Raw genomic sequence first — 144,179 nt, forward strand, 5'->3', positions numbered from 1 at the left:
AGTCTCAAAACTGCCACTTTGCGACAACGACGGCCAGATCACCAGGTGGCGGATCACACGCGGCGCCACTGCGGATCCCGAATACCACCCCCGACACCACCGACGACGCCGCCCCCAGCCACTGAAGAAGCAACTGGTGCGGCCGCAAGTCTCAAAACTGCCACTTTGCGACAACGTCGGCCAGATCACCAGGTGGCGGATCACACGCAGCGCCACTGCGGACCCCGAAAACCACCTCCGGCACCACCTCCGACGCCGCCCCCAGCCACTGAAGGAGCAACTGGCGCGGCCGCAAGCCTCAAAACGGCCACTTTGCGACACAGTCGGCCGGAAAACCAGGTGGCGGATCACACGCAGCGCCACTGCAGATCCCGAGCACCACCTCCGGCACCACCTCCGACGCCGCCCCCAGCCACTGAAGGAGCAACTGGCGCGGCCGCAAGCCTCAAAACGACCACTTTGCGACACAGTCGGCCGGATCACCAGGTGGCGGATCACACGCAGCGCCACTGCGGATCCCGAGCACCACCTCCGGCACCACCTCCGACGCCGCCCCCAGCCACCGAGAGCGCAGCTGGCGCGGCCGCGCGTCGCGAAACCAAGACATCGCGACCTAGTCCGGCAGACCACCAGGTGGCGGATCACACGCAGCACCACTGCGGATCCCGAACACCACCTCCGGCACCACCGACGACGCCGCCCCCAGCCACTGAAGGAGCGACTGGCGCGGCCGCAAGTCTCAAAACTGCCACTTCACGACAACGTCGGCCGGATCACCAGGTGGCGGATCACACGCAGCACCACTGCGGATCCCGAACACCACCTCCGGCACCACCGACGACGCCGCCCCCAGCCACTGAAGGAGCGACTAGCACGGCCGCAAGTCTCAAAACGGCCACTTCGCGACAACGTCGGCCGGATCACCAGGTGACGGATCACACGCAGCACCACTGCGGATCCCGAACACCACCTCCGGCACCACCGACGACGCCGCCCCCAGCCACTAAGAGAGCAGCTGGCGTGGCCGCAAGCCTCAAAACGGCCACTTTGTGACACCGCCGGCCGGATCACCAGGTGGCGGATCACACGCAGCACCACTGCGGATCCCGAACACCACCTCCGGCACCACCGACGACGCCGCCCCCAGCCACTGAGAGCGCAGCTGGCGCGGCCGCGCGTCGCGAAACCACGACATCGCGACCTAGTCCTGCAGACCGCCAGGTGGCGGATCACACGCAGCGCCACTGCGGATCCAGAATACCACCTCCGGCACCACCGACGACGCCGCCCCCAGCCACTGAAGGAGCAACTGGCATGGCCGCAAGCCTCAAAACGGCCACTTTGCGACACCGCCGGCCGGATCACCAGGTGGCGGATCACACGCAGCACCACTGCGGATCCCGAATACCACCTCCGGCACCACCGACGACGCCGCCCCCAGCCACTGAAGGAGCAACTGGCGCGGCCGCAAGCCTCAAAACAGCCACTTTGCGACACCGCCGGCTGGATCACCAGGTGGCGGATCACACGCAGCGCCACTGCGGATCCCGAACACCACCTCCGGCACCACCGACGACGCCGCCCCCAGCTACCGAGAGCGCAGCTGACGTGGCCTCGTGTCCCAAAACCACCACATCGCGATCTAGTCTGGCAGACCACCGGGTTGTCGACGCCGGGCCACAAGGCACCGAGGCGGACTTGACAGCTACGACGCCGACGCCGCCCCCGACGCCGACCCCCAACTGCCGTGAAGGCTCACGGGAGGTGGGAGCGATGCAAACCGGCCGTGATGCCACTCGCGCCGCAGAAGGCGCCATACAACCGCCTGCCTCTGAGGGCGCCACCACGCGCGCCACCTGGGGCGCGCCACCGCCTGCCGCTGAGGGCGCCACCACGCGCACCACCTTGGGCATGCCGCTGCCTGCCGCTGAGGGCGCCACCACGCGCGCCACCTTGGGCGCGCCGCAGCTTGCCGCTGAGGGCGCCACCACGCGCGCCACCTGGGGCAGGCCGCCGCCAGACATCCTATTGCGCGCGAGTCGTAAAGACTTCTATTTCTTACAGTTGACGCCGTCGTCGGTGCTCCCTCTGAGAGCACAGGCCGTTATGTGTCCTCAACACCTGATCAGTGCCGCGCCTCGAACGCGCCCGCGCGCGCAACATAGTGCAGTTCCCCGAACGGCGTGACGTCAGTCACGGCCCCCTACGTGTGCAAAGCGCCCGGCCGGGTGTGGCACTGCGCAAGGGTATTATTTATTCATGCATTTGATAAGATAAACAGAAACTAATAAGTCTAAAACCATTAAGAATTAATGTTAATTTAATAATCATTTTATAAAGGGTTATCATTCACAAAACTGGCCGAAGTCATCTTCCCGCGCTCCACATTTTTCCCGCGGAATTTCCCCCCTCCCTGGCCCCGGCGGCCAGGGAGGTTAGTCAGTCGCCATCCAGCACTCGCCCGGGCCGGCAGCCCACGCACGGGGAGTTCTCAACTTTCGCGCCAACATCACCAGTCACTACAATAGGTAATTATAGCCAAATCGTTTTAATTCAGCTCCCCGGTCGGCCCGAATCGACCGTTCGAGACTCCGCGCGGTCCTTTAATAAAATGTGCAGTCCGACACAGGACTTTTAGTATGCTACGTAAATGATTAGGTGGCCCATCGTGGCACCTGCGCCTCACGCTGTAAAGTCCCACATCGGGAAGTAGTTCATCGCCCACGCAGGGCGGCACTGCGCCAAATGCGAATCTAAAACTTTCAGACGAGTCATTAACTGGGACATGCCATGGTCACGTGTGTGATATCCTGCAGGATTCCACCGCGCCCGTACCCAGCATAACGTGGCCCTCGCCACCCCGCGGAGTAGCCGCAGTTAGTTAACCAGTTGAGTGGAACAATTTACCTAGACCCGAACACGGGACTAATCGCAGTGACTATTGTGTAGTGTTTGATTTTAAGTAATTTCGTGTGAACCACCTCCCCACGCATTTCACGTTGCGTGCCGCAGACTTTCATACAGGTATGAACAGACTTATCGCCTGCCAGAGCATTCCACTCGCAATTCGCCGGGATTAGCCCCTATCGACGTACTTGACACCGGGCTACCGTGTGGCCGTAAAAAGTCCGCCAATAGTGGGTGGCGTGCGTGGAGCTTAGGTCGACGATGAAGCGGCCAGTTACGTGAGCGTGTAACGTGTAAAGTGTGCGACGGAATAAACCAGCTAAAAGTACGTGTGTGTTTTTATTAATAAGGCGTCCTGGGAGGCCAAAACAGCCCGGGGAGTCCTTTGTCGACGCGTCCCTGCCTGCAGCCACGAGGCCAGGAACCCCGCCCTTGAGACCCAAAATTAATTAAACAGTTTAGATTCACGTAAAATTCAGATCAGGCAACGGGGACGGCGTCACAGTGTGGGAATACTTGTCACGGGCGGGACATCCCGTATTTTCATTACCATATTAGTGCGCGGAACCGGGTTTCGATCCACATAGAAATAGTCACAGGCGGAAACGTGGCAGCCCCATGTAAAGTGTTCAGCGTCTTGAGTATAAAGGACCATCAAACTTTATTCGAATTGTTCTCATTTTATCTCTGGAGACTAAGTCCCTCGGCCACGCGGCCCGAACCCCCCTCTACCGAACCCTGAGTAGCCGGCAGAACAGCAGCATTGTCAGGGACTAGTCGACCAGCCGGCGACAGTTTCTGTTTTGGAAAAACTATTGTGTTTGTTTTGTCTTTTCGTTTTGTTGTGTTTTTGTCTCGTTTCAACTGCTGTGCTGAATTTTTTTTTTTTGGTTTCAATACTTTTGTGCTGTTATCATTCGTGGTTTTTTTTTTATCGTTCTATTCTGTTTTGGGAAAACTATAGTGTTTGTTTCGTCCTTTCGTCTTGTCGTGTTTTTTTTCTCGTTTCAACATTTGCGCTGAATTTTTTTTGGGTTCTATATTTTTGTGTCGTTATCATTTGTGTTTTTTTTTTTCGTTCTCCTGGTACATTTTTATTAATTTTTTTTGTTTGTTGACCATATTCCTGTTACGGAATAATTTGTTGTGTTTATATCCTGTTGACAACAGCAATTTTTTGCTTAATTTGTGTTTTTTGTCTTTTGGGTATTTTTATTTTTTTATTTTTTTTTTTATTATTAATTTTTAGTTTTTTTTCTACAGAAAAAGTGCTTAGCAATGGTGTATGTCCAAAAACTTACATCAAGCCATGTACTCCCATTGCACAAATCTTTCAAAGATAATATGTCAGGCTGTTTGGTGAACTCTGTGGGTAGACAGATATCGGTGCGCTGGGAAGATGAGCCTTCAGCTCTCATGCGATAGAGGCTAGCTATCATGACAGCTGTATGTAAAGAGCTATTTTAACTTGTGATAAACCTAACAACATGCCAGACCGTCTATTACATAGTTAAGTAAGGTGTTGCGAGTGGCCTATATCTTGGTGGCTCCTGCTGAGAAGTATCCGCTGTCTCATGCCACGTGGCCAAAACCCACCCTGGGAATCCTTGAGCACTATCGCACTGTAAAATATGCTAGTTGGCACTCCGGGCACAAATCAGTATTAGATCAAACAGGGAGACAGTCAGACCTGCATCAACATCTCCCAGCATCTCGATTATCTGTTCCCTAGTGATGAGTAACTGGCAGGGGCTGAACCCGAATAACCTTTCAAATCGGAGCTGTGTTGAGGCACTGAGGGCTCAGTTCTTCATGATGTTGGTGCGATGCAGCTAGTTAGCAGCAGTAAATACTTGTGGCTTATGTTCCAGTACTGCATTTAAAAGGATGGCATGCTCAGATGGAACATAAATGTGGATGTCAACCAGGTGAGTGTTGTGCTCCCACGAGGGAGGGGTGGTGCAGAATGGTCCAGACAATACACTGTCCACCAACCCCCAATACTCATATGAATCCTACCCTCGCAGACCTCGGTGGTGGCATCCTCACAGCAAGCCAGGGAAGCCTCAAGATAAGTCTATCGCAGAGGTCCCGCACAATAAGGATGCTCATACTGATAACAATATATTTGGTGTTAATGGTAACCTGAGCACACCCGGTCGTGAGAATACTAGATTTTGTTGTTGCCAGGATGGTGCTGGATCTTGCTGCCTCTAACTTCAGGCTCACCCCAGGGAATGAGATGAGTGTCCACAAGTGTGTCCATGGGCCATCTGTTTAGCCTTATCAGAATCCAAATAATCATGCCAATCTCCAACCCTAGTGAGTCCAATCATGGTGGTGCCCCTACAGTCACTGCTACTGCAAGTTTGGTCGCCTATGTTGCCCGGTGAACAGCATCGCTCGCTGGTGACCCAGGGCGAATCACGAATGTGTGTGATGGGATAGTCCCACCGGCCCATGGTGGATGGTGTGGTACCTGTTTGGGCTCCACAACTGCAGGAGGTAACACCAACAATACCTGGTGGGCAGCATCATTCACCAACGAACTGGGGCTGGTCGCAAACTGGTGGGGTGGGCGAGCCTCATCATTCTATGGTAGGTATACATACAGTTGTATGTTAGGGTCACCATTGACCCAGGGTGGGTCACAAACTTGTAGACCGGCCAAATTCTCCAGCTATTTTAATTGGGCTAGTGTATGGCGGCCCTACTACTGCAGGTGGGGTCAACAACAATGCCTGGGGCAGTGCCACTCGCTGTCAACCCTGGGTGGATCATGAAGGCTGGTCCCACTGGTCCAAGGAGGGTAGGACAGCAAATATCTAGGTAGAACTATCCATGAAGTGGGAGAGTGGTGACCAGCTGTGTCACTGCTCTCTAATCGGCATTTTTCAGAGACATGGACTTCCCCTCCTTGTGAATGCCAGAGTGACTGCATGTCCTATGACCTGCATCAGGGGTGTCTTTTAAGCGGCTTCCATGCCACCTGGCCAGGCAGGCTCGATTGTGGCATTGCCATCTCCTCTGGGTCGAGGTCTCCTCTGTCCCTTGGTAGTGTGGGGGCCCACATATTGAACAATGACCACACTACTACCTCATATGTCGGTAGGAGTGGTAGGGGCATTGCAGTGGCTTTGGTGGATCGCAGCACCTTCAGATCTTGCTCCACATCTCTTGCCAGGGCGAGAAATGTGTCCAGTCCTCGCTCAGTCGTGCTGTCCTAAAATGTCTATAGCTCAGGCAACAGTGATTATACTATGTTAAAAAGTATGTCGCTAGCATGTAGTTTCCTATTCAAACTTTTCTCTAACCAGTCACTGTTAGCTTTCTTGTTCTTAACAGAAAATAGGGCCTGCAAATAAATTTCGTCCCTGCATTCCGGCGCACAACAGGATCTTTTATTTAGGATTTGCAATGGTTGCCTTAATTCACTCCAGCTACGGACAATCATTTCAAACACGATACCCCCCGACCAGGATTCACTTTACAAGAAAGTAGCTTCATAAAAAAGACTGTACGTTTTTGTACACGAACAAGTTAGCACCCAAAAGTTAGCACCCAAATTTGGTAAAGCATAGCTGTAAAAAAATGGAAGTAGCCAAATTTTACTATGGTTCTCAAAGAAATAATGTATTTTAGCCAAATATAGCAAGGCCTTACAATATTACGTTTGCTTTTAACAGAAATTAATTATGTACATACGTAGTGTTTTTTGTCAATTTAAATTAAGGCTCTTGATTAGCATCACAGCTAAGGAATGGATTATCTGAAATAACATTTATATTTTCTTTGTTGGTACAATGTGTTTATAAATAAAATTATTCAACCGATGGTTTAGGTTGCCGAAACTGCGGCAACAAGCAAGCTATATAAGCAATAATAGGTGTTACTAATGCGTTTATAAGACTGTATGTTTACAATAAATCGTATTGATTGTTGGGTGCAGTGTGTTCGTGGGTAGGATTTTAACACGTACTTGGGTGAAAAACTTTTTGACAATCAAGACAGTTTCGTGGGAATGTTTGACAGTTATGGGTTTCTCTGATACTTGATAACGTCTGAAAATTGTTACCGGAAGCAAAATCATCATGGTACACAAACCAGCAACGTTTGCCTACGACTTCTGGTTGAGAGGTAACACCGAACCTCAAGTTGAACTGAGTTGCCTGATGCCTAACGGAGTTCACATTCCCATTGAAGCCAATCGGGATGCGACGCTACAGGAAATCAAAGAGGTGAAATTTATGTGTTATATATTTTTGTAATTATCGGACGTCGCGGCTTTTTAGAACGGAAAGAAAAAATATAAAAAAACATAGTATTCACACTATACACTTAAGAAGCATTGCACAGATGTTAAATTGTGAGCTTGTTACCTAGTCGTTGGAAATTAGAATGGCAACAAGAGCTTAAGGAAACACAGAGCAATGTATAACACATATTTAGTACGGCATGTACAGAGATTTATTCACACATTATACAAACACATATAATCCTCATACATTAATATAAATTTTCTTATTATGTTGGCTGTTACACATTACTGCTACAATTCATGTTCCAGCGATTACCAACAAAACACCTGAAATAAATTTATACAAAATTACGTACCATTCACTACTTTTTAAACATTTTCTCATAACCACACGAATTATTCCTCAATAAATAATTCTAACTGGACCCTTTTCTTTTAGTTATAATTACAAATTCTTTTTAATACAAAATACTTAAACCTTCACTTACAGATCAAAATTAGACATTGTTTTAACAGTACCAGAGACTTAGGAACGAGATATTTCTAACACAATTTAAATTTCAACACTTCTCCCCAAATAAAATTGGCTAAAATCTTCAGTGTCGTTTAAGTGATAGCGGCGAGTGTTTTTTTATTTCCGTTGATCCTTGACCTGATCACCCCAGTCGGACCGAAAACATCGACGGAGCGAATTTCTTTATTCTACCTCTGCCGCCGTGCTGATTCCCTGATACTTGCACATTTTCGCTGGCTCTTAATTCACACTATTTGGTAATAAAACGAACACTATACTAGTGCAGAGAATTGGAGACAAATCACATAACATGCTGTTGCTTGAAATTATTTTAAAACAGTTTTTCATTAAAAATTTACCTCCTTGTTTATGTTCATAGGTAGTCTTAAACGCCACGACTGATAGTCCCGCTAATGCCACTGCACTACGCCCTTAACGTTTTAATCAAGTAGTAGCACCTTTTATTTTCACCGTATTAATAGAACGAGAAAATATATTATTTTTTTTTATTTAAAGTATTGCTGAGCAGAACTCTGTTATGCTCCTAGTCGCAAACCACTTCATGACCCTCGGCGGAATTTTCTATGTTCCCCTTGGTCATTTTACTGCAAAGTCCGACACATACTTTTTACTTCCGAAGTCCCGTGCCAACTTGCAAATTGTTACTGGGCTACCACTGAATTATTACCAAGTCCGTAACTGACTTTTATAATTTGCGGCCTCTCTTACCGCCTTTTTCGGCATCCGTGCGCAGCTTGAAGACCTCAGCGGGCAGCCTTTCGGCGTCGATGATCGAAGGTGCGGGTCGTGGTCACCGCATTATTCACGCAGCCGGTTGAGAGAAGACTCTGTGGAACTCGTGCTAGCAGCCTGCTTATATACTCGCTGCGCTCCATACTAAAACAGCGAGGAATATTCTGGACATCCTGAATCGGAAACGCGGCTCGGAAACTTCCGACCACGTCCACGTGCTCCGATCAAAGGCGATTCGGCACGAGTGGACCCGAGGATCTGCTATCCAACGCGCATCAATTGAAATTCGCGCGCCGAGTCCGTGCAGTGTATGGCGGGTGGTATCCCACTAGCCCGCAGGGGCGAGTTTCCTCGTTACGCAGTACCAACCTGCGTAACAAGCTATAAACTGAGATTTCTCAAAAACTAGTAGGGATTTGAAATGCTGTTTTCAGGGTAACAACAGGAACTTCTTTAGTGTTGTAAAAATCTTTTTTCATAATTTTATTGTTACTTTGGGTGAAAGCCGCGACGTAAGATATTTACCACAAAAGACGCCATGGTGAAAAGTTTCAGGAGATCGTTCTCCGTTTACGTGATCCGTCTCCATTTACGCGATTCATCTCCATTTACGTGATCTGTCTCAGTTTCTGCGATCCGTCACCATTTACATATCCGCCTCCATATACGTATCTCCATTTCCTTGCCATTGTAGAATGGGTTTAATATGTTTCATTATAATACTTGTGTATTGAAGCGGCTGCCACCATTTTTTGCTTTCCCGTGGGTCAGTTTTTGTATGTTATTTGGAGTAATCGAGTTAATTGTAAAAAAATATCTTAAGTTGGTAGCATAAAAAATACTTCAAAACAATGTGGATGGTTGGTTTGGTTAGCATAGGTACAGTAAAAATATTTTAAAATCATGGAGATGGTTAGGTCAGAATAGCTTAATCATAAATTGGTAAATTCTAACCAGTTATTAAAAATAATTTTACAGTATTTTAATGTAGCTATACTAATCCAACCGTCTACAGTGTTTTGAAGTATTTTTAAAGTTGCTCACTTAATGTAATCGATCATTCTCAAGTACCATGTACAAAGCAAAAAATGGCAGCGAACTCATGAAACACAATTTTAAAACATCACAGCTACTTTAGTGTACATAATGTTATCCTGAGAGAAAATTACCCGCATCTCAAATTCTATTTAAATTTTTCGCTCGCATTAGAATCGTTTGTTACTTACTACGTGACTCAAATTATTACTACTTTAAATGCAAATGTCAGAAAACAAAGATTCCATGATGCATTTAGTTATATACATAAACTACAAACAGAAAATACAACATTAATATTTCCCTTGCAATTGCAAACAGTTGTCTTATTAACTAATTTGATTATCGAACCAATACCTCTGTTTACTAAATTTCTCCAAAACAGACACACAGACCCACACGGAAAAGAATAAAATGGCATTGGCTGCGTCAATGCACACATTTTTTTAATGTATGTACCTAAGGTGTGATTTAAAAGAAACCAGTAGGAATATAGAAACGCTGTTTCAGGGATAATGAGGCGCATCTCTAGTGTTAGAAAAACTCATGTTCAAAATTTTATTTTTACTTTATATTAAAGCTCCTTTGTAATAATATTACAGTGCCAGACACAATCAACATAAGCATTTTACAATCATGTCCGATTTGTGGAAGTACGTCACATTGAAGGTACTGCAGATGATGGTGGTGCTAATCTAGCATGAGTTTTAATGGTAGTTTTGATAATATGAAAGAGAAAATTCTGAACAGTGTAATATGGTTGCCCAGAACACAGGAAAAGATCAAACATGAATTAAATAAAGCATTACACTTCATTTCAAAACTATAACATGATAGAATTGAATGTATTTGCGCAAAAAGACACATTTTAACAATTGTTAATCACTGAGAAAGGTGGTTAGGGTTTAGTGAAAGGTAAAATTAAATCTTATATAGCAAAACTAGTCTCAACGATAATTTGTCGCGTTTATTAGTTCAGTGTTCATCCACCATCTGTCCGTCAACTAGCCAAGCGATTCACAATCTTCGCAATGTTCGTTTTATGTTTTTCCACTTAAAATATTTTTTTGGTAATGTTTTAACATTTTGACGATGATGCATGATAAGCACTTGGGTATAAATGATTTTAAAAAAAGCTCTAAAATAGTTGTTTAAATATATTTTAGAGTTACAGGTGACGGGTTTGAGAGGTCAGCTAAACTGATCTTGAGAGAGTGTGTTTTTCTTTTGTGTTGACCTAGGTTTAAACAGTAGAGCAACATTTTCTTTAAATAAAGGTTTTATTTCTAATTGGCTGTCTAAACTAATAACTCCACGTATATCGAAATGAGTCGGAAACCTAATACATCAAACAAAATCGTTCGATTCAATAGAAATAAAGTAATTTGTACCCAAATGTAATTAAATAAATAAAATGAAGTGAAAAACTATCAAAAAGCTTCAAAAGAAAGCATTCATAACAAAATAAGTGTACTTTAACAGAAACGAATTTCTTTGATTTATTGCATGAATTGTAACGAAATAAATCAAAGGAATGGACAGTAATGAGTGGACTATGTCCTTGTTACGAATGTAGGATACAGGCATAAGTTCACTGTTAATTAAATTATTAGTATTGATGTTTACGATGTTTCATTTAGCCACCAAATGTAGCCTATCTTATTTTGCCATATGAATTTGTATGTTTACTTGTATTTTTGGAAGTACTTACATTAACTTTGGAATAATGTTAAACTTGCCCCTAAGAAGCCTATTAATTGGAAAAGGGAAAACAAAAATTTGTAGTTAGTTAAATTATAACTTTCAGTTATGATATGTTGATAGCAATTCCAAAAATTGGTGTACAAATCTTCATGCTTCAGAGTAGATTTTCCTTTGTTGTGTGGGTAGATATATTGATGATTTTCTATGAAAAAAAATTGAAATAAAGTTGCTAAAATTGTATTTTTAATTACTTTTCATGATATTTGATGTTTCTGTAAACAGGCATTGACATATTTCAAGTAGTTTACCATTTTAATGAATGTTGTATTATGTTAGGTTAGCTACTGTATTGTTAAACCATTTATTCTATAAACTTCTGAAACATTTTAAGAACTAAATGTAATGACATCCGATATGGCCAAACACACACTCACTCACTCACTCTTTTTCTCCCCCCCCCCTCCCCCCTTTCCTGCATCACCACCGCAGTCACATTCAAGTCCTACCAATCATCAAGAAAAAAGTTCTTATAAATACACTTAACAATAAAAATCTTAACTATAAACAATATTTATGAAAATACTTTAAAAGTTCATAATACTGAAATATAAATTACACTACTTTCAAATAAAGAACCTACTGGATCATTCCAGAAACTGTCTTGCCAGTAGTATGAACTTAAACAAAACAAAAACACCAAGGCGAACTGCAAATACTTAACATGTAAATTTTTTTTAATAAAAAACTATATACAAAAATACAAATATTAAGTTACGTGAAACCCAGGGAAATTATAATACAACAAAAGCCCAAAATGGCATAAGAAAAAAGTATAAAACAGTGTCCCAGTGGACACTAGGTCACACGTTCGAACAGATGTGATGTTTGTCAAATTATGGGAGTTGTAGCATTTCTATCCCTTTAGTCGGATTTTGTCCATTAATGAAATCGACCAAGATTTTCCATTACTATATTATATGTTTTAGTTTGGAAGTTCTTTGTGCAAAAGTACGGCAGTTTTGTATGTCCATAAAAATGTAATACGTATATGTATGTGATTATGTATGTGTATACACACACTATATATATATGTGTGTGTGTGTATATATATAGAGGGGGAGTGAGAGAGAGACTATCTAAACTTTTGAGACAAAGATGGTTTTGGGGTCTATGAACCATGAAACAAAAAATTATATATCTATTTTCTGGAAGTCTCACCATGATAACTGCTCAATAGGTAGTCTTTCTTTGAAATCTAACTAATACCTCGAGAATGACATCTCAAATTGTTAGACAGACAGAGCCACCATGTATTTTTTTTTTTTTTCGCTATTTTTCATAAGCACTACTAAGTATTTTACATAAAAGTTAAATATCATTTAATTAAATAATAGCTAGCTGCAATTTATACATTACAATAAGCATTTACACAAACGAGGTGTTAGTATTAAAGCCTGTTGCACAGTGATGCGGTAAGGTGAAAATGGAAACGGATTACAAAACTCCAATGTATTTACGTTTCCTTATCCGCCTGCTACTTACACAGTGGGTGGAAATATAACTTATAGCAACCAGTGAAATTGAATTTCACAGCTGAAGAATATTATTTTCTTGAAAATATTAACACTGTTGCAGTTAAGGTAAATAATAAAAAATAACCCCCAAAATAATAACAGAACACTCTATGTTCTTGTACTTGAAACATTTTTTCAAAAGTTTTTAAAATGTTAACTAACTTGGCTAACACTGCAGACAAAAGCTCTGCTTCTATAAGGTTTGTTTTACTCGCAGTCCCTTTGAGATCCTTAAATAGTTGAAAGAGTTAGGAGCATATGAACCAATGTCAAAAAGAGTTTGCTGTGGCTTTGTAATGTTACAGCTTTTCGGTGAAAAATAGTAAAATTCTGATCATTGGTTTTTGAAACACTGCAGATGTTCCTCTATTCACCCTGAAAATATCATTTCAAAATTTGTACTGGTTTCTGAGAAAATAAGTACCTTTTATAGGTGACATTAGGTAGCTGGTCAATGGTGTGGCCATTGCCATGTTGTGCTTTATTTTTTACTAGTATATTCAAGACTGTTTTCCACGAGAGTTGGGCCTGAGTGTTGTTGGAGGACTATTGTTTACTTGATAGTACCTAGCTAGAACTTAATCCTGTGGTTCTCCTGATATCCTTAGGAATATAGCGTAGCTGATACCAGGATGTTTAATGTCAATACGTTACGGCCAGGACCAAGACAGTTTATCACCCTAATTAGTAGTGAAAAACAATTAAAGTGGAAAACCAATTTGGGATGGAAAACCAATTATGGTGGAAAACAGTCTTGGACCTGGTTGTAACATACTGAAATTAAACATCCCCCGCCTTTTAGAAAACTGAATTGGCTACACTTTATTCCTAAGGATCTTGGAGAACCACAGGATCAGGTTGCAGTTAGTATTAATTAAACAGTTGGGCAGTGATAACAGTCAGGCCAGTCTCTCATGGTAAACAGTCTCTGCTGCATTATTTAAGGACAAAATAAATTGATGTCACTATAGAAATCACAGGCAATCTGCAAACCCCTAGTGGAAAACAGTCTTGGCTACGCTAATAAAAGGTAAAGCACAACATTGCAATAGTACCTATTGTACACTATAAACTGTAATTTCTCAGAAACCAGTACAAATTTTGAAACAAGTTTTTTTTTTTTTCAGGGAAAATAGAGGAACGTCTTTAGTATTGGGAAAAAATAACATTTAGGATTTTATTATTTTATTTACAGAAAAACCACAACATTAAAAATTTCATGTTGGCAACTATCACCTAGGCAAAGAGAACAACTTGAAGATTTTTTTTTTTTTAAACCTGGCACCAAAGCAGGATGGCTTGAAAAATTTCAGTTGTTAGTTAAAATTCATTCAATACCTATTATCATTCTTGGTACAAGAGCTTAATAAAATTGTATTGTAAATGTACTGAAAATAAGGAGATGTAATAGCTATAGAAATACATGTTGAAAATAATAATTTTTTCAAAATATTAGATATGAATATATAGGTACAAACAACTCTGTTGTATGTAACATGATAAATAAGTTATTCATCAAGATCACCATACACAGAACGTTAAAAGAAAAGTAAGGAAAACATGATCGCGCCAAAACAACCAGCAGACGACTTGCCCTCACAACTCTTCCTTGAGGGAAGGAGCGTCGAGGGCATGACCTGGTTGACCAGAGAGCGTTTTGCCCCCACGAGTGGAAGGACCACCTGCCATACTGTTTCCGCCAAGGGTGCCCGTATAGTGAGAGACTGCATGTTTAACAAACGTATAGGCTTTGATCAGTTCAATCTCCTGTCTCCCTGACGCGTGCTGTGTGAGCTTGCCCCTGACGCGTGTTGCGTGAGTCTGCCCCTGACGCGTGCTGAGTGAGTCTGCCCCTGACGCATGCTTTGTGAGTCTACCCCTGACGCGTGTTGTGTGTGAGTCTGCCCCTGACGTGTGCTGTGTGAGAGTCTGCCCCTGACGTGTGCTGTGTGAGCTTGCCCCTGACGTGTGTTGTGTGAGTCTGCCCCTGACGCGTGCTGTGTGAGCTTGCCCCTGACGCGTGTTGCGTGAGTCTGCCCCTGACGCGTGCTGAGTGAGTCTGCCCCTGACGCATGCTTTGTGAGTCTACCCCTGACGCGTGTTGTGTGTGAGTCTGCCCCTGACGTGTGCTGTGTGAGAGTCTGCCCCTGACGTGTGCTGTGTGAGCTTGCCCCTGACGTGTGTTGTGTGAGTCTGCCCCTGACGCGTGCTGTGTGAGCTTGCCCCTGACGCGTGTTGCGTGAGTCTGCCCCTGACGCGTGCTGTGTGAGTCTGCCCCTGACGCATGCTTTGTGAGTCTACCCCTGACGCGTGTTGTGTGTGAGTCTGCCCCTGACGTGTGTTGTGTGAGAGTCTGCCCCTGACGTGTGTTGTGTGAGAGTCTGCCCCTGACGTGTGTTGTGTGAGAGTCTACCCCTGACGCGCGTGCTGTGTGAGCCTGATGACCGCGCGCGTGCCCCCAGGAGCTGTGGGAGGAGGCCAGCAAGTTCCCGCTGCACTGGATGCTGCACGACTCGTCGGCGTACGTGTTCTCGTGCATCACGTCCATGGCGGAGGTGGAGGAGCTCTTGGACGAGACGCGTCGCCTCTGCGACATCCGCCCCTTCTGCTGCATCTTCCGCATCATCGAGCGGCGCGGCGACAGCGCCACGGACGAGAAGACCCTGGACGTGCACATCAGCCAGCTCATCGGCAAGCGTGAGTGCTCGCTGATTGGTTTGTTGATACGTACAGTAGGTCGATGGAGTGGTAGAATCATAGTCACGGTAAAAAAAGGAAGTATTATACACGGTAATTAAAGGAAGTATTACACACGTAAAAAAAAGGAAGTATTATACACGGTAAAAAAAGGAAGTATTATACACGGTAAAAAAAGGAAGTATTACACACAGTAAAAAAAAGGAAGTATTATACACGGTAAATAAAAGGAAGTATTATACACGGTAAATAAAAGGAAGTATTATACATGTTAAAAAAAGGAAGTATTATACACAGTAAAAAATTAAAGTTTTATACACGGTAAAAAGAGGAATTATTGATACACGGTAAAAAAAGGAAGTATTATACACTGTAAAAAGGAAGTATTATACACTGTAAAAAGGAAGTACAGTAGAACCCTGTTATAATGTTTTTCAAGGGAGCACAAGAAAAAAACATTATAAGCAGGAAAACGTTATAAGCAGGAAATCTCCATTTAGCACTTAACAATGTTCGAGCTTTGTACCAATGGACTCACCAAGCTATGTAAACAACTTTAATGTTAAAACCAAAGATAGTATACTTGATACATGAATTTTCTGAAACAAGCCAACAATTTTTCAACTTCCTCTTGTTCCCTGGTTAAATTTTGTGTGTCTTTAAAGATACACTGCCACATTTTTTGTAAAATTGTCTCACGATTCATGATGACAACATTAAGAGTGAGAACGTCTACTCCTTCGCCACCTGAAAATGTTTAATTTTGGGATTCCTACGTATGAATGAAAAAAAAATTATTTGTAAGCAATACAAAACACGTTTAGTTATGCCCTCGCTCAATGGTTGGCAACTTAAATATCGTAGGACTTTGTACGTGCATCTGAATACCCGCTGGAATGGCAAGAAAGAGAAGAGTTGACTAAGGGTATCAAATGACACGTAACTATGAACATTGTGTACTTTCAGTATATTGCATAAAATTGTATTTTAACAAACTTCATGTATTGTATGGCAGTGATTGTAAACATAAACATACATAAAGGAAACTTTTTATCGTAAGTGTTGGAATAATTTGGTTTTAAAACATTTTTTTCCCCTTTTATTGAATGTTAGAAAGCAAACATTATAAGCAGGAAATTACACTATTTATGAACGTTATGTGCAGGAAATAAATACATTGTCCTTATGGGGGAAATATTGGGACTTTAAATATATGACGTTATAAGCAGGAAAACATTATATGCAGGAACATTATAACAGGGTTCTACTGTATTATACACTGTAGAAAGGAAGTATTATATACTGTAAAAAGGAAGTATTATACACAGTAATAAAAAGAAGTATTATACATGGTAAAAAAAGGAAGCATTTATACACGGTAAAAAAAGGAAGTAATATACACTGTAAAAAAGGATGATTTATGCATGGTAGAAAAAGTAAGTATTATACACAATGTCCAAAAAGAATGTCTCAGTTTGAATGGTTTATTATAATATTTTAATTGAGACTATTTACAACAAATCACACATCAAATTAAAGGTAAACTAACTTTATTTTTTAATGCTCGGTTTGTTAGTTATGCGGCACATATCCAACCTATAATTAAATTCTTCCCACACTTTGGTTAACATGTTCGGAGTAATGTAAGCAGTAGCCTCTCCAGTTCTGGGTCTCAACTCTGGTAAATTATTAGGAAGTGGTGGAACATAGACACAGTCTTTTACAAAGTCCAAAAGGAAAAAGAAAATTGCATGGTGTTATACAACACGACCAATCCAGCAGTAAGGAACTTCGACGGTTAACCACTCTCGTTAAAAGATATGCCATTGGGGAGGGGTTCCATCCTGTTGCCAAATAAAGTTTACAGGCTATGCTTACAGTAAATACTATTAAAATTTATAACTGGTACATTCTTTGAATTACAGACTGTATACTAAAAAGATTGTTTTATTTTCTTCTTATTGTAAATTTGTAGTGGCCAATAAACAGTTAGGGAGACCTGAATTGGCTTGACCTACAAACGGTGAGTGGTGCTGACGCAGAACAAATGAAGGATCAGTTAGACTGATGTTGTTTTAAAGATTACTAGTAGGCCTGAACACTCAGAACAATCAAAATATGCAAGCATTTATTTGTTTGTCTGTTTGAAAAATGTATGAGCATGTAAAAACCAAAATTGAAAAATCAATTAGTCAAATAAAATCTTTTTGTTTTCCGTTGATTGATAAATTTTGCTAGAAACATTTCACATTAATGATATTCTTTGAATTTATTTAATATTTAAAATTTTATGATGTGTGTAAAGTATGTTGAATTTAAATTGAGCATAATTTTATTTAAACTACAAATGTTTTTGTGTTTATACCAAATATAGTAGAATTACTACCTGATCTTACTAAATGTCAATTTTGGCGTTTGAACAAGTGCAACGAAAGTATTACGATGTTGTTTACAAAAAACATCCAGGAATTTGGCTGCCATTATGGAACATAAATCGCAGCTTATCAAAGAAAAGTTTTGAAAAATTTCCAAATACGTACAGGCTCACTTACTAAACCAAAATAACAATGATCCTTTTTTTGTTTGTAACAATAGAGTGTGTGACCTTTAATACTGATTATCTTGCAGTACTTAATGTCTTGAATAATGTGGTTTCTACATTTACGAGTCACAATGAAGTTTTTTTTTTTTTTTTTTTTTTTTCCTGAAATGGTTATAAACAGGTAACCATAGCCAAGCACCATAGGATAAACAGCTGTCAGTCCATTTATAATACAGAACGTGCATAAAAAATTAAGGCTTATCAAGGATATGATATGAAAACAATAAAACTCAGGACTCATAAAATACAAAAACAACACTGCAGCTAAAGCAATAGGATTGTATACTATTTACTTCGTAATCTGCGGGTCGTAAATTGAAACAATAGACGTACTAGTCCATGATGGTAAATCGATCGGTTGTTTGTTTGACACACTCGGTTCTTTGATTGATGTAATTTTGAAATAATTCTTGGTGATTACTAAAAATATCAACAATATATTTAATTTTGTTAATATTTTTTTTTAAATTTGGTTTGCTAGTTTTTGTAGTGAATAACCAAAGAAACGCAAGAAAAATTTAACAAAGTTTAGAACTTTGTGCATTCTGTGGAAAATGAACAAGTTTTACAGAGGGAACTAAATCAAATTAACTTAATAGTGTAAATGGATGCTGTTAAATTTACTTTACAGTGATTTATATTTTATGCATCTGCCTGTAACCACCTCATTAATACCCAAATAAATAATTGATTCATTTTTTAAATTACATTAATTTTTTTCATGACAAATTTGCACAGGATTCTTATTTTAGTACAGTTTTTAACACTATCTTCTAGGCCTGTGTGATTTCCTTTTTTTTTTATGCCAAGAGAATATCAAATCTAATGTTTAAAATATTTGCGAAGTCAAATCGAATTGTGAATGTTGTTCTCGGTTAAACTGTACTACTCTTATTGTTTTTAAATGCAGGATTTAATTTAAAAAAAATAAATAAATGGGATATCGTTTTTAATGTTCGAAATGATAAGTGATAAACCGATTGGGCCCTAAATACAACACCATTTTATAAAAATTATAAAATACCACTGCATAATATTAATATTCAGCATTCATAAAAGTGAACAGATTTTTTTTAGGTAGTTAAGTAACCAACTTTATTCATGCAAAAAATATACGACACAACAAAAAAAACTTAATTATTTTTATGAGCAAATGTTAGGCTTCAATGTTTTAAAGCATTGCAGCATTAGATGTGAAGCTTTGCATAACAACTTAAGCTTAAAATCAAACAAATAGCAAATTTCCTGGCAAAGTCCAAGCAAAACTTTAAAAAGAACTTTAGTTGATTCACTTAGTCGGAACTTCGCACAGGCGTGCTATATACGTGTTTTTTTTTTTCCTCTTCGCAGCCCTAACGGAGTTTGACCAGCTCAAGAACACGGAGGTGAACGACTTCCGGTTCAAGATGAAGATGCTGGGGGAGGAGACGGCGGCGGAGCGGCGCGCCAAGTCGTGGGCGGAGAAGGTCCGGTACCAGTTCCCGGCGCGGCTCGCCGACATGCCCGACCTGCCGCCGGCCGTCGCGGTGCGCCTGCGCGACGGCAACTTCGCGCTGGCCACGCGGTTCGAGGACAAGGACGTTAGTACCCGCCGCAGGCTGGGGCCGTGCGAGTCCTCCATTTTCAGTTCGATTCAATCCCGAGTCGAATCCCTGCCAGCTATTTGGAAATTCGATTCCAGTTTCGAATATTTTCTTTCATTTTTAAGTTTTACTATCATAATAATTTGCATTAAGTTTAAATACTCATATTGCTGAAGGATAAATAGTAGGGGTGAGCCGATCACCACATTTGCCGATCATGCCGATGCCAGAAATGTGGTACCGATCATGTCGATTTTTTTGACCGATTAGTGCTTTTTTAAGTTGGTTGTAAAATATGCTCCGAATTACTTAAGTTAAATAATTTTACTTGAAACTACTCATTACTGAATACCTATAAACAAATAAGTTACATATTTTTATAGAGAAACTTTTGATTTAGACACTGATTTTTAGTTGTTCCCATAAACTAATCTGGAAATCTATTAACCCCTTTAACAAAGTCTATAACACACTGTTGACCAAATAAAAAATCATCGTCACACAATTCGAAAATGAATGTGCTCCAAATTACTTAAGTTAAATAATTTTACTTGAAACTACTCATTACTGAATACCCTAAACAAATAGGTTACATATATTTATATGACAAACTTTTGATTTAGACACTGATTATTAGTTGTTCCCATAAACTAATCTGAAAATCTATTAATCCCTTTAACAAAATCTATAACACACTGTTAACCAACTAATCATCATCGTCACACCATTCAAAAATGAATGTTTGTTTACATTTTTCCGCTTTTTGGCGCGATTTAAAATGCTTTCTGCTTGATAATAAGACGCTGTTCCAACTATATGCCAGCGCCCCCGGCTGACGTGGTATGGCCACTCACGTAAGGCTGTTCCAAACACCGCCACCGTTCGCCCAATCATCTGCGTGCTTTTGTATTTATCGGGTGTCGCTGTTCCAAGGTGACGTCAGTGCCCCGAGCGGTGTACGTAGGCCTCAAAACTTTGCCTGTTTGTCTTATCTATCCAAACATTATGCCGGAAAGGAAAATAAACGCCGTAGTTTTACGTATTTTTACAGTATATTTTTGAGTTTAACATTATAACGTGAGCGTGTGTAAGCTTTTGTTTGCTTTAGTGCATTTATGACTAATGTTCAGTGGCGGCCATGTTGCGGTGTTTGTTTATCAGTGACGAGACAGTATTTTACCCAGTTTTTAAATTTCGCTTAAAAACACTGCGATTTTGCGTTTATCGTCGTTTAATCGCGATCGCGAAAAGAACAGGCCCCTATGCATGACTTATTAAACAATTTGGTGTGCTTTTGTTTACTATTTTTTAACAAACGTACTTTTCATGAATATGTTTATTTTATAAGAATAACTTTACTTAATTTTTTTTTCTGCAGAAAAGATTAAAACACGTAAGTAACGTAAGTAACGTAAGTGTTACTTTAAAACGTCAAGCAACAGTTCTGAAGCAAAAAATATGTCGGCGCTTTTGTGTTACGTAGAGATTTTTTTGTCTTCAGAAAGCGGTAATAGGCAAAAATGATCGGCATGCATGAAGCCGATCATGCAAATGACCAAAATGACCAAAATCGGCCGATCTTAATAATCGGCAATCGGCATCGGCTCACCCCTAATAAATAGTTTCACAAACAAAAGAGTTGACAATATTATTTTATTACATACAATTTCCAGTTGGCAGTTTTAGAAATAATAATTACATAACTTGAATGTAAGAACTTCTTTAAATGCTATTTGTTACTTTCATATGCAACGTTCACAGATTTATATAGGCTACACTGCTACAGTTTACATGCGAAATAAAACACTTTGACATAAGAATTATGGTAGGCTGTATATACATAAATTGAAACAAATGATTTTACAAAAATAAGAATAAGTTAGACCTACATGTTAAAGCTACTTATTCCTTTCACGAAAAGCTAAAAATATAGGTATCTTTTTTTTTATATATATATTTTTTTTTGGACTCGATGCATTCCGAATCCATTAAAATTAATCAGGGCGAGGTCGGATATTCATGGAACCGAACCGAAATCGAAAATTTCGGGTACCCGCACACTCCTACCGCAGACTCCTGTTCTGGTGAGGGTCGCGCTTCCCGGCGACGAGGGCGACGCGGTGGTTCTCGCCGACCACCTGGCGACCAATCACTGGTGTTCCTCGAGTAGGAAACGTAGTGAACGTCGCAGTGTGTCGGTGCGGTTCAACAGGGTCAGGGGCGAATGCAGCTGGGGGAGGGGGGGGGGGATTGAGGATTATATCATCCTCTTCCTCCCTTCTCTCTCGAAATCCTGAAAAAATACATAAAAATCAGACACATTGAAGTATCTTGGCTTCTGGGTTGTAGCCGTGTCCTTGGCGAATAATTCACCTATTGACGACATTGCAGTCGCCATCATCAGGGTGCATTTGCCTACGGTAGGGAACTGCTCCCTGATGATGGCGGACTGCGATATGGACCGAAACGTCAATAGGTGAATTATTCGCCAACGACACGCAGAAGCCAAGCTACTTCAGAAAATGGCAGTGAAAGCCGGCGAACATTATCAGACACATTTCTAAACATTTGCATATGACTTTTCCACATTTATCCACAATTTCCTAATACTATTACACACTTTAGTATAAATTTCCACAAATTACTGTTATTTTCCGAAAATTGCCTTACATACTTTTTTTTTTGTATATTTGGCATACTTTTGCTTACTTTTGCATACTTTCACAACTCTCATTTCTGTAGTTTAATTGTGTCTAGTTCCTACAAAGATCAAGTTTATTGACACTATTAATCATGCTTGTTTATTTGAGGTGTATTCTTAGATTTCTATAAATTTTCTCTAATTTCTAACAGTCGCATACAGTCAAATTTAAGTACTGTGGTGTGAAATGGTAGGCAAATGCTGAAATGTGCAAATATAGATTGCCGAGTCCTTATTACTTAGGTTTGTGCCCAAGTTTTGTCTAACCTAATCCATACAAGAATCCATGTCTTCACAACATTTTGTACAAAACTAAACACTTGACGGGCAATGCATTGTGTTGTGAGACTTCTATAAAGCCTTACTGACTGTCAAACTTGGTTAGCCAATAACTAGTTAGTTTATGGCCCAGTTAAAGCTGGCTTTTGATTTGTACTGCTCTAAAAATATATCTTCAGAATATTCAATGTTTTTCAGTTTTCTCCAAAGTCAAATAAAATAAGTTTTTGTGTCTTGAAATCGGGCAATATTGCTAACTGGTATAGACCGGAAAAATTCGCGGATTCAATGACCTCTAGAATAGCCTCCACTATCCTCTGCATTTTTTCAAGCACACACGCGTGTTCATCGGATGCTAACTTGTGAGGCGTCTCCACTGGGTAGCTTGTGATTCGATGCTTTTTTTGGTCGATGGTCTCTCATCGGCCCAGAGAACTCCAGTTAAACTGCGAGCCAACAGCAGGACCAGCAGAATTGTACACGTGTTTGTATGGGGGGACTGAATTGTATCCCCTCGGAAAGGGTACCTTTCAGACTTATGGTGGCGGTAGTGTAGCTGGGTAGGAACTCGAAAGTTACCCTTTCCGATTTCTTAAAATGTTTCGGTTTTAATGCAAATATGTACTGGAAAGGTATCTCCTCGGAAAGGGTACCTTTCAGGATTTTCTGTACAATGACACAGCAGAAAATAAACTTGAAAGGTACCCTTTCCGATTTCTTAAAATGCATAGTATTATTTTCTGCTTTAAAATCCTGAAAGTTATCCCCTTGGAAAGGTAACCTTTCCAGTTTGCATGCTCGGAATGGTTAGATTAGATTAGTTTAGGTTAGGTTAGTTTAGTTTAGGTTAAGTTAGGTTAGATTAGGTTAGGTTAGGTTAGAGGGGATAACTTTCACGATTTTAAAGCAGAAAATAATATGCATTTTAAGAAATCGGAAAGGGTACCTTTCCAGTTTCTACCCAGCTACACTACAGCCACCATAGTCTGAAAAGTACCCTTTCCAAGGGGATACAATTCTGTCGTCCCGTTTGAATTTCATCTTGTCACGAGATGAATTCGCGAATTGCTAACCGGGCGTGCCGTGCGTGTGGGGTGGCGCAGATGTCGTTCACGTTCAACGTGCCGTGCTCGATGACGCCGCGGCAGCTGCTGCAGAGCGTGCTGAACAAGCGCTCGATCACGCTGAACTCGCGCGACGAGAGCGTGGACGAGCTGGTGCTGAAGGTGGCGGGCCGGGAGGAGTACCTGGTGGGCGACTGCCCGCTGGTGCGGTTCCAGTACGTGCGCGACATGCTGGCGCGCGACGCCTGCCCCCTGCTGGTCATGATGTCGGCCGGCCACGTGCCAGGTTAGCCCGCGCTCTCTCTCGGCCGTCCTCTCGTCTCCGGAGTGTCGGCGTGCGTTTAGTTCCTGCCCCTTGCTGTCATGATGCCGGCCAGCCACGTGCCAGGTGAGCCCGCTCTCTCCTCTCTCAACCGTCCCGGCACGACGAGCGGCGTTTAGTTGGCTCCAGTGCCAGATCAGGTTAGAAAGTGCGTGTTTGTGCATCGTGGGCGTGCGATGAAATTTGTACATATTATCCGAATTAACTTAAAATATAAAAAAACCTAATTAAAGCAAATTATTGTATAAAAATACAGTAACTAAATTTAAATAAATCACTCAAAAGCTAAAAGAAAAAGCCTTTTAAATAAAAATTTCAAATCCAATGTCCACTGTTGACTGTAGTCACAAGATAAAATGCTGGACTTAACGAAATTTTTGGTTTTACAACCCCCCCCCCCCCCCCCCCCCCCCCCTTTATTTCAATTTTAGGAATAAGTTAAAATTTATTTACATAGATTTGACCTGCAAGGGGAGCGGTAGATAGACTGATAAAATATGTTTATGTGCTTTTAAAAAAGGAAAATACAATTGCCATGCGAATATCGCTTGTAAACCGCGCCATTTGCAGAGTCTCTGTGGGAGAAGCGCGGGCCTCTGTGAATAGTGGGCGTGGGCATGTTGCAGAGGCCCACTCGACGCTGCAGCAGCTGTCATGAGATGTTCATACGACAAAGTCCAGTTTAATGTGTTTCATGACAAGTACATTATTATGTTAGATTGAACATGTTTCAGTACCGTATATATTTTACATTGTTTTACAAACCCGTGTGAATATACGAATCAATTTTTCTCGTAATTTTGAATATATGGACTTAAAAGGGTTTTCCTTGTACGCCCACGGTATGTTTCGACTTGTTGTGTATATAGTTTGAGCATGTTTTAGTGTAGTGTGTAGGCTTTGAACATTTCAAACTTCCCGCCCTGCAGGGGCATTGTGGTTGGTCACTCTGGAGTGGCCAGGAAGTAGGTTGGTGCACCTGCGCACAGGAAGAGGACAGTCTGATAATCAACATGGCGGTGAGTGGACGTTGGTTATACTATCGCGACTCGTTTCCAATCGAACCATAGTTGCTTACAAATGTTGCATCCGCTAAATATTTCAGTCCACATCTCTTTGTGCAACAGTGTACATATATAAAACTTGTTTTTCATCATTATATGTCGCTTACACCATTAGGACTCATTCACAAAAAAAAAAATTTAAAATATGTAACATGTATGAGGGCTTAAGATTTATTATTGATAAGTTTAGATTTGTTTCCTTTAACATTATTTACACATTGTTTGTATATTAAAAATATCAGTGATGTTTTGAAATTATAAATAATACTCTATTTTAAGTACATAATCAGTTATATAAACTGTACTATTTTCATACTTAAAAAAATTTGAACTGTTTTAAGAAAAATTGCGTTACCAGATATATATTTTTTTAATTTTTCTTCATTTTACACACTTTTTTGTTATTGTTCTGTGTATATTCCTCTCTTTTTTTTTATTTTGATTTTTTTTTGGATCAATTTTTTCTTGGAATACTGTGTGAAGTTTGAAAAAAAAAAAATTCCGAGTGTGTTAAAGTTTGATTAGAAAAATGTTTGATGTTCGTGAGCATTGTGATGTTTGATTGGAATGAAAAGAAAGCCTATGTGCCGGGGGGATGTGAGGGGCTGAGCCGGCGGGTGCGGCTGTGCGCAGTGGACGCGGGCTCCATCCCCAGCCGCCCCGAGAGCTCGGACGGCTCCCGCGCCCGCTCCCACTCCACCATGACGTACCGGCGCCGCGGCCGCCACATGTCCTCCTGGGACATCGAGAAGGCCTTCACCTTCCAGGTGTGCGCCATGTCGCGCCTCAACTGCGACACCAGCCGCGTCGTCGAGGTAACCTCCCCACCACCGTCCTGTCTTGTCTTGTCTCTGCAGCGCGTGGATGGCTCGTCATCGAGCAGTTTAAATATAATTATTTGCTCTGTACTACCACTTTTCCTTTTGATTTTTTTTTTTTTTTTTGACGTGTCAACGTCTAATAAATCGATGAACGCCGGCTGCACGCAACGAAAAAGTGTCCCGTTACGCTCGTTGTCCAGTTACACTCGTCCCGTTACGTTCGTTTTCCCGTTACGCTCATTGTACGCTTGCGCCGCATCCATCTCTCTTCCATTCGGTTGGAACAACCATAGATTTGACTTTTTCAAGGCACGTTTAAACTTGAAACACTCCCATTCGTTTCCTACTTTTCCTATCGTCGTCCTATCCTTGACAGAATAACACTGATTGGAAGAAGTTAAATAGCAAATATGTATAAAGAGTTATAGTTTAAATAATCTCTTCGTTAAAGTGATAAACATATTTGAATTAATGAGTGGAAATAAAAGTAAATTTATTAATTATATTGTAGATTTTATTTCACTCCTTCTTTGTGTTCATACAAAATAGTAATAATTCAATAAAAATGATTCAATTTTATTCATAAAGTATGCATGCAATCATTTCATCAATGTTTTGTTATGGCGTTGTCACGTTAAACTATCGTCCGTAAACCGACTTTACAGACAACCAATTTTTTACTATCAAACATTTATAAAAAAAAGTAATTACTTAAATATCTTTAATTTTAAAATTAGATTCATTTGAATTTTTAAAGAAACAATAAAAACTTTTTTATATATATTTTTTTATTCCAAGACTAAGACGTCGTCTTATTGTGCATCGTCCTTCTAATAATTTGACTAAGTTTAATTTTTCGGGCAAATATCCTGTAGTGTCTTTTTTGTGCAGATCTCACACAGACAAGGAACATCTAGGGAACATAGAAAAATAAGGGAATTGAAAAGATGATTTTGAAACCTGTAAAACACAGGGAAATTAAGAAAAATTAAATTGCCAAATCAATAAGTATTTTTTAATACTGGTGTGCTCTTTTCATGACCTAAAGCCAGACTTTTAATCACAAATTATGTGCATTAGAAACGCCATCTGTTTTCGTAAAGAACTAAACAAGAAAAATCAGATGTGAATTTATTTAATGATTTGAAAATATTCAAATTTTGATTGTTTACATGGTCTCAATCTCTCAATAGTGTATTGTTTCAAAGTTTGATAATTTATAGTGGTTACATAGCATTGATGGAGAATTGGAGATGGTGACATTGCAAACTATTTATTATGCAGAAAAAGATGTAATAATAATTTTTACATTTTATGTGTGGTAATAATAATTTTTACATTTTATGTGTGGTTGAAATATGTAGTAATAAGTGTTTGTATTTAATATATTTATGTTATTTTGAAAAGTTAGTGTTTTATCGCATAATCGTTGCATATTTTATACTAAAATAAAGATTGAAAAGTAGGGGTGCGGTTTTTATGCAAAAAAAAAAAAGCATTTTTTGTTAGGTGAAGTTATTCATAAAAACAAAACCTTCGTGGAAAGTATGTTTATTTAAAAAGTAGAGTATACAAAAGAATGCCAAACAATTTAATTTAATAAGTCATGGAGCAAAAACACTTTGTTCAACTTTAAATAGAAAAATGAAAACTGTGACCCACCGTGAGCCGGAACTAATGCATACTATCATTATCGTACACACTTACCATGAAAGAGAGAGGGCTATCAAATGTAGATAACTCGGCATTAAACATGCAATCGGTGAGTGATCAATATCGATATTTGACTACATGCGTGTGCTGTATATGGGAATCAAATAACCATACAGAATGATGCTAACTAGTGTTGGCCTCATTTTTAGAAGCGGTACACAGTGGCGACAAAGATGAACAGATAAAGGTTATAGTATTTGAAAATGTCTTTAAAAGTAAATTTACACATCAGACAACTTTGTATTTCTGTTGATTACCTATATAATAAATAAGTAATCTGTAATATTCAAATAAATATTAGATTTCAAATTTAAAATACATTTTCTATTCAGAAAAACTTCCTACACAGAACGCTTGGAATCTAACAGCGGGATCAAAAACATCATGCAACGTTTATACGAATATATTTCTCTCCAAATCATGATGCCCTAAAATAACAGTGCAACGATTATGCTATAAAACACAGTAATTGATTAGTGAGGGGGATAAAAATTTTTGGTTTGTAACCCGCACTATTCAATAAATGCTATTATGTCCTTCGGCTGTTCTTGTCCTTGCTCCGGCTAGACTCTGGCTAAAATAAAAAGTCTGTGGTTGGAAGATCAGAGAAATGAAACAACAATTTAATTAAAAAATTGTCTCTCGTAAACCTTGGCTGGTGGAGGTTCAATTTATGACGAATTTAACTTAATATTTACCAATTGCTGTTTCCATCGTAAATCACGGACTGGCTTATGATTAAGTATAGCAAACTATCTCGTGCCCTCCGCAGGCCGATTTATAATTCCCTCGGGCGGGCATTAATGCTTCAGGCCCCAAAACTGATTCCAGTACCAAATAGTGCTGACCATTCGAAGGTTGGGCACATAAGTACGCCTTCGAGGCAGTATCAAGTGTCTTGTTTACTCTCTGCACAGTGCCTCTCAAGGAGCTCTCCCGATCCACCAACCATGGGCGTCGCAATCGGGGTGACGGGGGGACACCCCCCCCCCCCCCCCCCACAATAATAAAATTCTTCAATTTCGTCCCCTCCAATAATATATTTAGTTTCGTAGTTATATTATCAATATGATTTCTGTGATATAACCCATATGTTGCGCATGATGCATTTAGTCCAATCGTGGTAATGTGAGCACTTTTTAATTCGATCTTCGTGTAAAATCAAAATCAGGTCCCATACCGAATACAGATATGTTAACTGTGTTTTTGCAAATTTGTTCTCTGAAAATATTTTTTATAAAAAATAAATTAGATATTGCAACCAACTATAATTAGAATATTTAGGAAAGAAAAAATGCCTAAAAACCACCTTTTTTGCACCTTCAAACCCCAAGTTTTACCGGGGGAGGACCCCCAGACCCCCCGCATTTTTTTCCAGGGGATGGATATGCCTCAACAACTAAATCAATTGAAGTCCCCCCCCCCCCCCCCCCCCTCAAAAATATGTCCGTGCGACGCCCATGCACTGACCAGCACCCGTGTTCGCTCTGCAGGTGGGGGTGCAGGCGGGCCTGTTCCACGGCGGCAAGGCCCTGTCGGAGCCGCAGAAGACGAGCGAGAAGCCCGTGTCGAAGGAGGGCTGCTGCGAGTGGGACGAGGACCTGGAGTTCGACCTGCAGGTGCGCGACATCCCCCGCATGGCCCGCCTCTGCCTCGTCGTCTACGAGACCTCCAAGACCGCCAAGGGCATCAAGTCCAAGAAGCTCAAGGACTCCAAGCAGGCAGGCAGACCTTCCCGCTCGCACCGGTCGCGTTACCTTTGAATATATGTACTGTATAGAAGTCGCGAGTGGATAGGTTTTACTCTACGTTTTTCAGGAGCGAATGAGGAGCAGCTTGGAAACTTCACCGCTGCAGTGCGCTGCCGTAACGCCCTGTATCGTCTTAGTTGTTATTTACACGTTAGAGCGCAGCACTGTCGCCCGCTGTCATTCCCCCGCACCCCCCACCCAACATTCACTGCAGCTCAAGGTCGTTCAACGGGAGTTTGTGCGTCACGAAACTGTAGGGATGAGAGGTGGGGCAGAGGGTGGGTGGAAGACAACGCATGTTTGAGGGAGGGTGGGGAAGGGGTGTTTGAAGAGTTCGACACTTGTCCACTAGGGACCACCACAAGTCGATGCCCTAGAGATGGTGGCGATTGCGGCGGTGAATTAACCAACCACCTCAAACCGTATTAGAAATTTTAACCTGGGCTGGTGACTTCTATACAGTATATATATTCAACGGTGTTACTGTTACGTTGCAAAAAAAATAAAAATAGCCAGTCATGGGGACTGTCAACATAAGTGAAAACTTAAAACTTTGTTTTTAAATGTGTAATATGACATCATTTCTACGTTAAATGTACTTAAGAAAATGATTTTGGTATTATATCAGTACAATGTCAGTATGACATTATTTACATCCTTACATCATTATTTAGTCACAACAGATGTCAGTGATATGTAAAAATGCATTACCTAGCTATGACTTACCAGTGATGTCAGACCTAGGTCATGTATTCACGCGGTCAAATTAACTTCACTTGCTGCTACTACAGACATGTCGGTGATGCGAACTCACAATATTTTACCCATCCGAAAAAAAAGAGTCCCAACACGCACATGATACAGTCGAGTATATACAATGTATTAGTGTATATATGCGTATACATGTACACAGGCAGCTGCGATTTTCCAGTCTGGCGCAACGCGTCACTAGCATGTCGGTGACACGAGCACGTAGGTTTTTTTACCCCTACCGAAAATCGCTCAACACGGCTAATGAAGTTTTCACTTCAAAAATGGACTACAGACTATGGAACGAGAGAGTAATTGCCAATCACTCTCTCGTTCCAGAGCACAGTAATGCCTTGTTGGCCTTAATTGTTTCGGCGTGCTCTGTTGCCAGATAAACCCAAAAAAGCACAAAACTTTATACATAACTTTGTAATGCAATAAAAAAATATATACAGTACAACCCTGTTATAACATTCTTCAAGGCACCAACATAAAAAAATTTTATAAGCAGGAAAATGTTATAAGCAGGAAATCATCTTCACTTTGTAAAAATTACGCGTGGATTGATTAAATTAAAAAGTATAGGTAAAACAACACAAAATACAGGAGTAATACACTAAGTACAGCAATAAAGTGGAAAATTGGTTAATTTTATTTATAGATAATACCTAATAATATGCTAAAGAAAAAAAAATGTTTTGTACGATACAGTTCAGAGTCGAAACAGAAATATTCAACTCTTTTGCAATCACAACACACGTTTTGTTGGGGTTCCTGTCCACTTGGTTAATAAACTGAATTTTTTCAGCTACAGAATATATTTTCGCTTATATTTATCGGCCATCATAGCCGTACAAAAACCTGAATAAAATTTCAATACGGCGTATTTTAATTAAATACGACCGTGACTACAATAAATAAAAATTAATTACGGTAAAGGTTAACCACAAACAAAAGCCGTGAATATATCCAAAGAACAGTTAACCATCTCAAGGTGTTAAACCTTTGAAACAAAAACCAGCACCATAGACTACAGTAGCACTGTTTCCGACCATGTATCAGTGCACAAAATGCGCATCATAAGTATAAAGGAACAAGTCATAGGCTAACAAGCGCGAACAGGACGCCATATTGATAGTCGATCCGGTGCAAGTTGTGGAGTGCGTGTGTACCACGTCTATGGTGAACTACTCAAATGTAAACATCTGATGTTTGTATATGCGTGCTGTATTTTCTAGCTATGGTTTCGCTCTAAATTATGACTTTGAAGGAAGGGATACTGCAAATTGTGGCAGTTATCAAAGCAAATTTGAACGTTAAAGGCGGGAATGTAGAAATTTTAATATTGTTACAGGCGGGAAATTAAAGCATTGTGATAAATGGAGAAATGACGAGACCATGAAATTATGGTGTTATAGGCGGGAAAATGTTAAAAACGGGAATGTTATAACCGGGTTGTACTGTATATACTTGGTGAGTAATTCTACTTTTAGATGTCTTTAAACCTTCATGTGCCAAACAGTACACATATAGAGTTATTTAAGACTTAACTTATTGCAATTTAAATACTGTCCCATTTCTTGGACCCTGTCATTTCTGTACAGCGAAATTTGGCCGAGTGTTTTTGAGACCGCCGTCTTGGTATCTCGGCTGGAATTAGTCGCAATGACGGAAAAGGTTTGGCTCGCCGGCTCGGCCGCGCTGAAGCGAACGCTGGTGTGTGTGTGCCCCCCGCAGGACCTGAACGTGAACCCGCTGGCGTGGGTGAACACGACGGTGTACGACTTCAAGAACATGCTGAAGACGGGCGCCATGACGCTGTACATGTGGACGTACGCCGAGGACATCCAGAGCGACGACCTGCTCCACCCGCTGGGCACCATCGTGTCCAACCCCAACGTTGAGCAGGCCACCACGCTCACCCTCACCTTCCACAGGTCAGGCCCCGCCCGCCAGTCCCCTTCCCGCCCGTCCCGCGTCCCAGACGCCGCTGCCGAGGCATGTGCGAAGCCTCGACCCAGCAGATCAGTCTGAGATTCTTTTGACTTTCACCTCATTTCTCAGTAGCTTGAAGCCCAGATTAGATCTCTTTGGGAATAAAAACTCACATTGCCTTGATTGGTAAAAGGCGAGTGATATGATCACTCAACAACCCCAAGGAGGACACCCTCTCATTGTGTATCACTTCAGCATACGTATGGTGTTTATTGGGTAGAGCTGTGTGGAATAAGGAATTTTGTTCATGGAAAATTTTGGGCGGGAGAACAAATTCCAGGGGAAACAGGATAGGATTGGGGTTAAACATTTTAAAAATTTCCATACTTAATTACACGGGGATACAGTAAAACATTTTTCAATGGTGCAAAAGGAAAAGAAAATTTTTTTACAATTCATCTTGCTTCCAGCTTTTCTTCTTTTTTTTTTTGTATCACAATTCGTGGCAGTGATGTTTAGTTTATTTTGATGTCATACTATACTATATATAAATAAAAATGTAAATGTTCATTCATTCATTCATTCATTCATGCATTCATTCATTCATTCAAAAACTTGTGATATCGCTGTGGCCATGTCGGAGTGCTCTGTTTCTTCCTGTCGGGCATCGTGCCTGTATCTGCGGCAGGCACCACTCGGAGCTGTATCATGCCCGTGTCTGCGGCAGGCACCACTCGGAGCAGTATCATGCCCATGTCTGCGGCAGGCACCACTCGTAGCTGTTCATGCCCGTGTCTGCGGCAGGCACCACTCGTAGCTGTTCATGCCCGTGTCTGCGGCAGGCACCACTCCGAGCAGTATCATGCCCGTGTCTGCGGCAGGCACCACTCGGAGCAGTATCACGCCCGTGTCTGCGGCAGGCACCACTCGGAGCAGTATCATGCCCATGTCTGCGGCAGGCACCACTCGTAGCTGTTCATGCCCGTGTCTGCGGCAGGCACCACTCGTAGCTGTTCATGCCCGTGTCTGCGGCAGGCACCACTCGGAGCAGTATCATGCCCGTGTCTGCGGCAGGCACCACTCGGAGCAGTATCATGCCCGTGTCTGCGGCAGGCACCACTCGGAGCAGTATCATGCCCGTGTCTGCGGCAGGCACCACTCGGAGCAGTATCATGCCCGTGTCTGCGGCAGGCACCACTCGGAGCAGTATCATGCCCGTGTCTGCGGCAGGCACCACTCGTAGCTGTTCATGCCCGTGTCTGCGGCAGGCACCACTCGGAGCAGTATCATGCCCGTGTCTGCGGCAGGCACCACTCGGAGCAGTATCATGCCCGTGTCTGCGGCAGGCACCACTCGTAGCTGTTCATGCCCGTGTCTGCGGCAAGCACCACTCGGAGCAGTATCATGCCCGTGTCTGCGGCAGGCACCACTCGGAGCAGTATCATGCCCATGTCTGCGGCAGGCACCACTTGTAGCTGTTCATGCCTGTGTCTGCGGCAGGCACCACTCGGAGCAGTATCATGCCCGTGTCTGCGGCAGGCACCACTCGGAGCAGTATCATGCCCGTGTCTGCGGCAGGCACCACTCGTATCTGTTCATGCCCGTGTCTGCGGCAGGCACCACTCGTAGCTGTTCATGCCCGTGTCTGTGGCAGGCACCACTCGGAGCAGTATCATGCCCGTGTCTGCGGCAGGCACCACTCGGAGCAGTATCATGCCCGTGTCTGCGGCAGGCACCACTCGGAGCAGTATCATGTCCGTGTCTGCGGCAGGCACCACTCGGAGCTGTATCATGCCCGTGTCTGCGGCAGGCACCACTCGGAGCAGTATCATGCCCGTGTCTGCGGCAGGCACCACTCGGAGCTGTATCATGCCCGTGTCTGCGGCAGGCACCACTCGGAGCAGTATCATGCCCGTGTCTGCGGCAGGCACCACTCGTAGCTGTTCATGCCCGTGTCTGCGGCAGGCACCACTCGGAGCAGTATCATGCCCGTGTCTGCGGCAAGCACCACTCGGAGCAGTATCATGCCCGTGTCTGCGGCAGGCACCACTCGGAGCAGTATCATGCCCGTGTCTGCGGCAGGCACCACTCGGAGCAGTATCATGCCCGTGTCTGCGGCAGGCACCACTCGGAGCAGTATCATGCCCGTGTCTGCGGCAGGCACCACTCGGAGCAGTATCATGCCCGTGTCTGCGGCAGGCACCACAAGGAGCAGTATCATGCCCGTGTCTGCGGCAGTCACCACTCGGAGCAGTATCATGCCCGTGTCTGCGGCAGGCACAACTCGTAGCTGTTCATGCCCGTGTCTGCGGCAAGCACCACTCGGAGCAGTATCATGCCCGTGTCTGCGGCAGGCACCACTCGGAGCAGTATCATGCCCGTGTCTGCGGCAGGCACCACTCGTAGCTGTTCATGCCCGTGTCTGCGGCAGGCACCACTCGGAGCAGTATCATGCCCGTGTCTGCGGCAGGCACCACTCGGAGCAGTATCATGCCCGTGTCTGCGGCAGGCACCACTCGGAGCAGTATCATGCCCGTGTCTGCGGCAGGCACCACTCGGAGCATTATCATGCCCGTGTCTGCGGCAGGCACCACTCGGAGCAGTATCATGCCCGTGTCTGCGGCAGGCACCACTCGTAGCTGTTCATGCCCGTGTCTGCGGCAGGCACCACTCGGAGCAGTATCATGCCCGTGTCTGCGGCAGGCACCACTCGTAGCTGTTCATGCTCGTGTCTGCGGCAGGCACCACTCGTAGCTGTTCATGCCCGTGTCTGCGGCAGGCACCACTCGGAGCAGTATCATGCCCGTGTCTGCGGCAGGCACCACTCGTAGCTGTTCATGCCCGTGTCTGCGGCAGGCACCACTCGGAGCAGTATCATGCCCGTGTCTGCGGCAGGCACCACTCGTAGCTGTTCATGCCCGTGTCTGCGGCAGGCACCACTCGGAGCAGTATCATGCCCGTGTCTGCGGCAGGCACCACTCGTAGCTGTTCATGCCCGTGTCTGCGGCAGGCACCACTCGGAGCAGTATCATGCCCGTGTCTGCGGCAGGCACCACTCGTAGCTGTTCATGCGCGTGTCTGCGGCAGGCACCACTCGTAGCTGTTCATGCCCGTGTCTGCGGCATGCACTACTCGGAGCAGTATCATGCCCGTGTCTGCGGCAGGCACTACTCGGAGCTGTATCATGCCCGTGTCTGCGGCAGGCACCACTCGTAGCTGTTCATGCCCGTGTCTGCGGCAGGCACCACTCGGAGCAGTATCATGCCCGTGTCTGCGGCAGGCACCACTCGTAGCTGTTCATGCCCGTGTCTGCGGCAGGCACCACTCGGAGCAGTATCATGCCCGTGTCTGCGGCAGGCACCACTCGTAGCTGTTCATGCCCGTGTCTGCGGCAGGCACCACTCGGAGCAGTATCATGCCCGTGTCTGCGGCAGGCACCACTCGTAGCTGTTCATGCCCGTGTCTGCGGCAGGCACCACTCGGAGCAGTATCATGCCCGTGTCTGCGGCAGGCACCACTCGTAGCTGTTCATGCCCGTGTCTGCGGCAGGCACCACTCGGAGCAGTATCATGCCCGTGTCTGCGGCAGGCACCACTCGTAGCTGTTCATGCCCGTGTCTGCGGCAGGCACCACTCGGAGCAGTATCATGCCCGTGTCTGCGGCAGGCACCACTCGTAGCTGTTCATGCGCGTGTCTGCGGCAGGCACCACTCGTAGCTGTTCATGCCCGTGTCTGCGGCATGCACCACTCGGAGCAGTATCATGCCCGTGTCTGCGGCAGGCACTACTCGGAGCTGTATCATGCCCGTGTCTGTGGCAGGCACCACTCGGAGCTGTATCATGCCCGTGTCTGTGGCAGGCATCACACGGAGCTGTATCGTGCCTTTGTCTCTGCGGCAGGCACCACTCGGAGCTGACGGTGATGTACCCGTCGCTGGAGGCGGTGCTGAGCCGCGCTGAGCAGCTGCGGGAGCCCGAGGCCCAGCAGGAGCCCCGGGAGGACGGCGAGGCGGGCGAGGAGAAGGAGGTGGCGGAGGAGGAGGGGGAGGGCGAAGGCGGCGACGAGGAGGGGAGCGGGTTGTTCCCGGACAGCCTGCGCGGCATCGCTGACAACCCCTTGCACGAGCTCCACGAGCAGGAGCGACGCCTGATCTGGGACCTGCGGTACAGCTGCCTGCGCCACCACCCCACGCTGCTGCCCAAGCTTCTGGACTGCGTCGAGTGGAACGACCACACCCAGGTGACTGCCCCGCTCTCGCGACAATTAGCCCTCTGTGTACGCTAATGTCCTCAGTTTGAAATGTAGTGGGTCACTCTCCAGTAATAAATTTAATAACGCCCAACTACAAAAGAAATGCTTTATTTTCACTACGTTTTTACAGCTCCTTTCAAATACACAATTACAAGCCTCTCTCTCCCTCCAAAAGACAAAGTTCTATATCCTTCCGCGGTCAATATTTGCACTTACTTCCGCCAAATATACACTTCGAAGTAACGTAAGTTTAACAAAAAAAAAATGCAATATTTTAAACCACAAATTCATTTACTCTACCATTATTTAACAGCTCACAATAACTTCTGGCAACCTATAAAGAAATAGTTCCGGCACAATATGGCGGCAGCCTACAGAGATTGTCTCTAAAATAAAGTGAAACGTCACTTGGCCAATCACAGCTAACTAGGTCACACCACAACACTTTCAAACACCTCTTGGCGCCAGCTGGACGACCCTTCCTTACTCCTTCTTCCCAAAACCCGGCTTAAACTTCAATTTATAAATCATCTCTGCCAGAAATCACCAACAGAAACAAAAGAGTTATAGAAAAACATTTAAGGAATGCAGAGACAAATATTTCAACACGAAACATAACTCAAGAATAAATATTTTTTTATCTTCTCATAACCCCACACTAAAGAATCAATGTTAGGGTAGGTCAGTGCCTAACCTCCTTACAGAAAGGGCCTTGTAATTGCCGGCCATCTGAAAGATAAGCCATTGTCTCGTTCGGGACGTGTTTTCTTCTCCACTGAGTGGCTATTACTAGAGACCTGTAAAATTTGCGGATTCGTTTCGCGATAGGATGGAGTCCAAATGCTTTTGACATTATTTTTTGCTTCAGTGATTGGGCCACAGTTTATCTGAAGGACACTTGGGCCAATGAAAAATATTTTAACAGAAGAATAATTGTGAATCACTGATCATTCCAGTCGACAGGTGTTACGAGTCGGTAGCCAATCAGCAGATGTAATTTTGCACGAGTGCATGGAGGATCATAGAGTCTTTCCTTTAGGGATTTGAAATCGCGAATTTTACAGGTCTCTCATGGATTGACAGTACACTTGTACGAGAAAGGCCAACTAATTACGAATTATGGACGCTAAAGTGAAACACTCTTAAGAAAATACCACCTCCTCCTCAGTAAGTTAAGAATATTCACCATTTGACTTATGAATAGCGACAAGATCATACGGAGGATTGCGATAAAACCTAAACAACGCCAAAAAGCGTGTCAGTACACCATACGACACAGAAATCAAAGTTACATAATGCAGTTAAGTAGCATTTTATTATTCGGCTGTCTAACATTACGTAGTGAAAGTCTGATCAATGTGTTTGACATTTAAGAAATGCGACCCAGTATGTAATGAATAACAGAAAATCTTATTAATGTGTGATGTAAAAACTTCACTGCCGTTTTGTGATTTGCCGAGCGTCGTAGCACACAACCAAAAACTCGAAACCTTGTTCAGATTGGGTAAATCAAGGGCCTGTGTTAGTCACCATCTGGCAAGTCGGTGAACAATCTGCACAGATTCCCTTGTCATAACAGGACACACTCGCTGGTGTAAGGGGTGAGTAGGTTGTCGTTTTCTTTGCGACATGCATCATAAGTATTAGCGCCGCGTCTTACCCTCTTTTTTTTTTTTACAGATGCGGGAGAAAAGATACGCAGACACTATTTTAAAACAGTTTTCATTTTCGATAACCGTTACGCATGCAAGAATTACTCACGTGTTTATGTAGTATAGTGTTTAAATACAAGTCTATGTACAGGCTCTTCAAGAAGTACTAACCACACCTGTTTATAGATTGTGACAAAGTGATGTCAGCAGTAACCAGTTTGGCACCCGTTCCGTTAACCAAATTAAAGGCAACATAACATAGTGCCCGCTTAGCAAATGTCCATTAGGCAAGTGTCCGTTAATTGACGACTTAATGTAATTATGTAGTTTTTCATACATATTATACAAAATTGTTTTTATGCTGTAGAAAAATGTTAAATATTGTAAGTGCTGTTTAATGTCACTGAAATTTTTTTGTAGGAGAGAGTTTCCATGCTGCGCACTTCCAGTTAATCCTGTTTTACTTCTCATAGGATTATTTATTCATTTATTTTTTAGTTTAGTTTAGTTTAGTTTTTGAAAATGAAAATGTAGTCAGTAAGATCATCTGTGTACTGTGTATTCTTAGGTTGACCGCCAAATGAGGTTCAGGTCAATGAGCTGACTCTGGGTAACTCGAGGTGAGTTCCTGTGGACCTTAAAAACTGGTTGTGCCCACGTACGTTAGAGCACAGGGAGACGTGACACAGTTTCTGCTCATGGTGACCCTGTAAGTTGCAGCCTCTTTTCCGCATTTTCCTGCGGAAGTTTACGGTGTTTTTGATTGTTCCTGTGTGATTCCTAACACGAAATGGAAGAAGAACCTATTGAAGTCGTGCGTGATCACAAAACTCTTGTGTGACGTAAGCCACGAGATTATTTGATTTTTTGCTGAAGCAAATTCTCTGTGAAATAGTCTTTTTTTCCGTGTAAGGATTTCTTTCTCTGCTTTTTGTTTCATCACTGTGGTGCGACAAACCTTCAGAAAACACACTCTTTAGAATTTTTGATTTTTGAACTCAAATTGGTTAACATAGCAGAAACAATTGTTACCTTCACCGGAGGTCAGTTTCCTGAGTGAACTGCGCGGTGGAGCTTTGATTGTCGCGGGGACTCGCTCTTGCTGTGGAGGATCGGCGTGCGGCAGTTGTGGACCCTGGGCTGAGCGTGTGTGTGTGTGTGCGCGCCAGGTGTGCGAGGTGACGTACCTGCTGCAGAAGTGGCCCAAGCTGCCCGTGGAGAAGGCCCTGGAGCTGCTGGACTACGCCTACGCTGACCAGGAGGTGCGGAGCTTCGCCGTGCGCTGCCTGCACGACGCCAGGTGGGTTCCCCTTCCCCGTCGTCCGCTGCTCAGGCCTGTGCAGATGTCAGGTGGTGGTGGTGGTAGTTGTGGTGGTGGTGGAAGTTATGGTGGTTGTGGTGGTGGTGGTAGTTGTGGTGGTGGTGGAAGTTATGGTGGTTGTGGTGGTGGTGGTAGTTGTGGTGGTGGTGGTGGTGGTAGTTGTGGTGGTGGTGGAAGTTATGGTGGTTGTGGTGGTGGTGGTAGTTGTGGTGGTGGTGGAAGTTATGGTGGTGGAAGTTATGGTGGTTGTGGTGGCGGTGGTAGTTGTGGTGGTGGTGGTGGTGGTGGTAGTTGTGGTGGTGGTGGAAGTTATGGTGGTTGTGGTGGTGGTGGTAGTTGTGGTGGTGGTGGTGGTAGTTGTGGTGGTGGTGGTGGTGGTAGTTGTGGTGGTGGTGGAAGTTATGGTGGTTGTGGTGGTGGTGGTAGTTGTGGTGGTGGTGGAAGTTATGGTGGTGGTGGTGGTAGTTGTGGTGGTGGTGGTGGTGGTGGTAGTTGTGGTGGTGGTGGAAGTTATGGTGGTTGTGGTGGTGGTGGTAGTTGTGGTGGTGGTGGAAGTTATGGTGGTTGTGGTGGTGGTGGTAGTTGTGGTGGTGGTGGTAGTTGTGGTGGTGGTGGTGGTGGAAGTTATGGTGGTTGTGGTGGTGGTGGTAGTTGTGGTGGTGGTGGAAGTTATGGTGGTTGTGGTGGTGGTGGTAGTTGTGGTGGTGGTGGTGGTGGTAGTTGTGGTGGTGGTGGAAGTTATGGTGGTTGTGGTGGTGGTGGTAGTTGTGGTGGTGGTGGTGGTGGTAGTTGTGGTGGTGGTGGAAGTTATGGTGGTTGTGGTGGTGGTGGTAGTTGTGGTGGTGGTGGAAGTTATGGTGGTTGTGGTGGTGGTGGTAGTTGTGGTGGTGGTGGTAGTTGTGGTGGTGGTGGAAGTTATGGTGGTTGTGGTGGTGGTGGTAGTTGTGGTGGTGGTGGAAGTTATGGTGGTTGTGGTGGTGGTGGTAGTTGTGGTGGTGGTGGTGGTGGTGGTAGTTGTGGTGGTGGTGGTGGTGGTAGTTGTGGTGGTGGTGGAAGTTGTGGTGGTGGTGGTAGTTGTGGTGGTGGTGGAAGTTATGGTGGTTGTGGTGGTGGTGGTAGTTGTGGTGGTGGTGGAAGTTATGGTGGTTGTGGTGGTGGTGGTAGTTGTGGTGGTGGTGGTGGTGGTGGTAGTTGTGGTGGTGGTGGAAGTTATGGTGGTTGTGGTGGTGGTGGTAGTTGTGGTGGTGGTGGTAGTGGTAGTTGTGGTGGTGGTGGTGGTGGTAGTTGTGGTGGTGGTGGTGGTGGTGGTAGTTGTGGTGGTGGTGGAAGTTATGGTGGTTGTGGTGGTGGTGGTAGTTGTGGTGGTGGTGGAAGTTATGGTGGTTGTGGTGGTGGTGGTAGTTGTGGTGGTGGTGGAAGTTATGGTGGTTGTGGTGGTGGTGGTAGTTGTGGTGGTGGTGGTGGTGGTGGTAGTTGTGGTGGTGGAAGTTATGGTGGTTGTGGTAGTGGTGGTAGTTGTGGTGGTGGTGGTAGTTGTGGTGGTGGTGGAAGTTATGGTGGTTGTGGTGGTGGTGGTAGTTGTGGTGGTGGTGGTGGTGGTGGTAGTTGTGGTGGTGGTGGAAGTTATGGTGGTTGTGGTGGTGGTGGTAGTTGTGGTGGTGGTGGAAGTTATGGTGGTTGTGGTGGTGGTGGTAGTTGTGGTGGTGGTGGTGGTGGTGGTAGTTGTGGTGGTGGTGGAAGTTATGGTGGTTGTGGTGGTGGTGGTAGTTGTGGTGGTGGTGGTGGTGGTGGTAGTTGTGGTGGTGGTGGAAGTTATGGTGGTTGTGGTGGTGGTGGTAGTTGTGGTGGTGGTGGAAGTTATGGTGGTTGTGGTGGTAGTGGTGGTGGTGGTGGTGGTAGTTGTGGTGGTGGTGGTAGTTGTGGTGGTGGTGGAAGTTATGGTGGTTGTGGTGGTGGTGGTAGTTGTGGTGGTGGTGGAAGTTATGGTGGTTGTGGTGGTGGTGGTAGTTGTGGTGGTGGTGGAAGTTATGGTGGTTGTGGTGGTGGTGGTAGTTGTGGTGGTGGTGGTAGTTGTGGTGGTGGTGGTGGTGGTGGTAGTTGTGGTGGTGGTGGAAGTTATGGTGGTTGTGGTGGTGGTGGTAGTGGTAGTTGTGGTGGTGGTGGTGGTGGTAGTTGTGGTGGTGGTGGAAGTTATGGTGGTTGTGGTGGTGGTGGTAGTTGTGGTGGTGGTGGAAGTTATGGTGGTTGTGGTGGTGGTGGTAGTTGTGGTGGTGGTGGAAGTTATGGTGGTTGTGGTGGTGGTGGTAGTGGTAGTTGTGGTGGTGGTGGTGGTGGTAGTTGTGGTGGTGGTGGAAGTTATGGTGGTTGTGGTGGTGGTGGTAGTTGTGGTGGTGGTGGAAGTTATGGTGGTTGTGGTGGTGGTGGTAGTTGTGGTGGTGGTGGAAGTTATGGTGGTTGTGGTGGTGGTGGTGGTAGTTGTGGTGGTGGTGGTGGTGGTAGTTGTGGTGGTGGAAGTTATGGTGGTTGTGGTGGTGGTGGTAGTTGTGGTGGTGGTGGAAGTTATGGTGGTGGTGGTGGTAGTTGTGGTGGTGGTAGTTGTGGTGGTGGTGGAAGTTATGGTGGTTGTGGTGGTGGTGGTAGTTGTGGTGGTGGTGGTAGTTGTGGTGGTGGTGGAAGTTATGGTGGTTGTGGTGGTAGTTGTGGTGGTGGTGGAAGTTATGGTGGTTGTGGTGGTGGTGGATGTTGTGGTGGTGGTGGAAGTTATGGTGGTTGTGGTGGTAGTTGTGGTGGTGGTTGTGGTTGTTGTTTTATGTATATTATTTTTTATTTTAAAGTTCTACTCACACTCAAGTATCAAAATTAGGGATGGTCCAATAAAATTCCTGAAATACCATCAGATCCTTACAATCCCAAGGATTCGATATTCAAGGCATAAGATTCAAAGGAAAATATTAAAGGAAATAAAGAAAATTAAAAAATTCAACACCGATATTCTCTGAAGTTTAACTACGTCAAATTATTTTTTCTTCATCCTGTACTGATACCATTACTCAAGATATTGCATTTCTAACATGTAATTATATAAATAAGATTACAATATATATTGATTCTGGAAACTTTATTTTTTGGAACAACCATTTAAAAGGTAGAATTTTTAGACACCGTTGTTTGTATTTCTCATCTATTGTATATTATTTTATTTTTGACCATTGATACCTAGTTTTGGATTCCAGGGGTGTATTCGAGGTTGTACTTTGAGATTCGAATTCGAGATCGGCTTCGAGAAAATCGGTATCCAACCCCATTACTAATTATAATTTTATTTTTTATTTATTTATTTAAATTTGTTACATGCCCACCGGCAGTCTTGAGACTTAGAGGTGGGCACGACACAAACCAAGTACGACACAAAACAAGTAAAAACAAACACTATCGCAATAAAGAATAAATAGAGACAGCACGGGATAAACACGAAACATGAAAACAGGAATGATATAAACACCAAAAGGACAAGATAATGTGACACATTACTTAGCGAAAAGTTGATTACATAATTATCAAACCTCAGTGAACACATTTACCATACACAAAATAAACAGAAAAATGAATAGTACAAAAATATAACATGTGACTAGAGGACACGTTAAGATGATAAATTTTTTAGTTCAGACAATTGATTATTATTGTGATTCCTAACTGATCTAACTAGCTAATGTTATTGAATGTGAATGTGAAATTGAAATTTTTTGGAGTGGAAGAATTTTTTCTGTCAGTAGGTGTAGCGACGGTTCTGAAACCACGTGCGTCGCCACCAGGACCCGGAGGAGCAGACGGTGACGGTCGATGGTTGATGGTGTTTGTTCCAGCGACGACGAGGTGCTGCTGTTCCTGCTGCAGCTGGTGCAGGCGGTCAAGCACGAGTCCTACCTGTCGTGCGACCTGGTCGAGTTCCTGCTCAAGCGCGCCCTAAACAACCAGAAGATCGGCCACTACCTCTTCTGGCACCTCAGGTGGGCACCTTGCCGCCCGATCTCCGCGATCCCCCGGACCCCCCCGGGGGATCCCTGCTGGTGTTTGGGCGTGGCGCCGGAATGTGCGGTGGTCTGGGTGTTTGAATTTGGCGCCACCGATCGCGAGTGCGCGCGCCACTGTGGCGGCCGTCGTGTTCGGCAGTGCCGTCTTGTGAATAGTTCCCGTCTGTCTTTTGCCGTTTCCTCCGCCGTTGCTGGGTGTCGTGCAGCTAAACTATCAGTTTCAATTCAGTTTTTTGTGAACAGCTGGTATTACAGCATTTAGAATTCGGTTTGAATAATTTTACATTCGACTCTGCCTTTCTCACCGAACAATTTTCTTAGTTATTCGTTATGGATGGATAACGTGAAGGACTACGGAAGTTCAGATTTCTTAGCTGTAACAGCTGCCTGTAAAATTCCCGTGTAATATTTACAGAAAAACATTTTCAACGTTACCTTTTTCATAGTCGTATCATTGCAATCCATGATATTTGACTTTAAGATCACTAATGTCTGTCAGCCATCTTCCACAAGAAATAACAGTCTGAGACATCTCACAAAAATAAAAATTTTTTACTGTATTTTTCTATTAATTTTTCGTGGACTCCTGTGGAATATAAAGAAAAAAATTTTTCACTATATGTTCAGAAAAATATTTGCAAGCTAGTAGGGCCAGTGCGGATTACATGTTTACATGCTGCGCTAGAGGTTATTTTATTCGTTTCATTAATAGTATTTAATATAATATGGTATTTTATTTATAAAGACCAAATATTCACACGTAGTAAGAAATATATTTGGTTCAAAAAGTTAAACAACAATAAATATTTTTCTTCTGGGAACTATGAGCATACATAAAATCAGGCTTATAGTGTACTCTACAAATTTCCTAACTCTTTACCTGTGAAGTGACACTTGTAACGCCCGTAGCGATCATGCACCCATTAATTTATTTTCAGCTGGGACCTTGCCACAACCCCTTAGGCCTTAGCCAGTTCATTCTTGGGAAGTCTCTGTACAGGGTTTCTACAGGTCAGGAAAGTCCCGAAAGTCAGGGAAAAGTAATGAAACTGAAGAACTGGTCGCGAAAGTCACAATAAAATCCCTAAATAAGCAGCAGCAGTTCTGGTAAATTATGAAACTTTAATTACCAGCATTCTTCTGCAACCTCACATTTTTGTTTTTTGCCGCTTCACTTCAGTTTATAGTCACATGTGGACTTAATCTCTTAAAATATTTTAGCAAAATTTTTGTATTACATTTGCTCATGTTTAGATTTTGTTGTATATTTAAATTTGAAGATCACTTTTTAATAAAAAAAAACTTTTAGAAAATATTTGTTAAAAGGTTATAAAAAATTATGTGCATGGAGTCCACCACATGCGACAGAAGCGAAATTATTAAGTATGGATAGAGATAAACTTTTTTTTTTTTTTAAATGAACGAGAGATAATAATTGAGGATAGTAACAATGCGGTAATGTTGTCAAATGATAAAATGCCTTTTCCTGAGCACTGTATGCTCGCATCCATTCAGGGCTCTTTTTGGCGACTCTTTTGGCGATTTATTCCTTAATAGCCTTTGATAATACCTCTTATCTGCTTCAGTCGTTTTATTATTTTTAGGCATGATAAATAAAATTAAACAACAAAAAAAAAACACTCCAATTGAACATAAATTACACTTTCAAAGTCTTATCTCGCAAGTCTTTAAGTTCTTTTTACATTTCAGCTCACAGTGTTCACGTACCAAAAATAAATTACACTTTTAAAGCTAAACTCTTGAAGTCTGTACGTCTTTTTTACATTTTCAATCACATCACTTCACATAAAAGTGAATGATACTTATAAAGTTAATTGCACAAATCGATAACTTTTATAAACGAATAAATAAATTGTAGATACTTAAAATTAAAATAAATATAGAGCATAATTAGTTAGTCGTTAGGAAAACTGAAAAGTAGACCAACACAAGAGTGTTACAAGAATTCCGTAGCGACACTCGTGTGTAATTTCTACCTCTCCTCTGCCGTCTCCCCTTCCGGTCGTTACAACTAGCATATAGCATGCTACGCTACTTGCTGTCTTCCCATTCGACCGCCAGTGCATGCGTTGGAGTGGCGTCGTCGCTGGCGCTCTCTCCTCCTCTACCGGTTCCCCCACCATGTACCTAACTATTCCCCTCATGCGATAGGAATTTTCGTAGATCTCGTAAATTGTAGCAGCAGGAGTTAATGTAAAGGTCATTAAAACCCTGTGCTTAAAATCGTCCTGGGGATTTTCTCATATTTTTACTTTCATCCTTCCACACGCCAATTATTCCAAAGAGAGTGTGTTTTCTGAAGGTTTGTCACACCACAGTGATGAAACAAAAAGGCAGAGAAAAAAATCCTTACATGTAAAAAAATACCATTTCACAGGGAATTCGCTTTGTAGCAAATAAATCTAATGATCACGTGGCTTGCGTCAACACAGGAGTTTTGCGATCACGCGCGACTTCGATAGGTTCTTCTTCCGTTTCGTGTTGGGGAACACGCAGGAACGATCAAAGACACCGTAAACTCCCGCACGAAACAGGTTAGCATGGGTGAGCACTTCTAGGTTGGCTGGATCGAGAACTCCCAGGCAGGGTCACCACGGGCAGAAGCTGTGCCGCAGGTCGGAGATGCAGGTGGCGTCGGTGTCGGTGCGGTTCGGCCTGATGCTGGAGGCGTACTGCCGCGGCTGCCAGGAGCACATGCGGGCGCTGCAGCGCCAGGCCACCTGCCTGGAGAAGCTGAAGGAGGCCAGCAAGGCGGTGCGGCTGGTCAGGGACAAGGACAAGGCCCGCGCCGCCCTGCAGAAGCTGCTCACCGAGGAGCACTACAAGGAGTCCTTCTCCAAGTTCGTCAACCCGCTGGACCCGTCCTTCCGCTGCACGCAAGTCTGGTCAGTGCCTCCGTGGTCCTTTCCAACTGCCGGCACCCCGAGTTGGGCTGCTGGACGTGTGCCGGCCATGATTTGCAACTAGCGCATCCTAGTACCGTACTGGTCCGAAAATAGGCCTACATTTTTTGCCAGTTTTGTCAACCTTGAAATCTAGAGTCGGCCTATAATGGGGCACTAGCCAAAATAGTAGAGATGGGATTTTCGAATCTTGGATTTGTCGAATATACTGAATCCTAGGGATTCGAGGATTAGTAGGATCCGAGGTGGGATTCAAGGTGGGTTTTTAAGAGTTTTAGGTAGTAATTGAAAATTGTAGTGCTCGGCAAAGTTTGAAAATTTCGAACCGAACCGATCCGAACCCTTACGTTAAGTTCGGTTCGGTTCGAAACCTCTTAAAATATATTTGAAGAACCGAACGTTCATTTTAAAAAAAAAATTACGTTTTTCTAATTTTCTAACCCCCATTTGAGACCATTCACAAAACAGCACAACAAAATTCTATTACTTGTAATATTCCGACTTTTATCGCATGATCTTCGCCTCAACAGTATCAAGCGCAGAGACAAAATAATAAAAATAAAAATTATTAATCGTCGCATAACTCGCATAGCATTTTTTCATATAGGCGCGCTTTGTTTTTTGTTTACTTTAGAGAATTTTGTGTGCATTTCTCGTACGACGTAGTATTAATTATTGTACAAATGCCAAAGGTATTGTATATTATACCTTTAACTATAGTGTGTGTACGAGAAGTGTTGTAAAATCACCAAAGATTGCGTACCCCATACGTTAAACTAAAGCGCATGTACTTCGGCAAGAAGGGGTAGAAGGGGTCGGCCTATTTTCGAGGTTGGCCTATTTTTGGACCAATAGCCCTGAAAGCTTCAGGCTTTCCTCTCCAGATATCAGAGATGCTGCCGACGCGCGGGATGGCGGGATGTAAACGTTGGCTGAGACTCGGGCGTCATCGGAAATAAATACACAATGGAGGAAGCGAATAGCTATTGAGGAAAGAGCCAAATATTGTTTCGATTATCAATCACGTTATTAATTTGTTGCATTGCTAATTCGTTGCGTTTTATTCAATGCTACAGTAGTGCCTTTGCCGTTGTGCACGCATAGTAATAAAAAAGTCATAAAATAAGAGTTTATGGAAATATGGCACGGTTAATCTACAAAATGTTTAACCTGCACCCGAACAATCGAGAGTCTACTGTATGACACTTAAATGTTTCATAACACTTAATTCACCTAAACAGTTTATTGTGGCTGATACATAAAGCTCTTTGATGATATAATAAATTGCAATAAGCATTTCTAACCATTCAAAACAATAATAATAAATCTACCAGTAATTGTGTGTTTGAAAAATGTACCTGTGCTGAGATGTAAAACTGAGTTCCTAATAACGGTAAAAGATCAAAAAAGTAAAAAAAAAAAAAAAATCAGTCTATTTAGTACAGTCAAACCTCTATCTATCGTTTTTCAGGGGACCAACAAAAAAATTCAGTAGATGCGGACATTCAATAGATGTGGACTTCACTCTAAGAGTTTTTAAAAAATAATATTTCAACCTCAAAATTAGTTTCAGAAATATGTCAGTTACTTGTCATTAAAGTTAAATCAGTTGAAAAATAAATAAAAATGGAAGTATTTTACTTAATTCAATTAACACTTGCAAAAAAAAAAAAAAAAAAAAAAGCACAATAAATCTACATGGAAATTAAAGTCGTTTTCAATATCCTGAAGTCTGAAATATGTTTACTCATGTCATCAAATGTAGAGCTGTACTGAAGAAGCCGATTTTGCCAATATTTAATTGAATCGGCATTTCTGCCGACTTCCGATACGCTTGTTAATTTTCGGCCGATATTACTGAAAAACGAGAGAGACTGCCATAACCTATAAATCCACGAGTACCCTTTTCAGTTTTCGTAGTAGTACTGCATTCTTTCAGATCGCATTATTTCTTCGCTACATGTGCCAAACGTGCATATAAAAATTTAACATCCTTTTTTTCAATAATGTTCTTTAATTTTAATATGTCACAAATAAATACATCACCGTCACGGTAAATAGACGTCTCGGTTGTTACGGTAACTGTAGTGCAAATGTGGTAGCTATCGTGCTTCTGTAGTAATTATGGTATCGACAAAGAATCTTTAGTTCTTTTTATGGTAATTATCTTAGGATAACAATTGGGTTTGTACTGTAGTTATGGTACATCATCCATATTTCTTCGTAAGTTGTTCATTTGTCTTTTCTTCATATTTACGTGCTCCATTACTTGGCTGCAGATTTAAGGTGATATTTACTACTGTATACTATCGTTACTGTTTTTATAACGGTTTCTTTCTAAGAAATGGTTATTTCTGCAAAATCTTTATGGTTAAACGATCATTATTATAATTTATAGTGACGAGACCACATATTTTGAACGATAAATGCGGACAAAACGATAATTCGAACATCGGTACAAGCGGACTTTTTTAACCTTAGTTGTATGGCAATTTTGCCGGGACTGTAGAAAGTATACGATAAACACGGACAATCAATACATGTGAGTTCGATAGATAGAGGTTTGACTGTATATCAGTTTGTTACAACTTTCATGCTAAATATGTTACTATCCTCGAGGTTAGTATATTAAAGGAAATCAATTGTATTTTGTGTTAAATTTTTAATTAAAAATGGTGAATATGTTGTGCTTTCAGTAGCGTTTTGGTGCTTTATGGTGTATAAACTTGCATTTCGGTGTTAAATGGTATATTGACATTCTTTTCGGTTATTTCGGTTTTATCGCAATTCACCATATAATCTTGTCCCTAGTTACCGTGTTTCATCGCATAATCGTCTCATATTTTATACTAAAATCAAGTTAGAAAAGTAGGGGTGCTACGTTTATGCGGGGAAAAAATTTTTTGTTAGGTAAAGTTATTCATAACAAAACCCATTCATGGAAAGTACGTTTATTTTAAAAAAAGTGGAGTATACAAGAGCACGCCAAGCAATTTATATTAATAAGTAATGCAACAAAAACCTTTCTTCAACTTTAAATAGAAAAACAAAATCTGTACCCGAACTTGAGCCACTTGAATCTGTGACGTGAACTAACGCATAACTATTGTCGTAGTACACACCACAAAAGAGTGCTATTAAATGTAATTGACTTGGCACTCGACAGATAGTGCGTGTTGCATGCAATCGGCGAGATATTGATATTAGACTACGTGTGCGCGCTCTATACGGGAAGCAACATAACCAAACATGAATGATGCCAACTAGCGCTGGCTACATTTTTATAAGCGGTACACTGCGGTGACACAGACGAACAAATAAAGGTTATAACGTTTAAAAACGTCTTTTAAATTAAATTTACACATCAGATAACTTGGTATTTCCGTTAATTAAATAAAATTAAATAAGTAAGTGGTAATGTCCGAATAAATAATATATTTCTACTTTAAAATACATTGTTTTATACGGAAGAGATACCAACACAAAGTGCTCTGAATCTAATAGCGGGACCAAAAACATCATGCTACGTTTACACTAGAGTTTATTATCATCCAAATTTTGACGCCCTAAAATATGGGTTGGACAATCATGCGTGTGCGACGATTATGCCCATGCGACGATTATGCGATAAACCAGGGTATTATACTGCAATACTTACTCTCAAAATACGTTCTGGAAATTATTTTCTTCCCGCAATTAATGTCGCATGTACAATGAAAAAACTGGTTTTTATATATATAAAACTTCTTCAAGATGTTCTTGTACAGTACAATTTCCCGTCAGATACATTTAAATGTTTTGGTTCCACCATTTTCTACATAAGATGTATCATTTATGTTATTATTTCTTGTGTTACAGTTCCCCAAAAACTTTTTTTTTTTTTTGTAAAAGTTTTTTTTTAATATTGAAATCCTTTATATGTTACGAAATATTGTTTACTTATTTAAAAGAATCTAAGTGTTTCAATACAATTAGTTTTTTTTTTGTTTTTTTGTTTTTCTTTTATGCCGTTATGCCGTGGGTATCTATTCAGTGCAGTACAGATAGTAAAGAAAATATCTGTTTATAAAGAGTTAGTATCATTAAAATTATTTTTCAGATATATTTATGCTTCATCAAGACATGATTTTCTGATAGTAAATAGTAATAAAAAAAAAGAATGATAAAGTAGGGAGGTAGTTTTACAACTCTGAAAATTATAAATAATGTGCAAATTACTGTTAATAAAAGACTCTTTATGAAACTGTGGGACTCAGTTTACAATTTTGAGTTTTTCAATTATGTTATTAGTTATTAATGTCATGTATGAATTTTTTTCCATCTCAGGCAGCTGTTTAAGTAATTTTAATTGTGCCCTTATACTTTCTGTATTATTTATACTAATGTAGTCTTTTCCTAAAAGTTTGCTGTCGATTGCTTCTCACATAGTTTAAACAACATACAAGAACTACTAAAATATGTTAAGGAAAAAACATGACAGAAGTAATATAGTGTTACAGAAATAATTTTACTGTCATATACGTATAGTTTTATTTTGTGTAATATTTAATGCTTGATGTTTAATATCAAATGGTTTGTTTTGGTTTATTAGTGCTAATGTAACTAAAATGGTTAGCTATGTAATTTTCATTAACATAGTAAAATTTCATAAAAATTCTTAGAAAAACCTTTAATAAAAAATGGAAAAGGAACGTGGAATTTTGTTTTGGCAAACAGTGGCTATCCGGATACAGGAAATGAGGTTTTGTGTGGGAATTAGAACATTTTCTCAATTAACACGTTTTTTTTTTTCCCTTTGTTCTCCCGTGAAAGTATTTGTTCCAATAATACTGTTCGAGCACATACCTACATCAACATTCGAACAAATCGCCACGATGGTGCGTAACTGTCCGTTCGGTCCGAAGATCGCAGCACTGTCCCGAGGTCCCAACAGGTGGTGCAAGAAGGCACCCAAGTCGCACAGTTTTAAAAAAAAAAGCACGCAGCAACCCTCAACAAATACTAGTACTTTGGACCGGTCGTGAAACGTCTCTCCCGGGGGGATGAAACCCGACGTGACGGGAGAGCTGGCATGTCGAGGACGCTGCGTGGCTGGTAGAGTGGCGTGTCTTCCGGCCCGCAGGCACGAGCGGTGCCGCGTCATGGACAGCAAGATGCGGCCGCTGTGGATCATCCTGGAGAACGCGGACCGCCACGGGGAGGACATCTACCTCATCTTCAAGAACGGCGACGACCTGCGGCAGGACATGCTCACCCTGCAGATGATCCGCATCATGGACAAGCTGTGGAAGAACGAGGGGCTGGACCTCAGGTAGGCCCGCCGCAGCGGTTGGAGCAAGTGTTCAAATCCATGGTCAAAATATTATTTATTTATTTATTTATTTAAATTTGTCACATGCCCACCGACAAGTCTTGAGACTTTAGAGGTGGGCACAACACAAAACAAGAACGACAACAAAACAAGTACGACACAAACACTGTCCACAATAAATATCGACAGCACGGGATTTAAACACGAAAACATGAAAACAGAAATGACATGAATACCAAAAGGACAAGATAACCGTGACACGTTGCATAGCGAAATGTTAATTACATAAATATTAAACCTCGGTGAATACATTTACTATACACAAAATATATAGAAAAATGGATAATACATAGGGACAGGTACTTTTCGCAATCGCGAATCACCGTCGTTATTTCGCGAATTTGGCCCTTTTTTTACGAAAACGCGAATTTTGCGATTTTCCACTGTTTCGTCGCGAATTTGGTCAAAATTTCGTTATATGAAGCTTAAATTGCCACAAACACATATAATTTAGATATAATCATATAATTCATCTTCCGTTCGTAACACCACTGCACCAATAAAAAAGAAAACAATAAAAAACTACATAAAAATACATTTCACCGTGCCGACATTACTAGGCAAAACTAGGTAAACAATTTATTTTCTCCAGCCATAACCACAAAAACCTCATTCTGTGGCAATAATATCACGACGAGATTAACGACCACAGGTGACGGTAATCCAGGACCGTTTATCTTTTGCATTTTAACATTACAAGCTTCAACATTTGTTTCTCGTGCCATGAAGTTATCAAAACAAAATGCGTTCTCACTAAACGTGTTACCAACGTAGCAGTACGAAAATGCGAGAAAGAACACAAACGTTTATGAACATTCGATTGTTCAATCATGCGATCAATCGTTTTCAGTAAATAAAAACGATACCGCTTTCGAAACGCGTAAATTTTGATATCAACGAAAACTACAAGTGTGTTTTTTCTTCATAATTTACTTAACCATAAAATACTTCAGGCAATTTTAAACTGCAACAAACAAATTGATGGATGTATGTAATTTTTTTTTCTTTTCGGATGTGTTAGGTTACTGCACATGCGTGCATTTATTATTGTTCGGTGGCTATTCGTTGCGGTAACTGAACGAATATTGTGTTGACACTTTTCTCGCTGCTTCGCGATGCCGAAGTATGACATAAACGCATTAGATAGGGCCAAAGAATTTTCTTCTGATGGTCTCTATTTGACAGATATGGCAGTTTTATTTTGTAAATACTGTAATTGCAGGGTCAGTTGGAACATTAGAGACTCAATTGTTAAGCACATAAGCAGTGAAAAGCACAAAAAGTCACGCATTTCTTCCACTGCTACTGTAGCACTGCAGCATACTATTTGTTTTTTTTTTGTGAGCAGCAAGTAAAAAAAGGAAAACTGAAGTGCTGGTTTTGCTATGGAGACCACTGAGGTGTTCCTCAAAGCAAATATCCCACTTCATTAATTTCAGGACCCCACTATTTTAAGCTGAATGAAGAAATAAGTTGAAGGTTTGTATTTATGCCTACATCAATATCTGTAATCATGGAGTGGCTTAAATTTAGAAGCTCTCAAAACAAAACCCAACTTAAGCTAGTTGGAAATGGGCATTTTAAAACTAATCTAAGCTAAACTTACCAAATATAAAATAAGACTTACCTAAACCAACCAAACCCAAAACTAAACAAACCTAACTTTTTTGGCCTAGCATACCACCTGAGTTAGGAATATATTTTATTGACAAACCTTCCCTCTAAACCCAAAAGTTTTGACATTCTGGAAGAGTAGCTAATCCTCTTGTCTTTAAAGCTTTTGAGTTTGAAGGGTTTTTCACTTCTAAATGTTAGTTTTAAACATTTTGATCAATCTTAATTGAGTTCATTTAACTTTTTCTTAAAAAAGGTATGCTTAGATACATTTTGCCGCTTTTTTTCCTCGCAGCTTTTGGCATTTTTCCTCACCGCTTTTGGCATTTTTGCTCACTGCTTTGCACTAATTTTATTCACCAAAAAGTTCCTGTCCCTAATAATACAAAATATAACATGTGACTAGAGGACATGTTAAGATGATAAATTTTTAAGTTTAGACAATTGATTATTATTGTGATTCCTAATTAATCGGTATATTATGTCATTAAATTTATGTAGAGTACAATATGTTTGGTATAAACGAGAATTAAATTGTGGTATTTTTAACCCAGTGGTTTCCAGGAGATAAGTACAGTTAATTTTAGCGTTAAAACAATTTTCAATCTTTGAAAGATTTGTGCAATGGGAGTGCATGACTTGATGTGAGCTTTTGGACATGCGCCATTGCTAAGCAATGCCTAGCAATGGCGTATGTCCAAAAGCTTACATCAAGTCGATAGTTAAAATTGTTATAGTTGTGTTTTGCACCTTTTAAAACTATCTAAACAAACTTAAAACGTACCGAAATAAAAGTCTTTGAAAGATTTGTGGGATGGCAGTGCATGACTTAATGTAAGCTTTTGGACATAACACCATTGCTAAAGCACATGTATGTCTGTAGAAGAAAACTAAAAAAAAATACCCAAAAGTAAAAACTCAAATTAAGCAAAAAAATTGCTGTTGTCCCTACAACAGCAATTTTTTGCTTAATTTGTGTTTTTGTCTTTTGGGTATTTTTTTTAGTTTTCTTCTACAGACATACATGTGCTTAGCAATGGTGTATGTCCAAAAGCTTACATCAAGTCAAAATAAAAGTGCAGAATGAGGTGAAAATACGCCGTAAATATGTTTGCAATATTGCAGAGTGGTTATGGGGTCCTCGTAAATAACTTTGAGTGAATAACCCGAGTTTAAAGCGGAAATATGAGTTGATTTTGTCACTATGTATCAACTGTTTTTGCTTTCATGGTTACCCTAAAATTAAATGTTAGCTTAATTTTGCGGTATATTGCGGTCCTTGTATAATAACTAGATTGGGGCACCGTTGGAGCCTTGTGCTGTTGGTGTGGCATGTAACAAATAAATAAATAAATAAAATAAAAATAAATAAAAATAAAGAATGAAAAAAATGTAAATGTATGAAAATTTTTAAAATTTTTAACCTCAAATAATTTTCTATTCCATCCTGTTTCTCTGTTTTTTTTTTGTTTTTTTCCTGCCCTGAAGTTTTCTCGGACCAAAATTCCCTATTCCACCCAACTCTATTTTAAATAAATTTGATATCACATAATATAAACAAAACCTGTAATTGTACAGTACTCGCATAAACACTCCTGAAATATTAAGTTTATGTAGAATATTTGAGTTCCATGAAGTTACTTGCCGAAAACACAAACAGTAGCAAGAGTGCTGCGAGCCGTTAGTGAGCAATCTAGAACTGAAACCGTTCTGTGAAGTTTTCGCTCCCAAAACGCGTTGCTGGCACACCCATGGGTAGGGACCAGAAAAATTTGCGGGTTCAATGACCGCTAGGATGGACTCCACAGTTCTACGTAAAACTCGGGCAAATGTCACCCACTCATTGGCTTGCTGTCTTTTGTAACGTCCCATCGTAGAAGCCCTGTGATTCTTTACAGGTTTGGTTGAGTGTCTCTCATTGGCCCAGAGCCCTCCAGATGAGTCATGAGCCAATAGCAGAAGAAGCATTGGGATACAACTGTTAGAATTTTATAGGGATGTGCGAATCCTTGATTTTCAGTTCGGTTCAAATCCGATTTGAATCCCTGGCAATATTTGAGATATGAATCCGATTCTGAATATTAAGCACAGAATAATTAAAAATAATGTGTGTTCTCTTTTTTCTAACTGTAACTACTGGAAATTATTTATTACACTGAGATTGAAATGTTTATATTTATGTAAACTTAATTAATAATAAACACTTAAAATATGAAAACCAAAACATATTCGATTCTCCAACTCAATCGTAATAAACTGCACGCCACAGGGAAATCTCAGTTTTATAAATGTTTCAGCAAATGAAACCATTTTTTTCTCCAATAAATAGCTAAGATGTTTTTTTCTTGTAGGTATGTAATTGTTTTTGGTTTATAGTTTGCTATACGACGAAATTCATAATTATAGTTTAAGCTCTCAAAATCTCGAAATTATTTTAATGTCACTGTGTTAATTATTTAATTTACATACCTTTCTGTGATACATCATATTATAAATACTTACGTAATAGTAGCCTAATTTTATTTTTCACTGCTAGTATTTTTGAGCCCGTATTAAATTAATTTATAACTTTTGTGAATATTCGTAATACTGCTCGAATCCATGTACGTACAACGATTCCGGGTTCGGGTAATTGTGGATTCGAACCGTACCTGAAAATATCGGGTACTCGCACATCCCTAGAATTTTAGCCCATCGCGAAATGAATCCGCGATTTTGTTCCGGTCTCTACCCCACGGGTGGTGGGTCGCAACGGCCTTGTGGTTCGAGTGTGTCGGGGGCGTCTCGGCAGGATGAACCCGTACGGCTGCGTGTCCACGGAGCACCGCGTGGGGCTGATCGAGGTGGTGCTGAACGCGGAGACCATCGCCAACATCCAGAAGGAGAAGGGCATGCTGGCGGCCACGTCTGCCTTCAGGAAGGGCTCCCTTCTGGGTGAGAGCAGACCGCTGACCTTCGGACGAAGGGGCTGCAGTGTTTGATCCCAGTTCCGTCGCCGGCGGGTCCGAGACCAGAAAAATTCCTTCCTTCTGGAAACTCGGTGGACGTTGCGGTGGCCTTTTGTGTTTTTTTCTCTACGCTCTCCCATTTCCCCCCGCCCATGAATACCGTCACATGCTCTTGTCAGCATCTCTTCACTAGAGACAAGATTCAATGATTTTATTTTTTAGTCCAATTTCGTTTTTTTAAAACGGAAGACTTCGGTGTTTTGTATGAAATCTGTTTTTTTTATACTTACTCCACCAAATAGTGGTAAAATTTATTTACTGCATTTGTGGTTTTCATAGTAATTCAATAAGAGATGAACTATAAAACAAATTAAATTGTTTTCTCCGGAAATTACATTCCTTGAATTTCAATTAATAAAAGGTTTATTTTTTTTATGATTTGAATTAACTTTTGTTATAAATGCTACTTAAAACCATGTTTTAATGTGAATTTTGGTGCTGTATGGTGTATTAACTTTCATTTCCGCTTTAAGCGGTTTTCTGAATTGCTTTTCAGTGTTGTTATGGTTTAATCTTGTTCCTACTGATCACCTTTCATAGTCTCTAGGGACCTCAATGTCAATGTGACTTAATCTCAATCCGTTTATATTACCTTCAAACAATTTAGAGAGAATCATAAGGAAAATATTTCTTAGTTAAATATTATTTATAATTACATATGTATTTGCAATACACGCAAATTCATGTTGTTTTTATTTGGGTTCATTTGATTTTTGAAGCAATTAATTGATTCCTTAAAATTTTTGAAATATGTTTAATGGTTAAAAATTCTTACATTTTTAAGGTATGTTGATTATTGCGAGGTCCTGTAAGTATAAAATCACCTAGCCAATTTTGTTCACTTTGTAATAATAATGTAGGTACTGCAAAATTTTCAAAATAAATTTCTTCTAACTGTATTGATTTTTTTAAAAAAAAAAATATGAAAATAGTTAAAATAAAATTTATTAATTTTGTTCTGAACATTTTTCAGCAGGAGATTTTCATTGTATTATGACATGAGGTATTAGTTATCTAAAATTTACTGCTGGGCTTATTCTAGTTTATGATAATGCCCAAGACACCAATATTGTGGTGCAACGATTCTCACTTTTTTTTTTATTCTACATTGGGAAATGAAAAGAAAATTTACTATATGTTTATTATTTTTGTAAATGCATGTACAGTAGAGTCCTGCTAATCCGAACCCCGCTAATCCGAAAATCAGCCTAATCCGAACAGGGCTAGGACGAAAAAAGAAATATTTTTATAACAATTATGAACCTTGAAAAGCAAAGAAAAACAAGTTCTTTTTCAAGTAATGTCTTACGTTTATTAATATGTACATAAGAAAATTATGATTTATCTATTTCTCCTTCAACTAAAACGAAAAAAAATATAATTACGTGCATAGTACTTAAATATTTACGTATTTATATTATGCTAAATACGCCAAATAATAAAGGTGTGTTTTGTGTCTGATCTTTAATATTTGACACATCAGATGTTAAATAGCCCACGCCTCATAAAGACCATAAATGGCATTGAATAAGAAAATTCCGCCTAATCCTAATTTTCGCTAATCCGAACAGGGTTCGGTCCCAATTAGTTCGGATTAGCGGGACTCTACTGTATTATTATGAAACATAATTGTTTTTTTTTGTGTCCCAGCGTGGCTGAAGGACCACAACCCCACGGACTCGGCACTCAACAAGGCCATTGAGGACTTCACGCTGTCGTGCGCGGGCTACAGTGTTGCCACCTACGTGCTGGGCGTGGCCGACCGGCACTCGGACAACATCATGGTGAAGAGGACGGGTCAGGTGCGTGTGTTGGGAAGTGTGCAGGTTATTTTGGTGGGAACCAGGAGATTAGTGTATAAGGTGTTGTGCTTTTATTTCTGCCGTGGTACACACTTTAAATCACGAGGCCCAAAATTACTTAACAATTTTCATGGGTATTAACTCGTAAGAATAGCTTCAGAAAGTCGAGAGTGGAAATGAAGACCAATGTTCTTGACTTCATCTTAAAGAAAGAAAGAAAGAAAGAAAGAAAGGAGAAAAAAAACTTTGAAGATTCCAAAGTAATTAACTATGGATGGGACGATTCCAAAATTTTCGATTCCGATACCCGATTATCGATTCCTTAAAAAATTCTTCGATTCTCGATACCCGATACTCACCTAGTTAACATAATATTAAATAATTCAAATTCTATTTGCAACATTTTTTTTCAGCTTTCAATACATATATGATGTAGCATACATTATAAATTCATATTTATCAAATTTGAGTACACAACTAAGTTATTAACATTAACTCATATAAATGTTTACATCATTAGAAGTTAATGGCTCATATGTCAAAGGGATAAAACTAGTCAAAAATTTGTTTTGTAATACAGAATTATAAAAAAATATTTTAGGCTTACCTTGAGCAGATAAATTATTTTCGTTCATACAACTTGCCTAACTTAGAGAAGGGTACAAATTAACAAATTAAGCAACAACTAGAGAACTAGCAAATGAAAGTGTTGTACTTTACAAATTCTTGTTTAAAAATACAAGCATCTGCACTTTCTGTGGATCTAAACGACTGCGTTTTTTGTCAACAATTTGGCCTGCTGAACTAAATAGACGTTCGGAATGTACTGTGGCAGGCGGTATGCATAGAAACTGTTTTGAGAGTCTTCTTAAGTGTGGATATTTTGTGTTGTCCCTCCAGTAATGCAGCACATTTGAGTCAGGCTGCAAAACTGGATCTTGCAGGTAAGTTTCAATTTCTTCTTTGATGCTTGTGTCCTGAATTTCAGATGCAGCAGGTTTCATAATTTTGGCATAGTATGCCCACACGCCATGATTTTCTTCTGCTGTTGCTGCTGCTACAGTTATTGCCTGTGGCAGAATAAAAAAAATTAAAATTACATTTCTGAAATGAATCACAAAATTATAAAAGAAAAAACAAATAAGTTAATTTCATATTATAAAACAATTTTTAAAGTCAAATAAATTCAGTTTTTAAACCAGGAAAATGTAATTAGGCTTTTGTTTATTTTTAAACTTTGGCTGTTATCTATAATTAATCATAGGTCTTGTTTCAATGATGAATCAGATAGCCTGGAGCTGGTAAACGTTAAATTATTATTCTAGTTACATCTAAGTATCTTATAAAAATAAGAAAAATTATCTAACTTACTTTTATATTCATTGTATCTGAATGTTCAGTCGCTTCTTGAATCAAAAAGTTTTTTGCCGCCATCAGGGAGTCCGGGCTGCTGAAAACTTGTCCTTTCAGCCTTGGATCCAGAAGAGTTGCAGCTGAGAACAGCTGATTGTGTTCTACATCTTTGCACCACAATTTTACAGAGGCTAAAAGGTCGTTTTTCATGCCTTGAACTCCTGATCCTTCAGGTGCAGGTTCCTGCAACTCTTGAATGGTACTATTGACAATAGGTATGACCTCGGAGGCTGTCACAGTCTGAGTGCTAACAGCCAATGTGGCCTGATTGAAAATGTTCAACATGCTAATAACATTTTTAATCAGATTCCAATCTGCTGCTGTGAGTTCAACAGGTAAACGAAGGTTGGCTGCTGCTAATATGACTGACTGCTTCTGCTCGAAAAGACGTTCCAACATGTGCAATGCAGAATTCCACCTAGTTGGCTCGTCTTGTATTAGTTTATGGTACTTCATGTGGAGCAGTTCTTGAGCTTTCTTCAGTTCCTTACAAGCTCGGGTGGAATGCTTGAAGTGTCCGACTATACGCCGACAGTTGGCAATCAAATTGGTGATGCTTTTATTGCTCAACAAACCATCTTTAACCACAAGTTGTAAGGTATGAGGCAGACATGCTACATGCTTATAATCTGACATTTCCAAGGCACTTTTAATGTTCCTTCCGTTGTCTCTAACAATTGCAACCACTTTTGCGTTTATGTCCCATTCATGCAATGTTTGCGTGATGAAATCGCAAATATTCTCTCCTGAGTGTGATACTTCTGGAAAAGGAGTTACTTCAATGCAGAAATGCTGTAAAACAAACTCACAGTTCACAAAATGTACAGTAAGACTTAAATAATCATCATTGTTTGTGGAGGTCCACATGTCTGTAGTAAGGCTTATATAGTCCGCCTCCTCCAGCTTCCGTTTTACATGATCCTTACAATCTTTGTACATGTCTGGCACCACTTTATCACTGAAATGTTTACGACATGGCATCACATACTTAGGTTCCAAGAATTTTACGAGGTCATTGAAACCTCTATCCTCAACCAAACTAAATGGTTGATTATCTAAACAAATCATTCTTCCAGTGCTGGGCTCAGACGAATCCGGAGGCAAAGTTTCTTTGCAGGAACTGACACATGATGTTTTAGCCAGAACTAAAGACGAAGTTTCGTTGCACGAATTAACACAGGATTCTGTGTTAGTCATGATAACTTTGTGTGGATCATTTTCGGCCAACTCAGCTTTCCTTTTTTTCAAATTTTGTAAATTCATCTTGTGTTTCTCCAAGTGTTTTTTCAAATTGGAAGTAGTTTTAGATTTCCCCCCACGAGAAATTTTAACGTCACATACTTGACAAATCGCATAATCGGAATTTGCAGAATCAATCACAAAATGCTTCCACACTTCGCTCGACATATTCGTAAGGAAACTTGCTACTCACATAAAAATAAATGCTTACTTACATAAAAATTAACATTAACTAATTTATTATCAATCTCAAGTGGACGTATCACTTTCTGAAATAAAAACCGTTTGTTTTGAACTGCTAAGCATGTGCAATTCAACAACGCATCTACATAACCTAAGATTCACGTCTTCGTATCCAAAGCAATTGTTCGAACAATTGCTACCAACCACACTATCAATAATTATTGGTATTTTAGCAGTAAATGTATTTATTATATTTCGAAGAGTTATGAAAACTGGTAAACTATTTTATGCCATTACTACATGACAAAAAATGTTTCTACGAATCGATAATCTAAAACAGTCTGACTAAAATCAATGATTATCAGAGAAGTTGCAAACACGGTTTCCGGCATTTTGTTTACGTTAGCCTACAACTCACATAGTTTCGGTTCCCTACCACGTTCGTGCAACTTCGGATTTCTCTCAAAAATTGAAATTAAAAAAATCGAAGGGTTTGGTTAGTTCAGTCACATCTCTGGTCACAACATGCTTGTTTTCATTTGAAACTTCTGATTTAGCGGCTGAAGTGGCGTTAATACCAAAACACAAAACTTCGGAAATCTTCGGAGGGAACCGAAACTACGTGAGTTGTAGGCTACCCTTTTGTTTATCACTGTGCACTGTAAAGACGAAATCGGTTAACGAGTGGCCGCCAGAAATTTTACCGTTAATGGGTAATATGTTCATGAGTGGTGCAAAAATAAAAGCTTCAAATTGCGCCTAAAAACAAATGTCTTTCGTGGCAGGGCATCTGCTTATCCAGAAGTTTCCGATTTTTTGTAGGTAACAAAAGTCATTGTTTTTGTGTTTCGACAATGGAAATGGAGACGTGAATTACCTTTTCGTTTATGAAACGAAAGGGAAAAACTAGCGACCACCTTTATTTTGCGTAAGTCCCGGCATAAGCCTTACATGTTTGAAAATAAAATTAATATTCTTCAATTGCATTTGTTTCGGATTTTTTTTCAGCTGAAACGTAGGCTATAATACGCAGTGATAATTTTTTTATAAATAATTTTTGTACTTTGACTTGTGTATAACATCGGTCCAATATTTAGATGTTTATTTGGGGAAATATGACTGTGTTATATATGCGTCTAGTCAGTCATAACCCCACTCAACGAGTCGTTAAATAATTGTATCTGACAGATTTGCAATGTTGTGAAATGATTTTTTTTTTTGCTACATGCGGGAATCGACTTTTATCATCGATTCTCGATTCTCGATTATTTAAGTAGAATCGGCAGGTATCGATGAAATTGGGAATCGGTTTTCCCATCCCTATAATTAACTTAAAAACAGTATGCATAAGTTGGTTTTTTGACAAATAAGGCAATTATCTTTTCCTGCCTATCTAACAAAAAAGTAAGGTCCATTGCATAGCAAGAAGTTAATAAAAAAAAGGGGGGGTGAGGGGGTTGCACCTTTCACACAAATTCGCAGGTATTGAAGGAAAATACTGTGTTAGTGTTTTACTACACTCTGAAAGGTGAAAAAAATTTGGCAGGTGCTTCATTGACATTGGTACCTGGATAATCTTATAAAATTACAGAAGAATCTTATTTTTAAGTGTGTACCTGGGATTTACAAATTCCTGTGGTTGACATATATTTTTTTTACTTACATTGTCATTTTCCTTTGTAGTATTAATGCATTATTTTCCCATTTTATGCAAAAGCATTTTCGCAGTTTATGTTGTAACAGCGCTGCGTTTAGTAGTAAACCATCAGAATAAAGTTTAGATGGAACACTAGAAGTGGAAAATGTATTAATTTATTATGTTATTGCCAGGAAAATTTTATGGTTTTATTTTTAGACTAATTTTGATTTTAAACCATGATATTTGGGTGTTATTGTTTTAATTTTTATGTTAACTCTTGTTTATTCATAAATTTAGCATATTATTAAACATACATGAAACTTAAATATTTCATACTTCATACACCAGAATAGTTTATTATGACTGGTATATGATGCTTTTTTATGATACAATAATTTGTAATAAGCTTTCCTTACTACTTGGAAAAACAAAAATTAATCTGCCATCAATTATGTGTGTGAAAAATGTACCAAGGCCGTAATGTAAAAATTAGTTACTAGTAACAGTTAGAAGATCAAAAAAAGTTTAATATATTCAGTCTTTTGTTCATCAATTTGCTACAACCTTATTGCTAAATATGATACTACGTTCCTCCGGTTTAATAAATTTAAATATATAAGTTTTTTGTTATGTGAGTTTAATTTTTGATTTAAAATGCTGATTATTTTGTGATTTCAGTTGCATTTTGGTGTTTTATAGTGCATTAACTTGCATTTCAGTGTTACATTGTATATTGAAATGATTTTCAGTGTTTTTTCTGTTTTATTGCAATTCACACATATAATCTTGTCGCCAGCAATTGCGTGTGGTTACGGCAGTTTCAATTTGCCTTCACTTTATTTTGTCATGTCCCATGATAAACCATATGGCCATGAACCAAAACTTTCGCGACGTGAGCACAAAAATTGTGTTTAAACCAAGGTGGTGTCTTTTGGCTTTATCTCGCTCTCCTTTAAAATTTAATGTATTATTATTCAACACAGTTTTAAATGCAGTTGTTACACAATAAATAGTTGGTTACAATGCCATTATTAAAATAATTTATAAAGCAACATAACCAATTCCTGTAAATGTGGCATCTTTGTGCATGTTCGGCAATTCTTGTCTTACTACAACAGAAATGGCAGTTGGCAGCACTGAAATCCTTAACATTGCAATGAAAAACATTTATAAATTTTTCTGTTCCTAAACGTGAACAATCTTTTGAAAGTGGTTATATTCATTTGAAATAATTGTTTCTAACAAAACTCCTAAATTAAATAAATGTAAACACGTGACTATACACAGTTGAAAAAAGAATTGTGTGAAAATATCTGACCATAAACTTTGGACATATTGAGATGCTTCAATATGCACGTCCCTTGTCCAAGAACTAAAGATTTCATGTAAATTTGTAACTCTGCGACAGGTTTAAAGCCAGTTTTGAGAGAAAAAAATACTAACTTAAGGATTAATGTTTGTATTGTTAAGGAATGGTAAAACGAGCTCATATCAAGCCTGAATACAAACTCTTTAAATTCACACCGGTAATGGTCTAGTTGTGTGCGCGGTGGACATTAAGGAGGTGGAAGAGAACATCCATCACAAGAGTTTTGAGCACACGTTTTCCACAACATTAAGGCTAAGATCCTTAGTTTTGCAGCCTCCAAGAAAATTATTTCTCCCATGAATATCGTAGTAGATAAAAAATACATACTAGACAGAATTGTAAATAAAACTTTGAATTTTGTAAATATGACGATAAAATTTTTTTCAAAAAATGCTTTCTTATTAAATTTTAATTTTGAAACTTTCAAAACTAAATATTAGGTATATATTTTAACGGTACACGGCTGTTACTTTGCACACAACTTAAAGGAGGTACAATGAACAATTCTGTCTAGTAATTTTTTTAATACAACGTACAGAATTTAAATAATCTGAGTATTAAATACTGTGATTTAACTGTCACTTGCCGCTGATGAAAGGAACGAGTTCAACAGTTTGCCGCTAGAGCTCCGATTAGTTCCGAGTTTACTCACTAGATGGCTCTAATATTGCAGGAGTTCAGGCGGGAATATTTCGCTTCGAAACGGTCAAAACACAACACTAGTATCAGCAATAGTAATCAATGAATTGAAAACCGTCTCACGTTGTCGACAATTTCTATAGATATATTTGTCAGCTTTTCAGTGATGTAAATTATTATTAATATGCTTCAGTTGTCGTGACAAATTTATTCATAGAATATTTTTTATTTAAAATCATCTAACTACAATTACTGAATTGTTTTAGTAGATAGAGATATTATAATAGTTGGGCGTCTTAAAAAAAACTTATTTTGGAAATACTAAAGTGTTAAATATGATTATAATATCTAACCTGTTTCGTTTACGGGCATCTACGTGAACGTCGCACATTACATTTTATTACAACATTATTTCACATATTATCTTAGTGACTTCATTATGTATTTTGATATGACTCTTTACCTTAACACATGAATGAATCCTGCAATCACGGTGTATTACAATAATAGCAAAATGGTTTCATATAATAATATAACTTCCAAAATCAATTTAAATTATTAAATTATTATTTATACTTCTATTCAAGAATCATACATTCAAGACAAATAAATAATGTTTAAGATTTTATTAGAATATTTCAATTATTGTAAAAATATTATTTGCAAAATGACAATGATTTTCTATAAATTTATTTAATTATATTTCTTTAGTTATACTTATTTAATTGTGTTTCTTTAATTATATTTGTACCTCGACTTAAGCTCTGGTAGATTGGGCTATACCTCTGGGTGTAATGTTACATAAATGAGTTATGATCAAAATATTAATAGTTACTATTGCAACTCTATAGAGATGTTTTAAAAAAAATAGTAACTGAAGGACCAGCCGCCTATGGCAACTTCCTCCCGTAATGATTTAGTTATGTATATAACGATACAAAAATAAGGGCCAATCTCTCGATGCTGTCGTTGAACAATGGTTAACTAAAAGTCGTTTAAAATTACCTTTGGTTTTTAACAATAGATTTTTCACTACCCAAGCATTTATTGTATCACTAACCTTGAGCAGTTAAACATTTTCGTTAGTTACACAAGTTCGTTAGAAACACAATTACAAAGCAGTGGCGATTCTTTTTTTTTTTTTTTTCTTCTGGGGTCATGTAAAATTATGTTTGTAAACAAATATTGGCCAGAAAGAATTATATATTTTTTAATTTAACTTCCGCTACATTATTTGCAACTATAAATGATCAAAGAAACATAAGTTCCAAGTGCGCGCATACACGCACGCATATGTATACATGTAAATACTTTTGAACAAGTGAAATGAGGAGTTTTAGCAAATAAACATTCAGGTAATTTTCCAAAATACAATTTTAAAGACCTTTATATAGTGTTCTTACATTTTCAGTTAGATTTATTTAAATGATTTGGCAAATATTACAATCTAAAAACTTTTGTAAGTATGTCCAGTAATTTTTTTAGGTAATTTTATTTGTGTTACAAGAAACCGAAGACCTTGCTGAAGTAAAATTATTATGTATATAAAATGTGTTTAAATGGGTGTGTTATACTTAGATGAAATTGATCTAGAATTATATGAAATAAAATTCTATTGTTTTACCAGCCTTTGAGCTTTCTAGCTTACGTGAAATTGTTATAATTAAACTTTATTGCCTAAGTTTTGAATTGCTCGAATATGCAAAAAGTAATTCACTCGCTCACACACTGGCCTATAAAAATTCCAACCCACTACAGAGTACCACCAAATATATTGCGTAAGTGTTTCTGAAATGGAGTTAAACTTTAAAATTGCCTTTATTATTTCAAAAAAATATTTGAAAACTCCAAGCAAATGTAAGAACACGTCTTCTAGATATAATGGAATATTATAATGCTGTGTCCGAATTCGCCTGAAGAATATACTTGTAGATACTTTGGAAGTGACTTCGCAAGGCTGTCAGAAATGGACGTGAAGTATGCTATGCAATACGCAAGTAAATGAATCTGTGTAATTCTCGCGTACTTCCAGTTGAAAATACGTCTTCATTTGAAAAAAATTTGGTCATATTTTATATATCATTTAAATAATTTAAGAGGTCGTAAAATAAATATCATTTATTTTGTATTTTACTGGTATCAATAAATAAATTGACAAAATTAATTTATGGACGTTTAAAACGAAGTTTCAACAAACACATGTATATATTTAGCCTACCGATCGTTACTACAAAACAAAAGTACAATAATAATGTAAGATGCCTTAAATTCACGTGACAGCGATGAAGTGTTAAAAGAAAGGACTAATTTCACATGTGTTTAAAAATAAAATCCAAACATCCTTTTCGGCTGGCTAAACATTGAACATATCCGGATTCGTCAAAGGCAAGTGAAGTACGCAAGGTTGTAAACATGTAACTGCATTACTTTCTGATTAATTTTAATAAAATTATGCATACCTCCAAAAAATGTTCAGTTAAAATTAGTATTGTATTGGTGTTTGTATTAAAATATAATGTATACCGGGTATATTTTTATTGTGTTTTAAGGTTTGTTGACTTTTGTACCTCATGTACTTTTGGTGAAAAGTGAAAATGTAATTATGTAGGTATTATTTATTATCAGGGCCCAAAGCATAACTTTATGTTCGTTGGCCGAAAATGAATTGAAGTTATACTTGTAAATCAAAGAAAAATATTTGTATTTTGTATTAATGTAAGTATTTCATTATGTAAATTTTTATTACTTACAAATATTTTGTACTCATAATATCTAGTTTCTATTTGTCTTAAGACATAATCAAATTATACACTCAGCAAAAAATATTTATTGGTTCGCAATTTTTCATTGCTACAATATTTTAAAATGTAAATTTGCTATTCAGCAATATCAAATTCTAAAACGTGAGTAAAAATTATCATTAAATTATATCAATGGCATATTTATTGGATTAGTATGCCTTGCTCCTAATCACTTACTCTGGTTGATTACCTTCTGTATAACCTCAGTCAGTGATCGTAATTTATGTACACCTTTTCCGCACTAAGACGATTCAGGTGCAGATTCTGGAGCAGTGTTTTTTTATGTACGGATGTGTCAATAAATCCGTCAGTTTGTGGGTGGTGTTGGGGGGGGGGGGGGGAAATTACTACTCTTAAAATATCACTTTATCTGTATGCTTGATAAAATATCCTTTGGTTAGCTCCCTCCGAAATATTCTTATACAACCTATGACGTGTAGCCTACTCCTTAGATATTTTACTTCCAACACGTTTGATTGCGTAGAGAAGGCGATTCTTCGAGTATGTGGCCCTTTCAGAATTAAATTATTATTATTAGTTACAACTGATGTTTATTTCGAGCCTCTTTGACTTCCAGTTCATACATAAAAGACGAACTACCAGTGATGCTTGACGTCACCAGTAGGGATAGCGTGAAGGAGCTCCTCATTTCGCCAGACGCGACTGGCATACACACGTATTTATATTGCAATAATAAATTACTAAATGATAGCTTATTTTTCGAAAATATGATTATGTTTTTTTACAAGAAGTACGAATGCCAGGACATTTACAAATAACATCGTTTTTAAACATCACATTTAAAAAGGAAGTGTAATCAAAAGCCATAAGCTGCAGGTCAGCTAATAACGGAAACCAAACATTTTTCTAGCTCTAGCCTCATGTATACATGCTTAAAAACATAATACATTTAAAACACTAAAATTAATGCAATAACCTGCAATATTTTGAAGACAGATATTCAGCTACAAAATATTCTCCGATAGTATAAAAAGTTCACCTGTATATATAGTTGCAAAGAAAAATACAGTCCTAATGAGATATCAAATATAGCAAATAATACCGCTTTGCAACATAACGTCATGCTATTAGATGGTCAACGTTCAACTGTTTGTATAATACACATACGCACACACCTGTGACAAAATGTGTAAAGAAATAAAATTTGTAGGAGCGCAAAACCTTTGTAGTACACAGTTAAAAATTATTATTATATTTTTTACGGGGGCAGGAAAACTACATTACTGGCCAACTTATTTGAATGTAGCGGTTAGCTGTGAACGAGCGTTCTTGGAAAAGAGACCAAATCTTGATAGTTTTAGCCACATAATCACCGCAGTAAAACATACAATTTGTATATTGTATATGTGTAGTGCACCAAATTAATATTTATTATAATTACCTTGGGTTGCACTCGGTTACGTACGGGTCTCTAACTGAAATGTACCAAAAATAGTAATATTTATTCTCTTGCGCTTTGTTGAGGATCGAGTAGTCTTGGATGGGTGTATGGGAAAGGGACAGAGAGGCAAAGGGATTGGAAATCTAATGCTAGCCGAGGAAGAGTACACCCTTCCCCCCCCCCCCCCTCTCCCAGACCGGTCGTAAACATGACACCCCGCTGGGCGATAAGAATTCTGAGAACAGCGTCTTCTTGCCCACCCCCCTCCTTTTTCCGCACGTCGCTACATCGTTCAACAGTACTGCTAATGCGCTCTGTTGAGGACAAAGATAACTACGCGTGTCTTTGCCCGCTCGCGAGAAACTCAGGATCTTAGCCTTAAGAAGATCCCATTGAACCACACTCCTTCCTACCCCACCCCATCCCCTTCATCTTTGGCATTCTACATCAAGAGTATCCAGTCGGACCATATCTCTCCCCCCCACTACCAATGCCACCTCACCCCCTCCCTAACCGTTTCTCCTCCTCCTGCCTCTCTGCCTCCATCCACACCCCCCTTAGTTTTAAATTCCCGCGCTCACCAAATTATTATATATGACGACTACTAATTATTACTGCGCAAATATAAATAACCCTACTATTGATAACAGTTCAAAATAAAATCAAACATGCTATACTTTTAGTGGGATAAAATTATACGGAAGACTTATGCACATTGCAATGGAGTCCTACTAATCCAAACTAATTGATGCAGAGCCCTGTTCAGATTACCATATTTTCATATTAGCGAATGATTAATTGCCGTAATGCAACAGCTTGTAGTGGAATAAACACAACTTCATAAGCGTTTAGTTAAAACGCAGTACAGCCCATAGCATTTTCAAGCATGAAATCACCAAACATGTTGATAGTTGAGTCAAGACATAAAAATTTATTTATAAACTTAAAAAAAATGACTTAAAAATATATATTTTGGCTCTAAACATGTTCAGATAAGTGAGGTTTGGATTATGCGGGACTCCGCTGTATTTTTATAATCATCCTGTGATATAAACAAAATTGTAAAAAAATTTATATTAAGTTTAAAAAAAAAAGTCTTCAATTATTGGTTCACCAGGTATTTTTGTAGCCACCCTGGGATCTAAACAAGATCACGTGTGTGTGTGTGTGTGTTGCACGTTCAGGAACTGTTGGAACGTTGATGTACTCTCGTCCCTGTGCGCAGCTCTTCCACATAGACTTTGGCCACATCCTGGGCCACTTCAAGGAGAAGTTCGGGTTCCGGCGCGAGCGCGTGCCCTTCGTGCTGACCCACGACTTCGTGCACGTCATCAACAAGGGCCAGACGACCAAGAAGGAGGCGCGCGAGTTCGAGGTGTTCCAGAAGTGCTGCGAGGACGCCTTCCTCGTGCTGCGCAAGCACGGCCGCCTCATCCTGTCGCTGTTCGCGATGATGATCTCCACGGGGCTGCCCGAGCTCAGCTCCGAGAAGGACCTCAACTACCTGAGGGACACACTGGTGAGGCAGCCAGGACTTGTGTGTGTGTGGGGGGGGGGGGGGGTGTTAAGAAGCATGCCCCCGCCCCCCCCCCCCACCCCCGTATTAAAGCGGGGTGGTCCGGGGGGTCCTCTCCCGGGAATAATTTGGATTTTAAGGTATAAAATAGTGCTATTTTAGCAGTTTTCGGTACTTAAATTTAAATATTGTAATTTGTGATGGGTCAATTTCGATTCCGGAATCGGTCGGTCCCACCGATTCCAGTATAATCGTGGGATTCAGAATACAATGGTTTTGGAATCGACCGTGACCGATTCCTGCATTGTTTTTGTAAGTTTGCAAAATACATCTCCTACGCAATGTAAGAAAATACTAAAATGAATGCAAATATAATTTTTAAACTACATAATACAATCTTTTTTACGGAACTGATATACGAATTACGGTAATTAACGTATTTATTTACTTGCACCGCCATTTTCCCTATAGTACAAATGCAGTATCTACTTTCCCGCTTTAAGCGAAAGCATTTTTCGGAAATTACGTTGCAGTAGCACTGCATTTAATAGTAAACCTTCAAAAATAATTAGACAAAAACATAAATGTTTAAAGAAAATTATGTAAATGTAAACGGCAAGTAAAATAACGTAAAAGTTAACTATTTGATCATGGCAGCTACATTTGCCATTGTAAACAACCTAATTTTTTGTTTGTGCTACCGGCCATGGTAAACCATACGGCCATGAACCAAATCTTTGGTGACGTGAACATGAAAATTAAGATGTTTCACATCTCTGCACTTTAAAGGAATAAAGAAAATAATTTTTGAATGAGATTTTACCCAAATTCACAGTGGATTACTGCGACGATATTAAAATAAGTTTAAAAGCAACATAACCAAACTTCTGTAAATCGGCGTTCTTGTGCGTGTTCAGCGATGCTCTTTTTACATTAGATATATTTTGGAAAGGCAGTTGGCTAATCTGAATTTCCAAACATTGCTGCTGAAACGTTCGTAAATTTTTATTACCAAACATAAACAATCTTTTGAAAGTAGTTGTGTTTAACAGAATTGTTTCCAATAAATTTCTGAAATGAATTAAATGTTAATACGCGATTATTTGAAGAGTTTAAATATTTTGTGTAAGAAAATCTCACCATAAAATGTGGAAATTTTGAGATGCTAAAACATGCACAGAATGTTCTTAGTCAAGAACCGAAAATTTATTTTCTCTTTACGGTTGTGAAGAACTGCAAGACTGGATGGATTTATTCTTTTCACCAAGTGAGATAATTAAGTTCTAGGTAATATATTAAAACGTAAGCATCTCTGACATTTTATTTTAGTGTGGTGCATATTTGTATCTTGTCATTTCCATCATAATGAGATAATAAAGTTTTATTTTTACATTTCCCCCTTTTTATTTTTTTTCGCCCAGGTCCCTTGAAATATGTATCAACGAGGTTATATTGTCATTTTATTTGGATCATTATTTAGTTGTGCTTGAAAATAAAATTCTTAACCTAAACGTAAAAACCTCTTTTTTTTACAATTAATTAATTGAGTTGATAATGTAAGGCATCTAAAGTTGGTTAAGTTATAACATTATTTAAAAAATACGTCATAAGACATCTTTGATTATTGGCAGTGTTTGAACACATGTTTCGTCTAACTATATGCAAGGTTAAAAGGCCAAATTGTGCTAGAAATTCAAGGTAGCATAACTTGATGGTAATGAACATAATTTTTAACATTATATAAGCTGTATATAATGTTAATTTCTGCACAGAAAATGAAACAATGCAATTATATTTTTAAAATCATAAACAACCTTTTTTTTTCTGAGTATATTACTCTGTTGAACATTGTCAGCTAAAAATTAAGGAATCGGAATCGGATTCGAAGAATCGACCCTTTAATTTAAGAATCGAAAATGGAATCGGAATCAGTATATTTTAGGAATCGGCCCAGCACTAATTGTAATGGTAAAAATATTTTATTAATTTTTAATATGAAATTTGTTTGAGTGATGAATAAGAAATTAATTAAAGATTTGGTGCTAAGGGGGGGGGGGGGGGGGGGTTGATTCCCTAAACACCCCCCCCCCCCCCCCCCCTGGCTACGCCCCTGGTGAGGCGGTCCCCCGCAGGCGTTCCTCCTTGAGGTCGCATCTTTTATTCTCCGGCAGTTTGAACTATCGATAAAAATTAAATTTAGAGTGTGAACCATCGTACAGGGTTTTAAGTCCCCCCTGCCCACCCGGGCACACACATATGGCACGCAGAGCTTCAGGAAAAACAACGCGATTTCAAAACTACCCGAGATACCCGAGTGGGGTCTGCTTACGGAAAGCACTTAAGAGTTGTCTGAGGGCCGAAAAGTACTCTTGATTTTGGATTAAGTTTTTTAAACTGTATTTTTACAAGAGTTAAAGTGGCTAAAACGCACGTTTTCAGAGTAATTTTTAGGCGTAAGACAACCAGCACAGATTCTTGAAAGCACTTGAGGGACTTGCATTACACCTTCATCTTCATTTCTCGGCCGTTTAATATGTTACGGTCACAGCTCAGATTTCACAGTAATCCTGTGACAACGAGAAGGCTGCGCGTCAGTTCAGAGCCTTGCGCTTAGAAGTTATACTGCGTTAGAAATACCAGTGAGCGTCACGCTTATCATCCCGCCTCACTAACACTCGTACACTTCTGATGAGGCGGGCACCTTAAGTCCTCGAATGTGTGATTTTTCTAAAACTCTGTCCAAAAATGTATTTTTTTTAACCAGCTTTAAGAACTTTCTTCAGTATAGCATGTACTACGTAGCATCCATAAAACATGTTTGAACTATCGATAGAAATTAAATTTAGAGTGTGAACCATCGTACAGGTTTAAATAGGGGCTCTTTAAGTCCTCAACTGTGCGATTTTCCTAAACTCTGTCCAAAAAAGTATTTTTTTTTTAAAACCAAATTTAAGAACTTTCTCCAGTATAGCATGCCGTGGCATCCTTAAAACATGTTTGAACTATCTTAAAAAAAATTAATTTAGAGCGCGAACCATCATACATGTTAAACCAGTATCTCTAATAGCCTCGAATGTGTGATTTTCATGGACTCAAACACACCCCCTTCCCCTTCTTCCTTGGCATCCAGCATCAAGAGTAGCTTGTCAGACCATATCTCTTCTCCCACTACCTATTCCACCTCACCCCCTCCCTTGCCCCTTTCCCTCCTGCCTCTCCCCTTCCTTTTTGCCTCGCCCCATGGATTCGAGAAGTTATCACTTGAACGTCATTTATTTTGTAGAACCTTTGCCTTCATATTGCGAAAAGTAACGGCAGACTGCCACACGATCATTCGGCAGTCTCTGTGTTGCTGCAGCGATGGCTAGAAATTCAAACTACCGTCCTGGCTGATAATGTCTTTTAGGCAGATTTCAATGAATTAGTACCTATTGTAGCCGTTACCATGGTGAGACTGTCAGAAGATTTTTATATAGTTTTTTGTTTCATGGTCTATAAACCCCAAAACCATCGTCAACTCAAAGGATGTATGTATAACAATTTTGTGGACACTATAACTATCGCACTTTTTCACAAATCACTTCCCAACTCAAAACATAACATATAGTAGTGGAAAATCTCGGTTGAGTTTGTTAATGGGCAATATCCAAACAAAGGGGTAGAAATGGGGAAAGTTTTTTTGAAAAACAGAAAAATCGCTGTAACACCCATAATATCGAAAATATCACATCCGTTTGAACATATTATAACTCGTAGGTTTGAATGTAAAATATGATCATTACTAGGGCCCCACTTTCATGGTGAATAAAATTAACAGATTTCGTCATAAAAATAGTCTCATTTCGTCATAAAAAAACTGCTCTGTAAAATCATGGAGAAAAATGTAAAAATACAAAACCAACACATAAAAATATAAACCATACTACAATCATAATCCTAAATTATACTAGTGATTGTGAGTTCCATAAAAGCAATTTTAACACTATCAGAGTTTAAAAATCATTAAAAGAATAGGCCTATGTACATGAATAAAAAAAACATGTGTTTCCAGAACTGACAATTCAGTCTCCTAAAGTATTTGGAATTTCTTATCTCCGCCGGGTTTAATGAAACGAGGAAGTTAAAGAGCATATAATAAAAGTATTTTTGGAATTTTTAAATTTTTTTTTTAACAAATATCGCCCAACTATGAAAATTAAAAATTTGATATCTCCTTAAGTATTTAGAATTTCTTATCTCCGCCGGGTTTAATGAAAAGAGGAAGTGAAAGAGCATATAATAAAAGTATTTTTGGATTTTTAACATTTTTTTTCGCAAATACCGCTAAACAACATATTTACCGCCTTCACTTTCAAATTCGAGTGCACGATCGAAAACTGTCACTACTTCAGGCATTTTGAGCATACAAGGCTTACATTTACACAAAATCTCTTTCATACGAAAGCGTCATGATCTATGTAAACAATAACATAGACACATTTGCATTTGTTCTTATTCTCCTCGTGAATGGCCGGTAGCCTACAACTCACGTAGTTTCGGTTCCCTACCACGTTCATGCAAATTCGAATTTCTCTCAAAAATTGAAATTAAAATATCGAAGGGTTAGGTTAGGTTAGGTCAGTCACAACATGCTTGTTTTCATTGGAAACTTCTGATTTAGTGGCTGAAGTGGGGTTAATAGGTTAATACCAAAACGCAAGACTTCGGAAATCTTCGGAAATTCTTGCAGGGAACCGAAACTACGTGAGTTGTAGGCTTCCCTGACATGGCCGTAGTAGTAATCTGTGCAGCCAGAGATTAACTCACACGTTTTACAAAACGTTTTTCGCAGGCGGTAATTTCATTTTAAGATCGATTCTCATTATTAAATAAACCGTAAATGGGACCGAATCGTATGGAAATGTTAAACTGATGAAATACAGGAAGAAAACTATGATTTTAAGCGTAAACGTGATAGCGAAGTATACAACTCAATTCTTGAATCGATACTTTCGAACTCAAAACGTCTCGCAAAAGTCGTATTTCTACAGTTGCTACCGAAGCCATTATGTTTGTTTTGATACATGTACGAAGACAAAAAGTGGTTAATAAAGTAGTCTTTAAGTGGGAAATTTGTGTTTAGGAATCTGTACTGATTTAAAAATGTTGTCTATGTTGTTATTAATTTAATTGACCTTTCCATTCAAAAAATCGTGTACAAGTAAGCAGATTTCGTGTCAATTTCGCGAAAAGGGTTTTTTGTGTGGAATTTCGTGTTTTAATTAAAATTGTTAACATTTCGCGTTATTTCGCTTTATTTCGCGGTTCGCGAAAATTTCAGTGCCCTAATCATTACGTTTTTTTAAATAGATATATTATCATGCCTGTTATAATTTATTGTAAGAATCCTAAACTTAATATAAAATTTTGGCTTAAAGAGTTTTTGATTAAACAAATTATCACAGTAAAACCATTGGTTGAAATTTAAAAAAATTCAAAACTCCTAGTATCAGATACTTTTGAATTTTTGACGTGACGTCTAATAAATCAATGAACGCACAAAAAAGTGTCCTGTTATGCTGTGTCCCGTTACGCTCATTGTACGCTTGCGCCCATCTATCTCTCTTCCACTCGAGTGGAACAGCCATCGAATTTGACTTTTTCGAGGCAGATTAAACTTGAAACACTCCCATTCGTTTCCTACTTTTCCTATCATCGTCCTATCCTTAACAGAATAACACAGTTTGGAATAATTTAAATAGCAAACATGTATAAAAGTTATAGTTAAAATAATCTCTTCGTTAAAGTAATAAAAATATTTGAATTAATGAGTGCAAATAAAAGTAAATTTGTCAATTTAATTGTAGATTTCATTTCACTCCTTCTTTGTATCCATACAAAATAGTGATAATTCAATAAAAATGATCCAGTTTTATTCATTAAAAGTATGCAATCATTTCATCAATGTTTTGTTATGGCGTTGTCACGTTAAACTGTTGTCCGTGAACCGACTTTACAGACAACCCTCTTTTTTTTTGTTACTACAGGTTCTGGACATGACTGAGGAAGACGCGCGGCAGCACTTCAAGTCGAAGTTCGACGAGGCCCTGAGCAACTCGTGGAAGACGTCGTTGAACTGGGCGACGCACAACATCTCCAAGAACAACAACCAGTGACGCTCGCGGCGCGCTTAGGGCCGCAGGCGGGGGAAGTGTGTCCGCCGGGGCAGGTAATGATTGACTGGCGCGCGTCTTTCGATTCGAACGTCGCTGGTGGATTCTTTGGGAAACGCGGGGGTGCACACGCTCTCTGCGCTTGGCGCTGAATGCGTCGTTGGGATTTCATCCTTGCTCTTCACGTTTTCACCGCTAGCTCTTGATACATTTGCTAGCTCAAGACAGATTGTTCACTGGTACTTTTTTTTTTTTTTTTTTTTCATTTTCATGCACCTGCGAGAATGTTATCTATTTTTTTTTTTTTTAAATATATATATTTCTACTTTTTTGTGTTTACACTACAGGCATACCTGTAAGATAAATATTCTACTCATTGGCCTCCAGTTGTATCAAGAGCTAGTCAAGACGTTGGCCTAAAGTAAACACGTGCCGTGTGATGCAAAAACAGCGCCGACGCCAACTTAGTATGTTGATGCGTGGTAGGAAACTGATTATTTTCCAAGAGAGCAGGCTCAAGTTCAGAAAAGCATGGTGGACATGAAATTTTACAGTCGAGAGGTGTAAGATGTGACCGTGTTGGTCATAGAACAGGACTCTCTCTCTACCAATCCATCTGTGTGAACTTGTGGTGTCCAGATGTTGCCTTACATTAAAAAAGAGTTCTTGGAGCTCTGTTGCGTTGCAGGCACTCGACTTGGAGGAATCAGTAGTGGCACCACGCCCAGTAGGATCGGCAAAACATCTCTTAGATTTGTTAGGATGCCAAGAACAATGCGAAAATTTCACACATGCTTTTAAGGTGCCCGAACCATGCATTTTGAAACATAGGTCTCCTTTCGTAAGTGAATCAGTTTCCCATCCCACACGAGATACTCAGCTTTTGTTTGTGTGATTATGTATCACCCGGTACAGCACATGTTAACTTATTGTAATGTCAACTTTTATTACTTGTAATATTTGCTATGAATGAGCTGTTGGCAAAAGATCTCAGTTAGGGAAATATCAACACATATTAGATGTATATAAGCATTAAATTTTCTTTCTTTTTTTTTTTTTTGAATAGCATTAGTAAATATTTCTTGTAGCTAAAGTTTTTTTATCAGAAAGCAGTTTTCTTTTTACTAAACAAGTTTAGTTCATTGTGTGTGAAATTTCGTTTTGGAAAAATTGTATATTTTTATAAGTTTATGATGAAAACATAGTAATTAGTCATGTTTATATATTGTTATGATCTTTACATAAATGTATTATTTGTGACGTTAAAATATTGTACATATTGCCATAGAATTTGAAATGTAATTTTTTCTTATTATTTTGAGAACTATTCAAGAAATATTTTGTGCTTTCAAATTAAAGCCAATATCATTCAGATAATAGCAATAAAATGTAGAGCTGTGCCGATCCGTATAGGCAGGTACCGATATTGCCGATATTTTGGTGTGTCGGATCGTATTCAGGATCCACCAAAATGAGAAAAAAATTGCCAATACTGTACGTTTTTGCCCAGATATTGTTATTGTTAAATTGTTTTACTTAATTATTTCGAGGATTTGTAATAAACTTTACCATAATTATTGCACGAATAGGTATGTAATAATTATTTAAAATTAGGTTTCATAATTAACTTCGCAACACGGTATAAGTTTCCCCGAATTACGATTCTTTTTTCTTGTCATGTTTATCGTGCGACATAAAATGGCGATGTCTCGCAGTCCGTACACAAAGACCGGGCGCGGTAATAAAAGCCGTAAATATACATCTAAGATAACGTGTTTACAAAATACAAAATGCTTTGGCAGTTTTCTTAAAACATATGTCTGTTTAGCTAACTTATCCCCAAAAATAAATTTTCACCAAAGCCAACTAATAAGCAGTTTTATTTCTGTTTACGTTTCATACGACCGGCAGTAGTTTGAGAAGTGAGCGAGAGATAGGTCTCACGTCGCTACATTAGGTAGTTAGTACGTTTCCAGACAGATGGCTCTCAAAGCGTAATCGATTGACCAAATTTCGATTTTCTTTTAGCGTACCGCTTGAATAAAATACGTGTTTTGTTTATTAAAAGCAACGAAACTGCTAAAAATTATTATTTATTGTGACGCCTGTAACTTTACGAGATACTTCAGCTTTACAATCCAAATATAAACAAATGCAGTAATTAATGCATCCTTGAAATTTTTTTATTAGACTTTTTTTTTGTTTCGGTAATGCTAAAAGTCGGAAATTAAGTAACACACGTGCTTGTTATTTTTCTGTAGTGTTGAGAGGCCGAATAAAAAAATATTTGTGAGAATACCATGTCTTTAATTTGGCAATACTTTACAGTTTTAGAAGACGATAATTCCAAAGCTAAATGTACAATTTGTGGTGTTATAAGATCGAGAGGTGAAACAAAAGTACGTGGTTTCAATACTACAAATCTAAGAAAACACCTAGAAAAGGAACATGCAAAATTAACAATGAGAGTAAAAGGCAGTGCATTGTTAGACCATTCAAAATTGACATAGAACACATTGCTAGTCTTTCTTTAGTATGCATTATTTGTAAAATGTTTTTTTTATTATTGTTAGACTTTTTATATTGGGAGTTGTGAATTAAGCTAAAGGGCCAATAAAATAAACTTAAACAAAAAGCCACCTTTTTAAAATTAATTATGTAATAAGTTGTGTTTGTCAGCTACATATTTTTCCCCTTGATTAGTCTTAAGACAAACCTGCGTTTCAGTGAACAGTTTTATCAAACAACTATAATAGGCCTAGTCTTGCTTTCATTTTTAAATCCTTGAAATGTCAGAAGTATAACTGTCGATAAAGAAGAAAGCTTAGTTTAAGATATGTTCTGCTTGAAGACTATTTTGTGTTATAGGCTTAATTTTCTGCATGTTAAGTTGTAAGCATTCTGTGTACATTTGCATATTGTAAAAAAAAAAAATACATATTCAGACATTAAACACACAGCAAATTTGCAACTCCTGTTATATTTTACATTTTTATTTTATTTTGATACAGGTGTAAGTAAAAATTGAAGGTTGGAGGTATGTACGTATACAATTTTTATATTAATAATAATTTTAGCTATTGAAACATTCACAAAAATGTAAAAATAAGTATACATAAATATTAAAATTATTTTATATTGTATCGGTCCGGGATCGGCCGATATTAAAAATTCATATCAGCATATCAGTAGATCAGTGTATCAGCAAAATTTGTAGATCGGCACAGCTCTAATAAAATGTTTGGATTTGAAATCTACTTTTATTAGAATAAATTAATATTAGAATTCAGTCATATAAAGAAACACAATTTTGCCCTTGAACTTATGACATTTAATAAAAAAAACCTAAATTTTGTTATTTCATGCTAGTAACCTAAATATTTGAAAAATAAAACTTAAGATTAATTTTTCTAATCTTCTTAACTGTGGATTAATCAATAATAGATCATTATTAGATTCAATTTTATGGATGGAACTGAAATGGTATTCTGTGTCAACAAGCTTTTTGTTTGTAGAATAAGCAATTCAGTTAGTAAACATTAACAAACATCATACATGAAAATTTGATTGAGATTCGATTCATCTAGCTGCAATATTGCTTTGGTATATGTTCTTATTCAGTTAAATGGTCATATTTTGTTATTAAAACTGTAGTTGGGAAATTTTCACATAAATGTAGTTATTCATGTTTTTTTTTATTACTATGCATTATCATTATTGTCCTTATTATTTCTATACAAATCATTAAAGTAAGGATATTTATAACCTAAAACTCTTGCCTTAAAATCCTGTGAAGGTTAAGAAATTGAAGAGTATTGCAATATTTGGCAATAGGTTTGAGTTTGATTGCTTGATCATGTAACAGTGCTTTTAAGTTAGTGTACATCAAAAAAAAATATTTGCAGATGTCTCAAAATACTGTCACTTCTGGTTACTTTTGTGATGTTAGATTGTGTTGAGTTTCATAATTTTTTGGTTTTGCCAGCTCTTGAGCTATAAACTTTATCATGTCTGTGTTTTGGTTGGTTATTAGTTCAATTCTTAGTTCGTATTTAAACATATATGCTTAAGAGTAATTTCACTTTTATATATGTAAGTATTTTTTAAACCTTTGTTTATTACTACTGGGTAAAAAAAAATAATGAACTAAAATAACAACAAATAAGTATTTGATTTGTTAGTACAAAAGTTAAATATTTATATTTATATTTCTAATAGAAAAATCTAGAGCTGTGCTGACTTAAATCAGTTTTTATCAAATTCGCAAATGTTATCATTCAAAGCTCCACAACTACCAATGTAGGAATTTGACACTATTTTTCAAAAAATTTTTAATAACTTGTGGATAAATTTCAGTGTGTTATTAATTAAAGCTCATATTTATGTTCAAGCTGTGTATGTTATTTTCGAAAGGAATCATTTATTTTGTATTGATACAAATTTTAAACCCTTAAGTCACCACTGTCACAAAAATATTTATGATTGGCTTCTTAATAAACTCGCAACTGAGGAAGTCATTAAGATGGGAAAATGGTAGGATAAAAATCATTAAAAACAATTACTATAAACAGAAAATAACTTAAAATCGCTATATTGAAATACTTCTTACCACGAAATAAGTCAATAATGGAAAAGGATACGGAAATATTAATATGCTAATTGCATTGTTAAAATTTCTTAAGGTAGACGGATGCAATAAATAAAAAAAATAGTGGATCCTGGGAAATAAGGTTAATAATAAATCAAGTGAAAAGTTAACGTAAGAAACAAAATAAGCACTGAAGCGACTAGTATGCATACAACCCCTATACACTCTAAAATAAATTAAAACAGTCTACATAGAGTATAGAATCAGCAAAGGCATCTTAATGTTATGTGAGTGGATACCTAACTACCTAATCTTGCCTTATTCATAAATAACAGAATCATTTCTGTATCTGAAATTACAGTTATTTTTCAGATTGTTTAAATAACGTATAATAACTACCTAATAACTAGGCCTGTGCGAATATTCGAATTTTCGAATATCAAAACGAATAGTTTATTATTCGTATTCGATTTGATTTTGAATACTAACACTTTGAAAAAACGAATATTCAGTCATTTACGAAAAAGGCTGAGCGGGATCACTGAAACCGGTAAACCGGGAAACATTTCGGGATCACGGAGGTTTCTCTCGTTGGGCAGGGGCAAAAGTTCCGCGGGATTTTCGTAATGTTTTAGAGTTATGTATGTGGTGTTATTCCACTACATCTGGCCACGTAAAGCCCGTTTGAACACAGTAATTCGGAGCGATAACTAACGTATTTTATATAGAAGAATGTCGTCAGGTCGTTTAAATTAGATTTGAACTGTCAGTATACTGATAAAGATAAATATGTGTCTGTAAAATCCACACAACCGGGACGTTATAGGTGACAGTTTTCAGATTAGAGGGTGAAACATGGTTTGTCGGCACTGTAATTTCGTTCCGAAGATTACGGCGAAGAGGAAGAAAATTGTACAGACCATGTGGAAAACATCTGGCCGCATACTCACAGCAAAGACTCCAAAAGCCTAACATGCTACATCAATGTTTTTCAATAGGATAATACACTGTAAACGACCGGATGCAGGCGGCAAACACCCCCCCACCTTTTCATACCCTTCCCACCCTTCCCAAATTCCTCGTGTAGTGACAGCTCAGGCAATTATCCTGTCCCGCGCGTCAAAAAAAAACTCTTGCCAAGAACTTACTTAGCTTGCGATCACGTTACATGGTGTACCAAGATTGTGAGGTAAATGTGTTTTCTATGATGGTAGATCCATGGTTCAAAGATTCACTAATTGGGGATGAAAATTTAAAAAAAATATTGGTTGAAAATTTGTGCAGGGAGGTATGTAAGCTGTGTAAGCTGAACACAGTAGCTGAAACTATAGCTGAGACAAGTGAGGCTACAAGTGAAATGCCTATTAAGAAGTCATCTCTGTGGGCCTACGTGAAACCTTCAACAGCAGCTCAGTCTACTCTTGCAAGCTACGAAGAAACTATCCAAGGAGAAGTAAACGAATATCTGGCAGCACCCTTAATCCCAAAGAATGAAAATCCTTTCAGTTTCTAGTCAGAGAAGGGGCGCACTTGTTTCCGAAACATAGCTGTGGTAGTAAGAAAGTACTTGTCTATGCCTGCCACACAAGTGTGCAGTGAGAGACTTTTCTCAACAGCTGGCAACATTGTGACGTGTAGAAGAGAGAGTCTACTCCCCGAAAATGTAGAGCAGCTTGTGTTTCTCCACAAAAATTTAAATTTGCTAATATGTAGTGATTTGACAAGACTCTTTTTAATACGAACTAATTATAAAATTGGAGAACCTTAAAATTTTAAGTACTGTCAGTTTTTTGATTCTACATACATTGTATCAGTAAATATGTACCTGTTATCATATTGTAATGTGATGTGATATACCTAACATGTTTTATGGGATTTCAATTCTCATTCCAATTATTCGAACTCAATATTCGTATTCGAGAATAATTTGGTATTCGTATTCGAATTCGATTCTAACTAAAAAACTGATATTCGCACAGGCTTACTAATAACGTATGAAATAGTGTGAATGGAAGTTTTAATGTTTTGAATTATATTGCCCATTACAAAAAATTTATTATAACACGGTGTTCTTAAATGTAAACACGAATGACATACTATGAAAACCATTACTGAATTGGCTTAATAACAATGAGCAGCCTTTTTATGTTCTAATAGTGTGTGAAAGTTATGAAAATTTAACAATCCAAATGGTCAACACATATCTAGTGTTTTATTGCTTTATTGTATTCCCAAATTGCAATTTTTCATATTGTAGGACAACATTTAAGTTTCATTTCATATAAAGATAAACTTGCACATACACATCATTTCAATTCCAGAATTGGACAATAAAAATATAGAGCATTCGGACTTTTAACTAGTACGTTGTAGCCCATTATGTTTTGTTTGCTCTCAAGAGCATTATCATTCTCGTTTTTACCTCAAATGTAAACACGGTGAAGATTACGCACACCCACTCCCCAACTTCTTAACTCCATGATACAAACATATACTTTAACCTGTACCAGCTGCCAATGTAAGTTTTTTATAAACTTCATAGATAAATACATGATAAAAAGAGGTGAAAATGAGACTAAAAGTAGGACTGTGCAAAAATTCAAATATTAAAACGAATATGTAGGTTTATTATTCGGATTCGATTCGATTTTGGATACTTACACTTTGTAAACAAATGAATATTCAGTTATTTACAAATATTGCTGTGCTAGTTCTCGAAATTCTGGTAAAATTTCGGGGTCACAGAAGATTCTCTCGTCGGGTAGGGAAACAATTTCTACAGGATTTATGAAATGTTTTAGGGTTTTTTTTATGTGGCGTTATTTGCTACATATGGCCATGTAATTTTTGTGAAGACTACTATAGTAAAGCTGGATTAAACACAGTAATTCGGAACCATTTACCAACACCCACGTTATCGGCTAAAGTATTTTATGGAGAAAAGAGTTTGGCAGGTTGTTAGAAGTAGATTAGAACTGACAGCATACGGATCAGGATAAATGTGTGCTTGTAAAAATCAAAACACTGCGTGCTGATGTTAAAGTTGACCGTTTTCAGATCATAGGGTAGAATCATAATATAAATCTGGCCTATAAATTAATGTTTAGCAGGATGTTGGTGAATTTGTATTACAGAATTGGTTCATTGTTGACTCAGCACATATGCAACATTTTGTGAATTGGCACAGCTCTAGAAAAATGTTTTGTGTAAAAGAGTAAAAGACTTTATGTATCATCTGAACTTGTCGCTATGCTTAGCTACATAGTTTAGGTGTTAAGTTGTTTCTTTTAAAGCAACCTCTTATTAGGTTTCAAACATTCATTAACCATAAAACCCCAATGATTTTGTTTTTTTCTTCAGTTGAGTCTCTCTTGTAACAATGTGAAAATGGTTTGTTTTGGCTGCCCTTAGAATCCATCAAATTCATTTTTAAAGTTGATACAACATGATACATATTCTATATTTTAAGCTGTATGTTTGTTGGATCTCATTGCAATGAAATAACTGGAAAAATCTTTAAGGTGGCTAACTTTATATTGATCATCATCACAGTTGAGTTTTTATATTTTGGTGTGTCGTATGTTTTGCTTTGTATTGTGTATTTTATGATTTGTTGCGTTGTCGGTACATAAAGTCTGCATGTTGGTTGTCTCCAGACCAAAGCAGTTTGATAAATACATTTTTTTAATTATGTATTTTATTTATTCTTTGTTGGACAAATATATTTTGAGTATACAGCATGTGTGAAAATGCAGCTTTCAGTTAGTGTTTGGCATATGTGTGCTTGTATGACCCACGTATGACAGTAAAGTTTCTTTATCCATGACAAATGTTACTTGCTGAACAGGTTCAGGTACGCGAGAGTGGAACTTTTGAAGATCCTTTTAAAATTGTTGCAGTTATTTTTCTAAGCCATTTGATGACTTTTATTTGCAGCCAGTGCTAAGATGAACTGCCTTGTATTGTTCTTTGGGACAAGTTCCAGGTGGCCTTAGCAACGGATGTTTTTTCCAGACATTGTAGTACATGGTTCCTTTTCGCAATCCACAGGAAAGCAGTTTTTACTTTCATTTTTACACAACTCCCAAGCATTTTTTTTAAAGTCAGTTTTACTTTAAATTGTTACATTTTATGTTTCATAGTTCTATTAAAACTTTAAACTAGGTATACGGGATGTTTCTGGACAGCATAGGTGGTAACCCAAACAGTAACAAATAGTCTTTAGTATCTCTGTAAAAGTAAAAAGTATTTTAAAAATTTTATTTTTAAGGATGTATCATTTTCATGGGAATCACTCAAGGAAGAAAGTGGTGAACATCATTTTGCCTTATTTAGTTGTAAGGAATCATCTGCTATTCAAATATATCCTGTGCACATCCAAATGTTTTTATAGTTTTGGGATATATCACTCCCAATGAGTCCTGCATTATGATTTTCCATGTCTGCAAGAAAATAGCAGAATTTTTTTACGTACAATAATTAACTTGACTTTATAAAGTATCATAAAACAATATCTATAACCAATCAAAAATATAATAAATTAATTGCTTAAAACTACATTATTAAATTTTGATTCCCAAATGTAACATTATTCAGCTATTTAGTTGTGCATACCCAGCCCCTTAATACGGTCAGACCTAAGTGGTAATATTCTTTTTTTTTTTTTCCATAAGAAAATAAAATTTTCTGAACCAAATCCACTTAACTACAAAACAAAACATTCTAGTATAACTATTTCCATTACAGTTTTGTTCCCTGTACCTGTGAAACAATAAGTTTGTAGAATTTGTCTACTAGAATGTTTTTGTTAGAAAGACAGTTTGAGTTCAAAGTGGTTTTTTACTTCTGAGAAAGAAAAGAAGTGCAAATCACATTATTGTGTCTCTTCAGTAGCCATATGAAAGCCCTAAAGTAGGTGTTTATTTCTTTCCTTTCCTTAAAGCTTACAGCTTTTTTTTTTGCAAGTATTGTGGGATCAAAATCATATATATATATATATATATATATATATATATATATATATATATATATATATATATATACACACATACACACACATACATACATACACACACACACACACTCTGTGTGCACATGCATGCATATGTGAGAGAGTATGTGTACATGAACATATGTGCGCATGTGTGTATGCATGCACATGCATGTGTGTGTTTATGCATACATGTGCATGCGTGTGTAATGCATGCATGTGTGTGTGTGTACGGGTGCATACATATGACATTGTTTTTGGGGTCCTGTGGACCATAAAACAGAAAACCATATAAAAATGTTTCCTGGAGTCGCACCACACTAACAGCTGCAAGAGGTAGTGTTTCTTCGAAATCTTCCCAATTAGACATGCTCTGAAAAACCAAGTTTCTCTGGCTTTTAAGCTACTTTCGTATATTATTTGTTTGTTATAAACTGTAATGAATGAGCACATATGAATTTTTATTATGTGCATGCAGTGGGAAAACTGCTTAACACACGCAATGCAAGTTTACAAATGCTACCTGGAGGCAAGGTAACGAGAGATCTTGTAAGACAATGAGACCATTAACCTGTTCAGCAAGCCATATTATGATTTCTTTCTGTAGGTTTCGTCTTGCTCTTGGTTCAAGAAATATGTATAAACATTGCTTTATTTGTCAATTTTGTAAGTTCAGTGTTAAGTCTTGGTACAATCTACAATATGAAACTGTTAAAGGGTATGTTTTGCCAAGAATTTGGTTGGCTTGCCATCAGTAAGTGTGAGAGAGTATTTTGTTTTGAATAATTGTGGTTCTTAGTTTCCATGCTTGGTTTCTGTACATTATGCATATTGTGTATGTTTATTTTAGTTGAAAGTATTTTAAACATTGTATGTGTACTATGTTATAGCTATAAGATATTTATGAGCATAAAAATACCATTTTAAAGATGAAAGCTTGTTTATCCTGTGTGTGAAACAGAATTTCCAATAGCCATTTTTCTGTTGTCATTCAACTTCCTTCGCTTGGATGGAAAACAATAACATGGAAAATTATTACAAATTTTTTTCTCCCACAATGAATTGATTTAAGTGCATTTATCGTAAAGTCTGGTGGCTGGACTTATCATCCCGTAACTGTAGTATTTATTACTTCGCACCTTTCAGCCTAAATGTTTTTATAAAGTAGAGTTTAAAATAATAAGTTGTGAAGTGTTGAAACCATTTATTATGTTATTAATACCCACAAGCATAACCTAGAATTTATTTTCAGAGGGGATTATTTTATGGAGGTGGATGAGATCATAGCGCACTCTTCAGTGCAAAAATATTTGATGTCTAACTACAGGAATATAAATTCCCTCTATTTTCCGAAATTTGAGGAGATGCTTGGGGACAGTCCCACGATATCCTTGCCCTTTGTTACGATTGCAGCAGACGTAGGAAACCGCAAGCAGCATCTCAAAACGCCAACACCACGGCAGTCCTGTGTAACTCTCACGCTGGAATGAGCACATGAGTGTCCTGCCCGTTTATTGCTCTGCTCCCGTGTCTGGATGAGGGATCCCTAGTCGACGGGACAAGATTTTATGCGTTTTTTTTAAGGACAATATCTTTTTTAAAACGGAAGCTTTCGGTGTAATGGTTTTAATTTTTATATGTTGTCTTTATTCATTAAAATTAAAGTTTATTACCAACAAAATTGAAACTAAAATATTTCTTAAAATTTGTTTCACTAAAATATTCTCATTAACACTCAATGCACTAATACAGCAAAATCATAAGTAATAGAGGCATGCTCCACACTTCAGTGTCTCTCGTTAAGTACTGTTAAATTGATTTGTCACCTTTCATATATTTATTATTTATGTATTTATAACTCGTTTGGTTGAGTTAATTTGTTTGGTTTGGAACGGAACTTTTGTTGCGTCTCGAGTGTACCGATAAATTTTGCCACTCAGCCGTCAGCGCACCGAAACTGTCTGCGCCGTGGCGTGTTTTTCATTTCCGTGCCACTGCACGGCCCAACCGACGCGTAGAGTCTGAACTGTGGCTGCTGCGCTCGTCGCACGCGGGACTTTTGACGCGAGACCTCGGACTGTGAACTTCTACTACTGTGGCCGAGCTGTTAACATCATGAGCGGAGGTGTCACACGAATGACTTGGACTGCATAGTTGCTGCATGACAACAAGTAAGCAGAGTCTTCATGCCTGTGGCAGCCAGCCGTCGGGCCGTGGTTGGCGTTTTGGCGTGTGTTGGAACCAACTTAAAATTACTGAACGCATCGGCTGTGGCGGTTCATCAATGACTTAGTCACGCAGGTGACAGATTTTGCTAAAATAGTTTTCTAGTAAATTTTCAGCATGTTGTGGTTGATGAGTCACAGTGTTGACTTTTAACTGGTTTAGGTTTGTGATATTCACTGATTGGTTGTGGTGTGGACTAGAAAGTGTCGTGATGTGAAACGGGGTGCATTTGGCAAGTTTTGTAGTAGTTGTTGCACTCGTTTGGCCTCGGAACTACGTGGATCATCATCGATGACTAGGGACAAGATTTTATGGTTTTATTTTTTGGCCAATTTCATTTTTGAAAAAGGAGAGTTCTGTGTCATTGTTTTTATTATTTAACAAATATGAAACTAAAATGTTTCTTAGTACTTATTTCACCAAAATAGTCTCATTTTGACTAACGCAGTCAAGATGCACTTATACGACAAAATCGTTACTAATAACAATAAGTAAGTCAAGAGCATAACTACTCAGAAAATATATACATAAAGCCAAATTTGCCAACATCAATAATGTAAAAACATGTTAGTAATAAGAGATCCAAAAACAAACAACGTAATATTAATTTTTTTCAATCTGTTCAGTTAATATATTTTGCTACGAAATTCATGCTAAATAAATTTCACCCAATGAATTAACCATCGTAAAATATAAAATCTTTGTGATGTGAGTTAAATTTGGTCAAATCGCCGATTGTTTTCATATTTTTAGTTTCATTTCGGTGCTGAAAGATGTATTAACTTACATTTCTGTGTTTATGGTGTATCGTCATTCTTTGTGGTGTTACTTCGGTTTTATCGCAATGCACAATATAATCTTCGTGACAGCTTGCTGAGTACAGAACTGAGCAAAAATATTCACTGAAGGTTTCTTGAAATGTTTTCATGAAGTGAAACTTTTCTTTGCTTAGGATGGCTACAATTTTCAAGCATTGCGAAAATTCAGATCGCACGAGGGGAATAGTTGGGTACGTGGTGGGGAACCAGTGAAAGAGGAAAGTGCTTCAGCGGCGACGCCACTCCAACGCATGCGCTAGCGGTCGAATGGGAATACGGCAGGATAGGTACGTAGTGGAGCATGCTATATGGTAGTTGTAACACCCGGAAGGGGAGACGGCAGGGGAGAGGTAGAAATGACGCAGCAGAGATGCTGCGTAATTCTCGTAACTCTCTTGTGTTTGTCTACTCTGTAGTGTTTTTTTTTTTGAGATCATACCCGCATCTTTATTATTTTCAATTATTAGCTCTTGTTCCATAATAAAAAAAGTACTAATAATTTATCTATGCCTAATAATTGAGACATGCAAAATTCGCGGATTCATTTCACGATAGGCTAGCATCAAAACAACTATACCTTCCTACTGCTTCTGTGATTGGCCCACATTTTATCCGGGGAACTGTGAGCTAATGGGAAACACTAAACCAAGAAAGTGCCGAATTAGGGACAGCCTAGTTGAGACGTCTCACGCGTCAGTAGCCAATGAACAGGTGTCATTTCCGCGAGTATTTAAAGGACTGTAGAGTCTATCCTAAAGGTCAATGAATCCGCGAATTTTGCAGGTCACTACTAATAATCAAGAAGTTTCACTTCTGTCGCACGTAGACTCCACACACACACTTTCATTTGTAGTGCTACCCTCCCCCCCATCAGGAAGTTTCAGCCACCAGGACGCTCGGTGCGGACAGAACTCTATCTGCCTGTTCAGGTGACGTCCGTTTTCCCCCAAACACACAGAAACTTGTTTGCAATGAGGCCATTTTTCTATATATCGTACGTGTTTATCATTGTTATGTATTTGTGAACACTGCTTGAAATAAAGTCTTGTTATTACTCGTCGTGGTTTTATTGTTTTGTTACCTGTGTGAATGGCAAAACTATCGTGCAAGTGCTGTTGAACATGCTACCGGTGATGCCTCCCGCCACTTTTATCCTGTATCCTATTGAAGTCTGTGTGGCAATGTAACTTCAGACATTCCAAAATTTTGGTAGGAAATAAGTGCACAGTGATGATAAATGAACTCAATTCTGACAAAAGTTTGTTGTGATTTAAGCTACACAGAGCAGGTGAAGAAAAAGAGAGAGAGAAAAAGAGAGAAAAGACACACACATGCACACTTCCATGTTGGCAAAAATTCTTTATTGGATTGTTTTTTTTGGGTGTGATAAGGGGTTTACCAACCTGTCAATAAAGATGGGAATAAAACCAACAAATAATATAGGTATAGAAAAAGATTTTTAAATATTTAGTAGTGTCTATAGTTTACATACTAATTCCAGTTAATAATGTATTTGTGTTTAATGTTCAGTGTCTTTTGTTTCGTCATAATTCATCATAAGCAAGTTGGCATTTTTGTTGAATTATTTTACTTACACAGGCTAGCTATTTTCTCAATATACCCTTGTGTCAGGAGATTTTGTTTCCATATCATACACGGAATTGTTTTCCGGAAACAATTTCATAAAAACAAATTACGATTTTAACAGCGCCAATTTTGAAATTGTATATAAAACAAAGGTGATATATTTGATATACTTAAATTAAATAGCTTTACAACTATTAAGTGTTAAATGATGCAAAATAATAATTATGGATTATCCAAATTAATTAAGTATATTTTCTTATAGTTAAAGATTACCTCTACATCATATAGGTTGATGCATTATTTCGAGGTTGGTACTGCAACTGATCCAGATGAGTGTTGTAGCACCTGGTGTGTGTTAAAATTAGTGGTCTCAACATTCACTAAATTAAATACCATTTTAAGATTTTTTTTGTTCTGGTGGTTTTATAATTGTCTTCAACTGATAATTATGACTTCCTATCCATGCAGGAAAACTCAATTACATTTTTGTAATAAGTATGCATAGAAAAAGAGGTTATTTACCAAAAGGATGCATCAAGATCTGTAAAAAGAAAAAAATATTGGTTGTCTGTAAAGTCGGTTTACGGACGATAGTTTAACGTGACAACGTCATAACAAAACATTGATGAAATTATTGCATACTTTTATGAATAAAATGGAATCATTTTTATTGAATTATCACTTTTGTATGGATACAAAGAAGGAGTAAATTTAATCTACTGTTTAATTGATCAATTTACTTTTATTTGCACTTATTACTTTAACAAACAGATTATTTTAACTATAACTTTTTGAATTAAAGTGATTGTTCAATTGGCTCCATAAAATAGTATATTCCCTTGCACGTCGGTTAGGCGGTTCAACTTGATTTTAAAATTTCTAAATTAATTCTCTTTTGTTTCTTTTTGTTTATTGCTCTTTATTTTGGAAAAAAAATGGAAAAATAACCAAAAAATTAATTAATAAAAAAATAGTTTAGTTAAAGTACTAAATTTAAAAGCGACTTTTGAAAAGCCCGCCTTAACCTATTTAATATAGTAGTAGATTCATGGGCCAATCGAGTGGAAGAGAGATATATGCGGCGCAAGCGTACAATGAGCTTAACAGGACAATGAGTCATCCTTTTTCGTGCGCGCAGCCGGCGTTCATCGATTTATTAGACGTCACGTCAAAAAAAAAAACTTTTGCAAAAAGATAAAATTCTGATAGTCACGAGGTGCACTATATAAGTGAGGCTCCTGTTTATTTCAGGAAGACAATGAACACTTTCCTTGCACAAGAACCTCTTGAAATCGGCCAAATAAATGCAAGGCAAGACAAGTACGGCCTCTGTATGAAACGTGGTGTGCTGTTGAGGTTTGAATAAACAACTTAGATGAATGTGGTATTGCACTTGCATTTGTTTTTATTGAGAAACTTTAAAACCATAAGGCAGGTGCGTCTTAAGATTCGAGTTGCTATCGTGGGGAATTAAATCGTCGTGCCGCAAGTTAGTGAATTTCTCGGGGCTACATCTTAACTTTGTTTTATGTTCGTACTTCTGGTAAGTGTAGAGTGGTTCACATGACTTATTATTGAAGCTCGAGACGGTCTGTCTGGATGCGGGCAGTTCTACTGTGCTGAGCGACCGGGCGCTCTGCTAGCAGTTGGTCGTGTCTGTATCGCCTCTAGTGCCCCGTGCAGTGTGCGTGCTAGCAGGCACGGCCCATTAGACTGCCGTGCTGCCGTGCCACGAGTTCCCCCACCCTCCCTCCTCCCTGTGGCAGCTGTGAGTGGCCTGGTGTGCTGCTACTGCCATTCACCGTCTGGTTCGGGAGTGCGTCGTGTGTAGTTGCTATCATTGCAGCCTCCTTTCCTTCAGTGTTGTGTGTTGTCGCTACTGCCGTATTCTTCGGACTTTGGAGTTCTGTTTCCGCCACTGCGGACTAGCTTCTGGACATCCCCACGTGTGCGGTAAGCGGAACCACCAACCCAGCTTCTCCTCTAGATCTAGTTGCGAATTCGCTAATTGTCGCCGGTTCGATTCTTTCTTAGTTATTTATTTACCACTGCCTGTTCTTGTGTGTTTACCTGTCGCGGGGGCACTTTTTCTGCTCCGGTTTTCTCCGCGGACTTCTCCGTTGGCACATTCCTCGGCAGATGCGCCCCTGCTTGAGGCCGGAGCCAATCAGAGACCTTCCCTGATGAGCGGCCAGCCCCCCCCCCCCCCCCCCCCCCCTTTGCCATCACACGTCCAACGCGCTGTATTCAGCCAAGTGCGGTGGCATGTGAATTATCTCAGTACATCAGTTTAATTATGGTCAATGAAATTCCAAGTATGAATAAAGTCATATTGAATAGACTTATCCATCAAAACTCATCTGCCAAAAGTCATATAAATTAGGATTTTATTAATAAAAATTTTATAAAGTTATAAAATATTTAAAAGAGAATCAATTATGCATTTAACTGTGTTGTAATCAGTAAATTTTATGTAAACTCCTAATTACTTCAAAAATTTGTAAATTGCCAGTTTTCTTATGCATTTAGCTGATCCTTTTTTTAAAAAAAAAAATTACTGTAAATATGTAGTTGGGCGGTATTTGTTAAAAAAAAATGTTTAAAATCCGAAAATACTTTTATTCTATGCTCTTTAACTTCCTCTTTCCATTAAACCCGGCGGAGATAAGAAATTCCGAATACTTTAGGAGATATCGAATTTTTTAATTTTCATCACAATAGGTACCTGTGCAATCATTCGACCGTGGCTATACGCGATACGCAGATACGCGATCGTGAAATGTTACGGGAAAATTCGTCTCGTTTATACATGATCCAACACAGATTCCTTACCATTGTAGCAAATATGTTAAGAAACGCAACCCTTCAATTCTTTCGCTAAAAAATTTTATAATGAGAAAAATATTTAAATCAAATAACATATACTTAGTCACTAAAATTACTTTGTACGAGTTTGCGTAGCCTATTTGTGTATTACAAAGAAATTATTTACGTGTTTATTTTTACTCATTAGGTTTCTAGCCGTGATAAGACAACTTACACATTTTGTCGCACGCCAACCTCGTTAATGACAATGTTTCTCGTACAACCACTTAGGCAAAACCTCTGCAATAATTCTGAGCCAGTTCTTGTGCAGTAAAGAGGGAGATTTATGTCTGTTCATGCTGTGTGATACTGATACAAGCAAACTGCTTTTGAAGTTGACGTTTCTATGTTTAAAAAAAAGTTGTTCCTGAGTGCACAAATGCGTGCTAATCATGCTGGTAAACAATGTTTACCTGAATGAGTGCTGTCAACGTATTTAGCACAATCCATCCATCATGTCTTCACTTCACTGGCTTCAGTCTTTGAAAATTATTAAATGTGGGGCCTTTTTAAAGTTTGCTAAAATTAACAGTTAAAATCTAAAAAAAAAAAAAAAAAAAAAAAAGGTTATTTGAAAAAATCGTATCTATTAGTTTATTTTTTTTCTTGTCATTATTTAACGTATATTTTTTTATTCATACTGATGTTTCAGAGCATAAAAGCTTGTTTTTCCTTGCAAATTTTGTCGCCAGATACTCGTAAACATGTTTTCTGCTGTTTGTAAACGGTCGAATATTTATAGTTAAATATTTTTTCCTGGCCACTTCAGTCTTGTTCACTCACTAGAAAACATTTTCTGAGTCTTTGCAGATGGGAAATGACTACAAATTAACTTATACAATTCCAATATTTAAAATATATCATAAAAAAATTCCTTTCGGCACAGCCTACAGGCGTAGGTAGATTTCGAAGTAGGTACCTATTTCTACTGGAAATATTTTGGAAACTTCTATGAACTCCTGGAACATTTGAAGAACTTAATGTAGGTACATAATAACCTATTTGTTCGCCAATATTCAAAAAATATCGATTTAACATAATCCTATAAAATATATTTCTGGTCAACAAAATTGTAATAAATTCGTTTAAATTTACTGTGCACCAATTTTTAAAGTGTATGATATAGGCTGTATTAAATAACTTTTTCTTTTATTATAGGCGTATTAATGTTCAGAATTAAGTAATTGGATATTAGTCAACGTTCCAAATTATGATTAATTTTATCAATGGGTTCTTAAATATAATAAAACTACCAGTGGTTAACGTAAAATGATTATAAGTAACGATATCTCACTTTACATACTTTTTAAAATCAGTTAATGAGTTAAAATACAAAACCCTCTTCCCATATGAAAGACAAAAATATAAATATTACGAGATAGTATTTTGTTTGATTGTAATAGCCCTAACTTCTCGTTCCTTAATATGTACTAGAATGATTTGCGATATCAGATAATATTTAATGTTTGTAACCATTTCATAGTTTCGCTTATTCGGAACGAGTATTCAAACCACTAGAATACGCGGTTGAAAGGATACATATGAGATGAAAAGTAGATATTAAGTAGAGTTATCTATAAAAAAAGGTTTATTTAAACTCTACTGAATTGTATACTGGAATTATAAAAAATATTATTTTGTTGTGGTTGTTATTCGAAGCTCACAAAGTAAAACATTTTTCCCCCCAGGATTGGTCTTTGCCCCTGGATGGTCTTACTCCCGTCGTGCGTGTTGCGGGTGGCTTGCACTCCGGGCAAGGCTTCTCAACAAGTTTCGCGGGGTGATGGACAACTCCACGACCTCGACAGTTCGTCGACCACTTCCCCTGCGCTGCTTCGACCTCCCCTCCACGAGACCGCCAGCCAGACTTGGTCCGCCCCACAGAAACAAACACTGTTCCCATTGGCAGTGGCCTATTCTCTGCGCGTCTCGGCGGAGACAGTGGATTGGTGGGGGGTGTGGTCACGTGACTGGTCGTGTGATTACTAGAGACCGGAAAAATCCGCGGATTCATTTCGCGTTCTGCCAGAATCCAAACAACTCTACCTTCATATTACTTCTGTTATTGGCTCACAGTTTATCTGAAGGACTTACAGCCAATGCAAAACCTTCAACCGTACAAGTATCGAATCGGAAGCATCCCAGTTGACGGGTCTCACAAGTCAGTAGCCAATGAGCATGTGGCATTGGCCCGAGTATGTAGGGGATTGTGGAGTCCATCCCAGAGGTCATTGAAACTGCGATTTTTTCCAGTCACTAGTGATTACTAGGGACCGGAAAAATTCGCGGGTTCAATGACCTCTAGGATGAACTCTATATGTAGTTCTACGTACACTCAGTCAAATGTCACCCTCTCATTGGCTGCTGTCTTGTGAAGGTGTCCAAACGTAGCGGCCTGTCGTTCGATACAGCTTCGGTTTGAGTGTTTCTCACCGGCCCAGAGTCATCCAGGTGAGTTGTGAGCCAATAGCAGAGGCAGCACTGAGGTTTTAACTATATGAATTTTAAGCTATCGCGAAATGAATCCGCGAATTTTTCCGGTATCTAGTGATTACTGCCCCTCCTTTCTTCTCCGCGGAAGTATGAGCAGCTCGGACTTCCTGGTTCGTTCGGGAACGAAGGTGAAGCGCGCCAGGGGCCCTATGCTGGAGTTTTAAGTCGTATGCGAGTTGCCAGCCGAGTGGTCTTTTCCGATCGGTTTGATGCTTTGGTATGCACGAAATATTCCAGTTAACTCGTGTGCGACTTGAGTGTTCGGAATGGAAACCGAGGGGTCCAACTCGAATGAGATAACCATTACGAATGCGAAAAGTCACGAAAACAGTGAAAATGGCGGAGTGGTTGGATGTTTTGGACATTGAAGAGCTTGAATTAGCTGAAATAGAAGCAGCTAGAAACCCTCGTCGATTCCTAGAACGGAAGGATGCGTTTGAACTGGACGACAACAAATTTGTTAAGTTGTTTCGTCTTAACAAGCGGTGTGCCGGAGACCTGATCAGCAGTCTGGAAGAGGTTATGCCGGCACCTTCTCGTACAACTGCACTTTCTGTTGAAACTAAAGTAATTGTTAGCACCTTATAAAAACCAAAGAAGCCCTATTGTTATCTTTATGTGCTTGCTTATGTGTAGTTTCGGTGACAAAACAAATGGTTCGTTAGCTGTCAGAGTGCAATGTTATGCAGAAGGCAGTTAGGCCTGTAGTACATTTTTAATATAATTATTGACTGAAGTCAAACACTAAAGCACCATTAACACAGAATGGCAGTTTATCCCTCCTTGGAGCATACCTGAATTAAGTTACCAGTTACAATAAATAGCTAATCAAAGATAAACATAGTAAACCCCCTGTTTAAGCATTATACAGGTTTAAATAGGTAGGCCTATTTCAGTTATGTTAAAATGCTTGGTTTGTTCCTGTGACAGTGGTAATAGCCTGGCATATTTAGTTCCAAGTGAACGTCTATGTCTTGTGTGTATCCACATTAAAATTAGCCTATGTAGCCTGCTCCCTAACGCCAAACTGAACATTAATGGTTAGGCCTACATGTTCATTACAATACTGTAAACACAACACTAGTTAAGGCTACTTAGTCTTAATTTTGGTAAATATGTAGAGTAGCGGTATTTGCGAAAAACAAAATGCTAAAAATCCGAAAATACTTTTATTATATGCTCTTTAACTTCTTCTTTTCAATAAACCCGGCGGAGATAAGAAATTCCAAATACTTTAGGAGATATCGAATTTTTTAATATTCATATTTGGGCGATATTTGTTTAAAAAAAATTAAATTCCGAAAATACTTTTATTCTGTGCTCTTTAACGTCCTCTTTTCATTAAACACGGCGAAGATAAGAAATTCCAAATACTTTAGGAGATATCGAATTTTTAATTTTCATCACAATACCTGTGCTTTCATGGGGCGTTCACATTTGTTGCTTGTTTACGAGTATGAATTCTTTTTTTTCGCGACGTACGTGAACGACTACATCATTTTCTACTAATGGCAAAGGAATTGTACCCGCCTCTAACTTAGGCGAGTTTTTAACGTTTCAAATTTTAATGTTTTATTTGTTATTTTGATATTGTTGCGCAAGTAATAAGTAAAACAAAATTACGTGAGTTCCTACTGTTCAGCCTTTGTCCTGGTTTGTTAGGTCAGGTCAGCTACATTATAAATACTTTAAAACTGAACAACCATTAAAATTAATTCATAATATTTTTAATGTCAGTTTAGTTTTGAAAGTATTTATAATGTAACTGACCTGACCTAATCGACCATTTTAATTAATTAGGCATTCACGAACACACGGCAAAATAAAAAAAATGTTTTTATAAAGAGCTTGTCTTCTTCCTACCAAACACGACAACAAACGAAACGGCGATCGTTGATTGGCCAGTTGGAACACGAGCAGAGTAGCCATCCTGACAAATTCACAGTTCTCTCCGAATTCCCACAATCCACTCGACTTCTCCGTCTCGAAGACTTTTGTGTAAGTCGCATGCGACAAGTAGCACCTCGAGCATAGCAAATGTCGAACACACCAAGTCGTATGCGAGTTCATCACTCTACTCGACTCGAATGGTCTATGAAGTCGAACGATTTCGAGCATCAGGGCCCAGAGGGGTGTATGTACCCCCGATCAGTACATTCTTATGCCACACGTAATTGCAATAAGTTCAATTTGCAATATAGGAGGACTGCTTCAGCTCAACAGTCAATCTATGCTGAAGGTCTCCAGGAATACAACAATTTGCCAGTTTACATTAGACAATCTCCACATTTAAAAATGTTCGGGAAAAACGAAACTATTTGTTATGTAAAAGACAGCAATGACTTGAATACCAACTTATAAGTCGGATGGTGTGTGTATATATATATATATATATATACCAAGGTGATTTTGTATGTATACGATGTTATAATGTTGTCAGTATTGGATGTATGAAACCTATTTTTTATTTTTATGTGATTATGTTAGCCTCTGTACTATTAACAACAACAATAAAAAAGAGATCGCCGGAGTTGGGGATTCCCTGTGCATGCCATAAGACAAATAAAAGACAAAGAGGGCCGGGGGCAGTGGCGGATTTACAAATTTTCAAGGTATAGGCTGTAAATCTTTTTTCCGCCCTTGCGTCTACAATTTTCATGTCCTAGATTATTTTTTACAATCCAACAATTTCGTTGAAATTGCACGTAAAATAATTTTTTGGGTATATTTTTGAGCTAATCAAAGCTCAATCATGTACGATTAATAAGGCGGGGTAATGCATGCTACTTACACAATAATGTACATTTGGTAAACGTGAATAAATAATCTTTATTGCGCTTACAAACAGTTAAAAATAATCAACTCAGTCAAGTTATAAAATGTTCGTTACAATACCTTTTTGCGCGATTTTTTGTTGGCATTGGGGATATCGTCGTAAGTAATCTTGTTCATTACCTATAAACAAACCATCCAGTTCGCAGAGATCCAACCAGTAGGAGGACTGGCATGTACGGGTTGATAGTGGGAAGAGACAAATACGTTCTCTATAATTTCGCTCTTTTCACTCACTCAAAGTGTGGGCAGAGACCGATTACTGGTTTGGGGGGGGGGGGGGGGCGGCGAACTAGCTGTTTTACTCTGGAATACGGAAGTTTGCTACACGTATTCACGGAACGTACTATGACAAGGGAGAGGGGAAAATCATAGGAAAAATTTGTTGCAGACTTTTATCTGTAAAACTTTAGAAAAAGGAAAACCGCGATGCAGAAATCTTTTTGATTTCTATGAGGTAGCAAAAAAAAAAAATTCGGTCCCCAAAAATCTGCCGCCCTAGGTTCAAGCCTACTCAGCCTGCTGGTAAATCCACCACTGGCCGGGAAGGGGTCTTTCCCCCTCCACCCCTCGAACTCTTAAAGACTACAAAATGGGAGGACAAGAGCCCTTAAAAAGGCTTGTAGCTCCCCCGCGCTGAGAGATGTCCCAATGATGATCGAGTGGCGGCAGATCGCCGAAGTTGGACTTGGGCTCTGTGACTGGTAAGAAGTACTCAGCCCAGTCGTAGACGGGGGAGGCTGGTGCGTGGTACTGTAAAGTCTGGCAGAGTGAAGAAGGTAATCGTCAGCGACTTGAAGTGTCGGGCGACTCGTGTTGCGAGTTGGGGACTAGTCGGGCGAGTTTTTTTTTTTTTTTTTTTTTTTTGCGAAAAGTCGCTCTGCAGTTTTGGGCCCTGTGGGAGGTGGTCACTAGCACCACCAGAAGTCGTAAAATGGTCGCCGTAGATGTGTCGAATTTTACTCGCCGGGCGAGTAGAAAATAGCGGGTGGAAAGTGTGAAGGGAGTACGTGACGAGAAACGATCACTAGGGGCAGGAAATTTTCGCGAAAAAAATCTGAACGCCTACTAGACTGCGACAAGGTTATACCCACACCAGCAGGTTTCTTCCTTGTGATAGACGGCCGTCTGCGAGAGAAGTCATTGGCTCGTTTGCACGAGCCACTCAGGACGAGTTTGCTTCCACACCGTATCACTGTGATTGGTTGTTGTTGACACTCGACACGCACCACAACGTAACTCACCCAATCACGAAACACAGACGATGCTACAGTGTTTTAACTTCCAGCTACTCTCGGGATCTTTTAGCGAAATTTTCATGGCCCTAACGATCAGTCGTTTTTGGTGTGAGGCAGGCTTGCTGCGGCAGTGTATATGTGTTACCGACTGTGACATTTTCCCTACTATTGACTTCAGACCTTTCGGCAGCTGTGTTTCTCTGGTACTTGGGTGCGAATACTACGGAACACTTGTTCACGCCAACTGGACTGAGTGAGATAGGGGCGGACATGCTGGCGGTTGATGAAGAGGGCTGTGGCCTTTCCTTCGCATAGCGGAGTCTCTGTCGTTGAGGAATCTTAATGTTTGCTTGTTTTATGAATTTTTTTTGACGTGATAACGTCTTACATTTCGATGAACACCGGCTGCACGCACGAAAAATTGTCACGTTACGTCTGAGCCGAGCGTGCAAGAACCAGCCAACCACCTGTGCGAGAAAATCTTCTATAATGTCAAACAGGTTAAGGCGGGCTATTTAACTAATTGTTCGTGATTATATTTAAACAAATTATTTAAATTTAATTTGTAAAAACTGTAAATAATATTTGAAAATTAAAAAGTATGCAATTTTTCATCAATGTTTTCTTATGACGTTTTCACTTAAAATTATCGTCCGTAAACCGACTTTACAGACAAACCCCTTTTTATTCATCGGAATGAGATTACAAATGACGTTAGCCAAGAAATACACAACAGTAGTAGACAATAAACAAACTACACACACTTGCTGCAATACCGGACGTTTCCATAGTCTCTTCTCGCAGTGCATGACAATCACGAAAATACAAAGGATACCATGGCACACTGGACAACAATACAAGATTTTAAAAAAAACATATGAGCACGGGGGGAAAAAGGGCAAAAAAATGTAGTGTGGCTGTGTCATGGACACACGCTATTTTATATTTTAACACAATATATATTCACTGTAACTATTTTACACTAATGTTTTATATGTGCAATCGATAGATTTTGACGAGAGCTGACGATTGAAAATCAAACGAACGTCGTAGCTTCTCCGAGTCAAAAGTTATACTAAATGGAAATCTCGAGAAACGCAGCAAAATGACCTCAAAAATGGCGGCGCTTCCCCCTCCACCACGCGCGATGCGTCACAGTCCTCACTTAGCGTAACGAATTCTTTGGTCCTTTAGCTATCCAGTGGCGTAATTAAATTTCTGATGGAGATGATAGATGTGTAGCTGCAACACCAAACTGTATCCCCCGATTTGATTGTCATTGTTTTTTTTTTTTTTTTTTTGGCGTGACAACGTCTAATAAATCGATGAACGCCGGCTGCACGCACGAAAAAGTGTCCCGTTACGCACATTTTTCCGTTACGCTGTGTCCCGTTACGCTCATTGTACGCTTGCGCCGCATCTATCTCTCTTCCACTCGACTGTTTATAAAGTGAAGTGAAAAGTTAATGTGGTTTTCATTGCTTATTACAACAACAATTTCGGCAATAAAGGTTAATTATTCTTGCATTTAAAAAAAAATCTGATTACTAGTATAATTTCAAGTATTTATTCTTTTATTATTAAAATAAAAATGATTCAATTTTATTCATAAAAGTATGCAATCATTTCATCAATGTTTTGTTATGACGTTGTCACGTTAAACTATCGTCCGTAAACCGACTTTACAGACAACCAATTTTTTTGTGTTCCCTCTAACGCAATCCCCTTGTTTCCTCTCTCGGGGGGAAACTAATATTTTGTTTATTTATAGCAAGCCTGGGTTTCAAAGTCGTTACATGTCAACAGAAAATAAAGGAAAGGGTAAATCGCACTGGTATTTGCTGCTCTTATGTTGGTTTGGTTTTGTAAGTTACTAAGTTGTAGCACTTATTACCTTTGTTTTGCGGTCGTAACACCTTGGTCCGTTGTGGTCCATGCTGCTGATGCTAAGGTCATGGACACGTTGTTAATATCCGTCGCTATCATTCAAAACGAAATGAACGGTAATGGTTCCGGTTCGACCAGTTGCAACTTGTCATTCCTTCGCTGGCTTTTCCTGTGGTCGCTTGGGCTGAGATATTTATTGGGGAAAACGCACGGCTTTCATTTACAAAGTTCTTTTTTGGAACTGTGTTATATGATTTCATGTGAATTTTTAAATATCTCGCAACTGGTTATTCAGGTACATAAATTCGTTAATATAAAGAGCCAGGGTATATCTTGTGAAATAAACTCAAGTTATTTCATATCTAACATTTGTACTGTGTCCGCCAATGTATGATTGTTTATGTCATGTATATGGTCCAATAGATTATAGTCTTATCGTTTTCGAATGTTCTTTTAGTCAAAAAGTTTTTAAATAAGTTATTTTCTGAGCAGTTTTTTTTTACAACTCGTAGTCATGAGAAAACACAACAGAGTGTGATCCCACAACACTGTTAAAAAATTTTCACTTTCAATTTAAGAAGAAATCTGGTTCAAAATAACCCAGGGCTCTTCGTCAATTTACAGACGCCGAGTTCACATACTTCGAAGGTGAATACAAAACAATATTCCCAGTATTTTAAATAAACATTCAAAAACTTGCTAAGTGCACTCTTGTCTTGTCCACGTGCATAGTAGTATATAATAGGGGCTCCGGAAACTGGCTTGAACTAGAACTTTATCTTTGCTCTTCAATGAGGAGTTCTCAAGCCAGAATTCCTATTTTTTGTAATTTTTTTATTTTTAATTTTTGTTTTAATTTTATGTTATGAAAGAAAATGTGTGGTGGTTTTCTCCGTGTGCTCCCGATTATCCATGTCAATATTATGCTGGTTTTCTCCGTGTGCTCGTGATTATTCTTATCAATATTTTGATGGTTTTTTCCGCGTGCTTGCGATCATTCCTTCAGTTTCGGTCAAAGGTCAAGGTCACACCCATCCAAGATGGCAGCCGTGACGTCACAATCCAAGATGGCGGACCGTGAGAAATCTGAGAAGCACTAACAGGAAGGACGAACTACCTTCTCCTTGGAGACTATCGAAGCCATCCTTCTTATGCGATCGATAGTGATCATCCCGCATCCCGCATAAAAGTAATAAATATTATTTACCTGCAAGCAACATGTGGCGTCATCTGATGTCGAAAAACGGAACTACTTGCAACATGTACCTTTGCATGAGATAAATTAACTCTCACCACTGAATAGCGCTATTGTAGTTAGTTAGAGACATGAAGTTTCGTATCCACGCGGCCAATTAGTCATGCAGTCTCGTAACCATGCGTTCTGGAAACTTCGTAGTCCTATAGCCTCGCGATCACGTAACCTTGAAGACTCGCAATCGCATAGTCTCGTAACCTCATGGATTGTAGTCTCGTAGTCATGATGCATTGGAGCCTCGTAGAATTGAAGCTTCGTAAGCATGTAGCCTTGTAAACTTATAACATAATGCTGATGGAGTAGTTGAAGCAAAAGAGAAAATTCCGACGAAGACAGATACGGCAATTGGAGCCTTGTAGACGAGTAGCTTCGTAGTCAAGTATTCATGCAGACTTGTAGTCCTGTATCCTCGCAGTCACGTAAACTCGTGTTCTAGAAGCTTCGTAGCTCTGTAGCTTCGCAGTCTCGTAAACTTGAAGATTTTTAGTCGCGTACTCCACTGAATGGTGCTATTGTAGTCAGTTAGGGACATGAAGTTTCGTAGCCACGAGGCCAATTAGTCATGCAGCAAAGAAATAAATATTATTTACCTGCAAGCAACACGTGGCGTCATCTGTTGATGAAAAGCGGAACTACTTGCAACAAGTACTTTTGCATGAGATAAATTAACTCTCACCACTGAATGGTGCTATATTAGTCAGTTAGAGTCATGAAGTTTCTTAGCCACGCGGTCAATTACTCATGCAGTCTCGTAACCATGCGTTCTGGAAGCTACGCAGTCATATAGCCTCGCGATCACGTAACCTTGAAGACTCGCAATCGCATAGTCTCGTAACCTCATGGCTCGTAGTCACGTAGTCATGATGCATTGGAGCCTCGTAGATTTGAAGCTACGTAAGCAAGTAGCCTTGTAATCTTATAACATAATGCTGATGGTGTAGTTGGAGCAAAAGAGACAATTCCGACGAAGACAGATGCGTCAATTGGAGCCTTGTAGATGAGTAGCTTCGTAGTCAAGTACTCATGCAGACTTGTAGTTCTCTATCCTCGCAGTCGCGTAAACTCGTGTTCTAGTAGCTTCGTAGCTTAGCCTCGTAGACTTGTATCTACGTAAACAAGAAGTCATGTAATCTAATAACATAATGCTGGAGTAGTTGTAGCCGAGTAGACTTGTATTCTTGTAGCTTCAAAGACATGTAGGTGGTGCTGCCTCTTCGTTGTCGGTGCTTCCAAATGTGCTGCCTTTTCGTTGCCAGTGCTTCCTTTTTGTTGATTGTGCGTAGTACAAAATGTAGTGACTGAATATTTACTAGTTAAAAACCTCTTGGTGTTACTAAAATATTTTTCAAGGTCACTTGGTCTTTTAGAATGTCTAAAAAATGTCATAATGGAATAATTGAATATAATTTGCTAACGATGAAGAATGTCATGCGGACCTGAAATGACTAGCCTATACGTCTGATATTGTCATGACTCGGTCTCATGGTCTGAAGACAATTGGCCTGTATGTGTGGCTTTGTACATGAACGGCTTATATGTTATTCTGATTATTGAAAAATTAGACTTTCATGTTAGGCTAATCGGTACTGTATTTAATTCGTTGGTCAGGTATATTGACTTGAGTTGTTTTTCGTAGAGAGAATAATTAATTAACTCCGCGAAAGGTAATGGAAAACAGAACCCAGAATTTATTTACTAATTAGTTACAACTGTCACTGGTCAACAATCGAACTGTGGACATGAATCCATCGATTCAATTTGTATATTAATAATTGACGTTTTCGGAGACTATTGGAATTTTTCTCGCATTTCTAGCTAAATAATTACATGATTTCAAGATGGCGCACAAGTTTCAAGATGGCGTGCACCTCAGTAATAATAATTACTGCACTGTAGTAGGTTAGAATAAAACTAGCATGATGGTAAGACGAGTACACACAATATGGTGTCCTCCAGCAGATGAAAACATGATGGTGGCAATACCACTAGCAGGTGGTAGCTCCTTGTAGCATGTACTGAACATAAAATGACGTATCCATGATGGGCATCAAGGTCAAAGTCAAAGTGAAACGCCCCTCGTGTCCTTGTTTTTAATATTGACAAGATGTCGACAAAACAGGCCTTGGAAGTGGCGGGCAGAAAAGAAGAATTAAGAACAAAATTTAAACATCACAGGCGGACACGGGGTGGGTCCAAAGAAAATTTGTAAACTCCCTATCAAGACTTGGGAGTTTAGTGTGGATCGTTATTGCCTTAAGTAATAAAAACAAACAGTTACGTTTATAGGCATCCTTTTATTTAAGGTCAAAGTTTGTTTTCAAGATTTTCTGTTACAAGCTCTAAAGAGAAAACACTTCTATCATTTAACCATTATTAAAGAGAGCTCAGTTTACCTAATCATTTGCCGACCCGGGCCGCGAATAGAAAATTATTTTTCCAACCCTTCATTCTTAAAGAAACCGTAAAGTTTTAACATTTTACAATAATCTGTAATCACCATATTAGCTTATCATTGGTTAATTATAAAAAAAATTCACATATACAATTTCGAGATGGCTGAAGATACCAAAGCTGTTAAACTGGTTCGAATCTTATATCTGAAATTACATTTGGAAATTTACAAAATAAAACTTTCACTGGCACTCGCTCTCACGAACTGAAGATTTTCTGGCGGTTCGTAGCTGATGGCGAAAAGGCCGGGAGAGAGGGCTTCCACTGGCGAAACCACCAATTCAAAATTGGAGGTCGCCGGGCTTGCTTTGTTCCCCATGATGGTTTCTTTCTCTTTGGGGGAGGGGGGGACTAGGACCCTGTCTGTGGACAGACCAAACAAAAAAAATTAGATCTGCACCACAGACAGAACAAGGTCGGTTCAAAAAATGACCGCAAGAGAGACAAAGTACAAAGGACCGAAGACAGAACTTACCAAAACAGGTTAGTAGTTGTTAGGCACAGCCATGTCGCCTGGTAGGAAGATGGAGGGCGATGCGCGGGCGACGTCGCGGTTAAAAGAAAAAAAATATGCGGCACCAGACCAGAAATTTGGTTCGCGGAGAAACTGGGATTACTACGTAGAGGCTATGCTGAGATGACTAAAATAAAAAACCAAAAGGTAAATAGGGAAACATCCCTTTTCTGATCAGACTACATCTTAGTACTGTTGCTCGGCGTCAGCTTTGATTTAACTGGACGGAGCCCGAAACACGATCAGCGGTCTACCGACGCGGTCGTTCCAGAGTGCAGAGCAAGAGTCCACTCACATCCGCGCCGCGTCGCTAATTAAAACAAGGTCTTCGTCCTAGAGGGTGGAGGGGCGTCGGAAACCTTCGGCAACACTCGTCGTCCGGCCCGAAGTGAACTATCGTAAAAGACTTCCCTCTGTCGGAGTTTGCACGCACTAAGGTCGACCAGGGGCGAGTCGCGGTACAGTCGACTTATAAAAAAATTAAATTATTTCCAAAAATAATTTTAAAATTATGATAAAATTAAAAAAACGTGCCGAAATACATAATTTCCGGCACATACTCCCCCGCTTGAATACGGAGCATAGAGAAAAAAAACAACACTTCTTGTTAGGTGAGTAACCAGGTTCGCCTGTATCCTACTACTAACTTTTATCGCGCGTGCACGGCGCTGTCATGTCTCAAAGTCTACCTTCCGAGGTATTTGGACCTCGTAGGGTATCATGATTTAAAACAGGGCTCCTTGAACTTGAAATACTGTTAATATTATAAACTTTAGTAGGTACTAAATTAATGACGTGAATTTTAGACGTGGTTGATCTCGATGATTGGACAAGCTGTAGATTCCATCTGTTGGGCACTGTGAGGGAGGCCATAAGGCCACTGAGGCGAAAAAGGTATCTGCGTCCTTGCACTCAGTATAAAATGGAGACTATACACTCCTTGTAACTTAAAACTAGAACGGGAATTAAAACCCCTGTACAAAACATATTTCCACAAGAAGCCGAAGGCATTGGGACTCAGCCCTGCTCAATCAGGCTATGGAGAAGACTTGATGCTTGCTAAAAGCGAAGCAATTCCTCGGTCCCGGAATCTACGGATCTTAGCTACGTAGGCTCCGTATGTCCGTGCACTGATGGTTGATCAGACCAACAGGCCGGAGCAGAGAGACCTACGAGGTTTTTTTTTTCCCAAGCTAGACTGTGTTCGAGACCCAAAACGATCAACCACATTAATAAATTTGAAAAGGGTAAAAATACTTTAAATGAATTTAAAAATATTATTAATAATAGCTTTGATTATACCTCTAATTAAAGTTAATGTAATGAGTAAGAAACATAATGTACGTTTTAAATATTTAATCTAATGGAGTGATGACTGCCTTGTATATTTTGCCTTTAGGGATTTCACCCTCAACAATTCTGATGTTTTTAATATAATTAATTCAATATCTGTTATTCAAAAGTTTTCTGCAATCAAAAAAATTAATTAACTACTCTTCGCACTCGAATTAAAAATTATTTAATAATATATATCGCAATAAAAATATATTAAACAAAATCTAAAAAGGGGTAAATTACAATTGAGCGGTTCGACCTTCCATGACTGCTGATAGATTTCACACTGCCAGTAAGGGAGGGTTGGACAGGTCGTCCAAAGTAGAGTGCTGGGGATTTGACCCAGGGTTCACTCCAGTGGTCATGGGATATTTCACCCAGAGGACCCAGTCTTGGCTCGTTGGCTTAGAGGACTGATTTTTGTGCTGCTCTATGGCTAGCTTGACCTAGCTCCTATTTTAGAACTACACATAAAAGAAACCTGTTTGCCGTCTGGAAGTCACGTAGCTCTTACTTAAATAAACAATGTGATCAAGTTCAAGGTCAAGGTCAAATTTCAAGGTCAAGGCCAAAGTTCAAGTTCAATGACAAGGTCAATTTCAAGGTCAAGGTCAAATTTCAAGGTCAAGGTAAAGTTCAATGTCAATGACAAAGTTCAAGGTCAATGACAAAGTTCAATGCCAACAGTCGAGGTTAAAGGTATGGTGAACAGAAAATTATACTAACATGTCGCCTGCACACTCTAGCTGACGAAAACAAGATGGTGGTCTCCAGCGGACGAGGACAAGATGGCGGTCATGATATCATACCAGCTGATGGTAAATACCTTGTTATTGGTGGAGATAGGTCAGTCTGTAGGTGGCTTCTGTGGAGGAAGGATCGGATGGTTTTTTTTGCTCTTAGTGGTTTGGAACCAAGGACGGAAATCGATCTAATCAATCATAATTCTAATAAGTTAATTTTTTGATGAATTTTTGAATTTTTCCCGATTTTCTAACATAAATATTACTGATTTCCAAGATGGCGTCTAAATTCAAGATGGTTACTTTAACGGTAATTGCAACATTAATAGGATCCAATATGACGGTCTTAACATAAAGTGTAACGATGGCATAGTACTCAACCAAGATGACTGGCGTAACGAAACATGCAACATTTATATAATACAAGATGTCGACCGTAACGATAACTGCAACAGTGTTTTTTAAGCTTTTTATTATTTAATTTGATTATTTAATTTTTTTATGATTTTTAAAATTTTTCCCGATTTTCTAACATAAAAATTGCGGATTTTAATGATTGCGGGCGTAACGATAATTGCAACAGTTACGACTTAATACAAGATGGTGGTTCTGTCTCGAACAGGAAGTGCTATTATTACTTAAAATTAAAAAAAAAATTCAAGTCCTGATATGCATGTTATTTTTGTACATAGCCTACCTTATTTAATTCTCAGTGTGGTAAATGTCTCGATGGCCGAGCGGTTAATGGCGTATGTTTTCCAACCTAGAGATCAGAGCTGAGCTGGTTCGAATCACAGCGCTTCCAATGTATTTTGCATTTAAAAAAATATATAAATTAATATGTCGATAAGGACCATGATAGCTCTGATAGGTAATGGAACATCGACCTTATGTGATGTGACAGAGCGACGTTAGCGCTCTCTAGGAACAAACAGCAGAAACAAAGTCGATGGTATCCAAGATGGCGGCCTCCAGTGGAACAGAAAAAAAATCAAGAGCGACGCTGTCGCTATCTAGGAACAAACAGCAGAAACAATGTCGACGGTATCCAAGGTGGCGGCCTTCAGTGGAACAGAAAAAAATCAAGAGCGACGCTGGCGATATCTAGGAACAAACAGCAGAAACAATGTCGATGGTATCCAAGGTGGCGGCCTTCAGTGGAACAGAAAAAAATCAAGAGCGACGCTGGCGATATCTAGGAACAAACAGCAGAAACAATGTCGACGGTATCCAAGGTGGCGGCCTTCAGTGGAACAGAAAAAAATCAAGAGCGACGCTGGCGATATCTAGGAACAAACAGCAGAAACAATGTCGACGGTATCCAAGGTGGCGGCCTTCAGTGGAACAGAAAAAAATCAAGAGCGACGCTGGCGATATCTAGGAACAAACAGCAGAAACAATGTCGACGGTATCCAAGGTGGCGGCCTTCAGTGGAACAGAAAAAAATCAAGAGCGACGCTGGCGATATCTAGGAACAAACAGCAGAAACAATGTCGACGGTATCCAAGGTGGCGGCCTTCAGTGGAACAGAAAAAAATCAATATGGCAGTCGTGACGAAAATGTCATCATAATGAGTGGGGCGCTCGATTTAAAGATGGCGGATCCAAGATGGCCGCCGTGATCTACTTGTCCCGTTACTCTGTGTCCCGTTACTATGTGTCCCGTTACTCTGTGTCCCGTTACGCTTATACATGATGGCCGCCTGGGTCAAGGTCAAGGTCATGGTCATGGTCATCCAAGGTGGCCGCCGTGACGTCACAATCCAAGATGGCGGACCGACAATCACAATCCACGTGCCAGCGCCAGTTTCCGGAGCCCCTATTATATACTACTGTGCATGTTTACTTTTTTTTTTTGGAAGTCCAAATACGGCGTAGTTTTTTTTACGAAGATCCAGTTATTTGAAAATAGTGGTATTGTTTCTTATTGCGAATTCTGTTTATATCTAATTTTCAAAATCATAGTTTAAAAATAAAATATATTTCGGTAATTCTGCAGCTTAGAAACGTTACATTAGCATTACAAACACATTCATCGACTTGTTTTATTTATTTACTTTTTAATATCTCACTATTAGATGCATTTTGATACGTTACGCAGAACAATTGCTTCCGGGAGCAAATGTTCCTCAAATGTTTTATACAGACTTTCTAGATGATACATATATGTTTTGGTAATTCTGCAGCTGAGCATCACAAACACAACCAATTATTTTCCTAATTTTAAAGTTTGGTCTTAAAAATACCTGGACACGCAGTATGGAACAATTACCTCTGCATCGAGCTACGTCAATTGGTTTCCTACGAACGATGGCTCTCTCACGAGACAGCCCGTCTCTTCGAGATCCGGTTGCTCATTGGCTGCGACATGCAACTTGTCCGTACTGGTGCTTCAATTGGTAGGTAAGTAGTTGCAATGCATGTGAGGCATCAAGACGTTTCGGCAACTGATATAAGAACGCTTTCGAAATTGGCTTTGATAGAAAACAAGAATGCACTTCAACGTTGCCGTAAACCGAGAACAATACAGAAAAATGTGAAACGCTTTCGAAGACTGTGATAAATCGCTGACAGCAAAAATGTAAAGACGATGCGATAAAAATACTAGGAAATGGTACTGCTCATGGAAATTATGATATTTGCTGGTATGATACCGTTGATTATGAGAATGAGGCTGATGATAGCGATGAAGACTCGGAGATTTTAAGAAATTGTAATAACAAAATTAAATAAAAGTGATAGCACCAGAAGAGATTGATTAGATTGATTACACGTCGTGGAATGAGCCAAACATTTTGGTCGTTAGGTTAAGACTTGATCTTGATTAGCAAAATGATGAAAATTGATTGTTAAAATTGTGGTTAGTAGTTTTTATATGTTTAGTATTGGTCCCCAACATATTTTATTATGCTCGAATTCGGAGACATTAGTAAGCCTTAAACCACATTTACCCCTTTTTACTCCTTAGGGTATGTATTTCACAAAAGTGTAACATAGTGGTTGGTATTTTTCGTATGTTTATCATTTTTGTACCTGATTAGATTCAGAGACATAATTAATTATCTTAAAACGACATTTACCACTTTACAACCCCTTAGGGGTGGAATTCTGCAATTATATTAGCCTAGTTTTTAGGTTAGTTAAATACCTTTCTAATAAAAATAATCCATTAAATTCCGTCAAGTAGTTTGCAATTGATGTTGGAACAAATAGACAAATAGATATAAATTAACAATATTTTAATAATTATATATTTGTGTTCTCAATAATTTAAAATTACCATTTCAAATATTTTTCGATTCTTCCAATGTACAGACTTTTAACCTCGAACAGTTTTGTTATTAGTATAGATTCATTAAGTTATTCATCTTTCTGTAGACTTTGTAGCTTAAGAATAAAAAAAACTATTTGTTAACTGATACGGTTCAAGGACGATTTTTTTTAGAGGATATTAAAACACTCGTAGTTTAGTTACTATGCTAATAATGTTGATGAGTATAGTTCGGTAGGTCCGAAGTCCTGATTAACGGCATGGTGTTGGTGTATGTTCGCCATCCTGGATGATGAAACGGCCACCAACTTGTATGGTGTCATCTTGGATAGTATTCATCTTCAATGACGCTAACTTCTAGACCCACAGGCGATGTACCGTAAGTTGAAGTTTTGCCAGTGTTGTCAGTTTACTCGGAGAAAAAAAAATGTGCTACGGACTTTCATTGGCATATTTGACGCACCAGAGTAACAAAAAAAAGGGGGGGGAGGGTTTTGTCTATAAAGTCGGTTTACGGACGATAATTTTACATTATAACGTCATAAGAAAACATTGATGAAAAATTGCATACTTTTTTTAATTTTCAAATATTATTTACAGTTTTTGCAAATTTAATTAAAATAATTTGTTTAAATACTTATAATCACAAACAATTAGTTAAAAAAGCCCTCCTTAACCTGTTTGATATTATAGAAGATTTTCTCGCACGGTGGTTGGCCGGCTCTTGCACGTTCGGCTCAGGCGGAATGTGACAATAAGTCATGCTTTTTAGTGCGTGCAGCCGGCGTTGATCGATTTATAAGACGTTATCACGTCAAAAATTAATGCGTCACGTCATTCACTACAACTTCAAACGCTCGCAGGGATGAAAGAAGTGGATGCCCGAATGATGCACAAAAAAATAATACTGTTTCAGTGCATCAAACGTGGTCAACGTATTTCACGAGTAGATAGCCTATTCGTAGGGACCGGAAAAATTCGCGGATTCAATGATCTCCAGGATAGCCTCCATTATCCTCTGCATTTCTCAAGTAAACACGCGTGTTCATTGGGTACTAAATTGTGAGGCGTCTCCACTAGGTAGCTTGTGATTCGACGCTTCTTTGGTCGATAGTCTCTCATTGGCCCAGAGAGCTCCAGTTAAACTGCGAGCCAATAGCAGAACCAGCAGAATTGTACACATGTTTGAATTTCAGCCTATCACGAAATGAATCCGCGAATTTTTCCGGTATCTACCTATTCGACATTATGGTATCTGCACTGAGACAGTTAAGTGCAAGCAAGAACCTGTTTGTAAATTCTGTGACAAAAACATTCATGCTAGCACGGCACGTCAGACCTCACGAATACTGGATCTGTCCACTGAACAAGTCGATAGTTCATCACAATGCGAACACAATGTGAGGTCTCATACCAATATCGTGACTATTTGACAGTCAATTCAGTTATTGTAAACATACAAACTGAAATTTGATCAGGTACAAAGGTCCACATTACTGTTGCATATGAATAGGCTATGTAACTAGTTTGTCTTGGGCGTGACTCTCAGCTTTTCTTTGTTTGTAGAAGAGTGATTACAGACTCTCTCCTGACAGTTATTCAACAGTGTTAATCCTTACTTGAACTTTAAAAAAAAATAGTTTGTCTGTAAAGTCGGTTTACGGACGATAGTTTAACGTGACAACGTCATAAGAAAACACTGATGAAATGATTGCATACTTTTATGAATAAATTTGAATAATTTTTATTTTAATAATAAAAGAATAAATACTTGAAATTATACTCGTAATCAGATTTTTTAAATGCAAGAATAATTAACCTTTATTGCCGAAATTGTTGTTGTAATAAGCAATGAAAACCACATTAACTTTTCACTTCACTTTATAAACAGTCGACGAAACAGTTCACGTGTGGATGTAAGTTGTGTGCTGCCGCTGTCTTTCTTCTCCTCGGACGCATAAGCCAATTGAGTGGAAGAGAGATAGATGCGGCGCAAGCGTACAATGAGCGTAACGGGACACAGCGTAACGGAACAATGTGCGTAACGGGACACTTTTTCGTGCGTGCGGCCGTCGTTCATCGATTTATTAGACGTTGTCGCGTCAAAAAATTGTAAGACCTCGATGTAATCTGTGCAATCATCGATTGGCGGTTCTGTAGACCCAGTCTGACGTATCACCTACAACAAAAGCAGTGTCAACTCCAACAGACATCCTGACTGCAGCAATACCAACAGCAATACCAACAGCACCATCTGATGTTTCCTGCGGAAACGAAACTGACAACTCCACAGATTCCAACTGAATGTGTATCTTCGTCGACGACAGCACTATAGGAGTTTTTTTTTTTTTTTTTTAACGCGTGCAGTGTCGTCAGAAGCTGTGAAATCGATAACCAATGAAGCAACAACTGACGGCGTTACATCGTCCAAATGTGTCTAGTGTGACGGTATCGAAAAAATTGATAATTCGCGAGTATGTGAAACACGATTGTAACGATAACCCTAAAAGTTTTAAATATCCGTGCAATAGGTGTTGTAACCACTCGCTACGTAAGACTGAAAAAAAAAATAGTACATTAAGAATTGTGGCGGACTGGGTGCGCATTCAACTGGGGTAATAAACGTGAGTTATGTGGCAAGACGTTCGCATGTATGTTCAGTGCAAGGCGTCGTGAAATATATCACTGCAATTTTAATGAATCTGGAAATTCTATGCTGTGTGAAAAAAGTTGTTTTCGATTGCCATGTGGAGCTGCCCTGAAAAAAAAAATACCTAAGCATGAAAAAACACTCGCTTGGCTCTTAAGGACGACTATAAATCGAGACACGCCAGTAATTTAATTGTTTTTGTGCTAGTATCTAGAATTTACGTAGTATTTTTTTGTTCATAAAAATTTGTGGTGTTTTTTTTCTCAAACACGTTACTTTCACAGTAATTTTTATTAAACTCTGAGCTGAAAAACACACGGAGCCGAAGATAACCGATGAACGACCAAGATAACACTAACAGATTGCTGCCTTCGAATTAAAAAAAGATATGTACAAGCACGAATATTTTTTTTTTATACCTTATTCAATTCTCAGTCTGGTTAATGTATCGTTGGCCGTGCGGTACAATTCAGACGGCCGAGTTGCCATGGTTTGAATCACTTCGCGTAACTGTATTTAGTATAAAAAAATAAATTTTTATATTTTTTTGTATGTAGATAAGAGTCATAAAAACACTGGTAGTTAATGGAGCATCGACCCTAAGTGGATGTGACAGAGAGATGTTGGTGCCGTCTAGGAACAAACAGCAGAAATAAAGATGGCGGCCTCCAGCAGAACAAAAAAAAAACAATATGGTGGCCGTGAAGTCATCCAGGATGATGCATCCAGCAGACGAAAACAATATGGCGGACATGACGCCAGTATCGAAAAAAGTTGCTGTGTTGTCAGATCCAAGATGGCGGCCTCCAGAAGGCGACAACAAGATGGTAGCTGTGACTTTATAAACCAAGATCGCGGTTGAGGATAAAAGTCAAGGTCATTGTCAAATATTAATGTCAAATCAAAGGTTAAACGTCAAAGTAAAATGGCGACCGTAACGAAAAAAGTAATGGTTACATCATAACTCAAGATGGCCGCCGTGACGTCAGTTAGCGATCGTTCATTGACCGCACAATTACAATCCCGAGAATTGAACCTGCGTTCGGACATATATTTATACACTAGTGTGTGTGTATGTATATTTGATTTTTGCGCAAACCACTGTAATTAGTTTGTAAAAAGTCCTGCAAACTAACCTTAACCTCACTGAGCCAATTCAATATATAATATCAACCACACAAATTGTCATCATGAAATCCTTTTTTTTTTCATTGCATGAAATAAATATGAATGCTAATTTGTTGTTTCTCTACTGTATGACGAACGCTGTTCTATCTCTATATTTTATTGTTAACAATTAGGTAGATTTCAAGAAAGACTACCTGTTGTAGCCGTTACCATAGTGCGTTTTCTGGAAAACTTTGGAAAAAATTTTTGTTTCATGGTCCATAGACCACAAAACCTATTGTGGACATGATAACTGCCGTAATTTTACACAAAATACTTCCGAACTGATACATAAAATATAGTAATGAAAATCTCGGTCCAGTTCGTTAAACGCATAATCTGTCTATGAATTTAGAAAAAAGGGGAAGGTTTTAGAAAAACTGAAAAATCGCTATATCTCCCATAATATTATGAATATCGTATCCGTTAGAACGTATTATAACTCGAAGGAGTAACACCCAACATTATTGTATGAATAAATGTTTTGATATGACCAACAATAACTGCAAAGGGTGGAAAAACCAAGGGTTTGAGGAGGACAAAAAAAATTCATAACTTCCTTTGTATGTACACCATCGAATCCATTCAATTTTTTTTGTAAATCTTAAAAATTTTATGTAAAACTTTTATTTGAAATATTTTTATAAGACAAACTATTCCTGCACGGGGTTGAAAAAACAAAGGTTGAAGGGCAAAAAAAAATCATTAAACCTTTTAGTAGGCACACCATCGAATCAGTTCAAATTGTTTTTAATTTTGACACGAATTTCCGACAGGAATATACGAAAGCCTTTATCTCGGGTTGGGATTCATTTCGGCTGAGGATTCGACACGGTTTAAATCTCGTAAACTGTGACAGCTACAGAGACAATAGTTGAAGCAAATATACCTGAGTAGAGCAGACTTGTGGTCGTGGTCGTTATGTAATGACTAGAGACCGGAAAAATTCGCGATTTCAATGACCTGTAGGATAGACTCCATGATCCTCTACGCACGCGGGAAAATGACATCTGCTCATTGGCTACTGACTCGTGACACCTGTTAACTGGGACGCTAGTGATTCGATACTTCTTTTGTTAAAAGTTCTTCATTGGCCGAGTGTCATTTAGATAAACTGTGGCCCAATCACTGATGCGGTAAAAAGGCAAACGTATTTTGATTCTAGCCTATCGCGAAATGATTCCGCGAGTTTTTCAGGTCTCTAGCAATGACACACACCCGGTTATCATTTGCAGTGATGACGTAATTAGCGGTGGTGGGGGGAGAGTAATTGCAGCCAATTAGAGCTGTAACTCCGGAAGTGATAAAAGTTGTGCTCGGGAGTGATCACCGAGTGGTGCTAGTTGAAAGAAATAAAATATAAAGATACTTGTTTTTGTTTTTTTTTGCAGCCATTAATCGCAAAATGCCCAGGCGAAAACGGGTTTACGTTGGATGACGGGGGATGTGGGGGGGGGGGGGGGTGAAGAAACCATGCTACTCCCGAGCACAGGCCAATAAGAATGCAGAGAAGTGAAGTAGGAGAGTACACTGACCGGTCAGGCGGTTGATGCAGGTGCGAGCTGCCTAGTGCCGGCCCGTTATCTTATATTGTGACTTCACGGCGGTCTATTTGGATGGCCTTGAAATTCGACCTTGAACTTAAACCTTGCCAATAAAATTTGCCTGAAAAAAAAAAGACTCGCAATATGCCAAAAATTTGTCCAAAATGAGCCAAAATTTCCAGTTTTTAGGAAAATCTAATGCCAAAAAAAATTTCAAAATTTCTGAAAAATGAAAATTTTAAATTTTGAAGGGGAAAACCCCATAAAAAAAATTCAAAAATTTGAAATTCTAAATGTCTCAAAAATATTTTTGACTTAAAAATATGAAAAAAATACTAAAATATGCTTAAATTTCCGGACCAAGAATCCTCCAGTTAGCCGCTAAAGACATTTGACCCCAACCGACAGTCAACCATCTTGGATTATTACAGCATGTCCACCTTTTTGAAAATCCGAAATTATTATTTAAAAATTTTGGAAAAACTTTTAGAATTAGAAGAAAAAAGTATTAAATATAATTTTAAAAAAAATTTTTATTTAAAAACGCCTTAACTCATTAGACTCCTCAGCAGGGCCGCTGAGAGAATTTGTGGGCCCCTGGGCAGCTGGGGTAGTAGGCCCCCTTCCTTTTTTTTTTTTTTTTTTCATACCACTACTACGTAGGCCTATACCATAAATATATATGGTATCGTAAAATTGCATCCTTCATTTGAACATACATAACGATTTCCTTGTTACGCAAAAAAAAAGAGAGCATTTGCATGTATTATCTCAGTGCACTTTTACATTGTTAATCCCATCAAAATACAAATAATAATTAATTTTGATGTATATATTGCTAAAAAAAAAAATCTTAAATGTTAATCAGAAATTGCATTATTATATGAGTGTTTAAAATACATAAGTATAATTAATTATTCTGAATGTAAATATTATTAAAATAATGTAAAGTAATAATCAATTTTATTACTTCGAAAACATCAAACACACAGAATCACATTGATTACATTAAAAAATTTGTAATACATATTAATTATTTATAACGTTCCAGGGACGTTGGAACGTTTTCATTAGTTGGGGGGGGGGGGGGGACGAACAGAGGTATCACACTTACCTCAGTCATAGAGTGGGAGGTCGGGGGGCCCTCCACCGGAAAAATTTGGAATTTTAGATGCAAAATTGTGCTATTTAATGAGTTTCCGAACCAAAATATTAAATATACCATTCCAAGAATTTGATGACGTAGTATGTATTAAATACCACTCTGACAGTAGATGTAGTACAATTTAAATAAAATACCATATAGGAATTTGCAATCATTTTACAGTATATTGACAATCATAAATTTGATTTTCTAATCAATGTGATGACCAATGCAACGTTTGTAACTACTGGTTGGGAAAAATACTACTAGGACCAAACATTTATTCCGGGAAAAGGAGGGGGGCGAAATGCTACTCTCGCCCCCCCCCCCCCCCCCATGCATAACAGCACGGGGGCGACTCGCCCCTGCTGCCCCCCCCCCCCCTGTTTCGACGACCCTGTAACGATCCCATTTCTGCTACTACGCAAGTATTTTGGTGTGAACTGAATGTTACAAGTACCTACTGCTCGGTTAGGTTATTGGTTAATCACTGTAGTTTTAGGAACACACAAAACAATTTTATATATATATATATATATATATATATATATATATATATATATATATTACAAGATGTTTTAATAGCAGGGGGAATATGTTTTTCCAGCCATTTATTTTCCACTTCCCAGCCGGGCGCCCGGGCCCCTAAGGCTACCGGGCCCCTGGGCATTTGCCCCTTTTGCCCCCCCCCTCTCGGCGGCCCTGCTCCTCAGTTCAAATCCGGTGAGAGCAAAATCAGTGGGGACGTATCCTGCATCCGCGGAGACTAAACAGAAGACTGGGAAAAAAAAGGGGGTAGTCTGTATAGTCGGTGTACGGACGATAATTTTACGTGATAACGTCATATCAATTTTTTTTTAAATTGTTGCTTTTAAAAAGCCCGCCTTAACCTGTTTGATATTATAGAAGATTTTCTCGCACGGTGGTTGGCCGGGGTTCTTGCACGCTCGGCTCGGGCGGAACGAGACAATATATTTTTTGGGGGGGCAGCCGGCGTTCATCGGTTTATAAGACGTTATCACGTCAAAAAAATAATAATTACGTTTTTTTGATACTAAGACTCTGGCATATGCTCCTCCCCCCCCCCTCCCTTCTTCATACACATTTCGGGGTGTTTGTTGTTGTTTTCCGACTGGCGGCCGTGTCACGTGAGCGGCGTGGTCGCAAACAAGTGGCTGTCGTTGCGTCGCTTTTTGCTTCGTCCGACGAACTGTATGTATGTTTAATCACTTTCCTTTTTTATGCATGTCCATGCTTAATTTTTAATTACTTTAAATTAGTTATGGTTGAATCATTTGTAATAGTTAGAGACCTGTAAAATTCGCGGATTCATTTCGCGATAGGATAGAGTCCAAATACTTTTGACATTATTTTGCTTCAGTGATTGGGCCGCAGTTTATCTGAAGGACTCTGGGCCAATGAAAAATCTTTAACAGAATAATTAGCGAATCACTATCATTCCAGTCGACAGGTGTTACGATTCGGTAACCAATCAGCAGATGTATTTTGCACGAGTGCATAGAGGAGCATGCAGTCTATCCTTTAGGGATTTGGAATCGCGAATTTTACAGGTCTCTAGTAATAGTTAATATTTGAACATTAAGTTAAAATTTTAATTCGTTCTCTTTATATTTAGTCAAAATCTGCTTATATCATGCTTAATTTTTAATATTGCACTATTTGATGTAATTGCAGGATAGTGGTTAACTGTAAGAAAAGGCGTACCGCCTTAACTTCGCCACCAATAAAGACGATAAATAAATAAATAATAACCGCGCGTTCGCCTGCCGGTGTCGATGTAGCTGTCTCGACCCCTGCGGCGCCCTGTTTGTTTACACGGTCCCCCCCCCCCCCCCCCCAAACACGCGTCAGGGGCGTCCAGCCCGCGACAACTTACTCTCTTCGTCTTCTCTTTGGAAACCAGCGAACGTCGCGCTTATCATCCCGTCTCACTAACACATACACCCCTGACGAGGCGGGCCTCTTAAATGCTTTTCGTAAGCAGACCCCCACTCGGATGTGTTGAGTAGTTTTGAAATCGCGTTGTTTTTCCTGAAGCTCTGCGCACCGCGTGTGTGCCCGGGTGGGCGGGGGCCTTAAGGTTTCAAAAGAAAATGTTGGTTACCTTTTTTTTTTTTTGTTTTGTTTTGTTTTGTTATGGTCATTCGTTGTTATGAATGTTCACCACAAATGTTTCAAATTATATATTTTCCAAAACCGAACAACCAAAACCTTATGTTAAAGTGTTTTGTCTTTTGTTTCGAAACTTAATAACTGCATAGCCGCAAAGCATGAGTTTTGGAACATAACTTCAGTTTCAATTGCAAAAAAAAAATATTACACACGTTGTGTACATAGTATCCATGCTTATTTCATTCCTACCAAGATAATTCAACACTGTCTACATTTTTTTTCTTCCAAAATGTAATATTTTGCAACTATACACAATACGTCACTCCGTTAATAGGCCTACACCATTTCACAAATTCTGAACTAATAATGTCTGCATTTAAGTCATTATGTTTATCAGATTTCTGTTTTCTTTAGATTTAAAACTCAATTTTTGATGCTGGCATTTTAAAACCGCACAGTTATTTTTTTCAGTGCCATATTCCGCCCATTCAGTAGCGCCCCCTGGTCCAACCCTTGAACACGTTTCTTCAGTGGTTCTTTCCCGCTGTGTGTCTGTGGTGGCGTCGTTGCGGTGTCCAGATTGTAACGCCCCTCCCTCGTGTCCTGTGAAAGTTATTTATGTTCCTTCTCAAAATTAGGAAACACTTTGAAATGTAAATCTGAATTACACGAAATAGCTGGAAACGAACTGGTCAAAAAGAATTCACAGAGGTGCACGAGAGAGTGTATAGCCCCTGAATGGCTTACAAGGTGCTGGAAGATCGTTTGGTTATGAGCTTAAATAAAAGGTCAAGACTTGGTTTGTTAGGATGCTTTTGGGATTTATTAAATTAAATCATTCAAATTCTTTTCTTTTCATTTAGTTTGCTGGTTGAATTGTAATAAGTAACATTATTTCTGTTTTATCTCATCGCTGGGTTCGCTTTTTCGTCTGTTTTTTTATTGTAGTCGACTTAATCTGTTTAATTTCATTGTTGGGTTATTATGTTTGTCCATGTGTTGTCTGTATTTACTATTCTTGTTGCAAATGTCTCGTCGTTGTCAGCCAACTGTTTTCGCCTGTACTGTAATTTTTTCCCCCCAACTTAATTATGTGCTGTCAAAGCACGTGGCAGTAGACATCGGCTGATTTTGACTTATTTTCTATTTTTTTTGCATATTCGTCTTTTTTTGTCGTTACTGAGGTTTAATATGACATAAAGTGTAACCAGCAAAAATAAAACATCTTAAATAAACATTTAAATGGTAAGGAACATAAAATTTTAAACGACAAATTTTTGTTAGATCGACATCATAAATTGTTCTTACCCCCTTTCCCCTTGATTTTTGTTTTTCCATATTTATTCTAATTCCCTTATTGATCTGTGATATAACATAATAACAAGCAACCGACCATAATGCAATTTAAAATCAGAGCTGTCATCCATAACAATAAAAATTAGTAATAACATATACTAAATAAATATTTTCATGAATATAATGTATACATAATTTTAAGTGAAATTTCTTTATAGCCGATAGGGTTATTCGAGGCGGTGACTCATAGAGCGTAAAGAAAATTGCAACGCCCAATGGAGTGGACAGGGTTGATATTGAGCGTGTATGTCATAGTTTGGTTTTTTTTTTATCGTTGGAACGAGTTTTGAAAATATTTGTTTTCTTTATCGTTCGAGCTTGTTGCTTGAACGTGTTGGGTTTCGCTCGTGACATGCGTCGGAACGAGGCAAGCATAATTTGTTCTGTTTCAGTTGTTTTTTTTACCGGCAGTGGAGAAGTTTATCTGTGGTCAGGGGTGTAGCGAGCTGATTCACGTCTTGGGCGGGACGAAAAGTGGCCCCGAGCCTACAGGTTGGTCATCCCTGCCGGGAATCCTTCATTTCACAGACGAGAGAGCCACACCCGAAGTTCCCCGAAGTTCATGCTCGCTTTTTTTTCCGTACCACAACAGGAGTATTTATTTGGGTGAAAAAAAAAATTCGCGGGCATTTATTCTCCAAATGCGCGGTTTTAACTTATAAGATGTCATTCTTAAAATTAGCAAGAAGTAATTATAAATACTTTAAAACATTGTGGATGGTTGGTTATATTAGGTAAGTATAGCTACATTAAAAATACTGTAAAAACATGTTATGGTTGCTTAGCAAATAACTTTTTAATATGTAGCTATCCAGGGCTAGGAAACCGTTTACATGATTTCACAGTATCTGTAATGTAGCTATACTAACCAAATCAACCGTCCACAATGTTTTAAAGTATTTATAATGTAGCTAACCTAACCTAATTGACCATTAGTTATCATGAGTTAGTTGTCCAAAATAAACATTCACGGACACACTGCAAACGAAAAATATGGCGGCGGGGAATTTTTCTATCACAAAATAAAAGTATTCCCGAATTTTTAATATTATTTACAATGAACAAAAAAAAACTAAGTTGCTCAGTAGTATAGGATAGCCGGTCCTGAAACACGGGTCCGGGGCGTGGATTGAAGATTGTTTACATTGTGACGTCACGGCGGCCATCTTGGATGAGTGTAACGGGACACCGCGTAACGGCACAAGTAGGACATTGACCTTTGACCCTCAAAATTGGGAAAAACTTGCCCAAAATTCCTCAAAATTCGCCAAAATTGCCAAATCTGTGAAAACAATTCCGCCAAAAAATCTCAAAAAATTCCTCAATTCAAAAATCAGGATTTCGAAAATCCTCAAAAGTCATTTTGCCCTAGAAAGAACCCTAATTCCTAAAAGTGACTTAAGCATCCATGTCTAAAGCCTCCGATAAGCCTCTGACATCATCTAGGATTATGACCGCCATATTGGATGATGACGTCACCGTTGCAGTTTCCGTTACGGCCGCCATCTTTAAATTCATTATTTATTATCCGATTTTAATGAAATTTTTTTCAAAATTTATAAAAAAATTCACTTAATAAAATTGTAATAAATTTTTTATAAAAACATACTTTTACGACACGGAGTTCAGAGTCCTCGGCTCGATCCCGACGAGTGCAAAAAAATGATGACCGATCCTTCCCCCACGGACGATGCTGACATACTGACTCCCACCACTTTTTTTCAAAGCATATATATCGTCAGCTGGTATGACTTCATGTCCGCCATCTTGTCTTCGTCCGCTGGAGATCACCATCTTGTTTTCGTCCGCTAGTGTGTGCTGATACCATGTTAGTATAATTATCTGGTCACCACACCTTTGACCTTGACCTTGAAATTTGACCTTGACCTTGAACTTTTACCTTGACCTCGAACTTTGACCTTGACCTTGAAATTTTACCTTGACCTTGAAATTTTACCTTGACCTTGAACAATGACCTTGACCTGGAAATTTGACCCCGAATTTGAAAATTGACCTTGACCTTGAAAATTGACTTTGTCCTTGAAATTTGACATTGTCCTTGTCGACCATCATGGATCCGACATTTTATGTTCAGTACATGCTACCAGGAGCTACCTACCACCTGCTGGAGTACGCCATCTTGTGTGTGTACTTGTATTAGGTATAGAGTACATTTCCATCTGGATAATTTTATTCTAACCCGCTACAGTGCAGTAAACATTTATTACGGAGGTGCCCCCGCCATCTTGAAAATCGGCCGCCATCTTGAAAATCGGCCGCCATCTTGAAATCATGTAATAATGTAGCTAGAAAAGCGGGAAAAATTCCAAAATTCATTAAATAAATCACTCATTAACTTACATATCGATTCGATCCGCTCCAGTCCTTGGTTCGATCCTCGATCGATGCAGTAATGTTTAATTTTATGAAAATAATAATAATTCCAATAAACCATGTTCAACATTCTTAAAGAGACTTTAAATCCTCTACTACCATCATCCTATCAGACATCAAGACCACCATATTGGAAATTCGTAATTGTAATGCTAGAGATTCGGGAAAAAGTTCAAAATTCATTAAATAAATTTGTAATCTATATACTGATTGATTAGATCGACTAAGGTCCTTGGTTCGATCCCTGGCCGATACCAAACAACTTTAATTTTAAAAAAGTACCAGAAAAGTGTAAGGTTCGAGAAATAAAACACCACAAAGTCTTTTACAAACATAATATTTATTACACAATTTCTATCCTACTACAGAATCACTTGCGAAAGCCAGCAATCATATAAACATTTAGCCCTGCATAGTTGTGCAACGACTACTTCTTAGCTCCAACAGCTCCAAATGGCTCCAACAGCTCCAATAGCTCCAAAAAGGCTCCAAATGATCCAAATGCTCCAAATGCTCAAAATGGCTCCAACAGCTCCAAAAGGCTCCAATTGCTTCAAAGGCTCCAAATGCTACAATAGCCTCCAAATGCTTCAAAAGGCTCGAAATGCTCGAAATGGCTCCAAATGTCTCCAACAGCTCCAATTGCTTCAAAAGGCTCCAAATGCTCCAACAGCCTCTAAATGATTCAAAAGGCTCCAAATGCTCCAAATGGCTCCAAATGGCTCCAACAGCTCCAAATGACTCCAAAAGGCTCTAAATGCTACAACAGCCTCCAAATGCTCCAAAGGCTCCAAATGCTCCAAATGGCTCCAACAGCTCCAAAAGGCTCCAAAAGCTTCAAAAGGCTCCAATTGCTCCAACAGCTCCATCTTCAATTGGTTCCAACTGATTCCAATTACTTTTCTTATCGAACTTGGCATGATTACTAACATGTCTTTATTAGTATACATTTTGACTGGCAGTGGTAACGTATATTACACCTTTAAGTTATAAGTTTTATTTAGAAATCAGATTTCGATAAATGGTAGATACCATCTGGAAAGAAAATATATTAATTTATCTTCAAGTTTATACACATACATTTAATTTAAGCCATTATTGTATGTAGCCAGCTTCCCTCAGTTCATTGAGTATGAAGGATATTTCTTTAATGTTCGAATAGTTTCCTGCACAAAGCGATCCATGTAGTAGTCGTAGCCTGTCAACCAATATGTTAGGATCTTCCCATGAGGTATAATCAATCTCTTCTGCTGCGTTCATCATCCTTGCATGTTTATAATAAATATTTTTATCTCTGGTGTCTATCGTTTTAACACCAACCACAAGGTCACTTTCGTCATCGTGCCAGTGATTGTCACATGCTTGATCAGGATTATTTATTTTATTACGACGTTTCCATCGTTTTGGTCTCAAACCACCATCACAGTCTTCGCTCTTGCATGCTTTTGGTGCTTCAGCACAGTACTCAATCATGTCAGCCTTAGATGTGTCAGCACAGTCTTCGTTCATGCCAGCTTCTGATGTGTCACCACAGTCTTCAATCATGTCAGCATCACAAACTTGATCAGGATAATTTATTTTATTACGACGTTTCCATCGTTTTGTTCTCAGACCGCCATCACAGTCTTTGATCTTGCCTGCTTTAGGTGCTTCGGTACAGTACTCAATCATGTCAGCCTCAGATGTGTCACCACAATCTTCAATCATGCCAGCTTCAGATGATTCATCAAAGTCTTCGACCTTGTAAGCTTCAGGTGGTTCTCCATCTTTCACATTTTCATGGAGACGACTAGATATTAGAGTAAATAATTTTTCATTTCTAATGTGGTTACAACTTCCTTCGTTTGTTTTAAATTTTAAATTATTATCTTGATCTAGATCAGTAATTTTAGCATTAGCTTTTTCGCCTTCGTTCCTCTTCCGCGATGTTGTAGCCCAGTCTTCGTTATCTTTATTCATCTTAATTGTACAGGTCTTGTAATGTCTATCCAAGTAATATCTTCTACCAAAGGATTTCTGACACTGACTGCAATGAAATGGTTTTTGACAAGGACCCAAATTACACTCGCTTCTCTCATGTCGTTTAGCATTCTTTCTCAAGGTAAACACCTTGCTACAGTATCTACAGTGATGACGTTTTGATACAGCAACAAATCCCGAATCAGGATTCATATTAGTTACTGAGACTAATGCCAGTTGCAAACTAAGAGTTTTAAATTAGATATATTACTTAAATAGAATTTTTTAATTATTTCATCAGCGAGAATTAGTTTATCTCATTCAAAGGTACTTGTTGCAAGTAGTTCTGCTTTTCAACAACAGATGTCGCCACACGTTACTTGCAGGTAAATAATATTTAGTTCTTTTATGCGGGATGCGGGATGCTCACTAACGATCGCAAAAGAAGGATGGCTTCGCTAGACTCCAAGTAGAAGGAAGTTCGTCCTTCCTGTTAGTGCTTCTTAGATTTCTCAGAGATTATTATTATTTGACTGAGTAATGATATTTTTTTTTAATTTCCACATGATAAAAATATTACAAGTGTTGAGTAAGTAGCAGATCATTATTGTCAATATTTTGATGGTTTTCTCCGTGTGCTTCCGATTATTCTTGACAATATTATGGTGGTTTTCTCCGTGTGCTCCTGATTATTCTTGACTAGACATCTGATGGTTTTCTTCCAGTGCTTCTGATTATTCCTGACTCGACATCTTATGGTTTTCTGCGAGTGATTCTGGTTACAGATAAGAAATTGATCTCTGCATGAAGGTTTTTTTTTACTTAATGAGGCATGTCATTTTATTCAAGGTTACATGTAATTAGTGAATTTCTGCTACTTACTCAACACTTGTAATATTTTTATCATGTGGAAATTAAAAACAAAATATCATTACTCAGTCAAATAATAATAATCTCTGAGAAATCTAAGAAGCACTAACAGGAAGGACGAACTTCCTTCTACTTGGAGTCTAGCGAAGCCATCCTTCTTTTGCGATCGTTAGTGAGCATCCCGCATCCCGCATAAAAGAACTAAATATTATTTACCTGCAAGTAACGTGTGGCGACATCTGTTGTTGAAAAGCAGAACTACTTGCAACAAGTACATTTGAATGAGATAAATTAATTCTCGCTGATGAAATAATTAAAAAATTCTATTTAAGTAATATATCTAATTTAAAACTCTTAGTTTGCAACTGGCATTAGTCTCAGTAACTAATATGAATCCTGATTCGGGTTTTGTTGCTGTATCAAAACGTCATCACTGTAGATACTGTAGCAAGGTGTTTACCTTGAGAAAGAATGCTAAACGACATGAGAGAAGCGAGTGTAATTTGGGTCCTTGTCAAAAACCATTTCATTGCAGTCAGCGTCAGAAATCCTTTGGAAGAAGATATTACTTGGATAGACATTACAAGACCTGTACAATTAAGATGAATAAAGATAACGAAGACTGGGCTACAACATCGCGGAATAGGAACGAAGGCGAAAAAGCTAATGCTAAAATTACTGATCTAGATCAAGATAATAATTTAAAATTTAAAACAAACGAAGGAAGTTGTAACCACATTAGAAATGAAAAATTATTTACTCCAATATCTAGTCGTCTCCATGAAAATGTGAAAGATGGAGAACCACCTGAAGCTTACAAGGTCGAAGACTTTGATGAATCATCTGAAGCTGGCATGATTGAAGATTGTGGTGACACATCTGAGGCTGACATTATTGAGTACTGTACTGAAGCACCTAAAGCAGGCAAGATCGAAGACTGTGATGGCGGTCTGAGAACAAAACAATGGAAACGTCGTAATAAAATAAATTATCCTGATCAAGTTTGTGATGCTGACATGATTGAAGACTGTGGTGACACATCAGAAGCTGGCATGAACGAAGACTGTGCTGACACATCTAAGGCTGACATGATTGAGTACTGTGCTGAAGCACCAAAAGCATGCAAGAGCGAAGACTGTGATGGTGGTTTGAGACCAAAACGATGGAAACGTCGTAATAAAATAAATAATCCTGATCAAGCATGTGACAATCACTGGCACGATGACGAAAGTGACCTTGTGGTTGGTGTTAAAACGATAGACACCAGAGATAAAAATATTTATTATAAACATGCAAGGATGATGAACGCAGCAGAAGAGATTGATTATACCTCATGGGAAGATCCTAACATATTGGTTGACAGGCTACGACTACTACATGGATCGCTTTGTGCAGGAAACTATTCGAACATTAAAGAAATATCCTTCATACTCAAAGAACTGAGGGAAGCTGGCTACATACAATAATGGCTTAAATTAAATGTATGTGTATAAACTTGAAGATAAATTAATATATTTTCTTTCCAGATGGTATCTACCATTTATCGAAATCTGATTTCTAAATAAAACTTATAACTTAAAGGTGTAATATACGTTACCACTGCCAGTCAAAATGTATACTAATAAAGACATGTTAGTAATCATGCCAAGTTCGATAAGAAAAGTAATTGGAATCAGTTGGAACCAATTGAAGATGGAGCTGTTGGAGCAATTGGAGCCTTTTGAAGCTTTTGGAGCCTTTTGGAGCTGTTGGAGCCATTTGGAGCATTTGGAGCCTTTGGAGCATTTGGAGGCTGTAGTAGCATTTGGAGCCTTTTGGAGCATTTGGAGTCATTTGGAGCTGTTGGAGCCATTTGGAGCCATTTGGAGCATTTGGAGCCTTTTGAAGCATTTAGAGGCTGTTGTAGCATTTGGAGCCTTTGAAGCATTTGGAGCCTTTTGGAGCTGTTGGAGCCATTTTGAGCATTTGGAGCCTTTGGAGCATTTGGAGGCTGTTGTAGCATTTGGAGCCTTTTGGAGCATTTGGAGAATTTGGAGCCTTTTTGGAGCTGTTGGAGCTGTTGGAGCCATTTGGAGCTGTTGGAGCTAAGAAGTAGTCGTTGCACGTCTATGCAGGGCTAAATGTTTATATGATTGCTGGCTTTCGCAAGTGATTCTGTAGTAGGATAGAAATTGTGTAATAAATATTATGTTTGTAAAAGACTTTGTGGTGTTTTATTTCTCGAACCTTACACTTTTCTGGTACTTTTTTAAAATTAAAGTTGTTTGGTATCGGCCAGGGATCGAACCAAGGACCTTAGTCGATCTAATCAATCAGTATATAGATTACAAATTTATTTAATGAATTTTGAACTTTTTCCCGAATCTCTAGCATTACAATTACGAATTTCCAATATGGTGGTCTTGATGTCAGATAGGATGATGGTAGTAGAGGATTTAAAGTCTCTTTAAGAATGTTGAACATGGTTTATTGGAATTATTATTATTTTCATAAAATTAAACATTATTGCATCGATCGAGGATCGAACCAAGGACTGGAGCGGATCGAATCGATATGTAATTTAATGAGTTATTTATTAAATGAATTTTGGAATTTTTCCCACTTTTCTAGCTACATTATTACATGATTTCAAGATGGCGGCCGAATTTCCAGATGGCGGGGGGCACCTTCGTATTAAATGATTACTGCACTGTAGCAGGTTATAATAAAATTATCCAGATGGAAATGTACTCTATAATACAAGTACACACACAAGATGGCGTACTCCAGCAGGTGGTAGCTCCTGGTAGCATGTACTGAACATAAAATGTCGGATCCATGATGGTCGACAAGGACAATGTCAAATTTCAAGGACAAAGTCAAATTTCAAGGTCAAGGATAAATTTCAAGGTCAAGGATAAATTTCAAGGTCAAGGATAAATTTCAAGGTCAAGGTCATTGTTCAAGGTCAAGGTAAAATTGCAAGGTCAAGGTCAAATTTCTAGGTCAAGGTAAAATTTCAAGGTCAAGGTCAAAGTTCAAGGTCAAAGTTCAAGGTCAAGGTCAAAGTTTAAGGTCAATGTCTAATTTCAAGGTCAAGGTCAAAGGTGTGGTGACCAGATAATTATACTAACATGGTATCAGCACACACTAGCGGACGAAAACAAGATGGTGATCTCCAGCGGACGAAGACAAGATGGCGGACATGAAGTCATACCAGCTGACGATATATATGCTTTGAAAAAAAGTGGTGGGAGTCAGTATGTCAGCATCCTCCGTGGGGGAAGGATCGGTCATCATTTTTTTTGCACTCGTCGGGTTCGAGCCGAGGACTCTGAACTCCGTGTCGTAAAAGTATGTTTTTTTATAAAAAATTATTAAAATTTTATTAAGTAAATTTTTTTATAAATTTAAAAAAAATTTCATTAAAATTTGTATAATAAATAAAGATTTTAAAGATGGCGGCCGTAACGGAAACTGCAACGGTGACGTCATCATCCAATATGGCGGTCATAATCCTAGATGACGTCAGAGGCTTATCGGAGGCTTTAGACATGGATGCTTAAGCCTCTTTTAGGAATTAGGTTTCTTTCTAGGGCAAAATGACTTTTGAGGATGTTCGAAATCCTGATTTTTGAATTGAGGAATTTTTTGAGATTTTTTGGCGGAATTTGTTTTCACAGAAATGGCAATTTTGGCGAATTTTGAGGAATTTTGGGCAAATTTTGTCCAATTTTGGCAAAATTTGAGGGTCAAAGGTCAATTTCCTACTTGTCCTGTTACGCGGTGTCCCGTTACACTCATCCAAGATGGCCGCCCTGAAGTCACAATGTAAACAATCTTCAATCCACGCCCCGGACCCGTGTTTCAGGACCGGCTATCCTATACTACTTTGCACGATCGGGAGTTTGTCTCTCTCGTCTGTGAATAAAATGTCATCCCTGCCCCCTCCCCCCCCCATCCTGGAGAGGGTCGATGTTGGGTGGGGATGTGAACCTAACCGCACTATTCGTCGAGACTTGCGGTATTCTCCACACCGCATTCCGTGGTCGCGAACCGACCTTCGTGTCTCGTTATCCGCGAGACTTGTGGCCCACGGAATATATCATGTGTAGGGACCGGAAAAATTCGCTAATTCATTTCGCGATAGGCTAAAATATAAATATTTTTGTTCTGTCTTCATTTGGTTTTTTTAATCGTTTTACTCTGTTTTGGAAAACTATTGTGTTTGTTTCGTCTTTTCGTTTTTTCGTCTTTTCGTTTTTTCGTCTTTTCGTCTTTTTGTCTCGTTTCAACTGTTGTGCTGAATTTTTTTTCGGTTCAATATTTTTGTGTCGTCATCATTAGTGTTTTTTTTCTATCTCTTAGTACATTTTTCTTTGTTTTTCTTTGTTTGTTGACCATATTCCTTTTACGGAATATTTTGTGGTGTTTATATTCTGTTGACAACAGCAATTTTTGCTTAATTTGTGTTTTTGTCTTTATTTATTTATTTATTTATTTATTAGTTTTTAGTTTTCTTCTACAGAAAAAGTGCTTAGCAATGGCGTATGTCCAAAAACTTACATCAAGATAAAATATAAATAGTTATACCTCAGTACTGCCTCTGATATTGGCTCACAAATCACCTGGATGACTCTGGGCTAAAGACCTGAAAAATTCGCGGGTTCATTTCGTGTTATGCTACAATTCAAATAGGTAATTATACCTTAGTGCTGCTTCTGCCATTGGTTCACTGTTAATCTGGAGGACTGAGGGCCATTTAGAGACCCTCACTCATAGAAGTGTCGAGTCACAGGCCACTCAGTCGAGACGACTCGCAAGTCAGCAGCCAATGTGCAGGTGGCATTTGCCCGAGTGTGTAGAGGATATTGGAGTCTATCCTGAAAGTCATTGAACGCGCGAATTTTTCCGGTCTCTACTCTGGGCCAATGAGAAACACCCAACCAAAGCTTTATACGAATCACAGGCTGCAACGTTAGGACGTCTCACAAGACAGCAGCCAATGAGTGGGTGACATTTGACCGAGTGTACGTAGAACTATGGAGTTCATCATACAGGTCATTGAACCCGCGAATTTTTCCGGTCCCTAATCATGTGTCGTCGAACAGCCAGCGACCATTGAAACAATTCATGTGTGCGTTGAATAAACTATTTTTCCAGTGACCAATGAAACTTTTCTTTAACTGATAAATTAAATATATATTTTTCTCTTTCATTTTGATTTTATTTGATTAGTTTGGTAATTATTTAATTTAAATATGAAGTCAAACAGCCAGTGACCACTGAAACAATTCATATGTATGCGTTGAATAAACTATTTTGCCAGTGACATATGAAACTGTTGTTTAACAGATCAATTAATTTTTTTAAATTTTATTTTGGATATTTAAAACTATTGATCATTACTTTAGTAATTATTTGATATAAATATGGAGTCAAACAGCTTTCAGAAAATATTAATTCATTTTACCTGGCATTTCAAAATTCTCAAATTTCTTACGATTTTGACAGCTAAGAAACATGAAATGAGTTTTTGTGATAGAAATGCAAACCACATCACGAAGTAGCCAGTGGCATTGCATTTAAACCTAAAAAGTTTCAATTCTGCAATAAATTTTATTCTCCTTATTTGTACAACCCAAAAACATTAAAAAAATGTAACTTTTGCAGCTAATTATGCAAAACGTATGCGCTGTATATATTTTTCATTTCGTGAAAGTTTAACAATTGATAAAGTCTAAAAGTTGATCAGTGAGTAATATAAATATAAAATCATAACCTGAAATGGGAGGCACCCCCTTAAGTGAAATATGTATTCCCGTGAGAATTTTCACAACCAGAATGGAAGCTGCAGAATGAAAACTCTCTCGCTCGTACTTCAAGTCGGAAACGCACACCCTTGTCCTGTTGATTGAGTCAGCTAGAGATCTGCTGCAGGGTACGGATGGTGTGTTGTGTTGATTTACTGAAGACGTTCATCTCTGTTTCTGCTGAACTCTGAGCCGGTTTGGCCGCGCGAGAAACTCGCAACCTGTTCAGCGTTTGCACTCTGTCAGAAGACCTCGAGCTATGGAAAAGAAAAAAAACAGAATATTTTAGCCATTACATTGAAATTACAGAGCTTAGCAGAAGAAGGCGGATTTAATTAAAACTTTGCACATGCATTTAAAAATGCTGGAATCATCATAAACGTGTAATCTCATACATACTTTCCGACTGTATGCTAATAAAGTTTTTTTTTACTTTTGCTTGGTGCTACGGCTGTATTTCTCTAAGCCTGCCCGGTAGCTTAATCAGCACGTTTCATAGTTAATCATCAATATAACGATAATTTACAGAAAGTGATATATGAGTTGTGTGAATAATTAGATGGGTTCCATTTAAAATATGTTTAAGGTTGTGATGAAATCTTCCATTGTGTCTTACTTTGTGACTGTAAGGAGTATAAATAATAAATTACTAATATGCGCTAAGAATTCTTTATTTAAGAATGGGTGTCACAGAATATATATATATATGAAAGATTAGATAATATAACCAATCTGACACTAATATGTTTATTCCTTAAACAACCTTAAATAATTAACTATTTGTGTTTGTTGGTGAGATTACTAACAACCCAGTGTTTTGCTAAAACCGGTTTACATCGCAAATATGTTATATTTTAATAGGGTAATTTTCCTAAAGTATATATATAAAGTTGACACATCACTGGAGAGGTACATCACACAGCTCTCAGTCGGTAGAAGCTCGGGGTTCTTCTTCAGGACCACTAGGTAGTTCCCTCGTGGACTGCAGCTAGGAGGCGTATGCTGGAATGGACTACTAGACTACGGCTGGCTATAGTTGTTCTGGAACTAGGCCTCCACCAACCCATTCGGCATATGAAAAGTTGAAGTAATAGGAACGGTCTCACCGAATCGAAGACAGGTTAATCATCGTTCTAGACGTTGGTTATCGGCAACCCATGTTGTAGGTCGTTTCGGCAGGAACCATTCATCAAGACATCACATGGACGGGTTGAAACAGATGAAATTTTAATAAATATGCAAACCATGCATATCACAAGATAGAATTATCTTCTTAGAATATCTATCGTCTATGTAGGACGCCGAAAATATGTAAGAACACACAAACTAGCACAAGACCTCAGGCCATTTCACCATGGTCGAATATACATTCTCTCCCCACCGTACATGGCCATCTTTTTTTTAATCTCTCTCTTGTTGTAGCAACTCCAGGCGAAAAACAAAGAAGACTCGTTAGCACAGCAAAGACAGCGATGTGGATTTGGTTATTTTGTCTTTGACATAATGCTTGGCTCATGAACTGCAATAAAACTGAATACTATCCCAAAGAAATGTGTAGATGACCAAATAATAATATGACACAAATAATAACTGTAAATACTCTGAGTAGTTACAAACGTAGTTTTTTTTCCATTGAAGCGCATACAATTACGGTAATTTGACGTGCTGACGAAAGAATCTGCTGAAATTACGTGAATTCTGTTTGGAAGAGTCCCTCTGTGCTGTCGTACACATGGCATTTGACTGGCAAAAATCACATTGGTCCCGCAAGCATGCTTTACCCCTGCAGGTCCGACCCTTCAGCATTACAAAAATTTATTTATATGCACGTGACACCGTACACCCGAATAATGAAGATTTACTTGGTCTTAAATCTCTTTGTTTGTTATGGGCTCTTTTTGTGTAAACATATCCTAAAACATCAAACATGAATTGATTTAGAAGCTGTAAGCCAACATATTGGCTGAAACTGAGAGTATGTTACAATGTCCATTTTTGACGTGACAACGTCTAATAAATCGATGAACGCCGTTTGCACGCACGAAAAAGTGTCCCACTACGGATGTGACGTGTTTGCTCATTGTACGCATGCGTGGCATCTCTCTTCATGCTCATTGTACGCATGCGTGGCATCTCTCTTCCACTCGATTGGAACAACCATCGATTTGACTTGTCAATCATATTTTCATCGTTTGAATTATTAATATTATGCAATTTAACGATCGTCCACCGATTTTCAGCACAATTGGTACGGTTATTTAAAAGTAATGTTGAATATTCAAATACGTTTTTAACCAACAATGGAGTTTTACAGTTACACATAATAATTCAAATTACACCCGGGATCTTTTGCACAATGTTTTAAAAAATATTGTAACACATTATAAATAAGTTTGGTGTATTTGGGATGCGTATTTGTTATCAAATCGTGTTATAAAAACGAAATAATATTATTCCCCTACCCTGAAAAAAAAAGGTATATATATATATATATATATATATATATATATAAATTGAAACTACTTCTTTTCATGTATGGCCTCGTGGTCTTGCGGTCAGCGTCGCAAAGTTTCAATCCAAAGGATGTCGGTTGGAATCCTGGCAGGTGTAAATATTTTTTTTGTAGGCCTACTTCTAAAAAAAAATACGGCGCACGCAACATTTCAATAGTAATAAATATATTTGAATTAATGAATGCAACTAAAAGTAAATTTATTAATTTAATTGTACATTTGATTTCACTCCTTTTTATCCATACAAAATAGCGATAATTCAATAAAAATGATTCAAATTAAAAAACAATTTCTTCCTCAAAGAATATAATATTTTTAATGCCTAAATGGTTTGGTTGCAGAAGCCTATTATGGCTCAGTCTCAGGCCGAATATGATATTTCCTTTTCTTCTGGATCAATCATTTCATCAATGTTTTGTTATGACGTTGAAACGTTAAACTATTGTCCGTAAACCGACTTTACAGACAACCAATTTTTTATCAATAACCTTTTTTGGCAAAAAAAAAAATATTAGGAATAATGTTTCTTGAAATATCGCTTGCAATTTTATCCATCAAATAAATTTGTACCGATAATTTCAGGCGTGTTTACAATACTGGCACACTATCAATGTTTATTAATGGACTGAGCTTAGCTAAAAAATTCCTCTTTGATTTTATTTTCAAATTAAAATTGGTTCATTACATGCCTGGATTATTTTCCCTTAAAAACACTTCAAACTTATGTGTGTTCTTTTTTTCCATTTAGCACGCAAAATTCACGCTATTTCATTTTTGGCTTGGCTCGATTCTAAACGGCTGGTTTTGTCAAAGATTCAACATACAATTTAGAGCTAATGTTACATACAAAATATTTAATGGGAAATATAAAGTCATATAAATTGCCAAACAAACACAGCTGTGCTATTGACGTTTTAGGTGTCATCATAACACTTCTAAATTATTCTACTAACTTCACTGGAAGATGCTGGAAGCGAAAGTTTGACAGAGTGACACAGCCTTTATAAAAAAAAATTGGTTGTCTTTAAAGTCGGTTTACGGACGATAGTTTAACGTGACAACATCATAACAAAATATTGATGAAATAATTGCATACTTTTATGAATAAAAATGAATAATTTTTATTGAATTATCACTATTTTGTATCGATACAAAGAAGGGGTGAAAAGAAATTTACAATTTAATTGATAAATTTACTTTTATTTGCACTCATTAATTCAAATATATTACTTTAACGAAGAGATTATTTTAACTATAACTTTTATACATGTTTGCTATTTAACTTCTTCCAATCTATGTTATTCTGTTAAAGATAGGACGATCTACCAACCTTTCCCAGCCTGGTTAGGTTTGACCATTCCGAGAAAGACTCGCAGTGGAAGTTGCCCTGAACCTTAGGCTCAATGGTGTCTTACCTCAAGGTTGAAAAAGTAGTTAGGCACAAAGGTAGGCCGACTGAACAAAATTATAAGAAAAAATTTTCTTTTAGGTTAACTTGGGGGTAATATTTTAAAACAGAAACTAACTCATTTTCAGACCATCAGTTATATTTGATATAAAAAAAACTTTATGAGTATTACAGTATTACTTAGTTATTTATAAATCTTCATAAACAATAAATATAATATCATTTGTTACTTGTTACATTTGTTACTTAAATTAAAAAAAAATAAAAATATGGGGCCCCAAAACATTAAATAAATTATTAACGTTACTTTAATTAATAAATTTATGTTAGCAAAAAAAAATAAAAACAAACGATGAAAAATTTATAAAATGAATTTAGGTAGGTTGTCCACATTTATTGCCGAACACATGCTTCATGCGAAGTATGAAAACGAAGAATCACTTTCCTGAATTCATGAGTGAGTGAATCCCGTAGCCATCAGAAAAGAGAGGAGAACATCCTCTACTCCAAACAAAGGGTTACAAGTAGTTCATAGCATGGCCGGCATAGGGAAGCACTCCAGATCCATGACTCGTGGGCCGCTATAAAAACATTTCAAAAGACTAATTACATGGTGAAATATTTAAAAATAAATGTCCAGCATGATTTCCAGAGAAATCTGCGAAAACTCACCCAATAGGCGGCTACCCAAACTTGAAACTACCGCATGGATGCGGTGGATAAATTAAGAGCAGAAAATTAATACAGTTTTTCACATGATGGTCACCAAGAAGAAGGAAGTGACCATAGATGGCATAACACAGTTAGCCAAACATAGTTACAAATGCACAATTTAAAGAATAGTTCCGAAAACTGAATAGCACACTGCCTTGACGAAAATATAATAATTAATTAAACTTCAAAATAATTAAATTTGTTCAGAGTTCTTTTCTTTGATTCTTGATGCACTTAAATTGGATAATAATTATGTGATAATAAAATACAATACAAATGGTTAGAACAAAACATACCTTCACTTAAAGACAAAATTACAAATAAATTACCCCCATAACAGAAATTCTTAAAAAAAAATAAACCAGCGTTCAGTTTGCCGAAACAAAAAAAAAACAACACACAAATAGTTAAGCAAAAACGAGTGTACGCCCAGCTGAATGCTGCAATGGCACACACTCCCTCCTTCAAACCACAACATAGCAGGTGGGTGACAACAATCACTAAAATCCCCAAAACATTACTAAGTACCTGACAATTAAAACAAAACAAAATTACATACACACAGCAAAAACTTATTCCACCGAGGAGGATGAAGCTAGGGGAATGAGGATAGTACCTGAAGGATTGGTTGGAGTAGTATTAGGTGGGGTAGTCGCATTGGTCCGCGATTTCCACCAAATAAACAAACTGAGAATAAAAACACCTACCAAAACTAGGCAAGAAAAGGCTATAGCAATAGAACTTATATAGGACGATGACTCAACAACTGTGTGAGGACGCAATAGGTTAGCAACATCTTTAAAAGAAACACCACTGGGTTGAGAAATTAGCAAATTTGTTATGTCCTTAACCAAGGAGGTATTTAATGTTAGGTTAGACAAAATGGGAAAACTTAAGTGACTTAAATTAAAGTTAAATTTTGGAACGTGTACAGAAGGTAGTGATAAATTCAAATGTAGGGATGAGCTAACAGATCCAAAGGTTCGAAAGAACGGACTTACAATATCACAGTGTGAAGCATTGCTGATATAACCACTGCCCATTATGGACATGGTGAAAGGCTCAAAAGACATGGTAGAAGTTCTACACAGAAACGTAACATCAATAGAGTGGTTGGTAGTGAAGATCCATAAGGAGTTAGTTTTTTGAAAAAAGGGAAGGTCCAACGGGACAATGGACTTATCACAAAATTCCATAAACGATCTGCCGAGGAAAAGATTAAATTCACAGTTATCCATGTGAGAATCAAAAAACGGAAAAGTAGGAGGGCACAGGATGATACCATGTTCCTTACAGTCAGCAAGTAACTTAGAGTTAATTGGTGCGAAAAGTTTCCTATCAGGACTAACCAGTAAAATATCATGAACATTAAGAAGTATATAATGATGTAATTTAGAAAAGAAAAAGGGAAACTAAAAACATTATAGAATTCAAAGCTGCTGTCTTTAGTAGCCAAGGGTACATTATCAATAACTTCCAAAGAATGATTATAGATCACCGCTTGAACATGACAAAGACCATAAAACAAGTGAAGATTTTCAATAGAAACTGGGGCCAACATATACAATGGCAAAGAAATCAAGTGCTGAATCTTATCTAATAGCTGAAGGAAAACATTGGGTACTACTAAGGTGGAGCTTAACTTTCCATGCACACTATTTTCAATGGCTAGACGTAAGTCACACAGCTCAAGTCGTGCGCTCGAGAGGGTTTCACTGACTCTAAACAGAAGGGTATTTAAATCAATTCTGAGACTTATCATCATCATCATCTTATCCCAAACTTCATGAACGGTGCTGTTAAACAACTTAAAAAATTCATTGTAGCTGTCCAAATAATGTACTGCTAAATTTTTAATGAGTTTAGTATTATTAAGCACTCTCTCTTCCAAATCCTTGACAACAATCATATGGTGGAAAACACTGGTAGCAATATCTTCTTGATTTGCTGTTACTGATTTTAAAAGTTTTTCTAACATCACTAGGTCATTATTATCTAGAGTTCCAAAAACTGTTTTGAGCACTGTACCTCCAAAATTAAATAAACCACGTCTTTCGCGTGTGTCCCTTCGGGGCAAAAGTGAAGTTAATGCTAAAATTTCTGTTTTGTATGCTAAAAAGTTCTCCCTGAGCTGCGGAATGACAAAAGCAAAATCTTGATTCATAGAAGATTTTTTGGAAGACTGTTCGTTATTAAGTAGAAGAACTTGATTCAATGTTGTTTCCAACTGTGCACTTTCATCGTGTAAATTAAGTAGATCAAAACTCAGCACAACAGAATAGTAACTATCCGAAAAATGTAGCTCTTGACCTTTCTCAAACAGAACACCAGATTGTAATTGTTTTACCGTGATGTTGGCAACCAAGGCGTGGATGCATGTGAGAATGCACAACCGCCCAATCATGGCGCAGAAGCACAACGTTGTGAGTCAGACGGGAAAGAAACACAGGGACACTGGAACATGAAACCAAAAGGGACCAAGGTGGTAAATAGATGACACAAAAAAATTACTTAAAATAACATCTACTATCAAACCAAATTCATTACCCTTATACCATTAAAAAAAACTAACCAAAAAAAACTTTATTCTCTTAAACTACATAACAAATATATCAAAGGTTGCAACCGACTTAAAATTAGTACCATGGGTTTTTTACTTATCTCTTCTTGTTACTTTATTAACTAACAAAGTGAATATTATAGGCCTATAACATGTAAATTAAAGTTTCCTGGGTTGTCAAGACTAGGATCGGTGGGTGATCAGACCACGATCAACTGAGTCACAGACCCGAATGAAATGCAAACCAACAGTGAGCACAAGGTTAGGTTCTGCAGCACCTAAACAATGTCTACTCAAACTGGAGGTGGAGAATAACATCTCTTTAAATGTGAAATGTGTGCTCTAGTCACATATGCTCCTGAGTCAGGGTTAACTAGGCTTACTGTGACTGGCGTGAGAAAGCGTTGGATTTTAAAAGGACCTGACCAACGAAATGACAATTTTGCCATTTTTTTATCCACTGCTTTACTTGTGGGATGAGCCTTGCAAAGAACTAGATCACCTCGTCGAAAAGTATTGTCTATTCTATTCTTATTATATTTTAAGCGGCTCCTTTCGTGAGACGGTTTGAGATTTTTAAGGGCAGAGGCCCAAACTTCCTTAATATTTTTAGGGTTTTCTGGCAATAACTCTTTCAGACACCAAAGATTAGATAATGGGTTGTTTGGAGCAAAAGTGAACATTAAATTGAACGGTGTAGTTTTGTGAGATTCATGGCCATTTGAAGCCAAACTAAATTTTTGTCCCAACTACACTGATCTTGCGCATGGAAAGCGATTAACGCTGATCGGAGGTTACGATTGAACCTTTCCGCATGCGAAGGTGGAGGGTAGTAGGGTAACAAGGTAATATGGCGTATGCCATGGGTGAAACACATGCTCTTAAATAATTTAGAAGTGAATTGGCTACCATTATCAGAGACGATAGATGTCGGAACGCCAAAGTTTTGGAAAATACGAGTCTGAAGAGCTCGAATTGTAGATGGTGCATCTGCCTTTCTTTAGGGAATGAGCCAAACAAATTTTGAAAAAGCATCAACACAGACCAATAACATATTGTTTCAATTTTTACTTCTGGGCAATGGACCTACAAAGTCAATGAATAATTTTTCCATAGGTTTCTCAGATACTTCAGATGACAAGAATCCCAATTGTGTGTTTTGAGCAGGTTTGCTGAGGGCACAAAGACGACATTGCTTATTTCTGTTGGAAATTTCACCATGCAAACCTTTCCAGACAAAATGCTTTCTTATAGATTCGATAGTTTTGTAAATACCAAGGTGGGCTCCAATAGGTGAAGAATGAAAGTATTCAAACACCACAGGTTTCAAGACTTTAGGTAGCACAATACGTTTCTGATTATGGCGAATTTTAGAATAAAGAATGTCTTTAGATAAAAAATAAGGTTTCTGTGGAATTCCAGATTTAATTTTTTTAACAATATTACTCAATTCCTCATCTTCTTCCTGGTAAGACTGAATGTTTTTGAATGCCAATGGAAAATCAGTCACGAGGACTTTACAAAAGTTTTCGCTTGAAGGTTTGTTAGATTGGTTTGTATCAAACATACGTGAAAGGGCATCCGCCACAACATTTTGCGTTCCTCGGATATGCTGCACCTTGAATTTTAAAGAGGATATTCTCATGACCCAACGACCAATTTTTCCTAACTGTCGGGGATGAGCCAAAAGCCAAGACAAAGCCTGATTATCAGTTTCCAACAAAAACTCTGCATGCTCTAAATAAGGCCTAAATTTGTCGATACCAAAAACAACAGCTAAACATTCAAGTTCATAAATCGTAGACTTATTTTCCTGTTGAGTGAGAGACCGGGATTCAAATGCAATAGGTTGGCGACAACCATCAAATTCTTGCGCCAAGACTGCTCCTACTGCTGAACCTGAAGCGTCGGTTTGTAAGATGAAAGGTTTTGAGAAATCTGCCATACGAAGAATTGGTGGACTTATAATGTCATTTTTTAAAGATTCAAAAGCCTTTTGCTGTTCCTTTCCCCATTCGAACTTAACATTTTTCTTTCGTAAACTGTTAAGGGGAACTGCCTTTTCAGCTAAATTTGTAATTAACTTGCCAAAAAACTGAATCATGCCAATAAATCGGGCTATGCCCTTAACATCCTGTGGTGGAGGAAATTCTCTGATAGCTCTAGTGCGCTCTGGATCAATAGATATGCCTTTTGATGAAATATTGTGGCCAAGAAATGAGATTTCATGAACGGCAAATTTAACCTTTTGCGGATTCACTGTTAAACCAGCCTTTTCCAGGCGAGACAAGACTTCTTTGAGATGCTGAAGATGCTCTTCGAAATTTTCTGAATACACAACCAGGTCGTTCAAATAGTTGTACACAAACTTAAATTTTACATCATGGAAAATTTGATCTAATAAACGTGTGAGAACTTGTGCACCCGTGGCGAGACCAAAAGGTACACGTGTAAACTGATAAAGGTTCCATGGTACACAGAAACTTGTGATTGGCTTAGACTCATTTTTTAGAGGAATTTGATGATACGCTGAATTTAAGTCAATGGTAGTAAAATATTTTGCTTTAGAAAACCAATGAAATGCTGAATGTAAATCTGGCAAAGGCACTGACTCAATCTCAATTTTCTGATTAACACGACGAAAATCAACAACCATTCTTTGTTTACCATTGGGTTTCGGGACCAAGAAAGCAGGACTAGCATATTGTGAGGTAGATTGCTCAATGACTCCTTTGTCTAAAAGTTGTTGTACCTCATTTCTTAAGATATCCATTTGTGGAGGTGCCAGACGATAAGGATGACTTTTAACATAGCTTTTATCATGGAGTTTTATTTCATATTCCAGAAGTTTAGTAAGGCCTAAATCTGAAGTTAAAACTTTGGGAAACTGTTCACATAAACTTTTAAGTGCTTGACGCTGTTCATCATTTAAATGGCTCAAAGGATCACAAGTATTACTACCGTTTTGGTCAACACTGATTTCGGCAAGATTATCCTGACTCTGATTACTATCTGTAAAACATATCTTGAGATTTTTTTGAAATTTAAAGGAAATATTTTTTTTTTGCATGTCGAGAATAAGCCCAGACTTAGACATGAAGTCTGCTCCAAGGATAAAATCTAAACCAATATCTTTAGAGACTAAACAAGGGAACTTCCATGTAAAATTTGCAATTTTCAACTTAATGATAGCACAACAAACTATCGGTAACACATCATTTGAGGCGGCATAACATTTAAAGTGACCTTTCTCAACAGATTTAACTAGTTTTGCCTCTTTCAACCTTAAAAACAAACCATGTGAAATAATAGAACGTGTGGAACCTGAATCTACAAGAGCCTGCACTTCAAAAGTGCCAAAGGTGACTACAATCCGAGGGACTGGAACTGGATTTATCCCCACCAAATTAGGAGAATTTATGTTAGAGACAGGGTAAAGCTTATTTTTACTTCCAAAGTATTTTTGAAAAGAAAGAGCTGATTTGGTTTGTCGAAACAGGTGAGCGTTATATTGCGCATTATTTAGGCTAGGTTTGCAGGGTAAGCGGCTCACCTCGCATCCCTGCTCTGAGCGTTTTTTTGTTGCAACTTCCTACATTCTTTAATTTTATGTCCAGGGTTTTTGCAAAAATAACAGACCGGCTTCTGGTCTGAGTTCACCTGATTTGCAGGCATTTTATACTGCTTTTGTCCACTAGCAGTACTGTTGACATAAACACGATCAGATTGTGTAGCACTAAATGAACCAGCAAGGTTCTTGGATTGCTTGAAACTTGAGGACTGAGGAAAATGTGTATTGCGATGGTAGTCCGCAAATCTGACATTCTGGGAATGGATGCACATCCTATCAAGTTCAGAAAAGGAAGAGGGTTTAGACAGAAAGACAAGTCTAGATCGCTCTTCAGGAGACAAACCATCTAAAATGGTATTTATCACTTCCTGCTCTGAGACTTGTAAACGAAAAATGGCAGCTGCCTCCTTCACTTCGTTTACATAAACTGCAAGAGGTTCACCTGGTTTTTGTAATCGATTGAAATGGCTCATCTGAAGCTGAGTTAATAACCTAGAGGGAATAAAAAAACTCAGGATATCTTCATGGTACTTGTCAAAGGTAAGATTTTGAGAAATGGCCAAATTTGTTCGCTCTGCCAAAGAACCTAAGGTAAAAGGGTAAATAATCTCTAGCAACTGAGCTTCATGTAAGGAGTTGCTTTGACGTAGCTTCACAATGAGCTGAAGAAAATGGAGAAACTTAGGTATATGCAGACCATCGGTAGCTGAGAAATCCTTTAACATTTTTTCTAAAGGGTGGGTTAACTTCCCAAACACATTGGAAAATGAAACTTTATTACTCAGCGCTGTTGCTTGATGTGTACTTGGTACACCACTGAAAACAACGTGTGCGTTAGCACTAGCGGGCTGTTTAGCAGAAACATAGGTTAGGTTAGGTTAGGTAACGTGACAAGGTTACCTGTCATACTACAAACAGGTTCAACATCCTGTTTGGAAGGACCTGGAACAGGAG

The 144,179-nt window shown here is 38.6% G+C and overlaps 1 protein-coding gene across 2 annotated transcripts; it reads left to right on the forward strand.

Moving 5' to 3' along the window:
• The first annotated feature begins 6,760 nt into the window (after positions 1-6,760).
• Positions 6,761-90,033, forward strand: LOC134538834 (phosphatidylinositol 4,5-bisphosphate 3-kinase catalytic subunit delta isoform). 2 transcript variants are annotated; one of them, XM_063380362.1, is made up of 16 exons: positions 6,761-7,145; positions 15,208-15,442; positions 19,395-19,624; positions 23,711-23,957; positions 25,691-25,872; positions 29,085-29,312; positions 31,830-32,029; positions 35,927-36,266; positions 39,100-39,230; positions 43,118-43,261; positions 45,922-46,191; positions 51,332-51,520; positions 55,986-56,128; positions 57,853-58,004; positions 69,915-70,208; positions 76,232-90,033. In XM_063380362.1, the coding sequence occupies exons 1-16, from the start codon at positions 6,999-7,001 to the stop codon at positions 76,358-76,360; spliced, it is 3,261 nt and encodes a 1,086-aa protein (XP_063236432.1). In that variant the 5' UTR covers positions 6,761-6,998; the 3' UTR covers positions 76,361-90,033. The 2 variants fall into 2 exon arrangements, with proteins under 2 accessions (XP_063236432.1, XP_063236433.1); XM_063380363.1 differs by having other exon boundaries at positions 15,211-15,442.
• Positions 90,034-144,179: the final 54,146 nt, after the last annotated feature.

The sequence above is a fragment of the Bacillus rossius genome, chromosome 14 (assembly GCF_032445375.1).
Source record: "Bacillus rossius redtenbacheri isolate Brsri chromosome 14, Brsri_v3, whole genome shotgun sequence".
Taxonomy (NCBI): domain Eukaryota; kingdom Metazoa; phylum Arthropoda; class Insecta; order Phasmatodea; family Bacillidae; genus Bacillus; species Bacillus rossius.

Coding starts and splice junctions, on each gene's coding strand:
- LOC134538834 (XM_063380362.1), top strand. CDS start 6,999: ATGGTACACAAACCAGCAACGTTTGCCTACGACTTCTGGTTGAGAGGT. Junction 15,443..19,394: donor CAGCCAGCTCATCGGCAAGC/GTGAGTGCTCGC, acceptor TCCTCTTCGCAG/CCCTAACGGAGTTTGACCAG. Junction 46,192..51,331: donor TTCCGCTGCACGCAAGTCTG/GTCAGTGCCTCC, acceptor TCCGGCCCGCAG/GCACGAGCGGTGCCGCGTCA.